Source organism: Haliotis asinina, chromosome 2 (genome assembly GCF_037392515.1).
Source record: "Haliotis asinina isolate JCU_RB_2024 chromosome 2, JCU_Hal_asi_v2, whole genome shotgun sequence".
NCBI classification, from domain to species: Eukaryota; Metazoa; Mollusca; class Gastropoda; order Lepetellida; family Haliotidae; genus Haliotis; species Haliotis asinina.
This window is the reverse complement of record NC_090281.1, coordinates 25129910-25251805: the sequence shown is the minus strand read 5'-3', so window position 1 is coordinate 25251805 and position 121896 is coordinate 25129910. Positions and strand designations below refer to the sequence as shown.

Here is a 121896-nt window from a genome sequence, read left to right as displayed (position 1 = left end):
CACCTCACATCTTTCACGTTTTGCAGACCGAGACATTTTGGCAATACTGACCGTGTGCTATACTGACATTATATGCTTTTACCTTAAATACCCTCTAATTACTCTATGTATGTGACATGTACCACTCACTAGTTAACAAGATACTGATTGACATTTCCTGTTTCTGAAAAATATCGGGAAATGTGTTATTACAGTGTTTATAGTCAAACTGCCCACTATTCATCACCCTATGCAAGGGACACATATCACTCACTAATTAACAAGACAGTTATTGACACTTTCCATTTTTTAATAATCTCGGGTAGTAAACGTGAATTGTGTTGTTACATCATTTGAACTTAACTGCATCAGAGGGTTGTGCCGTCTTTCATGTGCCGGTTTTTATGGATTTGTTTTCATAACAATTTGTTGGTTGGGACTGAAAAACAATGCCGATATTCAGAGTAGACAGAAGCCAATGTTTACAGATATTTCTATATGATAATTAAGTGCATTTCTGCTGGGACTGAAACTTTGTGCTGTTGTAGACAGACAGATGTTTCTATAGGATAATTAAATGCATTTCTGCTGGGACTGAAACTTTGTACCGTTGTAGACAGAATGCTGATGTTTACAGAGGCCAATATTGCCAGAGTCCACTGTACTTGCATATATGGTGAAAATATGGTCTGATATGGAATAGGACTTTCAGAACCCTGCTTGACATTCGGGAATTTTATCATGCATGTTTGCCCACAGTGTAAGTCTATTTTTGAGAATAGATGTAAAAGCTTTACCTAAAATGCTCATTAATGATATACCTCTGTAGTTGTCTGGGTTGTTTACATCTCCCTTTTTATGAACTGGAACAATAATTGAGCGTGACCAGACTTCCGGAAAGGAGCCATTATTGAATATTTTTTAGAATATTTACAAAGAAAAGGCAGAATTTCAGAACTTGAACATTTCAACATTTCCACAAGAACCAGATAAGGACCAGGTGATTTACCACATTTTTTACTATTAATGGCATTCAAAATTTCACTCTCTGTAATATGGCAGTGTAGCACCTGTCTATGTCATGGAGTATAGGGTGTGAGTCATCTGTAGTTAGTTTCATTCTGGATAATCTGAAAGATATTGTCATTCTTATAGACTGACTTAAAATGGACAAGTCATTCTGATTTTGATAACCTGGGGTGTGATTTTTGTCTGAGTGAGCTGACTCATTTACAGAAAAGAGAAGGGTGATGTAACGAGTTGTTTAATTTTCTAAGGTTGTGCTTGCATTGGTTTATTTTGAATTGTCTACAAAAAGCTTTATATTTATTTCGTTCGCTACAATATAAGACTTGGTTGTTATCAGAGCGATTACATCTAATGGGTCTCAGGGTCTCCTTCCCCTTTTAACCTCACCATATTGAGGCAGTGATATCACATGTAGCTGCCTCCAGCTGAATGTGGGACCTCCAGATCTTCCTCCCACCTTAACCACACCATATTAAACAGAGAAATTAACACATATGGCTGATTCAAGATGGGTCAAAGACTTGTACACTAATTCAAAACATTTCATGACAATACGATTGATGTAACATGCACAAACGATTACACCTCCCCACAAACATCACGATGCTGTAGGCGAGAGCAACCCCCTTTCCTGGCATATAAAACAATAAAACTTATCCATGTTTATTCACATTGACTAAATTCCACAACAATTGAGGTCAGGAGGACTAAAGGTCACTACTCTGGTTGAGCCCAGGCTTTGAACACACTGGTCGTATCTGCTATTTCCTTGTCAACATTTCATGATAAGCTCCTCACTGTGCAGATTATTGTGTCTCTCTATGACAAGCTTGTCACACACCCACTCCACCCTGTCCCCACCCGACCAGACATTGCTGGAGTTAATCGTCCCCACACGAGGGGGTTAACTGAAAGCATGTCACTCCCATGTTGGATAACAGGTAGGTCAGATGTCCTAAGACATTCTCATTGATCATGAACATTTATGTTAGGAGTTTGTCGTTTTGAATGTAAGAGATATATTAGAAATGTCAGTGTTTGACCCAATTCTTCAGTACTGTTGGTTTGCTTCAGTGACAATGGTTTTCGATTTCATCTTTTTTCTTTAACTTTGCTCTGAATTGTTTCCATGGTTGCTTGAAGATACCTGTATCTCTACTTGGGGTATAAACTCACCTGTCAAAAGCTGAGAGCTCTTTTCTGTTGCCAGGCGGGTATGGAAATGATGTTGTCTCGTCAACATCCAGATGATGAGATGTTTTAATAATATCAGCATCCAAATGATGAGATGTTTTAATAATTTCAGCATCCAGATGATGAGATGTTTTAATAATTTCAGCATCCAAATGATGAGATGTTTTAATAATTTCAGCATCCAGAAGATGAGATGTTTTAATAATTTCAGCATCCAGATGATGAGATGTTTTAATAATTTCAGCATCCAGATGATGAGATGTTTTAATAATTTCAGCATCCAGAAGATGAGATGTTTTAATAATTTCAGCATCCAACTTGTAGATAAACTGAGAGAGCTGACCTGCACTCACTGAATCTGTTGGTGAAACTCACTGAATCTGTTCATGAACATATTTTGAATGTGACTTGAACTGTTATTTAATCTTGATTGGATCTGTTGAATTGACCGAATCTCATTGGGAACCCTTGAATCTGTTGAACTCATTGAATGTTTTTGTGAACGCTTCTTGAATCTGTTCAACTCATTGAATGTTTTTGTGAACACCTCTTGAATCCGTTGAACTCACTGAATCTGAACAAAAACGTTTCTTGGATCTGTTTGTCACACTGAATATTTTTATGAGCACTTTGGGTCAGTTCATTGATTCTATTGGTTAACACCCCATGAATGTTCCATTGAATCTAGTCATGAACACTGTTGTATATGTTTGTTCTCAGTGAATGTTTGTGCTCACTTATTGACTCTGAACTCACTGAATCAATTGATAAAAAGTTAATGAATTTTTTAAAGTCTTCTGATCTGCACATGAAAACTCATTGAAGCAGGAAGAATAATTGAATCTGACATAATTTGTTCAAGAAATTTGTTGAAATGTGATCTTAAAAGCAGCTTTCAATCTGTTCATAAACAACCAACTTTATCTTGCTAGTATTTGTACAGGAAACTTTAAGGAAAGGAATGTTTATTGATGCAGTTGATACTATCGTATTTACTTAGATACTCAATAGTTAGGTCTCGTTCCTTGTTGCAAATTGTACAACTTTGGAGGTATATGTGCAGCTCAGGCTGGTGATATCATGGCTGTCTGCCTGGGAATTAACTTCATAACTCTCAGCAGTGGTGTCATCTGAGACGTCCCACTACTTAGTAAGTGTCAGTTTAGGTTTAGTGTCAACTATCCATCAGTCTGATACATCTGAACCAACAGCCAACTCCACAAACATGTAAAATATTGATGTCTTGTCTTGTCCTTGTCTTCAGCGATGGATGTCTTCACTCCTGTTCGTAACCTGTTCTGCACTGATGACAGCAAATATTTGTTTGATCTGTTCTACACTTCATTTGTAATGTCCATGTTCTTTTCCAGAATTGCTGGATTTACCTTAGCATGCTAGGATAGTTGTCGAATACAGATACAGGTAAGTGCAATTAATTATATATACAATTAGTTTCATTGTTTGCAAGCTTGTCCTAGATCAGTTTCGTAATCTAATAAAAACTGATGTATCTGTTCGGTAATAGTTGTCAAAGTTGGTCTGGAGATCGGACGATTGCGGGTTTGATCCCCGACAGTGTCATACCAAATGACATTAATATATGTTACTTGTTGCTCCCTGCCTGGCACGCCGCATTAATGGGTGCAACAAGAACTGGTCCTCTTGGTAAAAAATGTGTCTGAGTGGGTTAATTATGCTTAACTGCAGCTTAGTATCTCAGTGAGCTAGGACTGCAAAACCAGCACAAGTCTGAGTTTGTACAAGCAGCCACATAATTCCACACGCCTGCACGTCGTCATAAGAGCGAAATATTATAAAGTGCAAGGTTAAACCTCACCTCACCTCACCTCACCTCACCTCACCTCACCTCAACTCACCTCAACTCAACTCAACTCAACTCACCTCACCTCACCTCACCTCACCTCAACTCACCTCAACTCAACTCAACTCAACTCACCTCACCTCACCTCACCTCACCTCACCTCAACTCACCTCAACTCACCTCAACTCAACTCAACTCAACTCAACTCACCACTTCAAAGTTGACTCTCTTGTGGCAGGAATGATAGATGGCACTTTTGCCTCCAGCCGTGATGGAACTCAAAATCCATGCTAAGCAGCAAATGTACTTATAATTGACCAGCTACTGGAATGTCCAAACTCAAGTGTTTCTCTATGCCATCATAGCATCACTACCACGCTGTTAAAACACTGCAACCACTTCGTATCAATGATGCAACCATATACTTCCACACTGTAACAACACTGCAACCACTCTGTACCCACATTGTATCAACATTACAACCATATGTTTCTATACTGTAGCAACATTGCAACCATATGTTTCTACACTGTAGCAACATTGCAACCATATGTTTCTATACTGTAGCAACATTGCAACCATATGTTTCTACACTGTAGCAACATTGGAACCATTTGTTTCTACACTGTAGCAACACTGCATCAACATTTTGCCCACAGTGTATCAACATTGCAACCATGTTTCTACACATCCACATTGTAACAACACTGCAACCATATGTTCCTACATTGTAACAACACTACAACCACTTTGTACCCACATTGTATCAACATTGTAACCATATGTTTCCACATTGTAACAACACTGTAAACACATTGTAAATAAATTGAAAGCACATTGTGACTAATTGTAGTCACACTGTAACTAATTTGTACCCCAGTGTCATCAGTATGTAACCATATGCAAACCATATTCATCAACAGCAAAATCCACCTTGAAACCAGCAGATCTTATTTTCTTAGCTTTGACGTGTATGATGGGGCGTCCTCACTCATGCAGTGGCTGATTGATATACTAGGGTAGGAACAAGTGCAAATATACACCTGGGGTACATGACCCCGTATTGCTGACCTGACATGACCTGCCCAATGCAACCCAACCTGTCCATTCAACAGAAATAGCCTGTCAACAAAACTGTGCTGAAGTCCAAACTTTGTCCTTTTATGACACTCTCTGGTTGTGAATGGTATTCCTTGTATATCATGCTTTTTTTCTTTGATGTGTTTTATTAACTATATTGACACTTTATTCAAGATTGGTTTTAGTTTGGGCATCAGTTGATCACAAAACTAACTGTATATTCAAGCATCTACAATCAGATGGCCACTTCATGAATGATGCCATGAGATGTTCAAGCTTTGTTGATGAAGAGGCAAATCTATGTCATAGGACTTATATTTATTATTTTAGACCAGACCAATTGGTCTTTTCTTGTTTTACGGATCCACATGCCGTATTTTTTAAAAAATAAGACAAAAAAAAATTCCCCCCTTTCAAAAAATAAAATCCTATTGTTTTTATTGGCTAAAAATGTAATGAATACTTTTTGACCCATATTTACTTCATATATTGCCAAAAGTAAATACTTTGATTATGTAGAAGGAATGTTACTTTGATTGGAAGAAATATTATTTTTATTTCTTTTTCCTGCCTGCCTTTAGGTTTACAGTGGACAAAAATTCATAAAACAAGAAATAGAATTGGTCTGGCCTTGTGTGAATATTTTGTTTGACATTTACATATATTAACTGCAAGAAAAATTCAGGTGTGAGATATCTGTGGTGTCTGAAATACTGGTATTGTCTGAGACATTTGTTGTATCTGAATTACTTTTGGTGGCTGAAATATGGGTTTGCAACTTTGATTAGGTCTGAGATATTGTACTGTTTGTGATATTGGTAGTGTTTAATAAATGGACAGGGCCTAAGAGGATAGGGGAGTGGTGAATTAATTGCTAGGGGTCTGAGATATTGAGAAGATTGAGGTAGGGACGTGGTCTGATAAATGGTGTGGTTCTGACATGGGCAGACCTACAGCCCACAACACAGCAAGACAAGACGTGATATCTCAAAGATAGAACCACAAATTTTAAAAAATGTTATTTTTGCAAAAGATGTGTTTTCGCGATACCTTTAAAAACTCTTCACCATTACATTCCTTTATAAAAGGCTACACCCGGGTGTAGTTTCTTATCAACAAAAGATTTTGTTATTCTTTCAAAATGACAAGTGTGCCATACTTTTCTCAGTTTGTGCCGATGTTGATATGCTGCTCTCCTGAAACCTGGTTCCATGACACCGATGCACAATCGGCAAATACTCATTATCACATATCAGTTTTAATATCCCATTCTGCAAACAAAAAGCATAAAAGTTGTAGTTTTGTTCAATAGGAGATGTAGCATGTGAGTATTGACATTAAATACGATCACTTTATAGGAAATCCTCCTCATGCCTGCTCAACACCCGCACACTGTCGAGTAGTATTTGTTTGGTTGGGAGTCAGCATCGTAGCGTTATTGTTTGATATTTGATAGTTAAAATGCACCTTACTTTAGAGCTGTTTGATGCTCTCTTGTATTCATTGTGGTAAGTATAAGATAAATAGTAGATACCGTAAAAACGTGTCAGAAAAAAATCCCAACTTTTTATGGAAGGATTTAAAGTAGCATTGTCTGTTTGAGTGCATTTTATTTCAAAGTGAACTGTAATCTCGCCTTCATGTCATTTCAACTGAAATTAAAGTCACTTTTGACAAGAATTTTAAATTTCTAGTTATTATAATTTGGAAATTGTATTTTCATTATATTTTATAAAGTTTGTATTTCATCAAGTCATCCTTTGCAATTCACTTTGGCCAGATGGTCAAAGACTACATTTACGTATGCAAAGGGTCAGTGAAATTCCATGATGAAAACTCTGGAGCAAATAAGGACGAGTGAGTGAGTGAGTGAGTGGGTGAGTGAGTGAGTGAGTGAGTGAGTGAGTGAGTGAGTGAGTGATATTTATGCAACTTTGGGCAATATTCTAGCAATATCGTTGCAGAGGACGCCAAAAATGGGCTTTAAATATTGTTACCTTGTGGGGAATCAAACCCGGGTCTTCAGAGGACACTTTAACCATTAGGCTACCCCATCAGCATTTGATATTTTGTTAGGGGACTTGGTATGATTAATGTAAACAAGGCATTTTCCAGCTATAGTTGCAAAATCTAGTCCTTCTTTTAAGTGGGCATGAATATTTGTTTCTAAACAAAACCTTGCAAAATGTGATTTTTGTGGCAACAGTTGTTTTTCTTTAAAAACTTTTAAGGATATATTTATTTGTTTAAGCATTTGCAGATAAAATGCCCAACCTCAGCATATAATAAATCTTAATTACATTGTTAGTGCTTTTAGTGTCACACATTTACATATTATGGAAGAATTGACTTTTCAGTTCTTGGAGTGACAAACTTAATAACTAGTGTGCACTATGTTTTAAATTCATGTAGATACGTTTTCACACCATTGGTTTCTGGTTATAACTGTAACTCCATAAACTAACACTCATACTGATAGAAAGACTGGTAATTAGCGAAAATATGGCAACAGTATGAAATAAGTAATATCATCCATTGTTCATGTTTTTGTTTTATCTTTTTTTCCTTATTTTGTTTATGTGTGTATGTTGGGGTGGGGCTGAGTGATGTTTTTGGCCTTACTTTCAAGGTCACCTTAAAGCTTTGACCACTTTTCAAACTCTTGTTAACCTGATATTTCATGTACTGTTTTACCCAATGTCTCCAAATTTGGTCACAGCCTGTATTTGGGCATTACACAGACATCAGTTGGTTTGATCTTATCTTATTTGATCTCATTTTCAAGGTCACCACAACTCTTGTTAACACAATATCTCATAAACTGTCATACCGAATGGCTTCAAATTTGGTGACAGATTACATTGGGCTATTACGCAGAGACCAGTCAGTTTGGGTGATCTTGACCTTATCTTTAAGGTCATCTCAACGCTTTGACCACTTTTCAAAGTCTTGTTTACCCAGTGTCTTAAACTTTGGTGACAGCCTACATTTGGAGATTACACAGATTTCAGTTGATTTTGGTGACCTTTATCTTATTTTCAGTGTGACCATGACACATTCTTTACTTTTTTAAATTTATGTTAACACGATATCTCATAAAGCATTGCAACTGATGTCTTCAGATTTGTCGACGGCCTACATTTGTGTGATTATGCAGATACCAGTCATTTCATGCATCTTGTGTGTGACCAAAAAGTAAAAAGTAGTGAATATGTGATAAATATTACAGTCTTCTTTAGCGGCAGGGGACATTGACACATTGTGGCAATCACTTGTTATATCTATAACTTGATTATGATTTTAATTAATTTGTCAATTTAGGTGCTAAATACACACTGACAGCCTGATCATAGTGCAGATAATCATTATCCTAGATAACCCTTGCTGTCTGTGAAGTGCTAGAAGATTATGTATAGTTACATGACTTATTCCACCGGGTACCCATTTTCTGCTGGGTGAGGCAATTTTGAATAAACTCATTTGAATATGTTGATGAATGTGCTTCATTGTGGGACAAGACCGAAGTCCTTTCAAATGAAAGATATGCATTGTGGGAGAAGTTTCAAATGAAAGATATGTATTGTGGCAAGTGTTTCTCATGAAAGATATGTATTGTGGCAGAAGTTTCTCATAAAAGATATGTATCGTGGGAGAAGTTTCTCATGAAAGATATGTATTGTGGGAAAAGTTTCTCATGAAAGAAGTGCTTTTCATTAGATGTGAATTAAGAAAGAAGTGTTTTGCATTAGAAGTGAGTAAGAAAGAAGTCTTTTGTATGAAAGAGGCTAGAGTTAAGATAACTCCAAATATTAAAAATACACAACTGAAATGAGATCAGCTGTTATTGTAGCTATTAAACTTAACAATTTTCTCTGTTAATACTTTTATACACCTTTATGGATTTACTCCACTTTTACAAATGAACATGTATCAACTAAGTTGCTTTATGCAACATTTTAATTCCTAAATTGTCATATTGGGTTGAAACATTAATCATTAACACATCTTGTTTATCTGGAAGAACACCCAGCCAATATAAAGGAAATGATATGTACCACATTCACTGTGTACATTCTTCCTTTAGACTAGACTAATGCTTAGTCCCTGGCTATATATTATTTTGATACTATCAAATAAACCAATTTAAATTGAAAATTAGCCCCAATGAGTTAGGAGATTAACAACCTGAGGAATCTAGATTTGCTTCATTTTGGGCTTTCACATTGCAGGGATCGCTAGGCATTAGGGAAAATCATGTGGTTCAGGGACTATGAGATGGACTAAGTTTTGGTAATGAAAACCAGCGGAGCTTCATTCACTCTTCTGGTGGTTGTGGAGCTGTTTACTGCCATCAGGCAAGAGATGTGCTTCTTGTCATTACATTTTGAATAGTTTTATTAAGGATGGAACATGGACATGCTCTGCAGTGAATAATCCAGTTGTACAGCGAGGGTGTACACTTGTGATGCAGGTGAGTTTGTGTCACAGTGTTGGCAGGTGGAGAGTGGAGAGACACTTCCCATCGAGCTATAAATAAACCTGTACTCAGAAAGCACAACATTGCCCAGGGAGATCAGCACTTTAATTTGCAAGCCCTCCGAACTGAGGGTCCCACCTTCAGCTAATCAGTACAAGGTGTCATCTCGTGTGTAGGTGTCAACATGAATGAGTCGGACACCTTTATAAGAAACATGATCTCTTGACTACATCCATTCACAGGAGAGGGGAGACTGCTCAAGTACATGGGTATGTAAAACAGCTAATTCTCACAACATAGTGCTATATGGTTCTTTGATTTAAATTTTGTTTCTTTGGATTCAATGTTATACTTGCCACAGGGTGGTCAGTGGTGAACAGAGATATTGAGTTTGATGAGAACCATTGCTTCAGGGAACCCCAAAGTATTTTAGTTTAGTTCAGACTTTTGATGACTTTGTTGCTCAACTCTCCACCTGACAGAAAATTAGGGATCTACACCAAAATATCACTCCTTAATTTAATAAAGAGACTCTGACCTTCTGTAACTCATGCTTGTCGTAAGAGGGGATTGGGTGGTCAGGCTCATTGACTTGGTAGACACATGTCATTGTATCCCAAATGCAATTAGTATGATGCCGATTCTGTTGATCACTGGATTGTTTGGTCCAGGCTCAATTATTTATAGAGCCATATGCCTGGAATGTTTGCCGATTGTCACATAAAACTGAACTCACTCACTCAACCTCTCATAATTTCACCCAGTAATGTTTATGTTAATTGCAACATTTTCACGCGTCTTCTGATACTTCCAATTTTCAAATTACAGCAACCATGAAGATGTTATTGCTTTGATGTATTCTTCAGCCATAGGGGTCCACTGCCCCTGTGTACAGGTGAAGAACATGAAAACAACTGTTTGACAGGAACACTGTGGACAAACTTGACTAAATTATGAACTGGCACTAAACCATACAGGCAAGGCAATACACAATGTGGCTAAACAACAGGTTTCTCTGTGAAAAAGGAATTACATTTTATCGAAGCAACAAATACATATTCTGCAAGTTTGTTTCAGACATTTAAGATTTTGTCACTTGAAAATAATGAAAACATTTTACCAAGAGTTAGGAGCATGTAGCAATATTGTGGAATACGACTGGAACACAAATCTAAACCAAATCTGAATAATAAACAAAAGTGGAACTTTAAGGATAATACATAATGGACCTGACCATTTGTGCCGTGTTATTTTGTGATATCTTGCCATATCTGCCAGAAGACTGGTGCTCAATCCGAGGAAGTTTACATTTATTCATTTTATAGATTTTGTCATCAATTGTACTGCTCACACCTTGAAACATTCCACAGTCTATGTAGAAATAGATGCATATATCATAAAGGAGTTACTTTGAAAGTAACTTTTAAAAGTGGTATTTGTTGTAGCTGGACTATTGCATTTTTTGCAATTTCTTGCAATTTCAAGATCACACAAAACCCCAATGACAGGTGCGTTTTGATTAAATCACCAGCAGATGCACAAAACGTGTGCACAGCCTATTGCTGTTGCCAGCTCTGTTTACGAAACAAATAAACACAATAATGTTAATACCTGCACACTTTGCAGTGACTAGCACAGAATAAATACAAATGAAATCATATATTATCCCATCTAATGAAAAAAATTAGTTGAACAAATAATCTCAGTTATTTCTGTAAGATATTGGTATGAAGATCATTACTGATTTCGAGTTTATTGTGTGGTATTTAAAGCTACACTCAGCAATGTTTCTGTCTGTAAATAATGGTTGGAACAGACAATCCAGTGATCAACTGAATGAGCATTCATCTACGCATTTGGGATACAAAGACATCTGTCAACCATGTCGGTGAGTCTGACCTCCGATTCTGTTAGTTGCTTCTTATGACAATCATGGGTTACTGGAGATCAGTTCTAACCTGGATCTTCACGGGTATCAGACCAGACAGTTCAGTGATTGACATCATGAGCGTCAGTGTATGCATTTGTAAAGCAAAGACTAGCATCAACTGTGTCCGTGAGTCTGACCACCAAATAAGCATGGGTTGTGGAACATAAATTCTAACCCAGATTTTTATGGATTTTAAGTTCTACTGGAGTCGTGTGGGATCATTGTAAGAACGAGACAATTGTTGTTTTACTTTAGTTGGGTTTTGGTTGGGAAAATCTGCCACTCAGATCTGCCAAAGCAGTCCCTAAATTCTCCGAAGGGTGTTACATTTTGCTGAGGCACACAGGTACTGGAAATATGTACCCCATGTACGTTTCTGCATACAGAAATGTGTCCTAAACAAAGTCAAAAGACAAAAACATACAAGGTGCCCAAAATGGCAAATGAGTCCATATTCAGCAACCCAAAACTGAAACTGTATGTAGTTATTCCCATTCAACTGATTGCGCGTGGTATTGTACATCGCGGAATATTTGTTGCTGTTTTTTTCTTTTATAAAGCAATTGAATGAATCCAGTACAACAGTATGACATTTCTGATCAAGAAAATGGCAGAATGCAGAAAGGACCTGTCCTTGGATACATTTCTCTATTCAGATTTTGGCAAGAGTATGTTTCTGTGTACTGATGTAGTAGTGATGACAGCTAACCCTTAAGCTGAACTAGCAATAAAAGTCTGATTTCTACCCTGGCAATGATTTCTACCCTGGTGAAATAAAGTTGGGATTTATGGAGTTACTGTTGGGTGTGCCAAGTCCAATCAAAATCATGGCACAAATTTACACTCAGTTTATAAAGAGTGCATCTGTACATTTTTCATTAAGCTCTGTTTTTATATTAAGTGTTACATCATTTTTCTCTACAAGAAGCAGTTATAAAGTAATATTTTGAAACCTTATGTAGTGAGTTTTAGTGTGTTGGCATTTGTATAGATAGGGGAGTTGTGAGTTTGTTAAGGGTGTCGTCTAATGACGGGATCTGTTTTGAGTTTGAGGGATGTCGTGCATGTTTTGAGTTTGTGGGGTGTAGATGGGTGTGTCATAAGTTAGTGTGATGTTTTTGTGGGGGAAGCCATGTTCTGAATGAAGGGGTGTCAGGTGTTAGTTACAGTAGCTTAATGATTTTAGGGCGGGACAAGGGTGGGTATGGTGAAGCTGTGTTTGAGTGTTGATAGTTTGGTGTATGGTGAGTTTGTGTAGTGATGGAGTATGGTGAGTTTGTGTGGGGAAGAAGTGGGGTGAGTTGGGGGAGGGTGCCAGTGATACCTTGTCAGTGTCAGGGGACATATTGTTAAATGATGAAGTATGAGTAGCTTAGAGTATCTTAGTTGGGGCTGAACTCGGATGGGGTGAAGTGATACAGAATTTTATTCTTAAGGATCTCACCATCAGTATGTTAGTGTGTATGAAGTCAGCATGTATGTTTGTTCCTGCATGTATGTCCTTCTGTGGAAGGCCTGGACAGGAAGAACTTTATAAGGAAAGAATGTAACGCCACAGGAAGGAAGGTTGAAGACCAAAGGTCAAGAACGGGTACTCGCCTAAACAGGCACATAATCTGACCTCCAAACATACAAAGGAAACCTAACCCTTCTGCTATAAGTGAACAACTTGATGTGTAAGAACTGGTAGCCTTTTCACAATTGATTGTGGCAGTAAGGTACTTTTTGTCTTATTTATACTTCTCAGTTACATTCATGCAGATGTAAACTGTTGGAGAACTGAGATTGTTTTGTACAATGTCACCATTATTTATTTTTATTTCAACTGGTGCTCATTGCAAGGTTAGGATGTTAAAAATGTTCAGGGTTTTAAATGAAGTTGTACTTGATGATGGGAGAGAGAGGTCTTTTGTCAATGTAGTGATTGCTATTCGTTCGCAGTCACAAAGAACTTAAATACAGCCAGGACTAGTGATACGTTTCACGAGTGAGTGAGATAAGAAAAATATTACATGACACAGGTTAAATATCACCAGTAAAATCCAGTCGCTAAATTTATAGTCACTTCTTTTAAATTTCAAACACTGGAGGTGGCTTAGTGGTTTATACTTAGTATTTACTCATCATGCTGAAGGACCGGGTTTGATTCCCACATGGGCACAATATATGAATCCCATTTCTGGCATCCCATCGTGATATTGCTTCAAAGGCTGCTTAAAGCAGTTTAAAACTAAAACTCACTCACTCACTCACTCACTCACTCACTCACTCACTCACTCACTCAAAACTCAGTCATTTCAAACACTGAATTTTAGTAGCTTATTTGACAAACACTCTGCAGGTGTAGCTTCAATATGTTGGCCATTTCATTGATCATGCTGCGTCAATGCCAGACCCCTCTCCATAGGGTGTAGACCCCAAGTTAAATAATTGCGGACAGTCAATATTTGGTTGTTAGGTGTCTACACTACAGACTCAGATTATATACCCATCAATAAATCTTTTGATGATGGATGACTGATTTGCTGTTACCTAGTGGAAGTAGAGCACATACCATGTGTCAGTACTACAAATATAACACAGCCACTAGCTGGAGATACTGTACAAGGGTCCTCAGTCAGTTGAAGAGGTTAAAGGTCACCTCGATTCATTTGCTGTGAAGAAAAGAAACCGTGAGAAACAATTTGCATCTTATTGTAAGTCCTCAGATATAAATATACTCACTAGCAAGAGAAGCACAGTTTTCAAAATAATTAAATCTGTTAAAGTATTAGCGTTCATGTTTGTCTTCTATTTAAAAACTTGACAAAAATTCAGTGTTGTTTATTTTGCTGTGCAATATACATTCGTTTTGTTTACGAAAATATTCTTTTTAACTTGCACAGTATATTTGAAATAAGTACCACTGTCCTCTGTGAACTGATGAGCTTAAAGGTTACCGCAATTAATTTGTATGTTCTTGTATCTTCTCAAGCAAAAGCTGGTTTGTTTGGTTTTAGAAAATACACTTTCAGCTCACACAAAATATTTGTAATCTTGAGAGAAAAAGGTGGAATAAGTTGTAGAGGAAGTAGCAGAAATCATGAGAGAGTCACAAAAACATGATACTCACATTTTGGGAAGGTCGTGAAGTGGACATCATGTAAAAATATAAGTGTTTTTACATTTGTCTTTTCAATGAGGGTCACTGCAAAGATTTGGGGGATGTTCATGCAAAAATGTGACGAGTCATCATTTTCGCAACATTTGCGCTTGAGAAGCTTCTTGGCCCACCACACCTTGTAATAAACAACCACTCCCTAATGTGTGACAAATTGTGACTTGAACCAGAGTGTCTGCTTTAATGTGATAGACTGGGAAATTCAATATGATTCTACTCCCAGAAATCAATCTGTTCTCATGAATAATTAACGTTTGAGAAAATATTGTAAAAAGGTGCATTAATGATGCAGAGAGAGGTATTATTTTCATAAATGAAAAAATTTAATTTAGCCAACATATATATTTTTAAAACTTTTTATTAACTGGTGTACAAAACCACCTGTCATTAAAACATTGGAATCAGTGACCTTTTGTGATGGATTACAGTGCTTTTCTATTCTCAAAGGTGTATTTTTGGCTACCAATATCCTGAAAAAAATATGTTACGAGGCTGGAATAGTTTTGTAAGTGAGTTGCAATTGGGGTTTTTGCTCTGAGGTTGTACTGAATGCCTGACCATGAATGCATACTAATTCTATCCTTCGAGGAGGAAAGTCTAGACAACCAGACAATACCCCTGTTTTTATTTCATCTTTTTTAGAAATCATCATTTAAACTCTAAATTTTTACAATAGAGACTTTATGCAGCTCTTCTTTATATTTCAGTAATATCTAACATAATGGGCTTCACCATCCCTGAGGGAATGGAACCCAGATGCTTGTCAGTTCTAGCAAGCACTTTAACTACTAGGCTACCTCCAAAACCTATGAAGGAATTGCAGGCACATGTTGTTTCAGGGTCAGTCTGGGGTAAATATATGCTGATCCCATCATTTTGGTTTGTGTTTGGAGTCTAATTATACTGACATTTAGATAATCCACCCGTGAAGGTCCCAGGGTAGAATAGGCCTTCAGTAACCCATGCTTGCCATAAAAGGCGACTCAGCTCGTCGTAAGAGGCGACTAACGGGATCAGGTGGTCAGGCTCGCTGACTTGGTTGACACATGTCATCGGTGCTTGTCATCCAGTTGTTGATCACTGGATTGTCTGGTCCAGACTCGATTATTTACAGACCGCTGCCATATAGCGGTAATATTGCTGAGTGCGGCGTAAAACTAAACTGACTCACTCACTCACTTGAGATAATCCTTCAGATCAGTGAAAATATGGATCAAACACTGTCTGCAGCAACCCATGTTTGTTGTGAGGTCAGTCTAACAGGATCTGATAGTCATGCTTGCTGATTTGGTTGATTCATGTCATCATATCCTCACTGCATATGTACATGCAAATGAGGCTGATCACTCAGTAGGCTGGTTCAGGCAAGATTATAATACAGACTCACAACATATAGCTGGAATATTGTTGAGTGCTCATTAACCAACATCTAAACCATTTTATGTGGTATCTGTTTCTGCATAGTACACATAATGCCTCGTAGAAAGGTTGTCATATTGTCATATGTTCTTGTTGTATTTTCATAATTCCATTGATTACCATTTGATTTACCACAAAGTAACACTTGATTGTCTGTTTTGCCTTATTTCAAGAAAGCAAAGCAGATATGTTTTAGAAATACCAGAATTCATGTGAAATGTTCAATTTTCCACAAGTTGAAGAACACCTTATTCTTTCGTATACCAACAGTTGTTACAATGGTGATATGAAAATATTTGGTGCTTTTTAAATTACAATAAGCTTTAATGATGAAAATGTTATTGATGCATCAGTGACCAAAGGGAGACAACTCCCTGAATCCCTTATTCATCTGTCCCTGAATCACCTGTCATGGTGATTTTGCATTTAAGGGGGTAGTGGGGTTAGCCTAGTGGTGAAAGCATTCACTTGTCACACCAAAGACCTGGGTTTGATTCTCCACAAGGGTACAATGTGTAAAGCCCATTCTTGGTCACTTACTCTTGTGTCCCCTGTCGTGATATTGCTGGAATATTGCTAAAAGTGGCATGAAACCCAACTAGGTCGCTCACTCGCTCGCTCACTCACTCACTCACTCACTCACTCACTCACTCACTCACTCATTAGAATTAAGAGATGTCCAGATGTGTTATCATTTTATTTTGCATATGAAGGTTAATGGAAGCGCAGTTTGCCCAGATTCCTGCACTGATCCCAGGACTGTTATCAATACAAAATGATGTAAGATGGTGCATGATTAAGTTGAACTTTAAAATTGCATGAGCAATTTTTCATCAAATCTGAAACAAACACAAGGTTATAAAAATGTACTGCAAAATAGTTTTTTCAGTTGACAGGTGGAAAATACTCATAAGTTTTACAAAAATTTTACACTTAGAGTGAGTGAGTTTTGTTTTATGCCTCAGTCAGCTATATTCTAGCTATATTTTCATTGGCAGCAGTCGGTAAATAATCCAGTCTGGACCAGTAAGGTAAGACTGAGTGAGTTACGTTTTGTGCAGCAATCAACAATATTTCAGCTATGGTCTGTAAATAATCAAGTCTGGACCAGATAATCCAGTGATCAACAGCACGAGCAGCAATCTACACAACCAAGTCAGCAAGCCTGATAACCCGATCCTGTTACTTGCCTCTTATGACAAGCAAGAGTTGCGAAAGATAAATTCTAACCTTGATCTTCACGGGGCATTTACACTTAGAGACCCAAGTGTAAAATAACATTTGTTACACTTGACCAATTTCAAAAAGGTGTTGTGTGCAGATTCAACAAATCTCCCACGGGCAGCTTTAAGTTCAGGACACTGACTTATCGGTGCGACTCGAGACTGAACATGATAACTACGAGTGTCATAAAAAGTCCAAATTGAACGCAACAACAAATATTGTGCATGAAGAAATTTGAAACCAGGAGTTGAACTTAAAACTCACCTCAAGTGGTACGCCTAGGGACTTAGCCCTTTTAGTATAATGGGTGCTTTTCCCATGACTTGCAAATGTACTTGTGGGTGGTATGCTGTAGAAAAGTAATAATAAAATTTGACATAAACTCTCAATATACATGTGTTGTGTGGTTGGGTGGTCCACAAATATCTGTAATCTGAGTTACTCCAGTACAATATATTACATCTTGGTTGAATAGTATGCACATGCTGACTTTCATCAAATTACACTGTCGTTTTGATTTTCAAAGTTACCAGCATCTTTGGGGTGTGAAGTAGTAATGACAGTCTGACATTACCGGTCCGAGGTGTATATGGGCCACTGGCTTCGTTGTATTTTGACAGGTTATGAATGTGAATTATTTCCTCAATACAGGTATGATTGTAATTTTCCTTTTACTATTTATCTCCGTATCTCCATTGCTGACACTCATTATCTCAGCCAGGACACAAGTCAGTCCCCTCTGTTGTAATTCATGCTCAACTAGGTCATGGGTAACTTTCACACATAACGCCTACCCTTCTGAATTGAGTACACCTGTATCTGACGAGAGAATACTTCCACACTCTGGTAAGAGATGCTCAGTTTTGCTCCATTTCCAACAGGTGTGGCTGTAGACTCTAGTATATATTAGACAATTAGATGTCATGGATGTGCCTTTGTCATTGTAAGAAATCTTTTGGAAGTGAAGAGTCTATCTTATGTTCAGTGCTCAGAAAAATTATAAGAACACTTTTTGAAGTGAACAATATATCACATGATTATTGCTCAGAAATCATTATGGTGTATTATCCAATTCAGGAAGCAGGGTTTCTTTTAAGCGTTGCTCCAAGACTGTACTGTACAAACGTCAGCTAATCTGAAGTAATTCTAACCTTAGGATAGGCAGGATTATCTAATCAGACAGAGCAGATGCCAGTCTTTCGTAGATGTAACTTGATCATATTGCTTACATAATCTAGAAAGTATAGTTTAACTGATTATTATGGATTTGGAAACTTGGGCAAACCTAAGCTGCCACTGAAGTAAGATTGGCCAGTACACTAATCTACCAGTGAAAAGTGAAAAATTTGTTTAAATTTCACAAATAAGTTGAAGATGAATATCAGAATTTTATCACACTGTGCCCTAAGATGAGCCATTTAGATAAATTCTAAGAAATATGTTCAGATTTTAATGCTTATAAATAAAGTTAAAAAATAGTTTCTTTTGTTTGCTCTTGAATGTGTTGAAATATTGTCAGCTATTTTCATATGCTAATAACTGAGTTTGTTTATCATGAAAGGAGTATTGTGATCAGTATTCCACATGTATTTTTCTAAACATACACATCATTAAAATAAGTAGGGGATATTCCATTTGGCATACCACTGGCCAGTGCAAATGTATATGAGAAAAGTGTATATCCACACAGACGAAACATTTCCAAAGGAGTAGAATAAATTGTCACATTTTCTGTTAATTTCTCGTCATCACCTGTTTCCTCCTTGGCTTCGCATTTGCTTTTTGCCAATGTTGTGAGTCCATTATCCCCTGTAGATCATGGATCATGGCTCATAGATCATGGCAGTTTTTTTCATTTTTCTTTTGCTGAACATTAACTGTGAAAAATTATGGGTTTTCAATTCTCCAAGTGCAACAATTCATTTACTCATTCATTTTATGCTGGCGTCTTTGGCTTCAGGGTCCTAAGCGGTCACTCTATTTCCCCAATCATTCACAAATCACTCCCAAAGTATTACAACATCAGAAATTCATATTTGCTATTAATTTGTTTGAATATTATCAAAGCTCATCACATATTACCAATTTTTTTACCTGGGAGTTTCTTTTTTTGCAGAGTATATCATGTCTTTTTTTTTTCTTCCAGTTGTTTGATAATAAGGTCATAAAAGTTAACTTTACTTCATACTGGTTTCCGGTAGCAATCGTTTTATAACATTCATTTTGATAGCTTCCACCTGGGACAAGTTTAGTTACTGATAAGATGGTGAATGAGTGTCAAGGTCAGCTGACTGGGCTTTCTCACAGTCAGACATTTTCAGTTTGTAAAAGTTTATAGCAAATGGGTTATTTGTATGGGCATTCTCAAAACATGAAAAGAAAAGAAGAGAACACAGCAAAGGAGAATATAATAGACAAATAGCTGACTCACCATACAACCCAGTTTATGAAGTTAGATGAAAAGCATTTTAACATCTCATTAAACTTTATTGCATGTATATAAAAACTCACTGCTTCTTGAAGGTGGGAATTATGCAGTTTGTAGCACTAGCTGACTAAGATACAATGACAGTGCTTAAAGTCAATATTTCTCATCACATGTCTTTAAAAATATTTAGATTACAATATTAAATTTTAAGGTGTAAATGAATTAATGCAACATTGCATAAAATCAACTCTTTCACCCTGTACCAGCTGAAGATTATTTCAAGGAAACCCCACTGAATTATGTCCCTTGGATTATGAACATCCCATATACCCTTTGAAGACAGAACCCAGTCCTAGACAAAACATGCACACAACTTGTATTGTGACTGAAACCTGTTCAGAAAACACCAACAGCACCTTGTGTGACAGTTTTTGATGCATGGAGCAATTGTTTACATTCCATGTATGGCAAGTTTTTTTCTGTTTGGAAGGTGTTCACCTCAAAGTTTAAATTATCAATTTGCTGCAAGTCATATGGGATAAGAAGTATTTTATTGCAGCAAATGTATCTAAAGTGAGTGCATTTGCCCCATCATGTATATAGTCAAAAATGTGTAAAAACAGTGCATTAACATGAAAACCTTACACTATTTTCTCAGGACAAGCCAGTCCATGTTGTGACACAAGGTAACATTAGTACCACAATAACACTTGGTATGATGCACATGAGGATCAAACCATGGACCTTCTAATCTAGGTTTTAAAAAGCGACAGAAACACCATTGTTACCTCAGTAAATTTGGGATCAGGTGGTAAGGCTGGCTGACTTGGTTGACACGTCATTGGTTCCCGATTGCGGAGATCGATGCTCATGTTGTTGATCACTGGATTGTCTGGTCCACACTCAGTTATTTACAGACTGCCGCCATATAGCTGGAATATTGCTGAGTGCGGCGTAAAACTAAACTCACTCACTCACTCACTCACTCAATAAATTTGGAAACCTCAACATTCCCACCAATTCTTCTGCTAAGTTCCATAAATCAACAGATACACCAACCTCATAAATTTGGAAACCTCAACATTTTCACCGATTCTTCTGCCAAACTGATTAAAGCAACAGATACACTGACCTCATAAACCTGGAAACCTCAAAATTCCAACCAGTTTTCCTGCTAAGTTTCACAAGGCAACAGATACACTGACCTCATATATCTGGAAACATTTTAACCAATTCAGTTAGGATTGCTGGCACACTGTAAAGAGCATTATGCTATTATGATGATTCACTGACCCCACAATTTCATTCCGGATTATTTTCTCCAAGTTTCCTTCCTTCTTATCTTGAACAGTAAATCAATCTTTAACATATTGCACCAGTCTAAACTGACACTTCTCAGTAAATTTAGTTTTCCAGCAAACCAGATGTCTTAGGAAAAGGAAAGTATTTAAGCAACATTGCTGAGGAAGATTTTAAACTTTAAGTTATATGACTCAAATAAACCTTCATCTTGCTGGTCATTACATTCAGAACAAAATATAAAACCTTTTGGTGAAATACCTTTTGAATTCAGTCAGTTACAAAGTTACAGAAAAGTCGTGAAATGGTGAAATGCGTTTTGAATTAAGTCAGTTGCCAAGTTGCAGAAAAGTCATTTTGACTTGTTAGTATACTGGATCCCTTTATAAGGTGGAATCTGCAAATCTTTATATATCAAACAGTATCAGAGGCCATATTGGAATATTTAAGAGTACTATAAATGTGTAAATGTCATTCAGTGACAAAGGTCAGAGTTGGCATTCCTTGACACCTTATGCAGTGGTGACCTATCCATGTCACTGTACTATTCACAGCTGTTTTGACCTTTGCAGCAAATGGATTCTGTTTTGGGGATAGTTGACCATTCTGTTGCACTGACATTTTGTATTTGCTTTGACCTGATAAAGGATAATGGACACACTCAGTAAAACTGCTGGTCGCCTGTCTGTGCAAAGTTTGGGCCTGCTTGAATTTGATGTCTTAAAGATGAGTCAGGATGCATAAAAAAAATGTTACAGAGCGTAAACTGTTTTATCCCTACTCAAACAACAAACATGCTGATCTCATACAAAGGCAACAGAAGATGCCTGGGGAGGTCTCCTTATCTACTAATCAACATTAACACACATGAAAATCAAACCATTTGATTCACCCATGTACCAGTCTGTTCCATCCCCTGTCAGGACAATTAGCACAGGTATTTGCTTGATACAAGTACTCAGGGAGAATAACCAGGCAGACAGCTAGAAACAGTGAGTGAGTGAGTGAGTTTAGTTTTACGCCGCACTCAGCAATATTACAGCTATATGGCGGCGGTCTGTAAATAATCGAGTCTGGACCAGACAATCCAGTGATCAACAACATGAGCATCGATCTGCGCAATTGGGAACCGATGACACGCGTCAACCAAGTCAAGGAGCCTGACCACCCAATCCCGTTAGTTGCCTCTTACGACAAGCTGAGTCGCCTTTTATGGCAAGCATGGGTTGCTGATGGCCTATTCTACCCCGGGACCTTCACGGGTCAGCTAGAAACAGACAGACACAAACTCTGACTATGTTAATGCCTTCCGTAAAGCGCTTATGAATATGTGTGCCATTAAAATATTGATTATGTATATATGTGAGGTTACATTGAAGATGAATTCCTCCACTAACTTAGAACCAGCTGCAAACTTTGTACAGGTGATTTGCAATAATGCATGAAATTGCTGAAAACCCTGTCAAATATCTCAAATCTAGGTTAGAACATTTGACTGATGTAAGTGGCTAACGTTTACTCTAGTGAGTGTAAACTTTTGATGGGTAGTATATACAGTAGAAAAAAGAACAGGATATTTGATATGCAAGATTGATAAAATGTAGATGATTTCTCAATGTTCCCCACTGTGATGCTGCTGGAACAAGGCTAAAAGTGACATAAAACTAAAGTCACTCACTCTTGTGTCCCCTGTCGTGATATTGCTGGAACAGTGTTAAAACAGAGGAAAACCATAACATTAAACACAGCTTCATGAATGTTGGAGGAAAATCATGAAATCATGAACAAGTTTACTGCATGAATTCATATGTAAGTAGATACATACTCTGAAGATGATGACAGGAATGGAGATGTATAAAACAAGAATGGAGATAAATACTACTAGGACGGAGATGTTGAGTTTGGTCATCAAGGAGAGAGAAACTGACATCCCTGACATTTCTGGGGTATTTTTTGTGATTCCAGAAACATGGCCTAAAACAGATGACCTCAGACCGACCTTGAGAGCGTCCGCACCATGTCATTCAAGTCCAATAGGTCTGTATCAACATATGTAGTATCATTTGTATCACTTAATTTCAGACTTGAGTTGAAACAGAAGTGCTTATCAAATAACAGATTGGACATAAAGCTAGCTGAGTTTGTTTGAGTGTAAACACTGTATCTGTAGCAGCAAGGATATGTTGCTACTGGATTGCTCCTTTCACTAAACAGAGGCTTACTCCTTGAGGACAGTCTGGTGTACAGACTTACCTCTGAATACTTTAGGCATTCATTCTAATGTATGAGTTCAAATCCCTCGTACTTTACAATGATTGTTTCATGGGTTCACCGAAGTTGTTAACCTACATCATACTTTATGCCTTCTCTCACAATCTGTTATGACCCCTCAGACCCAGATTCAATTCCAAACGTGGGTACAATGTGTCAAGCCCATTTCTGGTGTCCCCTGTCATAATATTGAGGACATATTGCTAACAGTGGCACAAAACCATCCTCAAACACATATTTTCTTCTTTTCAGGTTTGATCCCTTTAAAGTATTTGAGGTATGTACAAAGGTTTTAAACTGGTTGATGCACCTCTGATTTGTAGTTGACCAGTCATTGCAAATATTCTGTGACAAGACATAGTAAAGCAACTTCTTTCTTAAAGCCTCAAACCATTTCTTGTCTTTGTTGGGAGAGTGTGGTGAGTCTAGAGGTTCAAAATGAAGACCCTATATGTGAAGGCCATTTCTTGAGACCCCTGCCATGATAGTGCTGGAATTTTTCTAAAAGATCCTTAAATGTAAAAATAGTACTAAAAGTTCCTCTTGTTGTTTTCATCAATGCAGAGATCCTGTTACAGGAACAGGATACATGTTTTTGTAACATACGTTTCAATGTAACTGTGTCATGAGAATTGGACACATTCAGGGATATAGTTTTTATATATTTTAGTCACTTTTTATGGTTACTGAAAGTGATGGAATGTGTTTTTGAATATGGTACATATGAGGTAAAGTTCAGAGGAAGCGTCAGTGTATATTCTCACAACTATAGACAAATTCGAATGATTGTGAAGAATGGAATGAATCTCCTGCTTTGATTATAAGTTTGGGGTTGTTTTTCTAGGTTCATCACAAGCCCTGCACTATCCTCACCATCCATGTGGGTCAAGGATACAACATCACTAAAGGATGGGCTAAAGATCTGGGTAGGTCACCATATGCACCAATACCAACCTTGTACATTGTCGGTGTGTTGGCATTGTCTGCTGTCACTTTTGGCATCGTCTGCTATCACTGTTGGTATTATCTGCCATCACTGTCGGCATTGTATGCTGTCTGTGTTGTGTGCTGTCGTTGTCATTGTTGTACACTATGACTATTGGCATGATACAATGTTGCTGTCATCTTTGTACACAGTCATTGTTGTTGTTATGCATGGTTCTTGGTGTTAACTCCCATTAAATGTTAAATGTTCCCAAATTCATGGAAAAAACAGTGATAGAAAGTTCTCACTGTGGAAATTTCCATGCATCTCTGTTTATTTAATGTATGAAAAGAGAAATAATTTAACTTTTAAACCAAGGGAAAATTAACATTTTCATGCATGATCATAGTCGCGTATGTACTTTCACCCACTATGCTTAACAGAATTATTGAAGCTATTTCAAACACAGGCGTTTTATTTCAAATTTTGAAGGATCCGATACTGAAAAGAATTCAGAAAGCTTTTAACTAATAGATTGTATTCACATTGTCGACAAGCTGCAACAAGATGCGAGCCTTGTAAAGTGTGCCTTTCTCTTTAGTGGACACGCCTGACCCATACATCGTCCTGTCGATCAAGACGTCGCCCTCAGGATGGCAGAAGACCACTGTGAAGGACAATGACATCAACCCAGTCTGGAATGAAACCTTCACATTCTTCCTAGACCCGTCCCTTGAGAATGAACTGGGTAGGGATCATTGATTTGTTTTATAAGTTTTTATACTCCCAGCATGTAATGTGTTGGGATATAGTTGATGCTTCGTCAGTCTGTCCGTCCGTCCGTCCGTCTGTCCTTAATCAGTTTGTTTCTGGAGCATAAGTCAGAAACTGTTCAATATTTTTAGACCAAACTTGATAGATATAATAATCTAAGTCTATGGTTGATTTTGGACATTTTTAATTTTTTTTGGTTTTTCCATGGAACATTTTGGTGTTAGTGTGTGGTGTTTTGGTGTGTTTCATTCCGGAGCAGAATTAAAAAAATGTTCAATATTTTTTGTAAAACTAGGTAGATATATCAATCAGAACCTGAAGTTGTGCCTTTTGCTATTTACAGATATTTGTGATTTCCTATTTTCTCAGTTTCCATGGAAACGTTTTGGACTTTGTCTCAAAAGTGAGAGGTGTGTTTCGTTTCTGGAGCAAATGTCAAAAACTTTGTAATATCTGTCTGCAAAACCTGGTAGATATGTGTGGCAGATCCCAAAGTGGTGCCTTTTGCTCTTTACAGATTTTTGTGATTTATTATTTTCTTGGTTTCCATAGACACGTTTCTGACTTCATTTCCGGAGCAGAACTCAAAAACTGTTAAATATTTTTCCGCAAAACTTGGTAGATACATCAGTCAGAACCTAAAGTTGTGCCTTTTGGTACTTACAGGATTCTGTGATGTATTATTTTCTTGGTTTCAATGGAAACATTTCGAACTTAGTCTCAAAATGGAGTGATGGGCTTTCGTTTCTGGAGCAGAACTCAAAATATTTTCTTTATTTCTTTGCAAACCTTTGTAGATTTACCAATCAGAATGGTGCCTTTTGGTATTTACAGGTTTTTGTGATTTCTTGTTTTCTCTGTTTCCATGGAAACAATTCAGACTTTGTCTCAAAAGTGAGAGGTGTGTTTCGTTTCAAGAACAACACTTAAAACTTCTTAATACCTTTCAGCAAAACTTTTCAGATATGTGAGGCAGACCACAAAGTGGTGCCTTTTTCTATTTACAAAGTTTTGGCAATTGTATTTTTCCTGGTTTCCATGGAATTAATTCAACATGGAGTTAATCTCAACATGAAGTGTTGGACTTTGTTTCCAGAGCAAAACTTTAACACCGTTTCATATCTTTCAACAGATCTTGGCAGATGTATGAGACAGATCTTAAAGTGGTGCCTTTTGCTGTTTACAGATATATGGCATTTATATTTTTCATGATTTCCATGGAAACAATTCAAACTTAGTCTAAAAATCATTATGTAACTGTCAGATGATTTGTCCTTTCAAATGTGTGGGGGCCGGGAGGATATGTCATCTTCTGATGACTGTTATTTCATTATTATATTGTACTATATTTAAGTAGTAGTCTTAATTACTCCAAATTAAGCCGTTGTAAAGTACTTACAATATTATGGTCCCATCCACCCCCCCTTGCAAATTTTAACTGTGTTTTGTAATTCCTCTCGGCCAGTAATAAATTTTTCTCCATGTTTGATTATTTAATACACCGTGTGTGTCCGTATGGTGATTCCGTCAATGGCGATCCATCGTTTTGTGTCCATTGGAGACAGCGACATCTTGTTGATTGTCATCACATATATCTATGTAGTGCATGTAGTGGGGTCTACATTGTGGTAATTCCAGTAAATGGCAACATTCCAGAGAATGTCGTAGTTATGAAGTTTTGACAGTGGTGGTGGTGGTGGTGGCGGTGGCAGCAGCAGTAGCAGCAGCAGCAGCAGCAGTAGCAGCAGCAGTAGTAGTAGTAGTAGCAGCAGCAGTAGTAGAAGTAGTAATAGTACCGTAGTAGTGGTGATGGTAGTATCAGTAGTGGTAGTAGTCATGTCAGTAGTAATATTTGTAGTAGTAAATTTTGATGTTTTCCTGGAACAAGCATTGGGTGTTGTTACTGTTTGCTGTGCAGAGTTATGCCCCTTGGACAGACCTGAAACTTACAGTGATGGGTTCAGATCCTGGTTTCATGTTTTCAGGCATGTCAGGATGATTACAATAGCCAGTTTCAGCAAGGGGGTAAACTGAGACCTGCATCCTTAGGCTGTAGTCTCACATCAAGTTGACGTACTATGATACTTGCTGGAATACTATGCACAGCAGCTCAGTCAGGTGGTGTCTGTATCATGCTGTACCTTCCTCTTCAGAGATCAGTTTGATGGATGCCAACTATGTGGTAGACGAGCACCTGTGCACCAAGCACCTGCCCCTTAAACCTCTCCCTCTGGACAAGACTGTGAAACATAGAATCAGGTTCAATGATGTGAGTATATACATTGTGTGTTGTAGTTCTTTAAAGGCATATAGAAGTGGGATGGACATGGATACATGACACATGTTTGTGGATATCAACTCCTTTTTATTGTCCCCTCCTGCAACAAGGAATGGGGAACTATGTATTCAGCAGCGTCTGTACATCCATCCACACGTCCCGATTCTTGTTAACATGATATCTCATGAACTGTTGTACCCAATGTCTGCAAATTTGATGACAGCCTATATATGGGGATAATGCCGGCACCAGTCGATTTTGGTGACCTTTACCTTGTTTTCATGGTCACCAAGACACTTTGACCACTTTTGAAACTTTTCAATCTTGTAAAACATTGCACCAATGTCTCCAGTAATGTTGACAGCTTACATTGCGTGATTGTGCAGACACGTGTCATTGTTTGAAATTCAGTATTTTCAACTGCCTCTGTTCTTTTTTTTCACAGACATCTGAAGTGGAAATTCAGATGGAGGCTAGTGTAGAGTGAGTACTGATGGCAGCTAAAATCATATGTCTTCCTTTTTTCCTTATTTTCCTTTTTTTTTCTTTTCATGTAAGAGATTGACGGAACCATGTAAGGTACCATCGTTTGAAATGATAGCCTGAAACTTATACCTAGACAGATGCTCCATTCAAACACCATGGAGGAAGTATGTTCGTACTTGCGGAAGGGATGGTTTGGTTACATCATTCGCTTGCCACCCTAAAGACTAAGGTTCTGTTGTCCATGTGGGTACAGGGTATGGTGTCCCTTTCTGATGTCCCCTGCTTTGATATTGCTGGAATATTGCCAAAAGCAGCATAAAACCACTCGCTCCTATTGGAACATCATAAACCTATGACTGTGGGTTCAAATCCAGTTTCAACCTGATAAAGTTTCTACATTTCCCAGCAACATACCACAGCAAAAGAAACACAGTTTTCAAAGACATTAAATCTCATAAAAGTAAGCGTTCATCATTATGTCTTCCATTTAAACACAATAACAAAATGCCAGAGTTGAGTTTGTTTTGCTCTCCAGTATTGATATGTTAGACCTGCAACTTCTCGACTTCCTTCCCTCTCCTATAGCTGAAATGCCATGATATAAGTTGATTACTGTTCAGAGCTGCATAAACATTTACTGACAGTTATTTACTGACTCGTATTCATTGATTGTTATTTGCTGACTGTTGTTCACTGACTGCTTTTTTCTGTTATTCACTGAGTGTTATTTAGTGGCTGTTATTCACTGACTGTTGTTCACTGACTTATTCACCAACTGTTATTCACTGACTGTTATTTACTGACAGTTATTTACTGACTGTTGTTTACTGACTCTTATTCACTGTCTCATATTCACTGACTGACTAATATACATTCCATGTTTTAGCTATGACCCCAAGCTGAACTACAGCCTAGCACTGTGTGATGAGGAAAAACAGTTCATGGAGACAAGGAAACGACGGATCTTTGACTCTATGAGGGACATACTCAAAGAGAATGGCCCCCGGAATCTCCGAGAGGTAGGACCCTCACATATATCCTGAAATACTATGTGAAGGGGGCTCAGTCGTCAGCTTCCACCATCGACATTTCCAAGGATTATTTCACAAAGATTGTTGAAATTTCTGTTTATTCTTTCATGTTCATAACTGCTCCTTAGGGATTCTTTTTGTGTTTTTTATTTGAAAAGTCAATTACATGAAGTAGAAATCAGGCACAAAATGGTAGTGTTCTGCTTTTTCATAAACTTTACATGCATTTCTTGGTGAGCTTGGTGTGTGCCTTCTCTAGATTTGGTAGAGCTGAGTTTAGTTCAACACTGTGATATTGCTGTGAATATTGTTACTTTCTTTCTTTGATGAGGTTCTGCTTTGGAAATATTTTGGTAAGAATTTGACAGTAAGTCAATTGTGTCCCAGGTACCAACCATAGCTGTGCTTGGCTCTGGGGGAGGTTTCCGTGCAATGTCTGCAATGTGTGGGGTGTTGAGTGCTCTAGTCGACAGTCAGGTGCTTGATATGGTGTCCTATGTTGCGGGTCTTTCGGGATCAGCCTGGTAAGTATGTCAGTACGTCACTAGTATTTGCACCAGAGTACATGCCCGTCCAAATGTGATGAACCAATAAGTATACTGGACTGCTGTGACAGTCTTTGATATACTAAACAACAAAAGAAACACAACTCTGGGTTTTTGTCAAGTTTTTATCTAGAAGACATACACATGAACGCTTACTTTCATGAGATTTTTGGTGTTTTGGTGTTTCTTTTGCTGTGCATTATATGTTGAATGAATGGTGGTCTTGAAGTAAAAGCTTGGTCCTTAGTTAGTTCTGGGGTAGAATTGATCTGCGGCAACCCCTGCTTGTCGTAGGCGGCAACTATGTGATCAGGAGGTCAAGGTCTCTGACTTGATTGACACATGTCATCATATCGCTATGGTGCATATCGATGCACATGCTGTTGATCTCTGAATTGTCTGGTGAAGGCTTTATTATTTACAGACTGCTAAATTATAGCTTGATTATTGAAGAATGCAGGGTAAACTTAAACTCACTCACTCACTCACTCACTCCACGAAGTGGGAGAGGAATATTGGTTTGAGCTCCATCCGTCCAGCCGAGATGATGGGAACAGATTTTCTCTAGAAATGTTATGGATAGGGATGGAATGTTGATGGCGTGTGAAAATGGAACAGCAGAGTTATTGCCCTTTTCATGTGTTTCTTGGTTTTATGCATGGTAAAATGGGGACAGATTTTCTCAGAAACCATTACAGATAGGAAACCAAATATATGTCTTTTAGGAAAAAGAACCAAATGCAAGCATTTATAAGTATTTTGAAAGTGAGGGAGGGAGGATGGTTAGTTTTTCATCACCTTTAGCATTTTTTCAGCAATATCATAGCAGGGGACAGAAGTAGACTTCTCTCATTGTCAGTATTCTACATGACATCTCTACTGCCAGGTACATCTCCCAGCTTTACTCTCACCCTGATTGGCCGAGAAAAACACCCAATCAGTTAAAAGAGGAACTGAAGCAGAATATCCAGTCCAGTCCATTCTGGCTTCTCAACCCCCAGAGTATGTATCGCTACATCCGACGCATCATGGAGAAAAGGCGGCATGGACAGCCTGTGTCCTTCACGGACTTCTTCGGTCACCTTGTGGGAGAGACATTACTCAAAGGGGTATGTGACATTCACAGTGTTACATAGTTTGATTGTGTGATGTTGTGAGACAAACACTGACATTGCATGACTGTTTTCATTCTATAATGTTCTGTAACTAACTGTGGATTGTGTGACTGATATTGTTTGACAGACTTGTAACAAGTGTGATTGTAATATTGTGCAACAAACAGTAACACTGTGTGACTTGGTGATTTGTGACAAACAGTAACACTGTATGGCTGTAATATTGTGTAACAAGTAGTAACATTGTGTGTCTGTGACATTGTGTGACTGATACTATGTGACAATCAGTATCTATGTGTGACTGATATTTTGTGACAAACACTAACATCGTGTGACTTATACTGTGTGACAAACAGTAACATTATGTGACTGGTGTGTAACAAACTTAACTCCCTGTTGCATGTGTAACATATCCAACGTGTGTAATGTGTGACTCCCTGTAGTATGTGTGACTATCTGAACAGAGGCTGGACACCAAGTTAACAGACCAACAGCACAGACTCCAATCTGGGGAGATCCCCATGCCTCTGTACACCTGTCTCCATGTCAAGAAGCATGTGTCCGCCATGATCTTCCACGGTAAGAACCACTAGCTCCCTTTCCATCCCTTTATGATGTGCCCTTACCTTCCATGATCTTCCGCAGTTGTACCCGCTAGCTTCTGGTTCATCCCTGTATGATTTGTCCATCATCATCCACAGTAAGACCTGCCAGCTCTCTGTCCAGCCTTCTCTAACCCGTCCATGATCTTCTACAGTTGTACCCACTAACTCCCGGTTCATCCTTCTGTGATCTGTCCAAGATCCTCCATGATAAGACCCACTACCTCCCTGTCCATCTGTCTGATCTGTCCATGATCTTCCATAGTAAGACACGCTAGCTCCCTGTCCATCCCTCTATCATCTGTCCATGATTTTCCACTGTAATATCCACCAGCTCTCTGTCCATATCTCTATGATCTACCCATGATCTTCCAGATTAATACCCGCTAACTCCCTGTCCATCCCTTTATGATCTGATCATGATCTACCACGGTAAAACATGCTAGCCCCTTGTCCATCTCTCTATGTCAGCTGTCCATGATCTTCCATGGTAATACTCACCGGGCTCCCTGTCCATCCCTCTGTGATCTATCCATGATCTTCCACTGTAATACCTGCTAGTTCCCTGTCCATTTCTTCTCTACACCTGTTCTCAGGTTAAGATCTTTGCCTTTGCCTCTCACTACATGCTACTTAGTACTGTTCAGGGTTGGACACAATGCATGATGTTTATCTTTTTATTATCAGTTTAATCTTTTGCGGTCTTACACCAAGTGTTACTACAACAATTAATACAAGTGTATTTGCAGTGTTTTCTACTGTTACTAACATTGGTTTGGTGTCATTTAACTCATTCTCTCATTTGGGACCATTTAACACATTCACACATCATACCGAAGACCCAGGTTCAATTCTCCACATGGGTAGAATGATATAAAACACAGCAAAAAAGCATACTCAGTGTGTGTGTGGTGTTTGGGTGGGCATAGCCTAGTGGTTGAAGCATTCTCTCATGCTGAAAACCAGGGTTCAATTCCACATAATATTACAATGTGTGGAACCCATTCTGGGGTTCCAGATATTGCAGGAATATTGCTAAACATTCTTGACCGTCTTCAGTATGCTTACAGGGCTGGGCGAGGTGTCAATAATGCCACCACTACTTCATTAAACAATATTTACAAACATGGAGAACTTTCCCATTCCTATGTTTGAATTCTGTTTGCTGACATTTCTTCAGTTTTTTTATATCATCTTCATATTTTAATGCAAAAGCTCTGTAATATGTCAGTCAACCCAAATGTTGGATGGAATCGTTTCTTGTAAGTAGACCCCATTTTGAAACTGTTACTAGCACCCAATTAGCAACTAAATTCATATCCACTGGAGGCCTGCAAGGTTGTATTCTTTCCCTGTCTTTGTTTATGTTAGGTACAAATGACTGTATCGATAGTTTTTCACAATGTTTAACTGCAAAGTTTGCAAACTTGCTGGATTTATGAGGCACTTGGAGACGTTAAACATTCAATCTTAACCATGCAAAGCAAATTTCCTTTGGGATAATAAAGCATTATCTCATCTTATCTTAAGCAAAAGCATTATGTATAATGAGGGAGAGATCCATGTATTGTTTAGGGTGAAGACGTGTGTTTTCAGAATGGATGGAGTTTAGTCCGTATGAGATCGGGATGCCAAAGTATGCAACGTTCATGAGGCCAGAGTTGTTCGGGAGCAAATTTTTCATGGGTCAGCTGGTAAAGAAGTACCCAGAACCTCCTCTGCACTTCCTGCAAGGTCAGTAACTTAATCATGCTCTGACTGCTTTTGGGGCGGTGGGGTAGCAGTCACTCTTCACTCTGAAAAACCTGGGTTTGATTCCCCACATGAGTTCAATGTGTGAAGTCCATTTCTGGTGTTCCCTGCCTTGATATTGCTGAAATATTGCTAAAAGCTCACTCATTCACGTTACTGCTCTATATCTTTTGTTAGCAAAAAAACGTCTGATCCTGGATGGGGAAAGGGACTAGGATTTGGTGACTAGACATTGTGACAGTCACTCATGCAAAGCCAGATTGCACTTGTACTTGGTCCATATGAAAGGAGTTATCTCCCCTTGCAGGTATCTGGGACCATGCCTCCTACATATGTGATCAATATTTCCATGTTGTACTTAGTCCATGTAAAACCCATACCAATAGAGTTATCTCCCTATGCAGGTATCTGGGGCAGTGCCTTCTGTATACAGTTCAAGCGTCTGCTGCAAGATGACAAACAGGTGGATGCTGTGGAACTCATGAGGCGTGAGAGGGAGGAGCTAGGTAAGAGTTGTCTCCCCTTATATTATAGTTTCATCATGACATTGTCGATTTTCATTTCATTACAGATTCAACAGTCATAACTGTGCTAGGAGTGAAAATCTGAAAAAGACAGATAAGGCGGATTTCATTTTATTTATATACACTTCACTCAGATTAAACGTGCAAAGAATGAAAAAACCCAGAAAGTTGGCTAACAGTTGGCTATTTTTCTCCTTATGCTTCAGCAGTTACAGCTCACTACAGATTATGAAGGAGTAGTGGGGTAGCCTAGTGAACTGCTGGTCAACTGTAGTTCTGGGTTTGATTCCACACATGGGTACAATGAGTGAAGCCCATTTCTGATGATTCCTGTCGTGATATTGCTGGAATATTGCTAAAAGCAGCACAGAAACGTGCGAAGACAGCTCTCTCTTAGAGAGAGACTATATGTCACAGATTCAGTATTGATCAATAGTTTTACCTCTAACTGCATGAAGAGAGTCTCCATAATTTTCATTACTACAGTTTCAAAGCTAAAATTATGCATTTTTTTCAGATGTGTCTTTTTGTTCAGCAAGAAATTGATCAAATAGATGATGAAATGCATCTAAACTGAGAAATTTAAAGTGATTTGTTTTTATTACACTGTATTTATATGATTTTGCAGAAAAGGAACTTCAACAAGATATGGACGATCAGTCCGATGAGGACAGTGACACAAGTGATCCTGAGTCTGAGATGGACACACCAGCTAAGTCTGAGACAAAGAAAACCAAGAAGCCACTAAGGAAACCCTCTCTACGAAAAACAAAGTCGGGTGAGAAGAGTAAGAAGTCATTCTGGTCAGGGATGCTGGAGAGTCTGTTTGACTCGGCGCTGTTCCAGTCCATTGAGGGTCGGGCAGCCATGGTACACAACTTCATGAGGGGCCTGTCCTTGTCCAATGTCTATCCATACTCCCCTTTTGATGCCTCCACTTCCGTCCAGAAAGAAGGTGAGTCTGATGCCATGAAGAGCCAGTGGCAGCAGTACATAATGTCTTACATTACTTCATCAATGTTACATTCCAGCATGTATGTATTGACTCACAGGGCAGTGGTTAGCCCAGTGTTTAAGCGTTTGTTCATCATGCTGAAGACCCTGATTTGATTCTCCTCTTGGGTTGTGTAGAGCTCATTTCTGTTGTCTCCTGTCCTGATATTGCTGGAATATTGCTAAAAGCGATGTGAAACTAAACTCAGTCACTACTGACTCATAAATCTCTTCTCCCCCACAGACCAGTTTGATGGCATATTTGAGATGTATCCCACCCACATCAAGAAGTTGTATGTTGTTGACGGGGGACTGACATTCAACTCCCCGTTCCCCCCAATGCTGCGACCACAGAGAGGGGTAGATCTTTTGCTGTCCTTTGACTTCAGTGCCAGACCCAGTGACTCGACACCACCATTCAAGGTACTCCCACCTGGCCTCATATCACGCTCATGGTATAACTTGGGTAATTCAGTCTGTTGTGCCAAAGACCATGTCACATTTACCATCATATCTTGGAATTTTCACCAACTACTAACTTAAAACAGGTTTTCCCTCATTGAGGGAGTGGTAGGGTAGCCTAGTGGTTAAAGATGCAGGTTCTACTCCCACCATGGGTACAACATGTGGAGCCCATTTCTGGTGTCCCTTCACTGTACTATAACATGTTTTCTTAAAAGTGCCTGCTGGCATGTTTTTGTTGTGGTTGTTGTTTACCACCATAAAGATTAAATGATTAAATCCTGACCACAAAATCCAGTATGTCTGGTTGTTTGGATTATTGTTAAGTGTCGCACTTAGCAATATTCCATCTATATGGCAGCAGCCTGTAAATAATCAAGTCTGAACCAGACAATCCAGTGATCAATATCATGAACATCAATCAATGATGTGTCAACCAAGCCAGTGAGCTTCATCATCTGATCCCGTTAGTTGCCTCCTACGAGAAGCATGGGTCAAGGAAGACCAATTCTAATCCAGTTGTTCATGGTTCCAATCCAGTAGAGAAACCCAATCTACATAAGTGTTTTTGAATCTCTGTTGGACATTACTGTTTACCTTATATATTTGTCAGGAATTGCTGCTGGCTGAGAAATGGGCGCGGCTGAATCAGGTCCCATTTCCCCCGATAGACCCGTCAGTGGTGGACCGGGAGGGACTGAAGGAGTGCTATGTGTTCAAAGATCCAAAGGACCCTCACTGTCCCGTGGTGATGCACTTCTGTCTCGTTAACATCACCTTCAGAGATGAGAAGATGCCAGGTAGGTCCTTAACATCACTTTCTGGGTGGTGATGAGAGATAGATCCTTAACATCACTCTCTGGATGTTGATGATAGATAGGTCATTAACACCACTTTCCTGATGGAGATGCTAAATAGGTACATAATATCACTTTCTGGACATATATTCTAGATAGGTCCTTAACATGACTTTCTGCATGGGGATGCTAGATAGGCCATTAACATCACTTTCTGGACAGAGATGCTAGATAGTTCCTTAACATCACTTTCTGGACAGAGATGCTTGATAGGTCCTTAACATTACTTTCTGGACAAAAGCTAGATAGGTCATTGACATCACTTTCTGGACAGATGTAGAATTAGGTCCTTAACATCACCTTTTTGTTGTCAAGGATTTGGAGAATTTCATTTGCCAGGCTGTTTTTGCCATTACGTCTATGCACTAAACTCTCTTCCTTTTTATACTCACTCACTTACATTAGTTGATATTTCCTATGTGAATTTGATTGGGGAAATCTTAATTCAAAGTTGTCAATTTTTACTGACATTACCTGCTAACATGGGTCTGAATTTTGCTTTCAGTAATCCTTATGTTCTTCAAATCTTTTTATTTTCTCATGAAGGAATTCCTCGAGAAACAGAGGAGGAGAAGGACTTTGCTGACTTTGACCTGTTTGATGACCCTGAACGACCTTACTCGACCTTCAATTTCAAGTATACAAACAAATCCTTTGACCGTCTGACAAAGCTTACTGAGTTCAACACCCTAATGCACAAGGATCTGATCTTGGAGCACATCAAGAGCCTAATCAAAGTGAGGCGGAGACACAGCATCCGACGACCAATCAAGCTGAAGGACATCAAGAAGCTTGGTTTGAAGGACAAGAACAAGGTTGAAAAGTTAGAGGCATTTATACGATCTTTGGATCAGGATGAACCACCGATATGTTGAGGAAGATGCAGTTATAGCAGTCTTTTCTACTTCTTGGCAATAGATTTTATACAAGAATCAGATTATATTCAAACTGATAGCTGCTGACAAAGAAGTAGAAGTAATTTCATAAAGGCAATCTAAGCCTTTAATTCACACAGGTTAATCAGAGAGTCCTCCCCATTTGTTGCTTCATTTACAAGATACTAGTTGTCTCCCATCTGTCACTGCATTTAAGCATGATAGTTATGTCCTTTTTTTGACTGTTTTTATCCCTTTTGTGTCTGCATTTACACTGACAGAGTTACCTCCCTTACCTTTCTGCATTTACAAAGATGAGTTACCTCCCTTACATACTGGCGACTTGGTGTACTTTGTCATTTGGGGTGTTTCCCATGTAAAAGACATTCCTACTTATGAATGAGTGCCAGCTGACTGTACCTTACAAATGTGAATCTGTCTGCTGCCTTTCACACTGGAGCTGATTCTCACAGATTAATTTGTTGCCATACAAAATTTGTATGGATAAATGAGGTACATAGTCCACTTTGTAATTGTATTGCATGGATAAATGAGTTAATTCAATTAATTCACCATTGAAATACTGTTCACAGCACCCAACTCTTTTAGACTCATTATGAAAACATATTTCACAGATAATATAGTGTCACTGATGTTTCTCTAGGTGCTAAACGTCTCAAGAAAATAGCGGTAAAATATAAGTTTTTGTCCTTTTAAGTTTTTGCTTTTTTTGTCCTTTGATAAAATGTGCAAAAATTATCATCGTAAAGTTGGATTTTGTTTCCTTAAACTGAGCTCCCTTTGTATAATAATCATAATCATCATCCTCAAACCATGATTGCTAGCTTTGTCATGCAAGCCTCAGACAGGATTCATATTTTCCTCTCATAGCCATGGATTCAGGCATTCCAAATTACATTCTATAAAATTAAAATCTGTTATTGTGAATGAAAATGTTTTCATGGTCACAGTTCAGTGTGTATTCTATGTATTAGATGTTTCAAACTTTCTTCCTCATCAGAAGTGTTGTTCATATTGATTTTTACCAATTTTACAATTTTCTACTAGATGTTTGTATATGTGTTATTTTGACTGCTCAGGGCTTGGTTGGATGATTGGTTGTTAGGAACGTAGCAACTTTTCCCTGGAATGCATTTCAGGCATGGCTTTTCCCTGAAAAGGATGTATGTTGCAGTGAGGCATGGCTTTTCACTGAAAAGGATGCATGCTTCAGTGATGTGGGGACCAGAGTGTAACCTAAAATCCCAACAGGGGCCAAGGATATATTTTGCTGTGTGTTTGTCAGTTGCCATGAGTGCCTTAGCAGAAGTTAAGAAGTGTTTGACTAGAATTCAGCTTCTGTTCCAGCATCTAATTATGACCATATATTAGGTGATGTCACATTAAAGGATGAAGATATGGTAAACGCATGCTTACTATGAACCAATGTTTTTGTCTTAGCCATGGTCTAGTGAGTGAGTGAGTTTTACGCCACTTTTAGCAATATTACAGCGATATCATGGCGGGGGACACCAGGAAATGGGCCTCACACATTGTACCCATGTGGGGAATCAAACCCGGGTCTTTGGTCTGACGAGCGAACGCTTTGACTACTAGGCTACCCCACCATGTTCTAATTTAGTTGAAATGTGTATAATGAACCATGATTATAATGAACTTAGATTTGTTTGCCTTTTTTTGTTGGTCGTAACTGAAGTTAACTGTATGTGTATTGCAAGACCTCATCACTTGTCTCCCCTCTAGTCCAGACCTCGGCCTCCAGGTAACTGTTAGGGGTCATGCTCATGGAAGACAAGATATTGTGGATTGTCTCGGAGTAGGAAGTGATGTGATACCTTGATCCAGTCATTGAATGACATGGATATATTAGACATGTCATGTTGTTGACATAGACTGAAGACACAGTTGACGATAAGGTATGTCATGGCTTGAGTACATCATGATACATCATGAAAGGGTCACAAGTCACTGAATAGGTGTTTTAATAGACTAACGTTTTATATGGTTTATATTATTACAAATAAAATCATAAAACTAAAAAGGAGCCCCAGGCAGGTCAGAGAAAGTAATGTGGTTCAGGGACCGTGACAGACTAGGTGAGCTAGACTTGAGGGGAAATAAAGAAAGACTAAGAGAGGTAGGCTTGAGGGGAAAATAATTGTGGTTCAGGGACTGTGAGACAGACTAGAAAGGCTAGGGTTTAGAGAAAATTATATGGTTCAAGGACTATGAGACAGACCAGGAGAGCTATCCTTGAGGGAAATAATATAGTTCAGGGACTGTGAGACAGTATCTCATGGACTGTGGTAAGTACATGTCATGGATGTTCCACATGTCATGGATCACATATGTCAGGCATTGGCCACATGTCGTGGATCACATATGTCAGGCATTGGCCACATGTCGTGGATCACATATGTCAGGCATTGGCCACATGTCATGGATCACATATGTCAGGCATTGGCCATATGTCGTGGATCACATATGTCAGGCATTGGCCACATGTCGTGGATCACATATGTCAGGCATTGGCCACATGTCATGGATCACATATGTCAGGCATTGGCCATATGTCGTGGATCACATATGTCAGGCATTGGCCACATGTCATGGATCACATATGTCAGGCATTGGCCACATGTCATGGATCACATATGTCAGGCATTGGCCATATGTCGTGGATCACATATGTCAGGCATTGGCCACATGTCATGGATCACATATGTCAGGCATTGGCCACATGTCATGGATCACATATGTCAGGCATTGGCCATATGTCGTGGATCACATATGTCAGGCATTGGCCATATGTCGTGGATCACATATGTCAGGCATTGGCCACATGTCATGGATCACATATGTCAGGCATTGGCCATATGTCGTGGATCACATATGTCAGGCATTGGCCATATGTCATGGATCACATATGTCAGGCATTGGTCACATGTTGTGGATCACATATGTTAGGCATTGGCCATATGTCGTGGATCACATATGTCAGGCATTGGCCATATGTCGTGGATCACATATGTCAGGCATTGGCCATATGTCGTGGATCACATATGTCAGGCATTGGCCATATGTCGTGGATCACATATGTCAGGCATTGGCCACATGTCATGGATCACATATGTCAGGCATTGGCCACATGTCATGGATCACATATGTCAGGCATTGGCCATATGTCGTGGATCACATATGTCAGGCATTGGCCACATGTCATGGATCACATATGTCAGGCATTGGCCACATGTCGTGGATCACATATGTCAGGCATTGGCCATATGTCGTGGATCACATATGTCAGGCATTGGCCACATGTCATGGATCACATATGTCAGGCATTGGCCACATGTCATGGATCATGTATGTCAGGCATTGGCCATATGTCGTGGATCACATATGTCAGGCATTGGCCACATGTCATGGATCACATGTCAGGCATTGGCCACATGTCATGGATCACATATGTCAGGCATTGGCCATATGTCGTGGATCACATATGTCAGGCATTGGCCACATGTCATGGATCATGTATGTCAGGCATTGGCCACATGTCATGGATCACACATGTCAGGCATTGGCCACATGTCATGGATCACATATGTCAGGCATTGGCCATATGTCGTGGACCACATAGGTCAGGCATTGGCCACATGTCATGGATCATGTATGTCAGGCATTGGCCACATGTCATGGATCACATATGTCAGGCATTGGCCACATGTCGTGGATCACATATGTCATGGATTGTTGTGGATTATGAATCAGGTGCAGGTCTTGATTGGTAACATCATGAATGTTCATGTCCATTTTTGTCCACGTTATGGATTGAGTACGCTTTATAAATTTGAATTAAAGTAGTCATGTACTGCCAATGGAGGATAATTCATACTTAAATCTGTTCATACCATGTTGTTCTCCTACATGCTGGCGTCACTAGAACCATGTATGTTTTACCTGTGTGGACCAAGGTCAGTTGTGATTTTCTCCAACATTGTGATCAGTTTATTGTGCTTCAGTTATGGTTCTGTAACGTCATTACATTTCCTGTGATACAATTTGTATAGTGATACTTCTTTCGTTTGTAATTATGTATCATGTTTGTGTACATCTGTGTGACAAATGATTAAATCAAATGATTTGTTTTTTCAAAGTTTGTGCAACCTTTTATGGATCTTGATGGCGTAACTGTCTATGCTGAACATGTTGACTGCCACTTCGAGTACACTCATAGTATCAACTCTGCTTGAATTTGCTACTACGGGTTACCTCATAGCTATATCAGGTTTCACATGTTGGAAAACAGGCACAAGAAGCAACTGTCTTCTTGTAACTATTTTGCCAACATGTGAAATTTGTTTTAAAATACCACTGACAAAGCTATGAGATAACTCATGGTAGCAAAAATCAGTCAGAATTGGTATGAATATGCTCATGGTAGGCAGTCAACATGTTAATTTCTCTTATACTTATCTTTTCTCGGTACAGAGGATCCGAAATTGTTATTTCCATGATCCTCACTGTAAATAACAAAATAGTTCAGCATGTGGTAATATACAAATTTAGAGTTACTTAAATTACAAGACCTATGAATGTGTAATTCGAATTTGTATGGTACCCTGAATATCATTGTGCATCTTTTGGTCAGCATATATGTGAGCACAGGATGCACATTTTCTGTGCAGTGTAATTCCCTGTTTAATCTTCCAGCCAAATCTGTAAAATTGAAAAATCCTTCCCAGATGTCTTCAGAAACTGCACATAGAAATCCACAAAAAACACATTTTTCATGAGACATACATAAGAAATTAATACACTGCATACCTGATAATGTTAAAACAAAACTCTGCACTATTTAAAATACTGGACCACTAAAAGAAATAATGTCTTTCTGGAGCACAGTTTTGCACTTTTTCAGTTCTTTTCCTGGTGTACATAACAAATAACAAAATCGGCTATCCATACAGAAACATTTTTTTTTATTAAAATGTATGTCTTCTACAATATTGTATTTAGCATGGTTTACAGAGATATTGGCATAAAAAACATAGCAAAATATGACTTGGTTTGGATACAACTTGCACTAAATAAATAACACCAACACAACATTATACACATACTTTTTATAACAAGAGAAACTACCCCTCTATAACACTAACATTGCTCTCCCTACCTGTAACACCAGATTTGGGGAGCTCACCAACAACAGGAAATGCGTGTGTACAACACTGGGGGCATTTTGACATCTGGATTCATACTACTCAAGAATATTAAGGAACACAATATTTCGCCATGACAACTACAGTAATACGATTTGAATGTCCTTAACTTATTTTGAGCAGTATATATCCTTGAACTCTTAAGTAAAATATGGGTTAGACATATCGAAGGGTTTACGCAGAGGCTGTTAACAGAATTTCCGGATGATGTAAGCACATGATATGAAAATGACTAGGTATTTCTGAACAAGATGAATTTTCATTTCACTGTTGAACATATGGCAGAACTAGGATCGGTAATGCTGTCTATTACATAACATGTTTTATTTTTTTAAAAATATAATTTGGGTTCTTTTTGACTTATCTGTATTATTGAAAATTGAAGAAAATAATTATATACTCTGTAATGAAACACAATATTTACCCGGATATAAAATTGTTAATTACCTCAAGTGAAATAAAACCTTGTGTCAGAACTACTTTGTAAAGCTACAATTATCAGAGTAAGATGAAGAGCAGCAAATTCACAACACTGAGCAAATGACTTTGAAAAGTAAAATGTTTTTCATCTTCTGACCCATAAAGGTTAAAGTTTTCACTTTTGGCTTCATGGGAGATTAAAATAACGATTTAGCAATTCACTTGACACAGACATTATCTGGCAAGTAAAGACAGATATAGCCAAGAATGGCAGAACAAATATGTATAAATCATGACAGAGTAACGGAACTTCAAGGCCCAAGTGCACTAGGCCATGTTAACACTTCGGTGATCTTAACTCTCAAACTCTAACAGACTTTGATGGTCTGAGTGCTACGATAGCTTTGTGCAAAAGGCTGCTGCAATGTCTGAATGCTGTTTGGTCAGAAGGAAGGTTCTAGTAATGATGTTGGGAAAAATATGTAACATTGTCCATAATGAAATATAAAAATAATTTATCATCTGAACTAGGCTGTAGGGTTTTATGAATTTTTATCATATTGACTTAAAATGTCAACACATAATAAAACAGAGTAAACTGCTCAAACCTTGGAATTATTTCAGGATTACATCTGTGCAAGTTGGCACAGATAACACAGCATTCATCTAGCTTGTATATTCTGTGTATCACATTCTCTGCAGCCATTATGTCAGTAAATCCGAGCTCAAACATTACATCACACTCACAGCTGGCATGCATGAAAAAAACAAAATGCCCAAATAAGGTACAAGTTCTGAAAATGGTCATTACATGTGAAAAACAGGTTCTTCAGTAAGTTTACACTTAGTACAATTCAAGCCTGTCCATCTGTCATCACAAGATCATTTTAGGAACACTTATAGTAACTTTAGTTTTACATCACTCTTAGCAACATTCCAGCAATATCATGGCAGGGGACACCAGACTTCACACATAGCACCAATGTGGGAAATCAAACCCTGGTCTTCAGTGTGATGAATGGATGCTTTAACTACTTGGCTACCACATCACCCCTGATAACTTTCATCAATAACATGTAATTAATAGGACGCAATGAAAATGATATTGCATTTACACATTTCTCTGATGTTTGCCAATCTCAGATTTTTAGGTTTCCCTTTTTTCAGATCTTCACACACACTCTTATTCAGGAAGTTTTTTGTATTAAGATTGTGAGAAATAACAACAAAGTCTGGTAAGATGATGAGTTTACCAATCTGCAGAATACAAAACTGTTTAAGCTAAAGCTGGGTACACAGTACATGCCATATTTCTGTCAGTCCTGATGGGAATAGTTCAATATTGATGTTCTTCATGATTACAGGTTAAATGTAGCATCATAACAAACATTAATCTGTTGGTTCTGGAAACATTTTTTGATGAAATGACAGCATTTTCTGCTTCATACACAAAATGGTACCTGTTGTTTGTACTCCAATCATTAGGAGTTTCTGAGAGATGAATTGAATAAACCATCTTATTTATCAGGGGTTTAAAAAAATCCCTTCCCCGAAGCCCTGGATAAGTCAGTTTTCATTTTGGGCAGTCAAATGATGGTATATCTGGCTTGTCCATGGGCTACTTGATAATTTCCACTTACGGTTTCAAACTACAAATAAACTTAGATTTCATTTCATACCTGCACAAAATGTAGCTATTACCTTTCACAATAATAAAGTAGGGTTATCTCTCTTTGCTATTTATCACTTTTCAACATCAGATATGTTGATTTATTCTTTCATAACTTCATCATCCTATCTATGTCATAAAATCAGGGCAAGAGGGAAACTTAGGACAAGTTTCCCTGTGGCAAGTGGCTTTTAACAAAACAAATGAACCCCTGTTTAAATTACAACCTATTCATCAAGCTCAACAAACTTGGAAAACACAAAATGCTTTATGTACTAATTTTCCATTTGAGTATTTGCCTTCTTGACATTAATATTCATGTAGATGGAAAATATATGGAGAGGAAAATTGAAACAGATAAATAGATCTGGATAAAAAGTATTATACATTTAACTTTGCGACCTCAAAGATTACTTTTGTTCCTTATTGCTTTAGCCTAGGAAATTTATTTTTTTTATTTATTTGAAAAAAACCAAAAAAAAACAACAACAAAAAAACCAAACAAAAAAACCAAAAAAAACAATACAGTTTAAAAAAATAAATAGGTAAACATTCTCGTGCACTGGTATAACAGTTGTGTTCCCTACAACATCCCTGAGTCCTGTAGTCCCCAAGTCCTGGGTTGTCTATTCCGCAGCATCAATCTACAGCTGAAAGCGCTAGCAGCACTGATTTGATTAAAATAACACCTCCTATACAAATGGCAGTCTTATATTGGATCTATGGCATACAAGGGTTAAACCACAACATGACCCATCAGGATCCAGGTTAAAGTTGGTCTTTTCAGGAAGAAGGCAGTACCAGTCACTTCTACAATCTAATAAAACGTGTCTTGTCAAGGATGAAGATCCGATTTAGAATTGATCTTCAGCAACCCAAGCTTGATGTAAGAGGCAACTAGCGGGATTGGGTGGTCAGGCTCACTGACTTGTTTGACACGTCATCGTATCTCAATTGTGTAGATCAATGCTCATGCTGTTGATAAATGGATTGTCTGGTCCAGATTCGGTTTTTTACCTTCATCAAGCAGGAATATTGCTGACTGATACAATAAACAACAAATAAAATACTTGGTAGAGGTACACTCACAAGTACATGCCTTGTCAGAAAATAGCTAAGGAAATGGAGAGGGTGCTGTGAAATGTTTTTAGCTAAAATATTTGTTTTGACCCAGACATAAAAATTGATAATTACAGGATGTTGTCAACTTACAGATAATTTAGTGCCACTTCTAACTTCAACTACATGAAATAAAATGAAAAAGGACATAAGGGATTCTTTTAATTTCAAATGAAGTTGTTTGTTTTGAGAATTATACAATTTCAAAGACTACTGTATACTTTCAGTATACCACATAGCCTGCCAACAAACTGCCATATTTATTGTTTTGTTTGGATGCAAGGCAGAAGAGTATATATTTACTTCCAAGGGGTTGTTTATTTGAAACCCCTGTATTACATACACAAGTACAAAGTATAAGTTGTTGACAAAGATATCACATATATCATCCAATGAACACAAGAAAATGAGCAATTCATCCTGTAGACAGAGTGAGAGAACAAATGTAAGAAATATGGCTGACTTGATATTCATATTGATATTGATACTGAACAGAGTCAAGGGACATGTGCAACAGCACTCTGGGGATTGTGTTCTTTGTGTGTGCAATTAATATTGAGTACAATGCACGGCAAAAAACCTGAAGGACTGGTTATTTATAACAGAGGCAGGTGGTCTGAGAACTAGCAGAATTTCCTGACACATCCCCACTCTCCTCCCAATGTAACACATTCAAAGCTCCCTGTATGAGGCTCAGTTGGGTAAAATGCACCATAATATTCACTGTACCAATTACTTGACAAGAAACATAAAATGTTCTGAAATTAAAATCCCTAAATCACACAGTATAGTAGGCAATGCAGTTTTTATAACTTTGCAGAACCCCTGAACATATGTTCATCAGGGAACATTAGTGTGTAGAACTTGCTTTCGTAGGCCTTGCGTGAGAGGATACAGCTTTTTGAGAGATGGATCCATCCGTCTTGCCGCTTCCATTAGTTGTGACACATTTTGGCAATCAACTTACTTTTCCTGTGTTATTAATTTCCACAACCCCATTCCAACTACCCCTGTTCAGACTGTCCACCCTAATTTACACTTATTTTCACTGTTTATCCCATCCATTCCCATGCTAGCTACCCCTAGTCTGACTGTTCATCCCATCCCAGCTACCCCTAGTCTGACTGTTCACCCCATCACAGCCACCCCTATTCTGACTGCCCCCTTCTGCCCCTGTAATAAATATCCAAACCCTAATCAGATGTTTGGGAGTTTCACATCACAGGCCTGCAGCACACCATGCATGGACAAGATGCGGCAAACACAATGTGAGAAGGATTCTAATGTCAGGAATGTTATTACAGTCACAGCTTCACCATTTACACATGGACAAACTGTGGTGGTTTTCAAACAAAAAAGGGACAAATCTTAGCAAAAACATTCATGGATGGTAATTTTCCGCTAATCTGCTGAAATCCGCAGATTTAAATGCATATCAATCAATCCTGGACCCACGTTAGGGGCTGCAGCCCACAGACGCCCAGCTCAGTTTTAGCTAAAGTCACTTTAACCTGTTGCCATCCCTGAGCATTAAATCCTATCTTCATAACAACTTATTGGGATGGACCAAGAAGTCATCAGCTGACATTATCTCAACTAGTCCTCAGTACTCATAGTTGCCATGACCCTCATTAGCATTACTAGTCATGGTAAAAGCAGAACTAGTTATTACTATCATTATTCATCATGAAAGCATTCTTAAGGGACAATTACTTCTAATTCTGTGATTTACAAAAAAATACTTGAAAAAGACGGAAAATTGTCCTGGGGAAAAATATATATCGTCCGTTAGTTGTTCAGAAACTAATATGTTCAGAAACTAAAAATTAACCCTGCTACGTAGAGCACCGACAAAAGACTTAGTCTGTCTGAACAAACTAACCCTGTAATATGAAACAGAGTGCCTCTAACTAAATGTTAGTGTTACTAGTCATCAAGAAAACAGTATAGTTACTAGTCAGGAAACCAGTTTGTAAGCCTTGGAGGTGGAAGCAGCACTAACCACAAGACGTTGAGCATAAAATGAGACAAAACCTTCTCATGTAGTTCTCATGAGCACCAAAATACCTATAAATGGATATGTCATAAAATAATGAATTCAAACAACATAAAAAAGTCTTTTTTCCACTACAGGTGGACATGAATATTTAAGGCTGGAAGGACATGAAAGAAATATAAGGGTGGGGAGCATGCAAATCCCAAATGAAAACTGTGTGCAATAGGTACAATCATGCATGTGCGACCACATCGCTGCCAAGTTGAACAGCAGTTTTGAAAGGCCACGTAAGCATGAAATATTTTGAGGGCGATATTACCCTTACCATTAACAATAAGCTAGAATTTCAAGCAAAATCCGAATTCACAAACTGTGACAAGATAAAACTAGAGATAGATAGTGGACAAAACTCCCAGTACTTTTCACAAAATGTAGCTGTCATTTAAACTTTCCCTTAACAAAGGTATCCAACACTCTAGGTGATCTTTTGAGCAAATGAGTTTGTTTTTATGCCGCTTTTAGCAATATTCCAGCAATATCACGGTTGGGGGACACCAGATATGGGATTCACACATCGTACCTATGTGCAATGAATCTGGTTCCTTGCCGTGAAGTATGAAAGCTTTAACCATTAGGCCACCCCACTACTCCGAAGATCATCTTTTGCACATTTTACGGGCCATCATTCCCCAACCCACATCATACAATCTGTAAATAATCTTTATAAACATCTAGAATTAAGATGAAAGTCCAAAGTTTATTTAACAAAAAAGAATAGTGTAGAAAGAGAATATGAACATTTTTGTTTCATCAGTGTTTGAAATTGGCTTTAAAAATATGCATAACTTGTCTGTATTATTCTACTAAGCACCCCCTTGTTATTTTTGTAATCATCTACAGTGCTAATCAAAGGAAAAATGATAATAAATGGACTATCCTGGAACCCATTGCCCTGTTGGACACTATGGCCATGTTGTATATGAACACAACATTGTTACACTGATCTGGTTGTATCTGAATACAACACTGTTACACACTGTGAAAGATCCAGGCATTACTCTACAATACATCACACAGTAAAAGCACTATAAGAAGTATTATGCACTGACCCTCCATATTGTCCCAAAGCTTCCACTACTAATGTGGTATTTTGTGAACTTTCTAAATGACACTAGGTAAAACAAAACTTGGTGACCTAAAAAATCTATTTTTTGTTAAAGCTGAAGAATAATTCTGAACACTTTTGTCTGAAAACTTTCTTTATCATTAGTGGGCCATAATTAAACAGGTCACATGGTACAAGGTTTATTTTCTCTCTCATACAAATCTTGGCCCCAATTTCTCGAAATAAACTTAAGTATAAGTTTTGACTTAAGTCTGAGTTTTTACTCAAATTTTAGAAAACGCATTTCACAGAATGAATTGAACTCGACACAAAAATCAAACTATAGGGGACAATTTGAATTCGGTGGATAGATTACTTGAGTTGTTTCAGCTTTTATGTTTAAAAAATGCGGTTGAGTTAAAACATTCAGCTGTTTCAAACTGTGAAACTCAATCTGAGATTTGAGTAAAAACTTAAGTTTGTTTCAAGAAATCTAAGCTTGATCTTCCAATTCTCCAAATTTTAGCACACTAGCTAAATACCAGAATTCAGACTAAAAGCAACCTTGGCTCAGTATTATTTGTCACACTGCTTATACTGAGCCTAACAAACCCTAGTAGAAGGTTACGTCGGCTAACCTTTTCAACTGACAAATCAGAACACAAGTTATTAAATCATGAAAGCTGACATTCACACATTACCTTTTGAACTTTTATCTTGAAAATGTTTGAACCTATAGGATTCTGTATGCAATTTCCGTTGGGGCTGCACATGGAGCACGCAAAAACAGCAAGTAAACAGTCACTGAAAATAGTGTTTTCATCAATATTCAAGGATACCACTTGTGGAAATATTAGCTAATGGTAACCATGTCATCAGAAAGCCTAGGCATATGTACTGCAGGTCAAATATGTTTTTTATATACTTTTATGCAGGTTTTCATTTGTTGAGAGAGATCACTGTCAATAACCATGAAATTCCTGCAAAACCTAAACAGTAGCTGTCGTCTGATTGGTCAAATCTGTTCGGCTGTCTCACATTTAATTGGACGGTAATAGGTTGCTCATAGGTTAGCTGATGTGACCATCTACTAGCTTTTGTTAAGATTCATTATATTGAATAATACTAAGCCTAAGTTAGCTTAGACTGACCAGAATATTTCTGACCATTTTTGTCTGAAAGCTTTCATATCATGGTCAGTGTTTGAAAATAAAAAGGGAGCAGCATGGCACTTAAGGTTAATTTTCATATCACATAGAAATCTTAATCTTCCAAATCACCAAATTTTAGAATGACATGAACCATGACACTAATACCTAATTCCGAACACGATCTTCTTACTGAGCAAACCAATGGGACAAAAGTCAGGAGTATATACAATGACTAGGTTGATATGAGTATGATCAACGCGGCAAGTGTTTGTCTGCACCAATGAATTCATTCAGGCGATGAACGATACCAACATAACCAAAGAGATGACCATCAAAAAGTAATGATCAGTAAAGACAAGGAGGGTAATATAGCCAGCAAACACTTCAAGAGAGTAAGAATGAAGGGGGGAGGTAACACCTGAGAATAATGGGAGTTACCTCTTGTGAACACAACCTATTTTCTACAAATGAACTAAATATTTAATCAGACATCGTTTGTTTCACGTTCGTCTAAGTCATCCTTCATCTTGATAATCGTTAAGTTAAACTGTATCGAAGTTCAAGATCTACAACCATTAAAAATAAACTTACCGAAGTATGAGCTAGGGTTGAACATGAATTTGTAACTGAACTGGATTTTACACCAAACTTATACAAGGTATCATTTATTTTCTATAAAATAATTTACACAAATTCAGTTTAAACGGATTTGTCTTTGAACTTTTGTCTGTGGAAAAAGGGAAGATTCAAAGAAAGCAAACTCTGGTAGTTTTCCATAATACTATATTAACAACATATCTGTTATTTTTCATTCCACAATATTAGTGGTAGTTTTCTGCAATACAATATTAATAATAATTATCTTTGGTAGTTTTTAACACCAAAAGTGAATAAATATTTCATCAAAATGTTCTATAGGATATAGTTGAAATTACTCCATGTAATGGACCATGTAAGTATAGACAGCCTAGGAATGGAACTTCAGCAAATGAAATGGCAGCAGCAAGGTCAAGGTAAACAGCAAGGTCAAGGTAAACAGTAAGGTCAAGGTAAGCAGCACAAAGGTCAGAGGATATATACAAAATGGAGCTATCACACAATATCACAAAACATAAGAAACAGACTGAAGGATTCAATGAAAGAAATGGCAGCAAGTGTATGGACACTTCATACTATGAATGAAAGGGTTGTCAAATACATTTAGAAAACATGCAACAAAGTGTAGTTATTGCTTTTAAGCTGAATTAACAGAACTTGCACACTCATAAAATAACATCGCTATTGCTTCGAAGCAGGTTAGCAGGTGACTATATGGATATAGATCCTTCCTGGACAGTATATAGTTCACCGTAACTATGGTTATTAGAGGGCAGGGCTGTGTGTGGTACTGTCAAACAATGTCACAACACAATAGTGGTATTAAAGATGGTGGCTGGTGCGTAGTGGTTAACATTAAATTGAGAGTTATTGTAAAATATCTTGAACGACTAATTTCTGGGTAGCTTCGAACCTTTTTGATTCAAGTTACTAATAAACCACCTGAGTGGTTGACGAATTTGTAATTTGGAGATTTTGAAGTATTATCATTAGCAGATGGTTAATTTGAAACAAAGCACAACCATACACAAGAGTGAGTGAGTTAAGCTTTACACCTCTTTTAGCAATACTCCAACAACATGACTGCAGGGGACACCAGAAATCGGGACAACACATTGTACCCATGTGGGGAACTGAACCCACATCTTCAGCGTGATGAGTGAACACTTTAACCACTGGGCAAACTTCTCCATACAGGTGTGGGGAGGATGCAAAAACACACCAGCACACATCTTTAATAAAACTTGTAAAAGCAGAATGCTGTTTTACATAGCCGATACAGAGATCACTACCATCACAATGCTATGTGAAACCAATGCACCATCTAAAGCTATTGTGATAATGCCATTTCTTACCAGTTAGCAGTCTCAGGCACTTCAGGAAATATAGTGTAAACACCTGGGTTGGTTACCATGGAAACTGATAATAATCATTAGTGTAATGTTAACGGTTGTTATGGTGATTGCTGTATCGGAAACTGTGGATGTCACAGATATCACAGTCATCATTCTTTGGTGCTATATCTCGACAGCAGTAAAAAACTCTAGCATTTTAAAGTAAATGACAAGAAAAAAAAAGCTTTCGTAAAAATCAAATTGCAGCGAATGATTCACAGAGAGCGACATATTGGTGAGAAACAACACAATGACAGCTACACAAACAAGCTGAGTGACGCATATACAATGGCATTTAACCTGAAACTGTCTGCCACATTTGTTGGACTTATGGATACTCAACATGGCCTGTTTATTCCTGTGCTTCATTCTTTCCAATCTCTGTCCCAATGTGGCAGAAATCTGAACTCATCTTACAATTTTACCCTTTAAATTCACTGCATTAAACATGTTTCAGTTACAAACATAGAATGGGATTGGGTACTCACATTCTCTACAATAATTAGGGTGCATTATTTTATGATGATCTATATCAAAATTCCTCCAGCGCCAAATTGCACAAAAGTGATCATAGTGCTAGGGCCATTGTAAGTGAGTATGGTTTCCAGAAATATCACGACGGGGGACACCACAAATGGGATTCACACAGTGTACCCATGTAGGGAATGGAACCCAGGTCTTCACCGTGACACAAGGTTATAATTATAACATCAAAAGATTACCATGGACACCTGCACAATATTTTTGCTGGGTTATTTTCCAAACATTTACAGGTATTCTTACAATTTTCTGAGGACTCTTTGTCTACCCTCTAAGACCACCAGCATGTTGAACACCTTGCAATTAGACAAGAGAGCACAGTTAAATACTCTCATGTTTATATTAGGGCCCCAAAAGCATATGTCCACAAAAGGTCACTGGCTCGTACATATGCAGCAGACAGCAACAGATATATTCCATAGTCTGTATGTATAGTCTCCTTCATCTGTAAATACATAAGGCCGCTTACAGTGCAGCTGCTATTTTAAACCAACAATCACCACATGGCTTGGTCGAAGTGAGAGAGAAACAAGCACTAGCTCTGACCAATCAGTGATCAGAAAGACTTGTGCTCTGAACAATCAGTGATCAGACAGACCAGTGCTCTGACCAAACAGTGACAAGACAGACCAGTGACCTGACAAATCAGTCATCAGATAGATCAGTGCACTGACCAATCAGTGATCAAATACCAACAGCAAAATTTCTCCTGCGACAGGCAGCCTCAATATTGGCTGTAGGAGTGTTCTCATTAAACAAACACAGAGAATAGGGCTTGTTTGACTTCATGAGTTCTAATCAGCTGTGTCTTTACTTGCTTGACACACATCATTTCTCCACTGCATTCCGCTGTACATCTGAATGGGTATTGAAGTATCTACGACGACTGAACATAAGTTGACAGGAAAACATCACAGGACATCCTCCTACAGAGATGGATTTCAGTTATAAAATTAGACAGCTGTAAAAAATATCCACATTGTAAAATGCTATCTTCCAAGCTTGTTCCCATATATACAAAGTCTGAAGTGTTTAAAAGCCCTCTAGGATGGACGAGGTCGACACAATGGCAGCCGTATCATTGCTTTCAGGTCAATGCATGAAGTTTTCTATGTGGCGAAAGGGAGACAATTCACATGAAGAAGAGTTTCGTCACCAGAGAGCAGTGGTTCCATCTTTGCCAACAATCAGCTGAAGACCTTGAGAAGCTAAAAGGGGAGAAACAAAGAGGCTGAAAGTGGGTTATCTGCCCCTGAGCAGTATTTCGTTTACTTTAAGGCTTGTTTTTATTGGATGCTGCTAAATGCCACACTCAGCAATATTCCAGCTATATGATGGCAGTCAGTAAATAATTAATCTATACCTGGCAATCCGGCAATCAAAAACATGAGCATCGATCTATGCCATTAAAATATGATGACCACAGGGACAATCCAATGCTCTTAGTCACCTCCATCGACTAGCATGAGTTACTGAAGATCAGATCTTCACACGTCATAATGCTTGGAAGGAAAACCCGAGGTGATGCAGCTCCAAAACATTTACCCCTTCCATGATCCTCAAATGTGTGCGTGACTTGGGTACGATCATGATCGGAGCTAAGTAATCAACCAATAATTGATTTTAATCATTAACTCCACCATAAACATGTGGGCAATAACAGGACTGGGGTCCGACCTGGGTCTTCGGCATGATGAGTGAACATACCAACACAAGACCATCCTACTGCTGTTTGTGACTGATTGAATTCAGCTTTATGCTACTTTCAGCAATATTCCAGCTATATCACGGCGGGGAACACCAGAAATGGGCTTCATACATTGTACCTATGAGAGGAATCAAACTCGGATTTTCAGTGTGACAAGCAAACGCCTCACCCGTTAGGCTATCCCTCCACTCCCACTCATGTTGATGTGAAGTCATTAACACAACAAAAACGCCTTGATTTGGTAACTTACATTCCTCATCCTTTTCCACCGGTCCGAGGTCTGTTCCCTGCAGAAGTTCATCCACCAATGCCTCGGCATTCACCCTTGTCTGGTCCACCCGCAATTCCTTCCCAGACTCCTCCATTTTCTGTACGGACCAATCAAGGGTGAGAGTTAAATACTGTTTAAGGTCAACTAGATATATAAAAACATTCTGATGTGACATTTATAGTTAATACCTATGATAAAGATTAATAGCATAGTGCTTGATCAAGAAGGTATGACCATTGATTTGTCAATCATTAATAGTTTATTACATTCTTTCTTATTCTTCACGGAATCATAATCTATACACCCCTTTAACATTTGAAAATATATTTGTATAAAAAAGTCCTCATCAATTTGCAAATCAGCATTGACTGATTAGGCATTGCTTATTATTTAAAATAATTATTTTTGTTCAGTTTAACCTAAATTTGTAAATACAGACATCACCTAAAGATTAATAACCATAACGGCTGCTTGAAAATTTAATTCACAAGAATTAAACAAATTAAAAAGTGTGCTTAAACTAAAAAAAAGAGAGAAAAACTTTTTTGAAACAAAAATGTGTAAAAGAATGTAATCATAGCAGAGCGTTTCAATAACTCAATAACATGTTCTACAAAGCAGAAACAGTGCAAAAATGTTTACGTCTCTTTACACTAATTGCTGACATAAACATGATCACATAAAATACAAGCGCTATAAAATAAATCATGTCAATATAAGTCCTCATTTATTTTTAGCTAGAGCTGAGGAATGAGCACTATCAAAACCTTGAAGCAATTAGCATTAAGTATTAAAAAAAAAAACATGTAAATTTTATTCCTCATTTTGAGCTAAAGTTAAGGAATGAGCAATATCAAAATTTGGAAGCAATTAGCATGTCTTCAGTATCAGAGAGTGGTTGATAGCGTGAGCACACTCACTGAAGACAGTCAGTCATGATGTTATAGAGGCTATATACAGTTAAATATCATGGAGTATTTTGGTTACAACATGGGAAGATTATAGGTTTGATATGTGGTGTTAATATAGCAGACTACAAAACGCTGCAGTGTGATCACTTATATAGGTACATGAGTACATCCAGCTGCCTGAACATGTCACACTGTAACCATGTTACAGGTGTATGTATAGTCATTCAGCCGGACAGTTGATAAGGTCACAGGTACACAATAATGGTCAAATGTTAAAAACAAACCATCATTGTGTACCTGTGACCTGATCCACTGTCTGACTGAATGGCACTGGTCACATGGTCACAGTGTGTACATGTGACCTGATCAGCTGTCTGACTGAATGACTACACACAATGGTCACATGGTCACAGTGTAACATGTTCAAGTTAACGGAATAACCTTTACTACTGATATATGAGCCAGTTACCATGGTTACATAGACAAAAGGGTGCAATACATATGTATAGACAGAGTGTCACATCAGATTAAGCAATACAATAACCACAGGTGCCCATCACCGACTTTTAGAAGCAAGGCATTATACCTCCATGGTGGGTAACATCAGTACCTTATCCTTGGTGACCCCTCCATCCCTGGTGACTGACAGTACCATGACTTCAAATATCACAGCCCCTACTCCAAACATGTCCCTTCTCCATGACCTCAAACCTACATCTTGGTACCCTCCAGCGTAATGTCCCCGGTAATCCCAACATAATGCCCCCAGGTACCCTCAACATAATGCCCAATATAGTGCCTCTGGGTACCTCTAAAATAATTCCCCAACCTCCAATATAATGCCCCACCACCACCAATTTAGTGCCCCCTGGTACCCTCCAGCATACTGCTCCCTCACACCTCCAGCATAATGCCCCCAGGCACCCCCAACATAATGCCCTTCCCATCCCCAATATAATGCCCCCAGGTAACCCACAACGTAATGCCCCCGGTACCCTAAGCATAATGCCCTTACCATTTCCTACATAATGGCCCAAGGCACCCCCAACATAATGCCCTTCCCACCTCCAATATAATACCCCATGGTACCCCTAACATAATGCAGTAACCTACAACATAATGCCCCACCAACAACAACTTAATGCCCCCACCTCCAACATACTGCTCCCTCACACCTCCAACATAATGGCTCCTAGTACCCCCAACATAATGCCCCCACCCCAATGACCGGAGTAAGTAGTGCAGAGAGAGAAGAAAATGGTATTACATGCTGACTCACTCTCCGCCGCTCCCCCTTCCACTCTAGCGATGACCCCGTGCTAGGAGTTCTGAAACAGACAAACAACATGTTATAGTCGATCATCACCATGTTTTACTCATGAACGAAAAAAAAGCTTACTGTATGCAGACGAGGTAATTCTGTAAAGGGTTTTCCCTTGAACTGCCTAATACATGATAGAATGTGTCTTGAGTTATTCAACTGTAATTTTCTTTGGACACTTTCATTACCAAAATAATCATCATTGCAAGTACCATTCTTCACTCTTTATTTCATAGCCCATGTTAAAAGAACATGTTAAATGTACGACGAAATTTATTCAACTTTCATCAATAAACACTCATCTCCCGAAATATGTTATCAAAATATCTTGCAATACTTTGAAACTATAATCCAGTGATTTACATAATTCATTATGTGAAACACAGGCTTTGTCAAACATAAGGCTACACCTCAAGTTATCACTACATCAATAAACATTTATTGCCTAAAAATGTTATTAAAATCTCTTGGAATACTTTGAAACTATAATCCAGTGTTTTACATAATTCATTATGTGAAACACAGGCTTTGTCAAACATAAGGCTACACCTCAAGTTATCACTACATCAATAAACATTTATTGTCTAAAAATGTTATTAAAATCTCCTGCAATACTTTGACACTATAATCCAGTGATTTACATAATTCATTATGTGAAACACAGGCTTTGTCAAACATAAGGCTACACCTCAAGTTATCACTACATCAATAAACATTTATTGTCTAAAAATGTTATTAAAATCTCCTGCAATACTTTGACACTATAATCCAGTATTCTGACACAGAGTTTGTCACATATGAGACCACCCCCCAAGGTATCTCTTCATCAATGACCACAGCCTGTAAATACTAGGTTCTGGACCAGACAATCCAGTGATTGATACTATGAGCAATGATTCATATCATCCAGGTATACTGACATGCAGTCCCCCATGGCACTGAACCTGATCACCCAATCATTTGGGCACCTGGCCACCATTTTTCAAAGGGGCTATTGATCTGAATATTGAAAATATTGTGATGACTCTTCACCAATAAAAAAACCTCATGCCATAACATGGTGACATATTTAGATGCCAGTTTCTTTACCACTTCACTTACTTTAATGCATGTTAAGCAAACCGTCTCGAAATGGTTGTCAGGCTCCAACTTTGCCCGGTGTTCTTTCACTAATGTTATTCATGATGGCACTCCATATTTAATGAGAAGCCAGGCTAAATGGTTGCCATGGAAACTGAGCATGCATCAAAATCTCCCATACTGCACGTAAGAGAATTGCTGTATCCCCTTTCTTATAGTGTGAGTATAGAAGACAGTGTGCGGTGACCCACCAACGGTATCAGTTCCAGGCTAGCATATCCCGAAACCTGCGAACTTCTTGAGCCGATTCATAACACAATGGCTGCGATCAAGGTTAAGAATCCATAGGGCTACAAATGTTTCGAGAATAAGGGCTCTGGCCTACATAAACACCATGCCATGCCTGTCATGATGAGTGAGTGAGTGGGTGAGATGGGACAATCAACGCTTAGAACAATATTTCAGTTATATCATGGTGTGTAGGCTTCTCATAGGTAGAAATCCTGAAGTGATGCACTTCTTACATGTTTATCACATTGGTTGTGAAACAAACGAGCATGAGTATGGTGCACACAGAAATTTTCGTATTACAAATTGACATTTACACCTTCGGAAAATGTACCCTATTTAATGCCATCAGTATATTACATCAGGAAATTTCTGACAATACAGTGATTGAGATATACAGCAATATTTCAGCAATATCACAGCAGGGGGTAACACAAATGATGAATGAAAATAAACAATGTTTTCTACACCTAAAGTGTCATCTTACGACTGTTACCATGTCAACATTTTCAGTGTTACCATGGTTACTATGAGGTTAATAACTCCAAAACACTCCAGCTATTTGATCACTTCTACTGCTACATATACTACTCTTTGCTATGATGAAAAAACCAACATTATTCAGGAAAGGAAAATCAAAAGTCTACCTGTGATTGTGATGTAAGCATTCAATGAAACACAATGCATTATTTAACATTCTGACATAATCATTGTCTGCATTTTTCCTTCAACAAGATTTAAGGCTATCCATTTATTACAGCAAAAAGACCTTTCGCAAGGTTACATTATGCAAATACATCAATTCATATCGCCTGTTCAGATGGAATGAGTGAGTTTGATTTCATGCTGCTTTCAACAATATTCCAGTAATATCACAGCGGGGGACACCAGAAATGACATGACAAGCACATTAACAACTAGGCTGCCTCCACTGTCCCACCAACTGTGCAATGACGTAGGTAACAACTAACAGGTAATGTAAGACTATGTAAACTCAATGCAATTGAAAATGGGTCATTTTTTGATAGGCTGTCAGAATAGTTTGTCACTTTGTCATTCAAATGCCCCATTACACTGAATCAGCTACATCTGTGTAAAAGAAAGAATAACTCTCTGGATTTGAGTAATACTTTGAAGAAGCAAGGCAAGAAAAACACTGTTAGTATAAATGATTGTGTCAGTTGAGACATATCTCTGTGTCTACATTTCTATGCACAAAGCTCAATGACCTTAATGCTGAACCAACTTCTATCTATCTAGTCTGTTCTACAGGTAAGTGAACTGACAATAATCAGACTGAATAAATGGTTTACGACTTAAAGGGATGACAGGAAGGGTAAAACAGCTCCTGCTGTTGGTTTAGAGGGTTTGGGGAGTTCATGGTCTACAATGAGAATATGTATTCATTGAATGTCACAAAACTAATGCAAAGAAAAAATAGTTTGTTTGCTCTATTAGACTGCATAAAAAAAATTTAAATGTTTCTCAGGCGCATATTTTCAAAAATGACGAGGGCAGTATAAGTGTTTTTTTTAAATTGTTGATAGAAAAAAATGTGATGAGTGAGGAACAGTTTCATTTTTTCTCTCTCAGAAATATGGCTTGTCGAGTTTAGCACATGTTAATGAGATTCTGTCACACTCGTTCTTAAAGACACTAATTCTTATAGTGGACAAATGGATGATTGGGACGTGGCAAAGTCAAAATTATTTGTTTAAAATGAAAAAAAAATATATAAATAAAATTGATATGTGCACATGAGCATCAATCTAGGGATATGATGACATGTCAACCAAGTCAGCAAGCCTGACTGCCAATACTGTCAGCTGCCTCTTACGACAACCTTGAGTTACTGAAGATCAATTCTAACCTAATTCTTCATGGGTGAGAACATATCTTTGTCAGGCTGCAGAAAAAAAACACTTTTTCTTAAAACAAAAGCACCCAAATTTAGGGTTATAAACTTATCTCAGTATATTATACCCTCGGGCCCTACCTCTACACCCTCGTCCCTCTTTCATGTTATAAAATAATCTCATCACAATTATTGTTATTATCGATGATTATCTACTATATTCATATAGTGCACATATCCATGCAACTAGTACATGCCATGTACATCTCAACGGCACATTGTAGTATCAATCTTAACTCCCTCACGGCCTTCTTTTCAGTCATTATCCTTTCCAATCACAATTATCCAATGGGGTCCAATCTCTACACCCTGGTCCTTCTTTAATCCAAATCCCAGCAAAATATGACAAGTGAAAATGAAAATTTAGTATTGTAAAGCATATGATTTTGGTGGAATTATTCTGATGATTGAGATGCATGATGTCACAGCATACAAGAAACTGACAAGCAGAATAAAACCATCACCAGTGCAGGAGAGACCAAGACACAGGAAGAGTTTGCCCAAAAAACTAAATATAAAATTACAGGAAGTTACAACGCTGAAATTTCGGAGTAGACGCTGTGTCTGGAAGTTGCATTGTTGGAAGGCTGAAGAGGAACATAGTACATTTGATGTAACTGTTACCATGGTTACTAACTAAACAATATAACATAATGAAACAAACAGAGTTACATTAAATATATAGAGAAATATAACAAACATAAACAACTTAATGTTTAACATTAATACACAAAACACTTGTCACGAAACAAAAAGTCTGTCTGATATATTGAAATGGTTGATAGATACACAGATCTAAGACGAGCCATATAACAATTTATTTCATATGGTCCCATCTTGAAACAGAGTTTCATATTAAAAATTTCCAACTTCAAAACAGTCAGACAAATAAACAAATGCCTCAAGTGTACTGTGATGAGCTACAGGCATCTACTTGCAGTTACTATAGCAACCAGGCTGACAAATTATCTACCAGAGGTCACAATCCATTCTATTCACAAAAATAACACTGAAGATAGTACTTAACTAATAACTTTTCATAGATCTGTATTACATATTGTATGTATATCAAAGGGTAAATATAATCATATTGATAGTAAGAGCACGATCTTGCAGTTACTTTAGTTTTCTTGTCTTATGAAAATGGTTGATGGACTGAAGAACCCCAAAACACTGCCTAATATGTCTGTATAAGATGTTCCATGTTTTATATTTCTGGGGACAGTAAGTATACACAACCAACTTTTGATTGGGGTATTTTAAACTCAAGAAATACTGTTAACGTGAAGCATCATTTTATAACACTCAACTTTTCAGAAGGGTATTTTTATCCAAGATATACGGAAAGTGAAACATCTTATACAACCCATTTAGTTTCAAATGGGAATAATTTTTTATCTTTTGATGAATCACAAAATCGATTCTCATATGTCAAGTTTTATACTGAATCTCACATAATGCACAAATGGTGCCTTGTAGTCATGTTTTCAAACTCAGAACCTTAAATAGAATCTCCAGCATAAATATATTCTGTTTCTCTGTACAAACAAAGATGGCGACCTTCTTTTATAATTATAATTTTTCAGCCTGGTTGTATGGGTGCCAGCACTCACTGACTGACAACAGAGGGCGCTACAAGCAGACTACGCACCTGACGTGAGTGCTAGAGATCTCGTTGCCGGCGCTTGACTGCCTACTGTGTGTGAGAGAGCCGTACCCTGAACCCCGTGAATGCTGGCTTGCATAACTCGAACTCCGCGAGTGGCACTTCTCAAACTCCTTCTCGCGAACAAATTCTGGGTCGGATTGATCTACAAATAACATATCACAGTTAAGGATTACCTGGCATGTCAAACATGCATTGTGACTCATTTCTTAACCTTTTCAAAGACAATACATTTTAATTGTCTGACAATGTGTAATATTGCACCCATGAGTTGACAGTTCAATAAAGAATAATTGAGTCTGGATTAATGACAACCTGGACAGACATCAACAGCAACATCGTAGATCAGTCTGAAAGAAACAAACCTGTGGGTGATGGTATGAAGACCATTTAACATCTTGAACTAAATAATGTTAATCAACTCTCACAACAATCACAATTTGATGGGTCTTTCTCTTGGGTTCCTATTCAGTTGACTTCAGGACACTAACCTCTGGTAATTGTACTGGATTTTTCCTTCCTTGGTAAACTTCCAAAGCCACTGCTGTTGGAGGCCAGACTGCCCTCACTGCACTCGTCCCCGAGACGGCACTCTGCTGATTGTCCCTCCTTGCTCTCCGGCACATTAAGGATTTCTTTGATAGGCCTGACAAAACATACAAAGCATGAGGGGTGCTCTAACATCAGACAGAACTGGTGGTTAATCTGTGGCTGTATCATAATAATTGATTTTCATGTATTTGTTGTCATGTACTGTATTTACTGAAGCAGTCATAAAATATATCACACTATTCACTGTAGCGTGACTGAAGTAGATGTTGGAAGCATTCGTAAAATCATTGTCAAAGTGTACAGAGAGCTTAGACTTGGCATCGCGAAAGGCAAAGCATTAGATCACTGCATGTGGCCTTGTCAAAGACCGAACTCTTTTTATTCTTGAGGCACTTTTGAGTATACTATCAACGTAAGTATACTATCAACGCACCAGGCACTCACGTAGGACTCCAAGTGAGATGCCTTGTACAAACAGAAAGGGAAAATAACCTCCATTTTGTTTTGTACTGTGATTTCTTAGAAGTTTCTAAATTTAGGAGATAGTTTACGAAAGTATTCTCAGAAGTACCTAACATGCAATTAAACAATTCTCTCTCTCTGCTTTGAATACTGACCATGTTATCAAAGTACATCACTCCACAATCTACATGCATATCTATGTCAATAAACTATATATGAAGACTAACAGAAGCCTGCAAGGTTTTAACATCAAACCTGTGAATTTTTCGCAACATTTGTTGAGGACTTTGAGCTTAATACCAAGTACAGGCCTTATCAATATTCACATCAAATGAACAAGACTATACCAACATTACAAAATTCTTTGGAAAATGGTCCTTACACTTTAAAGACAGGATCACCAGATATGAGCAGCATCTCAATGGAGACAGTCAGTGTTGAGTTATCTACCCTGTGTTTGTCATCGTAACCCTCTAACAGGAAGCGTCGTGTCTGCTGCCCAGACCCAGCGAACTCAGCTAGATTCAAGTCCACGAAGCCCAGCTTCTGATGGGATCTGCCACCTCGGACCTCCTGGAAACATAGAAAACAACACTGTCATGTAGATAATCAACTCTACAGGGATAATTATTATAACAATCAACACACTAATACTAAACCTTCAGCCTCTCTAGATACAAAAAGACTGACCATTTTACTTTTCATTCTGAAACTGTTGATACTTTCTATATATATTGCTCAAAATATTTTAAAAGACTGACTGAGTCGAGCTTAATGCCATTTTTAGCAATATTCCAGCAATATCATGGCAAAGGACAATAGGAATGGGTTCACAGATTGTACTCATGAGGGGAATTTGAACCTGGGCCTATGACCTGACGAGTATATGCTTTAACCACTGTGCTACCCCACCGCCCCTTAATTAAAGGGACACCATGATAGCTTAACTACATCGACAGGAAACACTCATATGTTTTAAACTTCATTAGAGTAGTGTATCAACAAGGCCAGTGAACACCAAACATGTCTTCACTTATATCCCTCACCATACTGTCATCAAACATACAACACAGCTTTTAATACAAAACCAAATATACGGGTGAAGGCACAGCTGCATACACAGACATGGACGTAGACACCGACACAGACATGCACATACGCAAACAGGCATACCCCACACATTCATAGCACATGCACACACATGCAAATGTTAAATGCACGTTTTCAGCTTCATGGATATTTGATTGTTCAAAGGCATTTAGAAGTTGGCGTAGTAATACAGGACAAATTTTATGGATAGCAACTTCTTGGGTTTATTTTCACGACGTTTCAGGGCTTATCCTAGCCACCTCATCAGGTTGAGCTGATCAGGTTCAGGTTCAGTTCAGCTCAACCTGATGAGGGGGCTAGGATAAGCCCCGAAACGTCGTGAAAATAAACCCAAGAAGTTGCTATCCATAAAATTTGTCCTGTATTCATGGATATTTGTGGGATATTTTATTAAAATGTGGGTTTGGCTAAAGAGTATCCCCCCAAACATCTATGATCCTTAACTTTCAGGATTCAATGTACTCCACAGAGAATGCCAATCCCTTGTCTTTTTGTCCATGCAACCACAACAAAAACATCGCCAATTTCACAAAGTAATCTTAGCGCTAAGACGATTGACACTATCCTTCTAAAAAACCACAATCAACAGACTCAAAACAGCTTGCTTGGACTGCTGTCAACCTGCCTTCAAATCCTCCCTGACAAGGGGAGAAAACTGCTGAAAGTTAAGTGAAGTTCTTTCGATCTGTTTGCCCTCTATCGACTGATTCTCGATCAATGCAGGTACGTGATGACCATCCATTCTTGCGTTGACTGACAACACAAATCAATGTCTCTGACTGGAAACCCGTTGTGTGTAACACCTGATCTTCACTTTGAACTATCAATATGTCCTCTGTACACGGAATATCTGGCTAATCCACAATGCTACACATAAAACAGGAGAAACTTTTAACTACTTTTCAAAATATGATCAATATTTGGGCTGCAAACTCAATTTCTCCCTCACTCTATCAGATTAATGATAGAATACTGAGCACAACAACCCACTAAATGAATTCACTCAATGTAACAAAACATTGCTCCAATGTTAACGTAGAGTTCTACAGCCCATCCAGAAATGGAGCCACAGCACTGTAGCTAAACTAGATGTGCCATCAACACACGAAAACATGGAAGATACCCAATTTGCTGACAATGATATTCGAATATTTTCAAATTTACATATAAATATATTCAAATGTTCATTAGCAGGGAACCATTTTCTAGTACTGGCCATTAACCAAACCCTGGTTGACATTTTTTGTGTAAAAGTGATCTAAAAATGTCAGGTACTTAGGCTCGCATGGCATTATTGCTATCCCAGTAAACTGCCACATACTGTATGTAGTGCAATGTTTTTGGTGTGCTTCAGTATATTTGGTAGAAACTATGTACTGAGAGCTGCTATTATTTGAACCTAAAATACATGTAGAAATTAATTTGCAAATAGTATTCCACATGAAAATGTCATGGCAAAATGTCTTTGATGGAACAAGCTGAGGAACATTTATTCGATTGATAAGACGGACTTATTGGCATATACACCCATACTCCAGGAATATGTATTTTCCTAATACAGGGTACGACTGATGACTATTCATATGATATGGTGTGCAGTGTGCAAAATGGCCACTTGCCCACTAACGCTTTCCTAGTAAAAATCCAGTCAGGCCAGTAAATCACTATGGACACTGGCCAACTGGATAGTGTATTTTCATGAGGTCGTTTTGTAAATACATCACTCTATCCGACTTGTTATGTCATCACATAATTTAAACCATGCCAGGTTATGAAGTATTTTACGGGTTAGTAACTTTCAGGCCTAGTTATCCAGACTGGCTACCAAAATTTTGAAACTATTTCTCAGACTTGGTGTGTATGTATGTATGTATCTGTCTGTATATCATCAAGTGCTATAACACTAGTGTTTAGGGTAAATTCAATTATGATTTGGATTAATCATGTAGTCCTTGTGAAATGTAAATTTAATGACACACAAAAAACAAAGCCTGTGAAAAAATATTGTTGATGCAAACAAGTATTCCAAAATTGTTTGTGTTTATTATGAGAAAACATGTTCGATTGCTTCGTTGTCTCACTGCGACCAATCTTCGATCAATTCAAATAAGTGGACCACAAATATACTACACTATAATGTCTGTGCAGTTAATCAATTTATGATAAATAGCTCATCTTTCCCCACAAAGGGCTTGAGGACTGTTCGCTTTGTGTATATGCATTAACCCTGATAAGATCTTAGTATCGACAGATTGTGTAGCCATCTGTGAAGTAGATGGCCTTGCCAAAGCTACCTCCCTGAAGACTATGTGGCTCATGATACGACTGAAACAACAGAGAGCTGGATGGGGTATTTTATCAGAGGAGACCATGCCACATAGGCACCATGACAGCAGTGTGACTACCAGAATTGACATTACTTCACAACCCTCATTATCATCTTCATTGAAACATCATCACCATGTCTACAAATTGAACATCTAGTACAGTTTGACTATTGTACTTCAGATGTATGGTACAAACCTTTGACAGGAACAGATACTGGAATGTCTACAATAGACATGAAACTTTACACTAAATCTAGTGAAAGAGTGAGGAAGTGGAGTGAGTGAGTGGGTGGGCAAGTGAGTGAGTGAGTGAGTGAGTGAGTGAGTGAGTGGGTTAGTGTTTCACACTAGTCAGCAATATTCTAACATCAAACCAGGTTCTCTATTATGACCCAAAGATCCCAGTGATAACAAGACCAGAGGGTGGGGGTTAGGTTTGAGGACATTAAATAGATTGTAAATAATTCTGACTTAAATATCACCATATCAGTATAAAAATACATCTATTGTGTTTTACATCATGACAACTTCCAATAAACTGGTGCTCCCAAATAGCACTTCATAAGCAGACACAACACAACTGGAATGACAACAGGGCCTTTGTCAAACCAGAGTAACTGCCTAACCATCACATATATATCGCTGCACTGATTAAATGTCTTCTACTTCAACACTTCAACAATTAACACTAGTGTATATGACCTAGTTCATGATTTTGTGAAACAGTCCAACTTCCCTTGTAAATAGTTCCTTCATTAGGCTGTTGAGGAAACACTGCTCTCAATTCCAAAGCAATGTGCTCTTCAGTGCAAAGTGTGGCCATGAATGGATGTCAACAGGGTAATTGTATCAGGCATGGTTGACACGCACAACACCGAGGCCAAAGTGTAAAGGTTTTGTGTTCTGAAGAAGGTGTTGATCTGATAACTTCAACAAGTCCTGAAGAAGGGAATAACTTATAGGGTTGGTTGTTTTGGGGTTTTTTATGCTGCATGCAGGTCGTATATAAATAATACTGTCTGGACCAGACAATCCAGTGATCATTATAATGAGCATCAATCGTATAATGCAACTGGCAAACAATGTACAAGATTCATGGGGACAAGTGACACTAAAACATTGTGAGTGAGTTTAGTTTTACACTGCACTCAGCAACATTCCAGCTATATGGCAGCAACTGTAAATAATCAAATCTGGACTCAGTTGAAAATCTAACATTATGTTATCAAAAGGGGGTTTTCAGAATGATCAATTTTAAATAAAATTTGAAGAAATGTGCAGATCAGTGGAAAATTGCCATCCCTGCCATGAGATCCATCTATGCAGTTGGGAGACGATGCCATGTGCCTCTCTAAACAAATTCTAACCCCAGATCGTCACAGGTCCTGATAACATGAGTACGCCCTCAAACAAGGGAAACATTCATAAGACATTAAGTGACTGTGGATTTCTGATAGTCTGTTATACAGATGCTGAAGCAAATATATCCAAGAAGTTAATGCCAGTCTAGAAAATGTCGTAATTTCTAGATTTTCAAGATTTTTCAAGAATGAAAGAAGTCTCAGGAATCCTTTTCAAAATATTTCATTTTTTTTAACTATGAACCTTTTTGTCTGTAAAATATGTCAATTTCAGAGACTAGTTGTAAGTCCAGGTTTCTGAAGGAGCTCTTGCAAATAAGTGAATAAATACACCTCCTCAGCAGGTAGCAGGTGCTTGTTCTTTAAAGCCCACCTATGGCTGACCAAGTGTGTAAAGGTATTATATACACCACAGGTACTGACCCAACACAGCTTAGACAATGCCCATTGTAAATATGGGTTTACTAAAGGAAACGAAATGCCTGGGACTTAGCCAAATGCTAAGGCATTTAGCGGTTAGTGTAAGAGCTCTTTGTGAAACACACCCTAAAACCACAAATATGACACTCACACATCTGTGTGACAAGCCAAAAGACCTGTAAATGTGTGAAACTGAATGTTTTACATTGCAACCAGCTACCTCACAACTGTGAGCAATCTTGAAGCTTTATCTTGGCAGCTAGTAATCTGTTTGCTTGATCAGGTGAGAACTATAGAAGCACAGTACTGTACAGTCATATGTACAATATTGGTACAGTCTTTACAAGTCTGACATAAAGAAACTTTCTTATTCTGGAAATAGCTTCAGAGTGAGAGGAGCTTAAAATTTCAACATTGCAACCACCAGTCTTACAGCTTTATTTTGGCAGCTAGTAATCTTTGCCATATTTTGTTGGATCAACAGATAACTTCTGACCTACAGTATGGTATAGTCATAGTGCAATACTGTTACATGTCCTTATGAGTTTAACACAAAGAGACTTTGTTATTCTCAAAATAACTTCAGACACGGAAATACCTTATAAGTGAGCCATTTAAAGTTATTGAAGTAGAATCTTGATATTGATGTCTTGTTGTGCTGTTTTCTTTGATCTGCCCACAGGTATGACAGAGGTCTGAGGGCAACAGCATGGAGGTCAGAAGAGGTCATGACAGGGGTCAGAGAGGTCATTACAGGAGGTTGTCCCTTGACACTGACCTCATCACAAGGCAACAATAGTGGCAGTGCCTATGCCTATGACTTCATGTTAACATATTGTTGACTATACCCTCCCTAGAAAATTATCAATCTGTTTAAGATGACCAGTTTCTGTAGGCAATCAGTTAACCCAGCGGTAGTTCATCATGCTCAAGGACCCAGGTTGAATCCTGGCGTGGATACTATAAAAGAATCCCAGCAGATATAAATGAAAGTTGCATCTTGTCAATAAACCCAAACCAATCCTATATCTTGTCATTTCCTCAAAAGAGGGCAAGGATTTCCCTGGCATCTTGTCCCCACCTGTAACATGGACTCAGCAATAAAATATTAAATACACAAAAAATGAATCCCCTCCCTCCCTCGGTCCCTCTCTGCACTAACTCGGCACAGCAACTTCATCTGTTTGTGACATTACTTCTCACAGACCTAGATACCCAAACTGTTAGTAATAAAACCTCAACAACATACTTCTTTCTTAACAATACTAAATAATCATTGTGCTAATTTTTTAACTTAAAACCATACCTTTTGACTAGCAAAACTATAATGTACTTGGCTAAGACCCTAGCCACACTGTCCACTTAGTGCTCTTGTATGACCATTGTATAACAGTCTCTGTACACTGGAACCATTTCCAGTGTCTCCTGCCATGATATTGATGGAATATTGCAAAAAGTGCGTAAAATTAAAGCTCACTCTATCACTTTTGAAAGTTAGGCTATTCTTACACAGATATATTTTTCTTAATCTATTGGTCACACCATTCTACAGCTATGAACTGCTGTGAAATAATTTTGAAAAACCATAAAGCTTTAGTGTGACATTCAGACTACCAAATCGTGAGGCTGTTTTACATTGTGCTGGCAAAATGCAGGCAATCCACACAAAGGCATACTATGTGTTTTGAAAAAATATGAAAGTTTCAAACGACAGGCACTATTAAGAAACGACTGCGGCTGCAACAATGGCATCATTTTGAACCTTTGGAATTAAATACAAAATATCACAGTGAGTCACTTTGCATTTGAATTCAAAATCAGATGGGGGACACACCCTTGACTGCTGTAGAGGACCAGCTGCTGACACTTAGTCACAGTATCACAGAAGACCAGGGTCATTGTAGTTAGTCAGCTGAGCCCCCTATCCCTCCCTTGTCCCCATTCCATCCCCCTCACGCCTACACATGACCACCTGATCACTGCAAGCTGTTTGCTGAAGCTTGGCATTTTGTGTCTAAAATATACATGTCTTATTAGCGGAAAACCCAGCAGATGATCAATTATCTTTAAAAACTAGAATTAAAAAGAGCCAAGAGACCTGAAATTGCAGTAATCCAGATAGACTAGCATGGGCCTTGTCTTTCTGACAATTTCAGACTTGTATGGTCCTTGACATCCTGACAGTTTCATACCTGCATGGGCCTTGATTTGCTGACAACTACAGACTTGTATTATTTTTCAGATGTGCATGGGCCTTGACTAGGTGAAAGAGTCATATTTATCAAAATAAACTTGTGGCAAAGACAGAATGCAATCTGCCTATCACATTTTGCAGACAGAATACACTTATTCACTTGTAGAAAAATATGTAGGCTTCTTTTACAACAATAAAATAAACACCCCAGAGTTACTTCGACATTAATTATCCCTAATAGTTAATTATCAAGCTCTATGATCAACATTGACAGCCTACTATTGTTCATACAATGTTGTAAATGACAGACCTGCACAAATCTCTAGGGTAAAAATTAAGTTTAAATGATAATTTCTAAAAACTATACAACAGACTTGGGTACCATCCACCTATCTTGACTTGCCTCTTTGAAGGTTGGATTTTGTGTACATCCATGGGCTCAGCTTTTAGTACAGCCTTCGAGCAAGGGTAAGCATAGGGTAATTTCCTTAGAAACTGAATCATGGACCCAGCATCTGAACATCTGTAACTTTCAAGTTGGAGGAACATACATGATTATTTTTCAAAATCCCCTCGTTTCATGTTACTGTCACCAGATCTGCAGGTGTAGGGGTCAGTGTCGGATGCAAGGTGGTAGATAATATGGAAACATCTATGGAATGTCCATGTCTATTGTCTCCACGTTAGCACGGGGATGGGGTTTGATGGCACAGGTCTCTCTCTAGGTGTATGACCCTGTACCCCACAGCCTGGGGTGGTGAGTCACAACATTGACACTGTAAACTTTTTATATTTGAATTGGATTGAATTGAAACTATTGTAATATTTTCTATTTCAAAACATTTCTATAACATATTAAGAAAGGGATCTGAGAAATTCTTACTCTTGCAGACTTGGCAAAGATATGAAGACTTGCTGGGAATTAATTTATTTCTGTCTTGTTTTTTTTGTGTTGAGGTTTCTGGGTCTGTGTGTGAAATGCTGACAGGTCTCAAACATGGTCTGGGAAATCTAGATCAGCAGTATTGGAAACAAGGCAATAGATTTATTGAGGACATTTGAAGGAGGCAGAAAGTGAAAGTGATGCAGATCTCAGAGAAGGTCAAGCATGTTAACACAAGAATTCACAGACTCAAACTTTACCAGCAGATCCTGGTCAGAACAAGGGAGGCAACTCTAATGCTGGATATACTACAAAATGCATGCTACCAGCAGATCCTGGTCAGAAATAGGTATACATACTATACCCATTCATAAAGAGCCATTGTCAAGAAACAAGAAATTGAGGACAAAACACAGATACAAAAAATGCAAGGACTTTAAAATAAGATCTGTCCAAATGTGTGTCACAGTAAAATGAAAAAATAAACAACAACAAAAAAACCCAAATATACATATAAGATTCTATACGCACAGTTAGTAAGAAACAGGTGTTTTTATCAAATAAACTTCATTCAGCATCACTTCATGATTATGTCATTGCCAAACGTGACCTAAAGTTTGATATTCATTAGCAGCAGTGTAGTGAGTGAAAGAGAAGGTGAGTGAGTGCTTGAAAGAGTGAATGAGTGAGCTTAGTTTTACACATCTGTAGGTTAAATATAGTTAAATATTCCAGGAACATCGCCATCGAGGGATATCAGAAATGGGCTTCACACATAGTTCCCATAGTAGTATGTATGGACATTGGAAAATGATAAAATACATCTTGTCACTAACACTGAACAAAGTTAAATAGGCCAAACATTTTGAAAACACGCCAACAAAATACCAAAGGCCTAACACATCCAAAACAGGAGTTGCACACGATTGATATAAATTATTTATTGGATAACAGACCCTGTCAAGTAATTGATAGTACTCCATGTGTAAGGTGGCTGTATAATTCTCACGACTCCACACCCAAACTGTTTTCTCAATGGAATAAAGTATAGAATGTGTGACTGGGTCTGAATAGGTTTGTGTTTAAATTACTCAGCCATACAAAGACTTTTACTGAGGAAATATGTGTGCTTAACCAGTCCCCAGAATAGGCAGCGTGAATGACTGCCATTCATGTAAATATTTGAACTTGCTGTTCATCTCTACAAACTCACCCACTGTGATACTGGAGCATAAACCTTGCTCGAAGTCCGTGCTGAATCGTGTTGGGAATTGGATAAAATCTCACAATTGATGATTGTTTCATTACTAACGAACAATATCGAAACCAATTGGTTAGCGTCATTTTTCAGATTTTCCTATCGAGGTTACAATACAGATATGTATATCATGATGCACCTTACTACTTTAAAGTGATGACTAATATACCATGAACATAAACATCCTGGAGTCTTCTAGAAATATTCAGTCATGACATTTCACTCAGTGAAGTGCGTTTTCTAAGAAATAAACAAACTTTCAGATCCTGAACACTTCGAAGATATGTTCCATGGCCAAGTGTTTCAAGGGCAAAAACAGTAGTTTCAAAATCCTTTGTGTTTGATTATGGGAAAATGTGATGAATTGCTTCGTCACTGCAACCAATCTTTGATAATTTCAATTTATTGGAACAAAACCAATGCTGACTGACGAGTTAAAGCTCTTAAAAAACTGGACTAGCTTCCTGTATGCTGGACCTCGGGGTGGCCTTGTGGTTAAAGCGTTTGTTCATAACATCAGACATGGGTTTGATTCCCCAAATGGGTACAGTAAGTGAAGTCTATTTCTGATGTCTCTCGCCATGATATTACCGAAATATTGCTAAAAGCCACAAAAACCATACTCACTCATTCCATATATACTTTGAGGATCAGTCACTAGCCTTGACCCAAAACTTAAAGGTCAAAAGTCTTAGTTGGGGTATTTTTATGAAACTGTGAGCTCAGCATTCATTACTATCCTGTCACTCCCAAAACAAACATGTTTGTAAAAAATAAAATCACCCCCCAAAATTATTCAAGATCCTTCAAACAATTTGGTTCAATATACATCTGTGATCTTTCTCAGCAGGTGTGCCAAATAAACAAGGTTAAATCAGTCCTGTTTCGTCTTTGGCAACTATCTTGTGAGTGAAGGGAAACTTGACATTTAATAAGCCTAACTTACCATGCGCACAGACACTCGACAAATACAAGATTCTAACAACCCAGTAGTAGCGTTGGCCATCATCTTGCACGTGAAGGGGAACTTGGAGTTCCACTTGACGCAGTTGTTCCGAACTGTTTCCCTGAAACAACAAAAGGATTGTTAACTAAGGTACAAAAACACTCTCAAACAAATGTAGAATAAGACAAACAACACAGAGTGACTGAATTTAGTTTTACGCTGCACCCAGAGATATCCCAGCTGTATGGCAGTGGTTTGAAAATAACTTAGTCGGGACAGTCAAACCCTTTCATTTTTTAAAAAAATTCCAGTCAAAGAAATATTCCATCTAAATACCAAAAGTATTTTACTTTTAGCATTATATGAGACAACATAAAATCTAAAAAAACATTTCTTGTTAATTTACATTTTTGGCCAATAAAAACATGAAGACTTTATCTATTGAGCAGGGAAAATGAGTTTTTATCTTTTTTCTTAATCTTGAAAAAATACAACTGGGAGATCCACAAAACAAAAAATAAAATTGGTCTGGCCTTATCATGATTATTATCATTATTTTCACCATCGTCATCACTACTTACATAGTATGTACTTCACTGACTTCTTACAAGACACAAGATACAATTATCAATAACAGTAAATATTACCATGGTTACAAAAACATCATGAACTGAAGTCTGGATTGACAGTCATATAATTACATTAATTATAATTGCCACACTGTATGAAACAATTTACAAGTTCAAGTAAGGACAAGGGGTCAGTCACTGCTTGCATGAGAGAGTGAACTACTTGGGATTACAACTTGTTTACATTTACAAATTCCTGTTGTGTCACCCATGATAACTTGTCTCTGACTAACATTGACTGTTGAGAGAGACTAGATCAAAGTTCAATTACATCTTCATTGTGAGTGTTGAATGAATGGGATCAAGTGAAACAATGTAAACTGGGTCAAAGATAATAATTATGGATGTTTCAGATATATGAGCATTTCGAACCATACAATATTCATAAGCTAATTTAGAAGTAGATAAATAGTGTATGGTTCATACAGGGATGCCAACAGGAAAATCGTTTTTCAGCTGAAAACTTAATATTGTGCCATCGAATAGAGATTCAGACAATTCACATGCTTCATCTGTTTGAAATAAAAAAGCAGAAATTCGCTGATCCACGGAAAATTGCCATCACTGTTTATAGTCCCACACGAAGTATATCATAGTGGCATCACTGCAGGCTGGTTTTAATGAATCACACCAGAATTATGGTGAGTGAGCTAAAACATCAGCAATATGGCTGCCATACTATGACTGAAGCAGACGTACCAAGATAACTGGGTTGTTTCTTTAAACTGATGTACAGTGTGATAGTAGTGAAGAATCTGACTGTATTAACTATAAATAAATGTGGCTGAGCCCATGGAATAATAGTTACAGCACCAAAATTCAACCTCCGTCTTGACTGCATCTTTGGAAAGCTTGCAAAAGAGTTTCACTGGTATGCCTTCAGTGGTCTCCAAGAAAACCTGTCCTAACTGGGACTCTTTGCACCAAGTAAAACTAAAAGAAGGAAAACCAAAAACCTCTTGTTGAGAAATACCAAAACATGAAAAGTGAACAGTTTGAACGTGCTTGATGAATAAACAAAACTGCAAAACATAATATTCTATTTGATTCCCTGTGATGCCAAGGAAACTAATGCTACACTGATTCTGAGACCTGGGTGGCAGGTTAGCCCAGTGCTTTGTTAGCGTTCACCCATGATGTAAAAGACCCGGGTTCGATTCCCCATGTGGGTACAATGTGTGAAGCCCATTTCTGGTGTACCTGCCATGAAATGTTGCTGGAATATTGTTACAAGCTGCGTAAAACTGAACTCACTCACTCACTGATTCTGAGACCAGCCAGGCTATTCTCGAGACGTTCGTAACCTTACGAACTTTGTAAGCCCATTCTGAGTTAAGCTCCTAAACATAAATGTGACAGTTGGACGGAAGGATGGACATTATCCATTCACAGTGCTGACTTCCTGGTGGGAGATAATTAAAAGGAAAGATGCTTGTGTACACAATCTACAAACATATCCTTATCAGACAACAAATGGGTAAATGTTATCGATGCAACAGTTGGTTTCACAGACACATTTGTCAGCTGAAGTGATGGTCCTTCAGCGGCTGCTTGTGCTGTATAAGGAAAGATGAGGGCTCTTGCTCCTCAAGAAGTGTGTTCCAGTGATGTGCAGCTACTTCAGCAAATGACTGACACCAAATGTTTTCAATTTGGACTCTCAACTTGAGTTGAGAGATTGACCTAAGAGATCTGGCTGGCCAGAACTCATTCACAATGTGACGTTGATAGCATGGCCTAGTCACACATTGATAAAATGAGAGATAGCCCACTGAAGTTTACGTTGTTCAGGACAGGACGCCTGCATGTTTAGCAACAACAGTTACAGTTCAATAGCTCAGGGTAAACTTCAGAAGCAATAAAAAAGCAAACTGTACAGTTAAATATATTCTGACAATCACTATTCACATAACATTCTGTTATTACAAATCAAAAGTTACAAATGTCTGATAATCATGGCTTACAGATCTCTCAGGCATTCTTGTTCATAGTATTAACCTTTCGCAGTTGTAACGCACATATGAAAAGATAATAAAAAAACTTTTAATCTAAATAGCTACATTTAGGTGGTATATTATGCTGAGGAAAACAAATAAGGGATCACACGAAAGCACCTGTTTCCTTATGTTTTTCAGGTTTCAGGCTTGTGAAAGTACCAGTGGAAAAAATACAGGAACACTTATCCTTTCATGAGATCCCTTATTGTTCTCCCTCAGTATGTTAGACTACAGCAGATATTCCTGGACACACTGTTCATGATCATGGTAATCTAAGATTCAAACCCACTGCAACAAGATGTTGACATAGTTATGGGATTTAGCAAGTCACAAAGACTATGTCCAGGTATCATCCCTTGCACAGAGAGAACATGATGAACACACATCCTGGAAAGACCTGATGAAATTGTTCAAGGTGACATCTCTTGAACATACAGAAAATGCTGAATTCAAATGGGGCAGTGGAGTAGCCTAGTGGTTAAAGCGTTTGTTTGTCACGCCAAAGACCCGGGGGTTCTGTTCCCCACATGGGTACAATGTGTGAAGCCCATTTTCTGGTGTCCCCCGCGGTAATATTGCTGGAATATTGTTAAAAGTGGTGTAACTAAACTCACTCACTGAATTCAAACTATGGTGCAAGAAAAGATTTCCCAGAATACATTGTTGGAACTTCCATCCATGATGACTTTGTCCAAGATATCAACTCTTACAGAAAATGCAGAAACCTCACTATTGTCAAAGAAAAGATTTACAAAAATATGCATTGATAGCCTGTCCATAAAGTCCAGATGATATTGTCACCTCTTGAACATACAGAAAATGTCAAATTCAAACTATTGTCAATGAAAAGATTTCCCAGAATACATTGTTGGATTTAGGTGATATTGTCCAAGGTGTCACCTGTCTGATAAGCTGTATTTCAATACACTGGCCTCAAACAATACTCATAAATAACTTAACGGTATCCAGTTTCAGAAACTATTACAGGTTTGATTATCAAACAACATAATATTTTACAGTTCCATACATTCAATTAACTGCAGTACCTGATATTTGTTTGACTACAGAAGCATACACAGATCCCTTGCTGGCAACTGCCATAACAAGCCTGACCCCTCAACAACTCCAGGATTGATTACAGTTTTTACATCAAGTGGCATTTACAACTCTAAAAGCATTAGGCTAAAGGAAATAATAGATTTGTTCTTCTGAACACTCCTCCTTTTAAAAATGAACAGTTGAGAAGCCTTTCGGTTAAAGTATTTGCTGGTCATGCCAGAGTTAGCAAGCGTTTTGGGTTTTACACAGAAATATCCCAGCAATATCACTGCAGGGGACACAAGTAATGGTCTCCACACACACTGTACCAGGGCATGAAACTCCCAAACATGGCTGGTTAGATGTAAAAATTGCCAGTCCTGACCAAAATTTGTTTGAGTGGCATTTTAGAAGTTGAGGTGTACAAATAGGACAAATTGTATGGATAACAACTTCTTTATTGCGTGATAGCGACCTTTCGGTGCAGATTCTTGTATCATTGTCAAGCATTCATATCTGAGCAAAATTAACGGTTCACAACATATCTTCCTACACACATCAGAATTTTAACCCGACCGTCAGGCAGATGAATTTGAGAATCTGGCAGCATGTGTTGAAAATAACCTGTATGCTGATTACATCCATTCAGGGAATCAAACCCCCGCCTTCAGCGTGACAAGTGAACACTATTATTACCACTACTCTACCCCACCACCCCTCACGACGAACATCTGGGCTTGAGAGGCACAAAGTGTGAGGCCCATTTCTGGTGTTCCCTGCCGTTATATTGCTGGTATATTGTTACAGGCAGAAATAAAACTAAAACTTTCTACCTTTTTAAAACATTTCTTTTTATCTTTTCTTTTTCAAAACAATTACCTTTTTCTTTAGAACAACTTCACAAGGCTCTACCTGAATGCTAGAGACCTTGACCTTCAACATCAACATAAAAAATGGCCATGCTGACACCTAACCATGTTCAATGTCAATCTAATCGTCCTGCCACACGGAGAGATTACATGCATTCATAAATATTGATTTCCAGACAATATTCCCTACCACATCACGTTCTACGACAACCAAACAATAAATCACATTCTACCCTTGGGGATGCCACTGTGCTATGCATTTAGTGATATGTTTGTTGGTGGTGATCTTGCAAGCACATAAAAGATGAATGCATCTTGTTTGTATAATGCAGCTAATATCACTTGATGTGCAGGGAGTATTGGACATGTTAGAAGCCTGAAACATTTCAAGTTAAATACATCACCATTGGTCATATCTACCTCTGTGAGGAATCAAACTCAAACCTCAGGTATGACAAGCCAAAATCTCCAACACTAGGCTACATCGATGGGTATCTTGAGTATATAGTACTTGTAGCTTTATAAACCAGACCACCAGAAAAATATTAGGAAACATTAAACAGAGGCCTGTTCAACAAGCAGGTTGATAAATCTTGACTGAAGATAATCCAGTGATTGACATCATGAGCATCAAGCTACACAATAACACCCATAATGAGCCCCTTTACATGATCTATTAGTCACTTTTAAAACAAGCATGGGATGTTGATTCTAGAGTGGATCATCATGGAGGACCTAATGTTATGAAAAGCACAGGTTTCTGAGGACCACTGCCAACTTGGATCTTTATTATGGCAGGCATGGGTTGCTGAAGACAAATTCTAACTTGATTCTTCGTGGAGGTCATTGTTATGACAAGTATTGAAGACAAATTCAAATTTTGATCATCATAAAGAAAATTTCTTTTAGAAGCTTTGGGTTCCTAGAAAAAATTCTAACATGGATCTTCATGTAACAGTAAGACCTTGTTATGACAAGTATAGGATCTTACAAACCAATTCCAGTCTGGATCCTCATGGATTATCGGTCATATACACACATACAACTGAATAAAATTAAACTATGAATTTTTTATTCAGCCAGATCATACACCCACACCTCACCACACTGAAAACGTGCAATATTCTGTTTGAAAGAAATCAAAGAAGAAATAAACAAACAAAAACCCCAAAACATTCACAACAACATAGCAAGGTGAAGCAGTTTACTCAACACCCTTTTGTATGTTGTACTCTCTGGACTCTGTGGTATTTGCAGCCTATCAGTCTCTCCCAGTTACATGCAGACATAGCGTGATAAGAACAGTAACTGCAGGGATTACCTAGATCTGCCCAAAGGATAACACCAAGCCTAAAGTATGTAACAAATGTCACTCAAAATTCCAAAATAGGAAACATAAATTATCCACTTCAAATAAATGCAAATAAATTTTGTATGGATTTTTAGAGATAGCTGATATTTCACTCACAAGGGTGAGTGAGTGAGACATTGTACCAATGTGGGGAATTGAACACGAGGAATGAAAGTTTTGAGTGAGTGAGTTTAGATTTACGCTTGCTTTTTAGCAATATTCCAGAAATATCATGGCGGGGGACACCAGAAAAAAGGCTTCACACATTGTATCCAGGTGGGGAATTGAACCGGGTCTTCAGCGTGATGAGCTAACGCTTTAACCACTAAGCTAACCCGCCACCCCACACTCATAAGAAGGCCAATATGGAAGCAGAGGATGCTAACCTTCACACTTTTGGACTGTATCTCAAAATCTAAAAATTTGTGTTTTAATACCTCTGAAATTTTGTTTTGACAAAAGCATGATTTATTTTTTAAAAAATACACAATTTAATCACAATACATTTTTTACCTGATTGTTAGCCATGGAGTCTGTAATCTAGGATAAATAACAGCATGTTTTTGTAATTTGGCCAATCTGTTAAGATGGATGTTTCAGAGTTCTCCAAATAACTGTCCAGGTGGAAGGTCAGGGGTGAGGGGTTGAGGTTATGAGTGTGTCCCCATGTAAGGGAGTGATATGACCACATATTTATTATCATTAGGGCCACTAATACATGACAGGCTTGACCGAAGAGGAAATCAATCACAGTTAACTCCTAAGCAAGTCAGCACCTAATCAGTATTTGTCCATTATGTGTGGGTTGCTTATCGGAGGTTTTGTGTGAAATCATGTAGATGTTGGTGGAGTTGAGAACTGTTGGTGTACATATGTTAACTAGTGATGATTTACACCCAAAGAATTCAAGCAAGTATGCGAAGAAATAAGTTAGTGTATCAGTGTGTGACTTATGATGTATCAGTGTGTGACTATGTGTGTGTAAGAGTGTGCATGTGGTCTAGGCTGAGGCTGTGTGTTCATGCGTGTGCATATGTGTGCATGGATGGGGGTCTTGGGTGTGTGTATGTACAGATGTGAGCATATTTGTGTCTGTGAACATGCAAGTGAGTGAGTAACTATGTGCATATTATCATATCATAATTATTGTATGCCGCATTTCTACACTGCCCTAATTCTAGATCACTCTAGATGCTTCACAAGTTGTTCTTCCCTTGATCACTGCATGTCAACCTCAGCTCCCTGGGGATCATACAACTCTTGCAGTCTCTAGGCACACTGAGTTCATGTGTCTAACAAGGTACCCGTTCATGCAGCATGTTGCTGCAACTAGGTGTTTGCACATATTCATGTGGCCACCATATGGTTATATACAACCAAGTTCTTGGTTCTTTACGTGCACAGGGTTGTGTACTGTACACTACAAGTGACAAAACTGAAAGAGTCTGCACGAGTTGATTCCAAGTTGCTACACCCAGCCTCAGGAGGGCTCGATCATACCTCAAGCTCACTGGATCACGAGCCTGGAGTTTTAGCCAGGCCTTGCCAGCCATGCCCCATCATATTACAGCATGTTTGCTTTTACGTCAGCAACTGTCTCATAAACCCTTGTCACTTTAGACCCAAGTTAAGGCTTTGTATTGTATTCTGTTTATTGTTTGAATATTTACTGGAGTGTGATGCACAAATGCACATTAACTCCCAGCTATCTCCCCTCCCAGAAGCAGACACCCGATCTTAACCCACGTTCCTACTACCACCCTCGTCTAGACGCTGCAAATAACATGGTGACAATATGACCATCTATGTAATATAGGGTAGTTGCTGACAGCAGCAAAAGACTCAAATAAACAGACAAAGCAGTGTTTGAGGGACTTCAAGAAACTGTCTATGCTGAACGTCAAAAGAAATACAAGTTTAAGAAAAAAAATGAATTCTCATAAAAGTAAGCGTTCTTGTTCATGTCTTCTATTAAAAAACATGATAAAAGAAAAGAGTTGTGTTTCTTTTGTGGTTCAGCACATGACTGATACTGAACTGAACATTGACATTACATAACATCCATGATTCATTCAAAAGTTAATGAGTTAATGAACCCCCATGATGTTTATCATATCAAGTGACATTTTTCCATCAACAGTATCCTTTACATTCACACTTTAATAATGGCAGAGAAGCTTAGCTTTATAATGGAGGTATCTTCATCCTAACTTCATGAAGCTTTAGTCTGTAGACTTTCAGAGCCTCACAATGTTCTATGAGCAAATTAATTCAACAAGCACCCATACAATTCAGCCAGACATGATTTTCATGACTACAAATACGACCACCCTATTACCATGATTACTGTTTGTTCAATATTTCTGCAATTATGTTTGTGTCAACATTCAGAAATAGCTCTAATCAAAACTAACAATACTAAAGGGAATTGGTTCAGATTTCTTCAGAAGTTTTCATTCTGAAATGGAAGACATTTGAGATAATGAGAACAAATTGCTTTTCAAAACAGGAACTGCCATTTCATCAATATCAGAGTTAACAGAGAGTAGTTGTACAGAAAGTAGTTTCTGACTAAAAGTGATGACAATATGGTACGAATTAAGTAGGAATGTCAAGAGGTCTTTAACATAATAATTATAGAGGTTGGTGAGTAAGTAAGTGAGTGCGCAAGTGTAGAATGGGGAGTATGTGTGTACAGTTGGATGTGGGAGAGCATTACAGTGAGCGAGTGAGCGAGGGAACATTGTTTCAGTTGTGACTATGTCGCTTTGATGACAGAGGAGGCCAACTGCCGCCGACAATAAACAGTATGGTTCTTACAAACTTTAATATATTATCACAATGAACTAACATTTGAACTCAAAATCACCTAGCTTTCTGTCACATCTAAGGGGAGCAGCTGCACAGAGTGAATGAACCAACCAATTTGCTTGTCTGATGAAACTCAAGATTTATCACATACCCTTGGAACATGACCAAATCACAACTGGAAAGTGTTTTAAAAAATGAAAATCTACACTTTCTCATGATGATACTACAGTATACACAAATATTTAGTGGGTACTTTGGAAGGTTACATGAAGACACATCAGTCAGGTGGTGCCAATTCTCATCAATCCAATATACTGCCTGAAGCCCATTTCTGGTGTCCACCAATGTGATATTCTAAAAGTGGCAAAAACAATACACACTCACTCGTTAATCCTCTGTGTGTGTGCGCGTGTGTGTGTGTATATTCTGTAAGGCTGGACTAGCTAACTTGTACAACCACAATACTATACAACTAGATATTTGTATAGCGCTGATATCCAGTTAGTTCAACTGCTCAAGGGCGCTTTTTTCCCCTCGATCATTTGATGTCCATAACAACGGCACATCATATTTTCAATCTCAACTCCCTGGGGATCATACAAGTCTTGCAGCCTTACCAGACGCACCAAGTTAATGTGGCTTTCCCATCCTTACGAGGGACCCATTCACAGCTGCGTGGACTGGGACACATAGTCACAGTACTTTGTCTATGTTTACTGCACGTTGCTGTACCCACAACTAGGTGTTTGTACGTATTCATGTGGCCACTATCTGGTCATCTACCAATGGAATCGTGGGTTCTTTTAAGTGCACAGGGTTGTGTACTGCACACTAGGGGTTGTGACAACACTGAAAGAGTCTGCACACAAAGTTGACTCCAAGGTTTGTTTTTTTTTACACCCAGTCACAGGTGGGCTCGATCCCGGCACCTCCAAGCCCGCTGGATTAGTAGCTTGCCCACCACGCCCCCAGTGTAGTAACTTGCAGTAATGAGACACCCCCTGACAATAGTATGTAACAACATATCAAATTACATGGGAGAGGTGACCTACTGGAGATGATAGTGATATCACTTTCCATCAAAGCTATGCTAGCTGCCAGGACATTGATATAGTTAACTGAGCCACCGGAATATGTTCTATATGATAACATCATGAAAGGACTATCAGTTTGCAATTACTTTTTGTCAACGATCCATAGCTAAATACAAGGCATATTTAGAGCATATTACACATTTCTACACAGGTCTATCATACATCCATTAGTAGACCATGAAGGTCTGGGTTATAGTTGATCTTCAGTAGTCCATGCTTGTCATAAGAAGTTAGCTGACATGGTTGACCCATGTCATCGGTTCCCAGTTCGGTACTTTGATGCTCATGCTGTTGATCACTGGATTGTGTAGTCCAGACGGGATTGTTTAAAGACCGCTGCCATATAGCTGGAATAGTGCTCACTAGAGTAAAATTGAACTCGCTCACCCACATCGCTCATTAAAGGGGGACTTCACCCCAATGAGCTCTAGGAATAACCAGCGCATTCCCAATTGAAAGGGGGACTCTACTCCAAGTAGCTCTCGGAACACAAGGAATAAAAGGGCATTCCCAATTAATGAGTGACTTAACTTCAAGTAGTTCTCATAACACAAGGAATATTAGCACATTGCAAAATAAAGGGGGACTTTACTCCAAGCAGTTCTTATAACATAAGGAACATTAGTGCAGTCCCAGAAAAACATGGATTCAACACATGAACTTTCAGATCATTAGTTCTAATGGACTAAATATAAGGCATGCAAATATATCCTCAGTTAAAGTACAGTTTGCTCATAGGTCTTCACATAACAAGGCAGTTACTGCACCCCAAGCCTTGCTCTAATTAAAAGTGTGTACCAAATGCTCAGCCCATGGATATATACAGTAATTCAATCCTTTAAAGAGGCAAGTGTAGGTAATCAGACAGTATGCCAGTCTGTTATTTATTTTTGAATAGAAATTTTCTATTTCTTGTGCATTACCTTAGAGGCTTGTGCATGTTTACTGCATCTACAGCTAAAGCATTACTTCTGTCCAAGGTACGGTACTGACACTCAAGACCAGACATTGTATTGATACAATTTAGGCACTCTATCTGTAAAACTACTGAATACATAGAGTGAACAAGCAGTGCCTAACCCCAAGTATAAATCAAGCTGGGTCTGCCAGTATTCAGGTGTGTAGCTCCCCTTTAAGACTCTCTACAGCTATGTTGAAGCAGGAAATACTGGGGCAGCTCAGGCCTGCAAGATGTCAGAATGATGTCTGTATCCCTATCTTGGTGACTGGTCAAGGATTCAGTCAGTTTATGAAGATATGTAGCCAGTCCTGTGATGTCTCCAATACACAGACCTCAAAGCTGGGCAAGTGCTACATAACAGATGTGATACCAGACTTGAAAGACCAATCCATCACGATTGCTAATGGTCAGTGATAATGGCCAGTTGGCTATTCGAACCTGACATATGGACAAGCAGAGTTTTGGACTTTCAAGCTTATTTGGAAAACATGTTGTGGATGGGGGTAGAAGATGGTAGTGAGTGGTTGAGTGATTAGGTTAAGGTGATTGTGTAAGAGTAGTTGAAATTGGGTTTATGTGTGTGGAAATGGGTTTTAAGTATGGTTAAATGGTGTTTAAGGTATGTTGAAAAAGTGGTTTAGGTATGTTGAAATGATGTTAATATATGGCTAAATAGTGTTAAAGTATGGTGAAACTGGGTTTAGGTGAGTTGAAATTCACAGGTTAAGGTATAGTTAAAATCGGTTCAGGAGCGGTGAAATGGAGTTTATGTATGATGAATTGGGTTGGTATAGGCTAAAATGGGGTTAAGGTATGCTGAAATGGGGTTTAATGTAGGGTGCAAGATTATTGCACTTACATAGCTATAAGCATGCATGTGTGCAGACATATCATAGTGCATACACAATGTGATCCAAGGAGTACAAGGATAATCTACTCAAACACATCACATTAATGGTGAGCCAAACAGTCCATGATTCGTCCCTATGATAATGCCTCCATAAGGCAGGGAAACAACTAGTATCGTCAATATGGTAAGGTTTCTACTACGAGTCCCCTGAATGAGTTCTGCAAATACAGCTCCCATCCCGGACAACAGTGACTTATCAAGCCTCATTTCTTGACCACTTGATAGGATTAATCATTGATTGCTGATTAATCAATCAGAGGCTGCCCACATGCTGTAAGGCTTCTCCACAGCAAGAGCAATACTGCATGTTGAAGAAGAGAGTCTGACCGCTCAATAATATTAATTCTTAAGGACCAATTCTAACCTGGATCTTTTGAGATACTGATCAACTAGGTGAGTGAGTCTGACCACCCAAACCCATTACTTACCTCTTAAAGGCACGGGTTGCTGAGTACCTTTTTAACACGGATCTTCAAGGGTACTGATCACTTGTATAAATATGGACTAATGCCAGTCTTATCACGCTCCCCTACTGAGATACCTTCCAGCACTTTAACTTGATAACCCAACAGTATAATAATGACCACAAGCCAGCCAGTCCCTGTTTTGTCACAATAATGCCAGAGGTTCAAAAATGTTTTTCAAAAGCCCCTTGCCACGCTGGCCTGGCAAGTGACTTTAAGAAAGTAACTTGTCCTGACTAATTATCCACTTGCCCTGATTTTATGACATCATCACGATGATGTAATTATGAAAGCATAAATCAACGTTGTACATGATGTTAATGTTAAGTGGACTATTTACTGAGAAGTGGTAAATAGCAAAGAAAGATAACTCTACTTTATTATCATTGTGAAATTTAATAGCTACATTGTGAGCAGATATGAAATGAAATCCAAGATTATTTGCAGTTTGAATCCGTAAGTGGAAATTATCTAGTGGCCCATGGACAAGAAAGATACTGCTGAAAGCTGTAAAGCCATACTCATTCTCTATCATATATAGCAAGCTGTAGCTCTGAAATACAGTGCCATGACATCACTCACTCACTCATTACAAAGCCAGAGAGCTAGAGCTAGTCTTAAAGCCACCTACCACATACATTTCTCTTCCACAAGCCATTTCAGTAAAGCTACAACCCTTATTGAATTAAGTCTAAATTTGCAACAGGATCTGAGTCTCCTACCCTACTTCCTACCCCACCCTGTCTCACAGTCCATGAATCATATTATTTTCCCTACTGCCTTGCCCTACCTGCCATGCTAAAGCCTAGTCTGTCACAGTCCCTGAAATACATTATGCCCCCTACTGCCTTGCCCTACCTGCCATGCTAAAGCCTAGTCTGTCACAGTCCCTGAAATACATTATGCCCCCTACTGCCTTGCTCTACCTGCCATGCTAAAGCCTAGTCTGTCACAGTCCCTGAAATACATTATGCCCCCTACTGCCTTGCCCTACCTGCCATGCTAAAGCCTAGTCTGTCACAGTCCCTGAAATACATTATGCCCCCTACTGCCTTGCCCTACCTGCCATGCTAAAGCCTAGTCTGTCACAATCCCTGAAATACATTATGCCCCCTACTGCCTTGCCCTACCTGCCATGCTAAAGCCTAGTCTGTCACAGTCCCTGAAATACATTATGCCCCCTACTGCCTTGCCCTACCTGCCATGCTAAAGCCTAGTCTGTCACAGTCCCTGAAATACATTATGCCCCCTACTACCATGCCCTACCTGCCATGCTAAAGCCTAGTCTGTCACAGTCCCTGAAATACATTATGCCCCCTACTGCCTTGCCCTACCTGCCATGCTAAAGCCTAGTCTGTCACAGTCCCTGAAATACATTATGCCCCCTACTACCATGCCCTACCTGCCATGCTAAAGCCTAGTCTGTCACAGTCCCTGAAATACATTATGCCCCCTACTGCCTTGCCCTACCTGCCATGCTAAAGCCTAGTCTGTCACAGTCCCTGAAATACATTATGCCCCCTACTGCCTTGCCCTACCTGCCATGCTAAAGCCTAGTCTGTCACAGTCCCTGAAATACATTATGCCCCCTACTACCATGCCCTACCTGCCATGCTAAAGCCTAGTCTGTCACAGTCCCTGAAATACATTATGCCCCCTACTACCTTGCCCTACCTGCCATGCTAAAGCCTAGTCTGTCACAGTCCCTGAAATACATTATGCCCCCTACTGCCTTGCCCTACCTGCCATGCTAAAGCCTAGTCTGTCACAGTCCCTGAAATACATTATGCCCCCTACTGCCTTGCCCTACCTGCCATGCTAAAGCCTAGTCTGTCACAGTCCCTGAAATACATTATACCCCCTACTGCCTTGTCCTACCTGCCATGCTAAAGCCTAGTCTGTCACAGTCCCTGAAATACATTATGCCCCCTACTGCCTTGCCCTACCTGCCATGCTAAAGCCTAGTCTGTCACAGTCCCTGAAATACATTATGCCCCCTACTGCCTTGCCCTACCTGCCATGCTAAAGCCTAGTCTGTCACAGTCCCTGAAATACATTATGCCCCCTACTGCCTTGCCCTACCTGCCATGCTAAAGCCTAGTCTGTCACAGTCCCTGAAATACATTATGCCCCCTACTGCCTTGCCCTACCTGCCATGCTAAAGCCTAGTCTGTCACAGTCCCTGAAATACATTATGCCCCCTACTGCCTTGCCCTACCTGCCATGCTAAAGCCTAGTCTGTCACAGTCCCTGAAATACATTATGCCCCCTACTGCCTTGCCCTACCTGCCATGCTAAAGCCTAGTCTGTCACAGTCCCTGAAATACATTATGCCCCCTACTGCCTTACCCTACCTGCCATGCTAAAGCCTAGTCTGTCACAGTCCCTGAAATACATTATGCCCCCTACTACCATTCCTTCCCTGCAATGCAGAAGCCCTAAATGAAGCAAGTCTAGATTTTTCCAGGCTCTAGTCTAACTCGGTCTCCTTTTCAATTCAAATGGGTTTATTTGTTATTTGTTACCATCAAAATGATCTATTTTCAGACACTAAATGTTAGTTTACAGAACATCAAATTGTTTGCTTCTATCCAAATTCTATACTATCCGAGACTTAGAGGATGAATCATACATCTAACCGACATGACATTATAATCTGCTTACACGCATATCTTATATCACTGACGGGATCAGTGAACCTAGGAACATACAGTCAGCCTGCATGACTTCACAATGGACCCGGTAGTCAGTGTGTCTGATCATAACACAGTATCTATTAACATCTCAGTAGACATAGGGGCTAGAAGTCTCTCGTGTAGACCTGCAAAGCTCTCTAATGCCATTATTATAAGTTTCATTCATAATTCTAGATGTTATAAATCATTAGTTTGTGTTGTCCCTACAAAAGACTGACATCCTCACTGTCTGCTTATCTTGATCTGGTTACTGGAAGGATAGAATTACCATACATGATATGGACTTGTCATCTGCAACAGACTGGGAGTAAGGCTATTTCCAATGTAGGCTTGTGGACCAGGTGTTGCATTAGGTTGCCATGGTAGCTAAGATACACTAATAGTTCCCATTGTTAGGCAGCTGCCAATTTGCACAGTTTTTTAAAGACACTTCTCTGAACAAAACAAATAAATTTGTGTCTCAAATGGAACAATAATAATATATCATATTTTAGTGGAACTGCTTTAGACAAATGGCAAAATTTCTCCAAGTCATTGCAATAATCCAATTTGAAGAATACAATTTGGGATAGCTTCTACTAAATGTCCTTGAAAATTGAACCCTTGAGGAAATCCTAATTTGCAACAGTATTAGAAACTTAAACAAATCATTCTTGTACCAACAAACTGAAGTGTTATACTGTCCACACTAAAACATTCAGATCAAATATTGGAGTAGGAGGAACATACCCTACATTTTTTCAGACGCCTTTCATGTTAACTGCACTCTCAAACTAGCACGTTAACTGCACCCTCAAACTAACAAGTTAATTGCACCCTCAAACTAACACGTTAACTGCAACCTCAAATTAACAGGTTAACTGCACTCTCAAACTAAAACATAAACAGCACCCTCAAACTAACACATTAACTGCACCCTCAAACTCACACGTCAACTGCACCCTTAAACTAACACACTAACTGCACCCTTAAACTAACACATTAACAGCACTCTCGAACGAACACATTAACTGAACTTTCAAACTAACACATTAACTGCATCCTCAAACTAAAACATAAACGGCACTCTCAAACTTACATGTTAACTGCACCCTCAAACTAGAAAACTTACTTTCCTAACAAGAAACCTGTTGTTAAATTCCAGTGGTACTGCATTTTCAGAAAACAGATCTACCCTTCCTACATTATTGACTCACACCGTCTGTCTTGAATACATGACCATGACTTACGTATCATACATTCCAGGGACACAAATACTTTTCTTCTGTAAGTAATCCAGAGGGCACCAGGCAAATACTTTAGGTGTGCCTCAGAGAAATCAAGTGTGCCCACATGTTTTTGGAATAAATGACAACGATGATGATCATTTGAAATTTATTGTTAAATAGAGATACAGGCTTATGAACATTTCGAAAAAGCATGGCATTATTTAATTTTGGAAAAAATAATACTTTGGGGGATTAAATAACTAAAGGTGAGTTTTGTTTCCAAACATTATTCGTGCAGTAAGGGCACCCAGAACATTTTTTAAGCATGCCTATTCAATATTTACTGTGCCATGCATGCTAATAATATATGGCATTTCTAACCCTACACATATTCTACAAAATCCTGAATCAAAATCATGTACACATACATCACTATAGCAAACATAATCACACTTGCTCAGGTTGATCAACACTATGTGATATACAATGTACATGAATATACACCAGCTGTTGTCAGCAGCTCATATGATATACACACAGGTGTCAGAAATCATACACACCTGTAAGTCATTTCACTAATATCCTTGATCACACACTTTCGTAAGTGTCATAACTATGTTTTATCACCATGAGTATTGACATGCTTTAGATTTATTGCATTCATTAAAAGAAAATAACAGTAAAAAGCAGGGCTCCAGATAAGGGCTGTATCAGCGTATGTAGGGATAAAAATATGCACCATACGGTAAGAAATAATTTAGACAATGTAGCAGATACGCACCACAGCAATGGTGTACAGTCGTAGGTTCATTTACGGACGTATTTATTTGAAAAAGTATTCTGTACATTGTTTACTGACGTGTTTAAACAAGCATAGCAATGTTGAGGTGCATATATGAAACAAAATACAAGATTACTGATACGCCATTGAATTCCATTCAGTACTCAAAATGTTCTTTTAGGGTTTAAGTACTCCTATATTGAAAAAATAAGGAGTACATACTCCCAATGTTGAAAACTTATCTAGAGCCCTGTAAAAAGTATATGTTTGCCACTGATGATACAAATCATTAAAAAATAATGTATCTTCCACAACCTTCTCAAGCACAGCTGATCATCCACAACGATGAATTTCAATCAAGTCTGCACCCGAGTCCTTTTAATGGAGTGTACAAGTGTGCACATTTTAAATCACAATTTGTTCTTAACTTTTCATGAGGCGTGGCATGGGTTGATATATCCATGATGTTTGTTGGTTTCCTGAGCCCTTTGGGGAGTGAGTACATCAGCCCATAGGCCCCGTATTTATCCTACCGAACACATTAACGTTAATTTTGAACTGTTTGAAGCATGGGTATTGGATAATACACTTTAGCTAACCTGTGTGAATCCCACGACTCAAATCTTGCATCTTGCTGCGTTTTCCGCAGGTATATTGTCTTGGTAAAGTTGCCACAATGTAATTCCTGTTCTTAATATTCACAGGGACTACATTTGAAAGTTTTGTCAAAATTTATCTGTTGGAATGCGAGGCAAGTCGTTTTGTAGCTACTGCTAGATTTTGCAGATGACACAACCTAAAACAGATTTAAAGTTATCTCCCTTCCATGGATTTGCATTCGCAATACATTGGTAATTTCCATGTATCATGCATCCTTCAAGACTATCCAAGTTACAGAAGTACTGTAGGAGCTGCTATTGGTCGTGGGGTGTGTTGAAATCTACCTTTCTTGTAAGTAGGGTACATTGAAAATAATTGAAGAGCACTTAGCCAATCAGAAAACGACATTTATATAAGGCAAAGTAAATATCTTTGCAACAACATTAACACTTTTCATATATCTTCATTCTCATGGAAGTCCAGCACACCATGAGCTTGTTTTCTGTTCTTTTCAGTCTTTTAATCATCAGGCATATTTTGAGAATCCAAATTTTGTTATTGGGTTAACATAATAAACATTTGGTCAAAATATATGATTTTTCTAATTGTTCTAAGTATGCACAGGGGTTCAAAAATATTTTGAAAAGCCACTTGCTGCAAGGCAAGCGACTTCAAGAAAGTAACTTGTCCTGACTGATTTTCCACTTGTCCTGATTTTATGACACAATGCGTGATGTTAATGTTTACTGGACTATTTCTCGAAGAGTGATAACTTCACCATCTACTAGCTCTGTTTCATTATTAGTGCTAACTTTAATAGCTTCATTGTGAGCAGATATCCAAGATTATTTGCATTTTGAAACCATAAATAGAAATTATCTAGCAGTCAGCGGACAAGTAAGATACCATTATTTTACTGCCCGAAATGGAAACTGACTTTTCACGGGCGTCAGGCAATGGGATTTTTTAACCCCTGATGCACCAGAAGTCTGTTTCAGCGATGGCATAGCTTCAGCAGAACAAGGACTTCTGAATCCTGAAACTACCATAATAGGGCACATTGTTTAACATCTCTAAACAAACAGTATCTTTAGCAATCATTTTAAAGATAATTCCAGCAGTGTTTTCAATCACAACTGTAAACCAGCGTATCTCAGGTAGCTAGCGTGGATAAATGAGATGTATTTCCATGTTGATCAAACTGTGTTCTAAGTGAAAAACAGTGTTTTAAGTCAAAACAAATGACCTGCCACTGCATGTGTTAAATGCCTGGTTGGGAAGCCTTTTCTTCAACATCTGGTGTCACCACTATTGGCCAATGATGCAGAAACACAAGTCAATTATATGATAATTGTACAATGGATTTTCATATTATCATGGAAGGTTTATTCTTGCAGTTGCATTTTCAGCCAGCTAGCGCAAGACGTGTGACAAATGTGCATTGGTTGGTGTGTGATGATATTCACACATCCGAGCCTGAGCAGTAGCTCTATTCAATAGAGACATTTACTGATAACAGGCATAGATTACTTAGAACCAGTTTCAACTCTACAATCCCCAGGGAGGATGGAGATTATAGAAAGTCCCAAGGTCCTTGAGGCATAACATAACAACATACTTGACCTTAACACTATTCTGATGTCTGACCTTGACTTTACTGCAGATTTAGTAAACACATCTCGACCTGTAAAGATCTGAGTTGGTCTTCAACATTCCATGCTTGTCATAAGAGATAGCTGAACTGATCAGCACATTAAGGACTAATGGGATCAGGCCGGCTGACTTGCTGACAAACGTCATTGTATCCCTGTTAAGTAGCAAGATGCATGTGCACTTGATCACTGGACTGTCTGGTCCAATGACGTAATTATTCAGACAGACATATTTATAGCTGGAATATTGCAGACTGCGACATAAAACAATAAACTGAAAAATTAAAAACAAATTGGTCTCATTTCTTGTGTGTTTTTTTTTTTCCGTGCAAACACTTCACACACTCACTCTTGCCTAACCGTCTATCCCCATGCCCCTTAAAATGGGCGTATAAAGCATACATCAGTGTACCAGACTCCCTTTGTCTATCTCACAGTCCCTGAAGCATATCATTTCCCTGGCTAGCCTAGCCTTCCAAGCAATGCCAAAGTCCTAAAGAAAGCAAGTCTGGATTCCCCAGGTTCAGATTTTGAACATCCCATCTCACTAAGCCCTTTTCAATTGAAATGACGTTACGCATTACTATCAAAATTATATATATATTCAGAGACTAAGTGTTAGTCTACAGGCTCCGTTTGAATCTTTCCTACATGATTCGTGGATGTGTATTCTCTACCTTCATTTTGTAGACTAAATGTTAGTCTACCTGTCCAACAACATATGAACAAAACAACATTGTCATTTGAGACCCAGCTATGTAATGCATGCAGGAATTTTGAAATGCCTGGAGCTATATGACATTAAGAAATATATATTTTCCCCAAAAGACAGATCTTTTTTACAAAGATAAATATGTATGGATAAACTAAATGACATGATGTGGACATAGCAGAAGGTAATGAGGCACATGTCGTTTCATGGATAGTTGGACAGAAGAACATGATCAAGATGATGAACAATGTACACAATTACGGTCTGAGCTTCAGCTGATCCTCCATATTGTTTGCCAAAGTCCATAATCTCATTACACATGGTTTCAGTTGCTTATCATGTGACATGTCTATCATAGTGACTGGCCTCTGTCCAGTAGTAAAATGTTTTATCACAAAGCCAAAGTCATGAACTCTTTAAAAGTTTGACATTTTTTCGGGGGCGGTCTGGTTGCAGAGTGTTTAAGCCTAAAGGCGTTAGCTCGTCACACAAAAAGGCAGGTTTGATTCCCTACATGGGTTCAAGGTGTGAGGGCCATTTTGGGAGTCCCTACCATGATGTTGCTGGAATATTGCAGAGTGTTTAAGCCTTAAGGCGTTAGCTCGTCACACAGAAAGGCAGGTTTGATTCCCTACATGGGTTCAAGGTGTGAGGTCCATTTTGGGAGTCCCTACCATGACGTTGCTGGAATATTGCAGAGTGTTTAAGCCTTAAGGCGCTAGCTTGTCACACAGAAAGGCGGGTTTGATTCCCTACATGGGTTCAAGGTGTGAGGTCCATCTTGGGAGTCCCTACCATGATGTTGCTGGAATATTGCTAAAAGAAATGTAACACTTTTACCTTTGAAGCTGTAATTACAATATTTTAATCATTGTTACAGGAATGTTACTAAAAGCAATGTAAAGCTTTTACCTTTGAACCTGTTCTAAGGACATTTCAGTCAATGTTAAATTTGGCTGATGAGGCTATTGTCGGCATAGGTACCTCAGGTACGTTTCTGTACCAATTGCCTAAATAAGAACGCAGAAACGTACCCTATGATGATTCAGCGCTACATATTTTTCTTGACTGGAATTGTCATAGTGTTGTACTAAATGATTTGATTGCATTATGTAAGAAATGTCAAACAGAAATAAATATTCCATTGTCCACAATACCACTCACAATTATTTGAAGGGGAACAACTACATATGGTTTCTATTGTGGAATATGGACTCTGTCAACTTGTAGGGAAATGGGTACGTTTCTGCACTTTGACTTTATTGGAGGTATATTTCTGTGTATTTCTGTTGTACCTGTACCAACAACAATCCTTTGAGCTTTAATTTGTTAAAGTACCAATCAACTCTCTAAATAGTTTTTCCAGTGTCACGTAGTGCTACCAAATATCAGCCCGAGGAAGAAGGAATTCCCTTTTTATTCACATGCATTGGTTATGGAGATTTATCTGGGAATTTCATATTTGTCCTGGGTAGGACATTTTGCACAAAAACAACAGCAGTTGTCCTTCTGTCCAGAACTAGTCCTTATATTGTTATATTCTATGCACTTAAAACAATATTCAGTTAAAGGTAAAACAATCCATTAAACTGAGCAATATCCTTGAAACAAATTTGTTAACCTGACTCAGATTTTCTTAAATTCCAGTTGGAGAATTTATATTTATATTTGATGAATCGAAACAGATCCTATATATACAATTCATTATTGATGGTCATGGGGAAAAAAATATTAATGAATTTATAAGCAGGAATGTTTCCAGCTGAATTTATTATTTATCAAAATAACATACGCAAATAGAATATAACCAGCTAGGCTGAACATTGTCAATGCTCATATATTTAATGCATTGGGCATTGCGATAAACTGCCACAATCAAGACAGTCTAAAAAAGTAACATATTCAGTTATTGTTTCACTGAATATATTGAGCCAGTGAGTGAATATGGTATTACACTGCTTTTAGCAACATTCCAGCAATATCACATGGCACGGGACACCAGAAATGGGCTTTAAACACTGTGCCCACGTCTTCGGCATGACAAGCAGATGCTTTAACCATTAGGATGTATTATCTTTGCCATTTAGTGCATTTGTTGCATCCCTAATCCTGAATACTTGCTGCCTTGCAGGACATCCTGTAGTCTGTATCACAGTCCCTGAATATTTTCCCTACAGCCTAGCCTTCCCTGCAATCCTAAAGAACAAAATAAAGCAAGTCTAGATCACTCAGGTCTTGACTCGCAGGGTAACCTTTAGTCTGTCTCACAATCCCTGAACCATATTATTTTCCCTACAGCCTGGCCCTCCCTGTAATGCTAATCCCTAAAAAAAGCAAGTCTAGATTCCATTTCCTGAATTTCTGGTCTCCCTGAGGCTCATTATCAGTTTAAATGGATTTATTTGTTACAATCAAATTATATATTTTCAAAAACTTAGTCTAGACATGCATGTGCTAAATATCTTTTTCTCATAATGCCTCAATAAATCCCAGGGAACTTTTGCATGCCTAATAACTGTCACCTTGGCCGGGTGACTCGGTCACTGTGACCAGACCGATGACATGAACCCATACAGTAGAATACATAGAGTACACCCAGCAACACTGACAGTCTGGGTTTTCAATGTGCATCAGATTATCATTATCCCACCCATCCGAAGAATGGATAATATACTACACAACAGAAGTTAAGGAACACAGTACACCCAGCAACACTGACAGTCTGGGTTTTCAGTGTGCATCAGATCATCATTATCCCACCCATCCGAAGAATGGATAATATACTACACAACAGAAGTTAAGGAACACAGTACACCCAGCAACACTGACAGTCTGGGTTTTCAGTGTGCATCAGATCATCATTATCTCACCCATCTGAAGTATCGATAATATACTACACAACAGAAGTTAAGGAACACTTGCTTCTTTCATAACTTTATAGTTAATCAAATCAAACACACCAATGTGAACGAATCAGGTGATCATACACATCAACTATTCAGGTGTTTCTTAACTTAAAGAAGTTAACTTCGATGTTCTTGTGATATCAGGGATTCAAAAATGCTACTGCTTGTTGCCTGGTACAAGTTTTCATTTGAAGCAAGTAGATAATCATTCACTGTTTTATGCATACATGTTCCAGTTTTATCACTGTGTTAGCGCCACTGAGGATCTGTACTATTCTTTTTAGACCAGGTCAAGCTAGAGATCCTGTTTAATTCCATGCTTGTAACGTGAACCTCCTACATACATATTGCTGGAGTCAGTGAATGAGTTTAGTTTTACAACGCTTTATTCAAGCAATATGACAGGAAGGGACACCAGAATTGGGCTTCTGACACACACTGTACCCATGTGGGGAACTGAACTTGAGTCATTGGCAGGACGAACGCTTTAACCACGAGACTACCCCACCAACATTTCACAGTGCAGGAATTAAGCTGTTGTGTTGCTGAATTTGGTTTACAAGTCTACTCACTTTATACATTCTTCATGAAACTAAAACATAACCAAATTGTACTCCAACACTTTTTTTGCATTCTTTTACATGTTAAACTAAATGCAAATATTGGTCTATTCGGACATCATAAACCAAATTTAAAATTTTTTAAAATTTCCAATTTATCACAGATGTGGAAAGGCACCTTGAAATGAAATGACAGCTGTCAGAATGACGTGGAACTTCCAAAAACAAAAATATCTTTCACCTTTTACATTATTCATGCTTGCTGAAAACCAGGGATAGAAATATGATTAGTGTCATGCACTGAAACTCAAAATCATTGTTCATGTGGTTTTTGGAATTTTAGAGTGCCGACGAGAATACTTTTAAATCCATTTTCAAATTCGGTCAGTGTCGTTAGCATGAGCCAGCTCGTCCTTCCTTTTCATAATAATGGATAAAACCTTTTTCAGTTTCTGAATCTGTTGATCGAATTATGTCATGAAGTACATTCATTATTGGTTAAATATGTTAAGAATTTGGTTAAAAGATATTATTGCTATGTGTGGCTTCTGGCCTAAGGAACAGAGCTATTGCAATTTCAAGCTTTCCATCACAGCACAATACAATGCATTTTGGACACTGAAAGCACAAAATGTTACAGTTTAGCGGTTACAATGGTGTACAATATGTGAAGCTCATTTCAGCTGTCCTCACAGTGATATTACTTGAATATTGCTAAAAGCATCATAAACAAAACTCACTCACTTGAAAGGATAGAGATATGTTGACTTTTTAAAATTATTAATCATTCCATACTTATATCATTCAGATAATCAAAGAACAGAGCTCAGTTTTACAGAAATGTTACAGATACTAGCACACCTAACTTTTACCATTGCTTACCTCATCTTTGGTGATGTATACGCTTGTAAAAAAGTGACAATTTCAGTTTTTGAAATTTTACTTTTAGGGTCAGATTTACTAGATTTAGGCAGATTTGAAGCACAAAATCAACCAAGCCAACAGACTGAAATTACACAAAGACTGTATGCCTTGGTGCTTAACAAGGAATTGTTATGGCAGTCATGGACTGTGGAGAATATCCATCTTTCCATGCATTTCTAATTTTATCAATAACCACTATATCATGTGGCCTGTGTGGCAATGGATTTATTGCAGTATTAACACGTCAATATTCCGTTCCATGTCTGTATTGAAACATATTGCTAAATATAGCTAATTTACCCAAACTACAAACAGAAGAGAGATTTTAGGGCCAAAATATTGTGGCCACGTTCTGCATATTGATGAATGTAATATCATCCTGGAATCACAAGCGGATTTTTCAGCAGCATTCAACGGATACAAAAACACTTACTGGAGCGAGTGAGTAAGAAAGTGAGTGAGTGGTGTTTCTTGCACACCCAAGGGAGACAACTAAGCACTAACGACTGACAGTACCATGTACAAACATTCAAAACAGCCAAAGAATATGTGAATATTTCCCATTGATATTCACTTAATCTCGAGCTGCAACAGGGGTTGCAAACTCTTTCGAAACTCCGCAGGACAAAGGTCCACCAAACATTCAAAATCCACTTGCTGAATATTAATTTCACTTGACCACAATAATTATTAACAATTTGGTTTCTTTGTCTTAATTGGTAGTAATTGCATTTTTGTTTCATCACTAGAATTTAGAATACATACATGAATATCAAAACATTTCAGTAGTTTGGCACTGCTGTAGCGTGTGGATATTTACTTGACTGACCGAAAAAATCCACTCAGTCATGAGTGTCTGGTAAATGTGTTTTTCAACTGCTGTCAGTGGCTATGGGACACCTGTTGATGTCACTAGTTGAAAAGAAAAGAGATCTTCTACCTTGTGCATAAGGCATCCCTTATTCAAACCTCTCTATGCTTGTAAAACCTGCCCTACACATAGCAACATACAATAGCTGCGAAGATATTCATGTCAAAAACACTTAAAACTGTAAGACAAGAACATAGTCAATACATATTTGAATAATTACTCTATGAAACTACAACACGCATCTTTGCAATGCTATTATGAAAGAAACCAAGGTCTCCCCCTGCTATAGGCCCCTAACATATTTACCTTGGAACATCCTACATAAGCATTTCGACAGGCAACACACAGCTGGTAGTGAGTCACCACACCACAGTCTATGTCAGGAAAGGGATCAATAACTTGCAAATTAAATACTGACCAAAACAGTTTCAGCTAAGCCCTGGGGCACCCATTTCTTGCTGAGCTAAATAAATCTAGTCTTATATGGTTAGCTCTCTAAGTATAAGTAATGGCCCTGTTAGTCTGGATTCGCAGTCTCACAGTCCCTTACTGTATTATTTTATCATATGCCAAGCCACTTCTGTAGTGGCCAAAGGAAGCAAGTCTACATTTCCTTCCCAGGTTCTCAATCTCCGATCTTACTTGGGCTTGTAACAAATTTGAAGAAATTGTTTGTTTCATTCAAAATTATATATACTCAGACACAAAGTGTTATTCTACCTGATGTGTGATGTGTTGTGCAAAGTTCAAGCAATATTACGTCAGGGCACACCATAAATGGCCTTCAGAAATTCAAAAACCAAGTCTCCCAAATCGTCAGTTACATGTCAGTAAATGTCAGCATTATAAGCTAGTATAAAGTGAGTGAGTGAGTGAGTGAGTGAGTTTAGTTTTTTGGCCACACTCCACAATATTCCAGCTTTATGGTGGTGGTCTGTATATAATCAAGTCTGAACCAAACATTCCAGTGATCAACAGCATGAGCATCGACCTGCACAATTCGGAACTGATGCAATGTGTTAATTTAGTCAGCAAGCCTGACAACCCGATCCTGTTCGTCACCTCTTACGATAAGCATAGTCGCTATAAGGTAAGAGCCTGCAACGAAAATGTGTTTAGCAAAGGTTCATGACCCTGCAGCCATGTACAGAGGAACATGGCTGGAACTAGAATTGGTAATCTTTTGTACATGTTGTAAGAGGCTTATCTCATGCTCACTAGACATTGTATAGTACATTGTCAGCCATCAGCATTCCTGGGCAACCTCCGCCGCAGTGTCACTCATTAACGACTTATGCTTCTATTTATGACTGAATCGATGTCTTGTTACCTTGGATGTGAGAATCTTGGTCCATGAGTGAGTGAGTGAGTGAGTATAGTTATAGCAATATTCCAACATCACAGAACGGAACACCAAAAACGGGCTCCACACTTTATGCCCATGTGGGGAATAGAACCCAAGACTTCTGCATGGTCAGCATGTGCTTGAACTACTAGGCTATCAAACTGCCACCAGGAAGGTCTAGCTATCTCATGAACTTCAAGTCAATAAGTTTGATAGTTCACTGTTGAAAACCACACACGACAATGTCTAAGTTAAGTGACCAGACAATCTGGTGATTGATATAATGAGCATCAATCTAAGCACTGGGACATCATGATGAAGTCCATGCAGGTTCACCATGCTCGTTGCATTTGTAAGACACTGTACATTTATCTGTGTACTCAGTACTAGACATCTCTTGTTCTACCGGGCAAAGCCACTCTCATTAGTCAGATGATAATAATACCTTTAAAAAACGGCTGTTTAATGAACACACCAGAAATTAAAAGGTGACACATCACAAGTTAAGTAACTCTTGTCATTTTGCAACAAACAAAATGTATTTAGTAACAATGACATTAGAAAATATCAAGATTTCACAAAGTGTTTGATTCAAAAGATTCACAGATTGATTCAATGTACTCTATGGATCATGTGGTTTAGTTTATATTTGAAATTCTACCCAATAGCACAACAATGCTACGCATAACATTTGCAACTTTCGCACAACGATTCTTGATTACAACTACATAATATTTTCATGTAAGTAAATCTATATACATAGTACAAGCCATATCTTGTTCTACCTGGCTAATAGTCTGTGAAGCTGCAGGTTTGAAATGGTCTTCAGTAACTAATGCTTGTTGCAAGAGGTAACTAGCAGCCTCAGGTGGTCAGACTCGCTGACTTGGTTGTCGTCAAAATCTGTAGATCCATGATCATGCTGTTGATATCTGGATTTACAGACTGCCACAACCAAATAGCTGAAAAATTACTAAGCGTGGTGATAAACAACCCAACCAACCAGCCTGGTTAAGCCGCCCCTTGTAGTAAGATGATAACACTTTTAAAAGAGTACTTTGTTTCATGATAACCCAACACCTAACAGGATAAGTAGCTCTATTCATTCAATAAATGGAAAGAACAGCAAGATATTCAGTAACGCTGTCCTACTTAACCTGACAAGGACATGAGAAACTATCATATTTCACTAAGTATCCTCCAGTCACAGAGGTCTCATCTGTATTTGATTCTTGGGTTTCGAGAAACAGGCTAGATTACAAATACCATGAAAATAGGGGAAAAAAACCTAGTGAATACAGTTTTATGCTGCTTTTAGCAATATTCCTGCAATATCAGGGCAGGACACCAGGCTGCATACATTGTACCCAGGGAAAATAAAGATAAACAACAGAATAACAACACTATGAATAATAACATCTTTTCTGGCTTAGGTTTCTTGACTTTGTCACACATACATTAACCCAATGAATAATACATAAACAAGGCGTTATGTCTCACTGATTCGTAATTAAATATGTATGTTGTTGACGTGTTTGGGTAGTGTAACATGACAAACACTTGCAGCATGTATCATTTATCAGTGGTTGAAGAAATAACTACAGATTTACATCAGTGTACCAAAAATCTAGTTTAAAATAAAGTGAGTGAGTGAGTGAGTGATTGAGTGAGTGATTGAGTGATTGAGTGAGTGAGTGAGTGAGCGAGGGCTCCACCAGAATAAGCTACACATATTATACCACAGAGTGGATCCGAACCAGGTCCTTTGCCATAAGGAGTGAACACATTAAGTGCTTGGCTAAGCCAAACCCCCTCAATATTACATGAAAAGTCTTCCTTTTATCTATTAGTACGTACTATCCTGTGATAAAAATCCATGAAAAATTAAATTCACAAAATTCAACCAAAACATGTTTAAACAAAAGATGGTTTCAATAAGTCAAAGAATTTCCATCCGAAATTATTCTGTTTCCACATTTAGGTCACTTAAATACACAAAACATTTCCATTATTTTTCTATCCTCATTCAAACCTACATATTGATGCTGAAACAACAGCCATGACTCGGACAACAAAACAACTGAAGCATGCATAATAGTAGGTGTTTATCAGCTGAAGTCAATTCTTCTACTAACAAAGCATACATAATATATAACCTGATGTATCAATGATTATGTTCAAAGGGTTTATTACGACTTGTTCCCATGAACTACTGAATTTTAGTGTGGTTCTTTTAACATTTAACACATTAAAACATGTTAAAAGCTTTGGGCAAAAAAATGATTGTAGGGTACTGATATGAAACACTTTAGTTCTCAAAAGTGTGGAGAGAAGTCACCTCTCTAAATGTTACTAAAGCATCCAAAATATAGTCTTATGGACCCTGAACCACATTGTTTTCCCTATTGCCAACCCTCTCTGCAGTGCTAAAGCCCTAAACATGCTAAATGAAGCAAGTCTAGATTTCCCCAGGTTCTGAATCATTGATCTCCCTGGTGCTCCTTTTCAATTAAAATGGGTTTGTTTGTTATATAATATTATATATTCTGACACAAAGCATTAGTCTAGCAACATACTAATGTCTATCCATTGTATAAAATGGTAAAAGACATAAATCCCATGGGATCACAATAACATTCATTGCCCCCAGTACTACAACAATCTACTATGGAGCAAATATGACACACATCACAAATATTGGGCAATGAATACAAAACAGCGATCATACTCAGTGAATCAATAACAATATATACTTGGACATGTTCCACCATCTTGACAATGTTAATGTGTCATGACAATCACTGGTGGCCACTAAGTGTTGATGGTTTTACTGCCTGGCTTGGTCATATTCTTTAAGTTAGTATGTGTCACTTCGATTAAAAGCACACAAAATCAGGAATAAACATTCCTTCATTCCTTCATAAAATGTCATGAATATTAGATTCAAGTGATCACAAATAACAAACTGAACTCATTAAGAGATACAATTTGCTTAAATAAATACACAAGTGAGTGAGTGAGTGAGTGAGTGAGTGAGTGTGACTAGGTTTACATCACATTCAGCAATATTCCAGCTACATGTGTCATGTATCTATTTAATCTACGGTGCACTTTCAAATGGAAAACGAAATTCCCTAATGTGGGTCATAAAGCATTGTCGCTGTCATTGTCAATTTATGTGTGTTCTTGTCAACTTGATATAAGTGACAGTTACCAACACAGCAGCAAGAAAAATTCTGTCACCATTGAGATTTTTGATTAACAAACACTTCATCTATAAGGATATCCATAAGGACATCCATAAGGACATCTATAAGGACACCTATACAGACATCCATAAGGACATCCATAAGGACACCTACAAGGACATCCATAAGGACATCCATAAGGACACCTATACAGACATCCATAAGGACATCCATAAGGACACCTACAAGGACATCCATAAGGACATCCATAAGGACATCCATAAGGACACCTATAAGGACATCCATAAGGACATCTACAAGGGACTTCTTCTCTGGTTCACATATTCACATATTCCCAAATGTGACGTAGTGTTGCAGTTTCATGTTTAAACTCTATACAAGACACGTAACCACTCTATGGCATCTCATAACTCCAGCCAAATGAGTTTGTTCACGCGTAATAATGAAGTATCATAAGTCTGTTTAGCCTGTGTGTAACTAACAACAAATAAATTAAGGTGGTAATTGCAGTGTTTGTTGAACAGCTGTCAATTTAGTACAATACAAAAGTTCAATCAATTACACCTTGTGTAATTCTCTTGGCCACTAACTTGATTCGCAGCAACATACCTACTTTTAGTAAACAAACTCTGTGGTCACTCATAAACAGAGAGTTACGGTGGTTTGATGGAGGAGTAATCGTGTGATTGAACTCCTTTCAACAAGAAACAATGCTTCAACCATTAGGCTACCTGCATTAGGATTTAGTATGAAAGCAAACACTCTTGTCACACTATTCCTTCAGCATATAAGAGTGAAAGAGAGAGAGAGAAGGAGAGGGAGAGGGAGCTTTACTACTGATTCAAGTATCCTCCAATGGGCTGAAACAGTGTTCAGCCACTGGAAGAATGGAATTCAGGCATTCTGAGTTCTAAGAGGCAAAGTAGCCATTGAACCGCTCACAAGCAGTAACCTGGTACATAGATACTTCATGAGTGAGCGAGTAGAAGAGGACTACCACATTACTCTCCCATTAATGTTTGACAATCAATTTGATTGTAAAGAAAATATAATCAGTTATATCACCAGTTATATCTTTGACAAAAATTATCATGATGATAGTACTGAAAAAAAACCAATATCATCATATGCAAGTATGAAAACTATTCTTTTTTTGTAACTTGGGAAATTCACTACCAATATAACATGATAGAAGATCTTAGATCCTGAAACGTAACAGACAGATCTACCATGTCTACCTTGGCAATCAAACATCAACGGATATTTATCTGAGTTTGTAAGGCATTTACTTAGTCCAAGGTGTGCTCTTATACCAAGGTGTACATCATCTCTATGTAGGCCATGGCTGGACTACAAGTTTATCTATTATTTATATGAACTAGTATTTATTTTATATTTAAGTATCAAAATACAGAAGCATGAATACTTAAGTGAAATTTCAAAACTATCAAACCCACTATAATCAACTTTAGGTCATATTTATGATTAACACCAACACAATCAATCTTTGGTGATAATCAGCACTAAATACAGCATGTTTACATGTCACAGGGTGTGTTGTTTTCATTACTATGTAATGATAAATATGACAAAACAAAAGCTTATTTTCATAACAGAAAATCTAATTGTCTATCATGTTGCCTGTTTTAAAGAAAAACAGCACCAGACAGAGAGTAAAGATATAATATTATACACCTTCACCTATTTATGAAAAGTTTATTTACGATTGATATAAATGAAGTGGCATCTATGAGTTGGGTATAACATTTTACTCTCATCAGCCTCAGTAGCAACAGTGTTATCAGACTCATGAAAAGTATCAAACGAAACTTGAAGCCTTACCGAGAAGAGTGGTCCAAGAAATTTCCTCCTTCGTGCAGTCGGACTTTGGCAAAAAATATTCCATTGGGGAATGTCATTGATGACAGCTCCTCTACAACTAGGGTAACTTGAAATTTATACTTCTTTTTCTTCGACATGAAGGACATCATTTTGACACCAAAACCATAATGTAACAAATAAACTACAGTCTACAAGGTGACAGCAGTACTACAGTGGAAGGCCTCTGACCCTAGGGGGTCACTCACTGTAAACAGTGAGCTGTACTACCAGCCACCTGTTACAACCGCTACAGCCGTTGTAACTGTCAATACACAGAAGCCTCCGTCAAAGACTCATCCGTTACCCATGGTTCTAAGATCCAGTTCCTGAACATTTGAACGAATCATTCCGTGTTGGCTGCCTACTCATTGTGGAGGGTAATATGTCCAAGGGCGCGCGTCACTTGAAAATGCTACACTGCTGAATTGCCCACGTTTCAGAAATTCTTCACTGTCAGCTGCTGTCAAACCCGCCTCACGAGCGGGCACCTGTTCCAAGAACACTGTTCTGCCACTGTATAAAGGGTAGATCCCAGTTGCCAAAAGCGTGTTATGTTCGTGTTGTATCCGTTTTGTTGTCCCTCAGTGGTTATCAGATTACTGTATTCTACAGTACTAAATCTTATCTCGAAGGTGCATCCCAGTGCGAAACTCACAAATCGATACGTCGGTCAATTGACTACCGCGCATGCTCCCTTGGTTGTTTTTAGTTTCCGCTTCCTGTGCCTTTTACAGCAGAGCCAAAGTATCTAAGCATGCTTGTATTATAAGTGGAACAAACCGATGTAACAATATCAGATATATCTCTTGAACATAATAAAACATTGGAGTAATATACGTGATACAAATACCTGGAAGATATCAAGATATCTTCATCCACTCTTCATTGGGAGTAATTGGAAAGCAAAAGCCACCCCAGCTAACCCATCCTTCGAAGTTTGTAACTATAATATACAGAGTCTAACACGAATTTAGGCCTACCTTTTACGTAGGGTAGGGTAGGGTAGGGTAGGGTAGGGAAGGGTAGGGTAGGGTAGGGTAGGGTAGGGTTCGAGAAGTTGTGGTGTATTCTAAAGGTGCTCCAAAATTTAGAATATAGTCCATCCTGACTAGTCAGTCAAAATATCCTATACTCTGATTCAAATCGTTAATTTGACGCCGAAAGGCAATAATCACTGGAACGTTGTCATTCATTAATTTTGTCAGTTGGCAGTTTGGCATATATGTATATGCAATTTAGGTTACACAAGAAATGCACTTCACACAGTGATTATACCACGACTGGAACAGAACCCGGACCTTTATTGTGATGAACTTGACAAGGTCATATGCTACGACGTGGGTCCCAGTGTGGCAAGTTAACAATGTGTGTCTGTTCGAACCTATATTTTTCAGATATTGGTATAGTATTTTGTGTTCAGCATATGCAGCGATGTACGTTTAATGTATATAATCAATGTTTTCTTAATTCGGGTTGTCAACCTACTCAAAATATTGGATAACACAAAACAGTTCGCATTTTTATGCTTCTAAATGTCGAACGTTAGACATGCCACGATGTCATATTTGTGGGTTATCTGTAAATGTAATTACGGACCCGTGAAGGTCCCGGGTTAGAATAGGCCTCCAGCAACCAATGCTTGCCATAAAAGGCGAAAGCGCTTGTCGTAAGAGGCGACTAACGGGATCGGGTGGTCAGGCTCGCTGACTTGGTTGACACATGTCATTGGTTCCCAATTGCCTAGATCGATGCTCATGTTGTTCATCACTGGATTGTCTGGTCCAGACTCGCTTATTTGCAGACCGCCGCCATAGCGGTAATATTGCTGGATGCGGTGTAAAACTAAACTCACTCATTCACTTTAACTACTTTGAATTGAACCTATGGACATAAGAAACGTTGTCTCTGAACATTTTCTCTGAACCTACTGAATTGATATGTATCTAGGTCACAGCTTGAGGCTGATACGAATACTTGAGGATTACATTACGATATACCTGTGGAAAGCAATCAAGCTGGTATGGGAAATACACACAGTAAACAACGGGTATCACGAACACGGCCACAACGAACTGACATAACGAAGTATTAGTGGTCCCTCCCAGTAACTGTATAGTTTAGTCGAACTGCGTATAAAAAAATACAGTTTTAACAAACTGATATTGTTGGTCCCTGTCGGTTCGTTTACTTGGTAGAAATGGAAAATTACTGGGGTTTTTTTTATTGACTTGGCTCCGTATTCCACAAGACGGTTTTATTTTACACGTTTTACTGATGTCATTGATGAAAATATATTGACTGCAAATTGTATATCGTAACTGCGCTCAAAACACATCCTAATACGGCAAACACTGAGATTACTTCATGTTGTGTTACATCACAAATCAAGATCCGGGTTAGAACTAGTCTCAAGTCACTCATGCTTGACGTAAAAGGGTTGCATTATCAGGCTCGCTGACTTGGTTGCACACTCCATTTTCACCGGGTTTCAGTCGTCATATAACAACACTTGAGGCCAACGGTGTGTGTGTCGCGCACCCCAGCATCCCCCTGCGTACATCAATACCACTGTCTATCAGTGCGACTACGTGTATTTATTTAAAGACCGCCGTCATGCAGCTGAAAAATTGCAGAGTTCGGCGTAAACACAACATCAAATAAATGCGACACTTAGCGAACTTCGGATTCCTTCATACATCGCGTTAATATTTCAAGGAACGAAAGATTATGTGAATACGATCTGAAAGAGTCAGTATGCTTAGTTTTACGTGGTTTTTAGTAATGGTGGTACCTATGTAGGGAATCGAACCCGCGTCGTCGTGACAAGTGAACGCTTTAATCTCTAGGCTACCCGACCGTACCCGATCTGAAAGAACCAAGTTAACATTTCACTTGGTAACAAGTACAATATACAGAATTAATGTGGCCAGGGATAAACATGTTTGTAATTCCGATTCAAGAAAGGCGTCTTCCTATTTTGGCTGGTAACCTCTCTGTCTAACAACTAGAGCAACGAAAGAATGGGATGTTCCCAAACTTTGTTTGAGTAGTATACCTGTATTTGTAGTACTCTGTACTTCACACTCTGTGAACATTGCTTGTATCCCTATCATCAGAAAGTTCTACTGTATTGTACTGATCGACCCGGACACAGGAACAAACGGCCCATAAAGTAGATGATATCGCTGCGTACTTTGTGGTTAGCCAACTCCCTGTGACCTTGATCTTTTCGTCTACGTTTCACGATTAAACATCACGTTCAGAGATTTCTCAAAGTTGTATTAATTTTTATGCACCGAATATTCTCAAGTTTTTGACCGGTTTGATATTGTGGCAGCGTCCATTATGTTTCCGCATATTGTGTAGATGAGTAGTGATGTAGAAATGTCAGTGATTTTAGTGATGTCTTTGTAGACGTACTCCCCTAGGCGCTGTCTAGTTTTACATCGCTATTACATGTCTCCATTACATTCGAGGTAGTTAAACCCGTGCTGATGTGGGGCAAAAATGTATTGTGAAATTGAATTTTTAAGGGGATATTAATCGAAATGTGTATATTGAAATTATATCTCATTGTGTCTTTTAATATGCTTTGCTCCGTTGTTCAGCTTTAAAAGTAAAAAACATTGATTTAGCTCAGGTGAATTCTTTTAGTTGTTTGGCACTGAAACAGGTTAACCGGAAAATGCATGGCATTACAACCTGGGCACTATAATGACAGGAAATCCGTTCTGGAGATAACATGGAATTTTATGAAGTGGGGCATTGTACTGAGCAGCATTATAACCAGGGTACAAAATGGACTTGACCAGAAAATACTAAATATTATGAAACCACTACCAGATTGAAGACAGTCGCCTGAATTTTGCAAACTTAAGTCTTGATCTGAGACACTCTTATGACACTCCGAAATGCATTAAAATCTATTCATGATTCCCGTCTGAAATGCACCACAGTCGAATAATTAGTTTCTTAATGTGCGGACTCTGACAAATAGGTGTGAGTATTCTTTCATACTATTTATGTCTTGTGTTCAGCGACCGTCAGTAAATGTGTGAGTTTAGTATTACGCTGCCAATATTCCAGCAATACCAAGGCGATGTACTATTTATATGTCTTATGTGCAGCGACCGTCAGTGAATGTGTGAGTTTAGTATTACGCTGCCAATATTCCAGCAATACCGAGGCGATGTACTATTTATATGTCTTGTGTGCAGCGACCATCAGTGTGAGTTTAGTATTACGCTGCCAATATTCCAGTAATACTAATGCCTGGACCTGGTCTCACTTGCACAACCAACATAGGCTTAAGATAGTCCTAGCGCTATGATCGCTTTGTCCAAGTTGGCCCAGAAATGAGCTTCATACGTTGCACCCCATCCTCGATATCTCCAGAGTATACGTTCCGATAAGTCTCCACTATAGGATGGTTGCACCCATGTGGGGACTGGAACTCGGGACTTAGGCGCGACGAGCGAACGGCGTGACTGGGCTATTATTGTTAGTACTGGTAAGATCTTCTGGTGATGTGTAATGTTACTATCCATGCACATGAATATGTCCGAGATGTTTGGGGTTCTTTGGGTCTGAGTAAACATAGTATTCTTCGTGCTGTATATTGATTCGCGGGAATCAGTGATGATGACGAATAATTAACCCAGATTCTGCCATTTTCAGTAAAGTATATTATACCAACCATTATCATTATTATGCTAATGTGCCAAGCGGCAAATGTAGAGAGTTGATTTGTTATTGTAAGAATGTGTTGTGAATGAAGGTGGATGGCGTTGTATTCGTGGATGACGTAAGTATATATTGAACTTCATAGATTTTAACATTCTAAAGATGGTGATTTAACAAACATATACGTCATCTGTGAAACCGGCATCTTCTCCTTGTAAGTGTATAGAAGAAGGTTTGTCTGTTTGTTGTGTGAGGCCTCCGTGTTAATAACGGAGTTGGTTTGATTTTTGGTCGACGCTGTACTCAGATACATTCCGGGTCTGTAAATAATGGAGTCTGGACCAGACAGTCCGGTGATCAGCAGCATGAGTATCGGTCTGTTCAATGACATGTGTCAACCAATTTAACGAACCTTACCACCCGATCCCATTTGCCAAAATCGTACACAGCGTGACTGAAATAACAGATGTCAAAACTATACAGTAGGCTTAGGTAATTTCGATTCTAACTGGAGATAACATGCCCGGATTCTAAAGGCGAGTAGCAAGCCATTGTTTTCGTGTAAGCTCGATAGGTTGCAAAGCTTCATATTTAGATAGTATGATGGGCTAGCACAACTTTCACAGCAAAAACCATGTGGGTGTTTTTAAACAATGGTGGCCAAACCCCCGTCCAACACACAAAATGAACTCTTCGGGCGGTGGATATAAACAGTTTCACCTGAATAATCTAAATACCTAACCAGAGACATATCGACCAAACAAAACTTGAACATAAATATTGAAACACTGAACTATTGAAATAATGCGGCTCTTGTTACTGAGCGAGGTTTTTGGCGTTTATTTTTCAGATTCACATCGATCTGCAATGAAGCATATTAATTATGTGACATAAGCAAAGCAAACTATAACAAAAGTCAACTAACATTCCACACATTCCCGAAAATAATAAGTCATGTGACATAATGAGAATTTCAACAGGTTCGACTTTTTCTCACCGGAGAGCTCGCTTCTATATTGTACGAGCGCTTTGAGTAATGACTCGAGCTTGATTGTGACAGGTTTGCGTATCCCTATGCGCAAAAATATTACTGTCTTCATCAAATATATTTTTATAGACGGGACCCAGTGTATGAGTTATGTACAAGGGTGGACAACTCTCATTCTGCGTCCCTATTTCTCTAGGACGATTCCATTGTATCTATCAATTCGTGCATTCAGCATTTACCTGCTGTTGTGAAAAAAAAAGACATCGCAATTGAAACATGACATTTGTCATGTACATTTGAAGGAAGCACGTGTTTCACGTAATGGGAAAGCTCTTCAGTAAGAAGAAGTCTCCGAAATACGACAGGTATTTGGTTTGCAAATGTGGTCAGGTCTAGGCAAATAATCAAATTAATGTTCGGACGTCAGCATTATGCTTTAACAGCTATGTACATCCTTACCAGCCGCTATAGGATATGTTCGGCACTCAGAAAGAAAGGCCAACCCAACCCTAACCTAGATAACCCTATCCCCTAGCCTAAACTAACCTTAACCTAACCCCAAGTATTAGAGGAATGAATGGTAAAATAGTTACAATGATTTTACAATCACACTCATCCTCATGTTCAAAGGTTAAATTATTTTGACTTATTTGTGCTTAAATTATTAGTGCACTGCTCTTTTTGATCCATTGATTAAACCTGAAAAAAGTGCTGATTTGTCATTTTTTTTTTTTTTTTTTGAACAGTTAGTGGTGCATCAGAATGTTAAATCATGGAGCTTCCCTTTTTCATAATGGTAAAGGTAGTGTTAGATTTGCAAGGTTGATATCCTCTTTTTATACAGTTTTACTGGCATAAAGCAATTATGTAGATCAGCATTTTCACTTTTAAGACCTGAGCTTGATTTTTTATTAAGTAGAATTACTGGAGCATGTTATTTTGTTTGTTGTCTTCGCTTCACTCAACAACATGCCAACTCAATTATGGCAGTCAGTAAACAATCAAGTGTAGACTAGACAATCCACGAATAACATAACAAACCTCAGTCTACACAAATGGTATTTGATGACATCCATCATAGGATTCACTATCCCCACTGTGATACTGTTGGAATATTGCCAAAAAGGTGTAAGTCCATACTCAGTTACCACTTTTGTCACATGGACAAGCTGAGAGACACTGCATCAGAAAGTGTTGTTCAAATTCCAGTAAAGGGTTTATTTGTTCCTACAGTCACATTAAGGACAAAAGTTGGAGCAGTGCAGCTGTCTAAAGTGTAATAAGTAAGAATTAGTACCTCAGTCTGATTAATTTGAAAGGCATTTAGAAGTGGAAAGCATATAATAGGAAAAGCAAGACTTATGAAAGTCAGCTTCTTTATTGTGAATAATGTGACATTGTGGAGTGTTTACTTGCTTTTTCATCCTTCACCTTTCTTACTACACTCTGCCATGGAGAAAAGAGCTGGAACTGAACATAACCTGGTATTGTCTTTGTGAGATCTGGATTTGATTTGGATTTAATCTTGAATTCAAAGACTTGCTGATCTCTTGGTAACCCAAGGGTGGAAGGATGCTTATAATATCAAACCTTGGTTTGTCTGATCACATTGACTTATTTTCATATGATTATTGTAACATTTCATTGTTTCTCAGTGAACACTTTCAGATACTGTTGCCATGATTAATTCTTCTTCCAGTTTCAACTCCGCCTCGAAGCAGACGGACAGCCCTGAGAGAGAAGGAGCAGTGATGTCTTCATGTCCAGTGCATGAGGAGGCAGTGGTCAGTCTTGCTGGGGTCCAGACTGGCCTCTGTCTCTCAGGCAGCAAGGATAAGGTCGGTCTTAACAGGAGTACAGATAAGATGCGTATCTGCATAATTTACACAAACATATCTGTAAAAACTCATTTCAAGTCTATTGCGTACAAGTACGCTTGAATTTTTAATTCTCTATTAATTTGATGTTACATTCATACACACAAAAATGTCAATTCTTAGCTTGCAGACTTGTGGTTAGAGTAAACTAACTGAGGTATATTTAGAGGTTCTGTTCCAACACATAAACTTGGCAATTTGCAGTCATTCTTATGTTTTCTCAGTTTATTGTTTAAATATATGTATAACAAACACGTAAACCAACATTTAAACTTTAACATATATTTGTGTTTGATGGAATCTAGTAAAATACTGTAAACTGTCTTATTTCCGCGCCTTTAAATTTTCACGAGTGGTGGTCACTAAACCTTTTTGCACCTTCTTATTTTCACGAGGTGCTGGTTGACAAATGTATTGACAAATGCAATACAGTATAAATACCTGAGATGTAGGCCTAATGGGTACTTTACATGACTACGGATTTCAAGGAGAATATTGATCGATAAATCTTTTATTCAACCATGAAAAAGACCGGTCACGTGACAAGAATGTGATCTTGTTACAGATGGCGTCTCTGAATGTTTTAACACAACACCCAGGTGCGTGATCATTGAGTTGTTATAAAATAAACAGATTTGCGTAGTGATCTAAAAACAAATGTAATTGATTTCAAACCTAATTCTTATTGACCGGGTGTTAGAGCAATGAAAATAAAATTATCTTCTCTCAGGTGTTGTGATTACTTACATAAATTGTGAAAACATGAATCTCCAAAAACAGTAAATCTTGTTTGTCTTTTTCAAACGTCAAAGGGTTCAGAAGTTACAGAAACTAGTTACTTATTAAATGTTAAAAAAACAAGTGAAATGTTAAACTGTATATAAGGGGTTGGCTAAAGGCTAATCTCTTGTGACAACTATTAGTAAGAGTATCAGTAAGTGACACATGTTAATCCAGATTAGCCCAGTAGTGACACGTGAATGAGCAGTTCACACTTGTATTGTTTTTATGTTGTTGACGTATCTGAATGAAGTGAATGATATATCTATATTATCGCATGTTTTTATTCTCGCATCATGAAGTCTGGCACGAAAATCGTAAAAATTAAACGGTCGCGAAAATTTGGCTGTTTACAGTACCCACTTGAGTTTGAGTGAGGTGGGTACAACTGGAAAATTAGGATACGCAAATAAGATGAACACAAGTGAGTATAGGGATGTCACGATTCACCAATGCACCAGTGCATCATCAGCAAGCTTTGTGCTAATAGATATAGTCTGGTTCATAATTATTGAGAATTTTTCTTCTTACTTTGAGCTATCCTAACACTTCAACTGATTCACTGATACTTAAAACTAAGTAATGGTATAAGGGAGGTAACTCATCTTGGCCTACTGAGTATAGTACAATTAGAGTTACCTCCCCTGAATATGTAGCAGACGTCATTTTCCTCAGCACTGTCAACAATGTCTGCTGAAGATAAAAGAAGGTTGATTTTTTTTTTGTGTAATCAAGGAATTGATGATGTAAATACATTGGCAGAGAGAACAGGAACTCCTCTTTCTACTGTGTATAGGATTAGGATGAATTTTAAATTGGGAAAGGATTTTGGGCACCAGAAAGGAGCAGGGAGACCCAGAAAATTGGTCTTCTCAGATCGCGTCCGGCTGGGAGTTTTAGCGTCTAAAAAGCAAAGGGCAAGCATCTCCAACATCAGGTATGAAATGATAGAAAGGGGATCAACAGTTGTATCAAAATCTACAGTTAGAAGAAATTTGATTGATCTTGGATGGGAGAAAAAGACTGGAATTCCTTCTCCTCTCATGAAACAAGAACATAAAGACAGGCGTGTTGAGTGGTGTTTGGCACATGAAAACTTGACTGGGAAAATGTGATTTTTACTGATGAAAGCTCAATATGGGTATATCCCAATAATGTGAAAATATGGACAAAGTCTGCGTCAGCACCGTTGTATCAACAACCTAAATACAGCCCAAAGTTTCATGTATGGGGAGGGATATCCTTATTAGGAACGACCCCGCTGTGTGTGTTTGAGGGAAATCTGACAAGTCAACGCTACACTAACATATTAGATAATTTTCTCTTTCCAAGTGCACATGTGTTTTATGGAAATGACTGGATTTTGCAGCAAGATAATGATCCTAAACACACCGCAAAACATGCCAAGCAGTGGTTTCAGGAGAAAAATGTGACTGCATTACCATTTCCTGCATATAGTCCTGACTTAAATCCCATTGAGAACATTTGGGGGATGATGAAGGAATGTGTGAATCAAAAGGGGTTGACAAAAATTGAAGACGTGAAGTGAGAAGTGGTCCGATAGTGGGACAGCATAACTCACGAGACACTAACCTCTCTGATAGGAAGTATGCCTACCCGTCTTAGACTGTGCCGTGAAGCTTAAGGAGACTTGATAAAATATTAAATTGTTACCTACACAACATGAAAAGGTCAGTTCACTTTCACAATACATTCAGTTTTATCTGATTTGTTCTCGTTTAATAATATGAAATGCTTTAGCTATTCTCAATAATTTTGAACCATACTACATGATTCATATGATTTTATATCAATTCAGTTTTAATTTGACATATATCGATAACTATTTCGAGTCGTAACACATTTGTCTCTTGTATTTTTAGCACAAAACAGCAGACATGACTTCTTGAGAGTGAGTGATGGGTACATGGCTGATGGGTAGTTTTCCTTTCTCTAATAATTTCAAATGAAGTGGACTAGTTGTTTAGAGGTTTTCAGTGAACTATGGTTTCAGCATCAGACAACTTACCATTAAAGTAATGGCTGCTTGTTATACACAAAATGTCGAAAAGACTGTATTGTGATAAGTATCTTATTGTGACCTCAGTATCAAGATACTTATCATATCATATTGGTGTGTATGTGATTCATAATGCGCTAAATCTGACCAACTCAAACGACCTGTGAAGGTCCCAGGGTAGAATAGGCCTTCAGCAACCCATGCTTGCCATAAAAGGCGACTATGCTTGTCGTAAGAGGCGACTAATGGGATCAGGTGGTCAGGCTTGCTGACTTGGTTGGGACATGTCATCGGTTCCCAATTGCACAGATCGATGCACATGTTGTTCATCACTGGATTGTCTGGTCCAGACTCGATTATTTACAGACCACCGCCATATAGCTGTAATATTGCTAAGTGCAGTGTAAAACTCACTCACTCACTCACTCACTCACTCACTCACTCACTCACTCACTCACTCACTCACTCACTCAAACTATTCAAAACCTATTTTTTTTTTTAACCATTAAACTCTTTAACAGTGGTATTCTCAATCTCACAGCTTAGCATTGCCATGGCCATCATGAAAACCAGTGTGCAGTACAGGAAATTCTGTTTCGTATGATAACATAGTTTATGGGTCTTAGACACATAGAGCAGAACTATTCCTGGAGTATTGATTATTTAAGAAATATAGCATTCAAACTTTCAGGATGACATCATGTTTAGTGATTTATTAAACAAAAATTTGAAATTACATAAGTGTTGTGATGTTTTATACTAAATTGGATCAGTAGAGGTATAGGCATGCTTCAATTTTCTGTTTGGTTCTCTGTCGCTCCTTTAACAAAAATATATCCCTTCCTTCATAAGTAAAGAGATGACTCGTTGCATCAGTATGTCCACATAGTTTGTAAGATGATGGTCTGAGTCTCTGTGAGGGACCCATGGGTGGTGGGGTAGCCTAGTGGTTAAATTGTTTCCTGATAATGCCCAAAAGCTGGGACCTATTCCCCACCTTGGTACAATGTGTGAAGCCCATTTTTGGTGTCTCCTGTCATGATATTGCTGGAATATAGCTAAAAGTGACATAAAACAAAGCTCACTCATTCACTATAAGGGACCCATTCAGTCATTAGGACGATCACAGAAGAGTCAGTGTCCGAGGTCATCAGTCTAATAAAGGAAGTTTGATGAACTACTACTCCACTGATGACCAATGAAGATCCAGGTCAGAATTGATCTTCAATAACCCTTGCTTGTCGCAAGAGGCAACTATTGGGATAGGGCGGTCATCCTCGCTGACTGGCTTGACACATGTCATCATATCTCAGTTATGTAGATTGATGCTCATGCTGTTGATCCCTGGATTGTCTTGTCCAGATGCAATTATTTACAGACTGCCATATAGCTGGAATAATGCTGAGTATGGTGTAAAAATAAACTCACTGAATGACTTCTCCTCCAGTGTTGAACTCTGTAACATTGTTGTTTGTTTCCTCAGACCATGGTCCTGTATGATTACCACAACAACCGATTGGAGGACTGCTGGACAGGACATAAAAGAGAAGTTACAAAGGTATGTGATGCAGGTGTAGACTAGGACTAGCTATCTATCTCGATCATAGGTATAGATTATCATTAACTAAATACCAGTCGATTATAGACAAATGTCCGAGAAGTAACCTTGCACAAATATTCTGAAAATTAGTACAAGAAATGAATGGTGAGTGGTGACATGTTTTTGCATGGACAGTGAACTAAACAACATCCTGAACATAACTGAGAAACAGCTCATGCATAAAGTCATAACTTGGTACACTGTACTGGTAAATCATTCTATCACAAGAATTTATCTACAATATTATCTATGTCACACTTTTCATATCCATAATCATTTATAGTTTTTCCTGTTGATGAGATTTTGTTTTATTCATCTCTTTACCCAACCCTAGTGTAGACAATGCAGTATTTCTTTCTGGAATCTGGAAAAGAAATTCTGCTATGTTTTGTGATGTATTCTAGTGCCATGTTTACCACATATTCCAGGTGTGCTACGGTTCTGCCTGTCATGGCATGTTCAGTGCATCCCGGGACAAATCGGTGAAGATGTGGCATAGGGGCAACCCGAATGCTGTGCAAGAGTTTCAGGGTCATGACCTTGTTGTGACTGCAATGACCCTGAACCCAGGTAAACATGCAATACAGTCTCATGCACCTCAATTCATTTTGAAGCATACTAAACATCTAAATATCCAAAACTAAAACTGAACCTTTGTCATGTATATTTTCAACAAAGATAGCATGCTCCAGTGTTTGCCCTGACACAGAAAACCTGCATATTTGATGCACAAATTATCTCAAATACGCAGTGAATTTAAAAGCTTGCATCTTTGTCGATGCAGTGCTACCGGGACCTTAGTTCAGATTATGAAAGCTTGTAATTTACTGTTGTTTAAAAGTACCCAATTTATTGTTTGTCAGTTAACTGCTCAGTGCTTAATAAATAGCTGATCTGCTTTACCTTGGGTTTTTTTTTTGAGTTATTAAGCAATCACAGTTTACGTCTTGATGAAAGCTCCGTACAGAAGCTGACTCCCCAAAAACATGTCCATGACTCCCTCTTATGACACCAGGGAGTCATGATGACTCCTAAATTTTCATCTCCAGAGCGAACACTGATGCTTGTCAGTATTACTACATGTAGGTAAGACATGCTCAAAGTTACCTTAGCTCTGATGAGTGTCACCAGTGTCACAACATAGACTTAAAATGATCTCAGAGTTAAGATGTACATTTGGGCCCTGGTTATGACCTGAAAAAGAAATATTGAAATCATTTGAAGCTGAAAACAAAGAATGAGTCATGAAACTCTTTTCAGAAACTTTGAATAATAAACTTTTAAGAACTTTTGGAAAGATAGTTGACATACAAGTAGTATTAAGATGGCATATGCTGGACTGAAGAGGACAGGTACTACCTACCCCACTTTAACATGCCATTTGAGTGAGTGAGTGATTTGGGGAAACAACAGATATGGGCTTCACACATTGTACCTTTGTGAGGAAGTGAACTGGGGCCTTCAATGTGACAAGTGAATGCTTTAACCACTATGCTGTTTTACCTCCTCTGTGTCAATAATAACTTCAGAAGACTGGAAATGGGTGTTGTCTGATATGCATGGTTGATCATGACGCTGTTGTTGGTTGTTGTTGCAGACAATATGATGCTGTGTACTGGTTCCCGTGACAACAGCGTGAGATTGTGGAATGTGGAGACAGCAAAGTGCCTCATGCAAAACAGCATACCGCAGAATCTTGTTAGTGCAAATGATGCTTTTTCAATAGTTCCTATATATGCTGACTGTATAATATCCTTGGAAATAGTTGTCTTGACAAAGTCATCTGACGATGACCATTTCCTATTTTAAACTCAACTCTGAAATTTGTCCAAAAACTCAAACCATTTAGTACAACAAATGTATAAACCAAGCATCTAGATAATACTTTTATGTCCAACTGAATAATATTCAAATGTGTATTCTTTTCAGCATAATTACCAATGTCGATTTTATAGTCATTCCTCATGTCTGGAATGTGTGAATCTATGGTTGGTTTGTTGTAGGTGACAGACGTTAAGTGGATACCCAATAGTAGTCTTGTGGTGCAGGTGGGGGAGGACAAGCAAGTCAGGTAGGAAATGCACAGTATCACTGTCCCCCTTCACTTTCCATATGCTTTCATGGAGACAGTGCCAGCCGCCTGGATACTGTCCCTTCCAGAGGTCTCATGTAATGAATTTACTGTAAGCATGTAAACATCCAGGGGCAGATAATTGTAATTTCAGTACTAAACCAGAATGGAAATCTTGTAGTGAAAGCATGGGATTTTACTTGTAGTTTAATCATCCGTTGCATGTGATATTCAAACCATACATGTTCAGGTAAACAACCAGGGACAGATAACTCTAATTCCGTTACAAAACCAGAATGGATATCACAGATATGTTCAGAACTGTGTGTGCTCGTGCATGCTAGCGAGGGCTTGATCCAGAATGCCTCCGCCCATGCACATTTGAAGCATCCTCACAGCTGCCTCACCAAGCGAACCAAGATGGCAACCATGTTTCCCAGATAGCATTCATTGTTGGCCCAACATTGGCCCAATGTTTGTCAATGTAGGGCCAACATCTGCCAACATTGGGCCAACTATGAATGCTATCTGGGTTAACGTCATTCGTCACCCATCACCCCTTTCCGTAACCTCCAACATGAAGACAGGAAGCTATTCGTCTTGTCACGGAATAACATGAGTTGGTCACGAATGGTTTAGTGTACTGAAGTGGTTGCGTACATTTGGGGCGATGTAAGAGGTCACAAGAGGCAATAATGCGGGTGCTTGAGGTTGTGAACACACCTCTGGTAAGAATAGCTTGTGATTTTACTTGTAGCTTAATCATTTGCTGCATCTAGCTCAAAGCAACCATGGTTAGGTAAACAACCAGGGGCAGATATCTGTAATTTCAGTAAAACCGTGATGGAAAGCATCATTCTCTTTTGACTTATGTTCAAATCTGGTAGTGATAGCATGTGATTTTACTTGTAGTTGAACTATTTGCTCATCTTATGCTCAAACCATGTTCATGTAAACAACTAGGGGCAGATAACTTTTATTCCCGACCACGGCAACTTATGTAAGTTCCACTTGCTGCTGCTGACTGCTATGACAGCATTTGATATATGTTACATCTGTTTAATCAGTTGCTGACACTAAACTTTTATTACCACAAACACACACACACTTTACTAGTTTGAATGTGATTGTCTCATTGTTTTCCATCCAGATTGTACGACACTCGTAACCTGAGTGTGATCCACAGCTTCACCAAGAAGCAGTACATCCAGATGTCATGTGACATCAGCCCAGACGGTGTCTACTGCCTCACATGCAGCAATGGCTTCGGTGGCAATGGATGTGAAGCCACGGTAAGATGAGCAACAGTCTGTCATTGTTCCTAGTATATTGGGGCTGGGTGGGAGCCCAGACAGTGGATTGTCTGGTCCGGACTTGATTATTTACAGACAGCCGCCATATTGCTGGAATATTGCTGAGAGTGGCACTTCAAAGTAGTATATACACTTGGCATATCAGAAGTTAAGTTTCACCAGTGTAAATTTATGCACTTACTTCAGGCAACTGTTCTAAGCTAAATTTTGCACATGAACTGATGTATTGTAAAACAAAATCGTAAGGTTGAAAAGATTGTTGTCGTTAGTTTAGTAAATGATAAACATCAGTGAAAATTTGTGAATTTTTATCACAAACTTTCACCAAAATGCAGCATTTCACGTGTACAATATTTGCACATGCTCTTCAGCAATATGATACATGATCCTCATACAGTTCATCTGCATGAAGTTTGCTGTTGGTTCCCCCAAGTTAGTGGAGAAGTTCAGTTTCAATGTAACTATATATATATATGTGAAGAGTGTACAGTAGTACATACATAACAAGTAGTTTCCTAAATAATTACCGACACGAATCTTCTCTTATATGTTTCATTGTGTGTCTTCAGGGAGAAGTGATTACAGTTCTGATTCATATTTTTGTGAAATTAAACTATCTGGACATTACTGTGATATAGATTTTGTGTTTGAGTTTAACAATTCCTGATGATGACACATGTTCTTCTTTCTTTAATTCAGCTGTGGGATCTAAGAAGTCGTTCATTAATCCACGAGTACAAAGGTCACATAGAGGCCATTGAGGCATGTATATTCCTCCCGAGCAGTGACCTTCCCCTTGTTGCCACAGCCTCGAGAGATTGCACAGTCAAAGTCTGGAACAGAGACACAAAAGGTAACAAAACATATAAAAATCTGATAAAAAGTGGTACTGCAGTATCAAACCCATGGTGCGCAATGTACTATTTTGTTCCAGGATTAGGTCATAGTGCCTGATATACCACTGTTTCCCAGGATTAGATTATAGTGCCTGATATACCATTGTGTTCCAGGATTAGGTCATAGTGCCTGATATACCACTGTTTCCCAGGATTAGATTATAGTGCCTGATATACCATTGTGTTCCAGGATTAGGTCATAGTGCCTGATCTACCACTGTTTCCCAGGATTAGATTATAGTGCCTGATATACCATTGTGTTCCAGGATTAGATCATTTGCTTGATATACAACTGTGTCCCAGGATTAGGTCATAGCGTCTGATATTCCATTGTGTCCATTAGATAATGAACCACATGTAGCAGGAATAGGCCCATGATGTAATATGATGCTGAGGATTAGATAGTGATGCCTGCAGTGCCATCATATCCCAGGTCTTGACCCATGGTGCTTGGGACACTATACAGCAGTTAGCTGGAATATTGTTGAGTGTGGCATTAAAGAACTGAGAGACAAACAATCACACGAACACACAAAAAGAACAAGAGTTAAAGTTAAAGTTTCTTGACACAAATACTCTGGAAAACTCTGAAAATGCTTAGTGTTCATCTTCTCATTATTGGAGAACACATTTCTATTGCTAATTAAATCTGTTCCCAGCTCTTGTGTCAGATTTGTCAATCAGTGGTGCAGGACCGATCACCTCTCTTCTGGCATATGAGGATGGCAGGTGAGTCACCTCCTTTCAGACAAAGATTAATGAACCTGTTCATTTGGTTTCACTGAGTGCTTGCTTGTGAGTGCTCATATAGCCACATAGCACAAAGGACATATTGCTCATCTGGATGACATGCTTGGTTGACTATTTACAAACAAACAAACAAACAAACAAATAAATACAGGTCATGTCATTAAAAAGACATTGGTGACCATCTGTTAATCAATTCAGAAAATCATTAAGAAAACACCAGCTTCGTTGATTATGAATTTTTTTCATTTCTGTAAATAAGTCTGTCAATAATGACGAATATCTTTGACCTACTCATCCATGTTGTTATAAACACCGTATCAAATGACGTATAGTATTCCCAGAAATTATTGAGAATCATGTTGCGTCATGTAACTCATTACGATTATTAACTTCTGGCGTTTTACTTACATAAACATGTTAAAACATCATCCTTTTACAGTCTCAGTCTTGTTTTAGTACTTTGTTAGACCTCCTCGCTCAGCAATGCATGCCTGAATACGCCTAGGCACACTACCCATCAAAGTTTGTAGGTAATCGTGTGACAGGGTATCCCAATATTAGACCACCTCGGCCTTCATATCTTCAATATTTCTCAGTCCCTTTTGGTTTATTCTGTCCTTCATGACTCCCCACACATTCTCAATTAGGTTTAGGTTTGGGCTGTAACTGGGCCAGTCTAAAACTTGAACATTTTCGCCCGACAACCACTGTTTTATGTAGCGCGCAGTGTGTTTTGGGTCATTATCATGCTGGGAAATCCAATCATCTTCATACAATGTTTGTGCTGTCAGAAGAAGATGACCATTTAGAATGTCAACGTATCTTTCTTTCGTCAAGTTTCCCGTGAAAACACACAATGGCGTCACTCCACGTTTTTTCACCCAATTAAGTCTCTGTAATTCCTGCCTAACTGTTTCATGCATACCTGAGGACTTCCTCTGCTAATCATTTCATTTCTGATGTTCTCAACACTTCTCAATTTGCCCCTACTCACAAATTGCCCAAGTCTTT

General features: G+C 38.4%; 3 protein-coding genes across 6 annotated transcripts in view; 2 read left to right on the top strand and 1 right to left on the bottom strand.

The window, feature by feature from the left end:
* Positions 1-3580: 3580 nt before the first annotated feature.
* LOC137273455 (cytosolic phospholipase A2-like) lies at positions 3581-38578 on the top strand. The gene is made up of 17 exons (XM_067806150.1): positions 3581-3624; positions 23007-23078; positions 23565-23589; positions 24157-24238; positions 24839-24985; positions 27165-27280; positions 27735-27772; positions 28662-28794; positions 29194-29330; positions 30238-30460; positions 30931-31045; positions 32665-32802; positions 33225-33326; positions 33973-34299; positions 34582-34760; positions 35413-35599; positions 36203-38578. The coding sequence occupies exons 2-17, from the start codon at positions 23059-23061 to the stop codon at positions 36529-36531; spliced, it is 2298 nt and encodes a 765-aa protein (XP_067662251.1). The 5' UTR covers positions 3581-3624; positions 23007-23058; the 3' UTR covers positions 36532-38578.
* Positions 38579-41513: 2935 nt separating this feature from the next.
* Positions 41514-104586, bottom strand: LOC137273472 (early estrogen-induced gene 1 protein-like). 4 transcript variants are annotated; one of them, XM_067806173.1, is made up of 9 exons: positions 103869-104586; positions 72439-72559; positions 62322-62512; positions 61417-61571; positions 60911-61070; positions 59784-59846; positions 55923-55983; positions 53724-53841; positions 41514-52973 (listed from the first exon to the last, which is right to left on the bottom strand). In XM_067806173.1, exons 1-9 carry the CDS (start codon positions 104015-104017, stop codon positions 52918-52920), a joined length of 1074 nt encoding a protein of 357 aa, XP_067662274.1. In that variant the 5' UTR covers positions 104018-104586; the 3' UTR covers positions 41514-52917. The 4 variants fall into 4 exon arrangements, with proteins under 4 accessions (XP_067662274.1, XP_067662275.1, XP_067662276.1 ...); XM_067806174.1 differs by having other exon boundaries at positions 55935-55983; XM_067806175.1 differs by lacking the exon at positions 59784-59846.
* A 5313-nt stretch (positions 104587-109899) lies between these two features.
* Positions 109900-121896, top strand: part of LOC137272404 (WD repeat-containing protein 31-like) — a 12802-nt gene continuing 805 nt past the window's right edge. Inside the window, exons 1-9 of the mRNA XM_067804781.1 lie at positions 109900-109943; positions 111278-111416; positions 115739-115813; positions 116284-116425; positions 117453-117553; positions 117859-117926; positions 119077-119218; positions 119939-120092; positions 120795-120864. Coding sequence (XP_067660882.1) covers positions 109900-109943; positions 111278-111416; positions 115739-115813; positions 116284-116425; positions 117453-117553; positions 117859-117926; positions 119077-119218; positions 119939-120092; positions 120795-120864 — 935 coding nt within the window. The remainder of the gene's footprint in view (positions 109944-111277; positions 111417-115738; positions 115814-116283; positions 116426-117452; positions 117554-117858; positions 117927-119076; positions 119219-119938; positions 120093-120794; positions 120865-121896) is intronic.

Bases quoted from the DNA above. Each gene is read 5' to 3' on its own strand.
- LOC137273455 (XM_067806150.1), top strand. From the start codon at position 23,059: ATGTCATTCAAGTCCAATAG. The intron at 27,773-28,661 runs GTGAGTACTGAT...TCCATGTTTTAG, and splicing joins CAGATGGAGGCTAGTGTAGA to CTATGACCCCAAGCTGAACT. The intron at 34,300-34,581 runs GTGAGTCTGATG...TCTCCCCCACAG, and splicing joins CACTTCCGTCCAGAAAGAAG to ACCAGTTTGATGGCATATTT.
- LOC137273472 (XM_067806173.1), bottom strand. From the start codon at position 104,017: ATGATGTCCTTCATGTCGAAGAAAAAGAAGTATAAATTTCAAGTTACC. The intron at 61,071-61,416 runs GTTAGTGTCCTG...TGTTATTTGTAG, and splicing joins ATCCAGTACAATTACCAGAG to ATCAATCCGACCCAGAATTT. The intron at 52,974-53,723 runs GTAAGTTACCAA...CTCCCCTTTTAG, and splicing joins GGTGGAAAAGGATGAGGAAT to CTTCTCAAGGTCTTCAGCTG.